A 144,179-nucleotide genomic window follows, 5' to 3' on the forward strand; every position below is an offset into this window, starting at 1 on the left:
TAATCCAGACCTCAATGCAAAAACCATGTTTATGAAGTGGATCTGGAAAGCAAGCCAGTGAGCGGAGCATGGGGCCTGTCTTATTTTAGTCAGCAAGAACTGTTATTGCTGATTCAGAAGCCACACTTGTGGTTTTGAATGGGCCACCAGCCTTGAGTACACCGTAATGAAATTGAAGACGTGATAGGTGCACAATAAGAGCTATATTACACTAGAGACACAACTTTAAAGAAATGATGAAGGCATTTGTGGTGCAGCAACAAGCCATCACAAGACTTTGTTGATATGTAAAACCCTTGTGTGGCTTAATGAATTGTTGCAAGGCAGCGATGCCATGAATAAACATAAAAAAAAAAAAGCAACTGCAGTCACAATTCAAAAGCACAATAAAAAAAATACAACCCACTAAAATAGGAAAAATAAAGGGATAGTGTGACGAGGAGGAGGGAACTGCCGGGTCGCGAGGACGCATGCCAGGCACTGATTTGTCCAAATCAGCCAGGAAGGGGATAAAGATGAGCCGGAGGCACTAGTTCGAGAGAAAGTGTATCCAGATTTTTTGAATAATATTTTAGCTCTGAATGTCCATGCAATGCATGTGAATGGGTACCAACATTTTGAAGCACCAAAAAGCACATAAATGTACCATAAAAGTAATCCTTAAGACTCTAGTGGTTAAATCGATATCTTCAGAAGCGATATGATAATGTGGATGAGAAAAAGATCAAAATGTAAGGATTTTTTAAATATAAATTCTCCTCTTAGCCCAGTAGGTGGCAATATGCACAAATAATATGAATCACCAAAAACAAAATAAGAAGAATGTGAAAGTGAATGTGGAGATTGATAGTAAAAAAGGGCTTAAATATTGATCTGTTTCTCAGCCACATTTATCGCTCAAGTAGATATGGATTTAACCACTGGAGTCATATGGATTACTTTTATACTGCCTTTGTTCTCCTTTAGGATAATTTTTGTACCCATTCACATAAATTGTGAGGACCAACAGAGCTAAAATATTCTTATAAATATGTTTTGTTTGTGTTCAGGAGAAGAAAGTAAGTCATACACATCTGGGATGGCATGAGGGTAAATTAACTTTAATTTTTGGGTGAAATATTCCTTTTAACTGAACCTAATAAGTTTAATTGCTGCCTTAAATTAGGTTAAATCAAAGTGGTGCCAAAGTTACAACTAGTTATATGTTTATTGCACATTTTCAACCAATTTGTATTAAATTACTTATGAAGAAAATTGAATTGAAATATTGAAAACTCATTAAATCAAGTAGAAATGACAAAAATACTGTAAAGCTAAATGTAGAAGCAAAAATGATGTTAGAATGATGAAAAACAAATGAGAGTACAGAGGTGAAATCTAATCAATTTTAATAAGCTTAACATATTATTAGATTATTTGCCTGATCAAGTGGGATTGAGTGAGAACTGATCATGTGTTGTCACATCTACAAAAATGTAACTAATGTATAAATCTAACTTCTGTCTAAGATAACGTGAGATGAACAGATTTGAAGAAATCAAGATCAGTTGTCAGTGATTCATTCTGCAGAGAGAATAAAATGCATTGAAGAAAAAAGTTAACCTAAAAAATGTGCTTCATGTGGTAACATCTAAATTAACTGTTTTTTTTTCAAGTCAAAAATATTATTGAACATCACTGAATCAATCTGAATACATTTGGTTACACCAACAAAACTATTTTAAGGGTTAGGTCAGGTAGAAATAGCTCCTCAAGCTTCTCAACACTACACATTTTGGATGTCTCCTCAATCAAACACACTTAATTCAACTCATCAGATCGTTAGTGGAGACTTCAAGACTTAAATTGGTCAGAAAAGGGTGACATACAAAATAGCCCATAGAATGTAACATAATTGATGGGGCATTAAGGAATGATTCCAATCAGTCACTTTTGGTGAATGTACCTAGAATTTAATTACTGCTTTGCCTTAATACTAATACGACTGCATAAGCGTCAGTTGTTGATGTATTGGGCAGGATGTTTGCTTAAGTATTAATGCTCCTGTGATTCTCTAAGACTGATAGTGTATACACTAAGACAGAGTCCTCCATTTTACATATTTTGTATAGCGAATGTGATTTATGCTGCACTTTTGTGTTACAAAACTAGATTAGTTCATAGATCTATTAAGCACAGTGAATTATTTTGAAAGATAGCCAGCTAGTCCATTGTGCTGATGGAAAACAAGGTCTATGCTCCAATGCAATATTTAAATGGCTCAGCAATAGTGTCCTATTGAGAGCATAGAAACAATATACTGTATATGTGTCATACAGTGATGAAAATGGAAGCAGCCATTGATGAAATAATGAGAGTGCAACATCTCAGATATTAAAAACTCCATCTTACTTACAGAAGGCAAATAATATTAGAGACATTTATGCAGTGACTCAAATGTAATCATCTGTCAAAAAGTGAATGATAAAGTATTAGACCAACTCGAACAGAGGCCGTCTCAATGGCACATACTATATAACTTTGTTGCTTTGAGAAATCCACAAAAAAATTGCCATAATACAAGTCCATGGCTTTTGTTCGATAGAAAAACAAGACACAGGAGACGACACAAAAGGCAAATGTCTAGTTTAAGCTAGCAGATGCTGGAGCCTTTACAGAGAGAGAAAAGGAAAGATATCCTGTTTGCTTCTCTATTCTAAAAGGTACATACATCAATTCTGATATGTAACTGTTCAAGAATAACAGTGTAGCATGTTGCTTGGTTACAGTGCCTTGTTTCGGATGTGGCTTGAGGACTTTGTAATGATTTGTGCTAGCAAGGGAGGAATAGCACACACTACACAATGGGAGACGCGCACCACAAATGTAATAAATTAAGTTCCTTTCACATTCGAATAATAAGCAAGACAGGATTACATGCTTTCATTCGAAGAAGCAGTAAGAATCAGCTGCAAATCCACATACTTCAAGGTTAAAAGTAAATAAATCAATTATAGATAAAGAGCACTTCCACAATACATCCCAGCAATATATAAAAGGTTTACACATATTTTCATAAATAATATGTTTCTCAACATGCTTTTTTAAACAATCAGTGCCAGTCTCCAGTGCATTTTTTCATTAGAAAACAAGCACTTGTGAAAATCCAGTGGAATTCTTCAGTATAGCATTCACATGCAGTCACACACATACACCTATGCAAACACTTTTCAGGATGACAATTTCCTCCTTTCTCCTGTTTGTTATTGTTGTATGCCAACAAAAGGTCACATGTGATTTGCTAATGGTGAGAAGATGAGGATGAGCTTTTGTGGTCCTTCTCTCCAACAGCTCTCAGTTCTGAGGGTCCAGAATGAGAAGTCAATTAAAGACAAGACTCATCTTGCGTATAGCATGGTGGAATGGCACTGCACTGGATACTTTGCGGTTTCTGTGTAATGAACAAGAGAACAAGCTCACAAAGATGTTGTTCTAAGTTTGTATACACTATGTGACAATATGACATCCTTTGCTGCAAATAAAAACAATTCTAACGTTTTCCAGTAAAACTCTCTAAACATCTTTAAAATAAGATACATTTATCCAAGAAGCAAAATTACATGAGATATTAAGACTTGATTTACATATATTTTTTACTTTTGCAATTGGCGAAATGTTTTTCTGGTCTTAAATCTAACAAAATATAGTATATCTTGTATTATTAAAGGAATAGTTCACCCCAAAATGTACTCAAGCAATGTGATGGCAATATGTTTGATCACAGGACAAGAACCAATGAGGTTTCATGTTATCAATGTTGCCATCAGATTGGATTTGCCACGATTTACGTACAGTTGTTTATTGATGAAATGATTTGACTTGAGAGTAAAAGACAACTTAAATTAAATGATTGTATGCCTCCAGAAGACTTTGAATATGATGTAGTTGACTACTTTTTTGATGCTTTTGGGTTTTGGAGAGGAAAGAAAGGCATAGAGTAGAAGTGTAGAACAACATGATGGTGAGTAAATGAAGACAGGATTTTCATATTTGGGTGAAATATTACTTTAATAAAAGGATATATAGTCTCTGAAAGCATGTCTTAATATCTTACACAGTTTTGCTTCTCAAGTAAATGTATCTTGTTTAAAGGTTGTTTAGATTTTTAATGAACTAGATGCTGACTAGAAAATGTTTTTTTTGCAGTGTTGAGGTTATATTAGGCCGGCACAAATTAATGTACATCTAACCTTGATTTTAATGCCAGAAATACATAAACAATAAAAACAGTGTCATTCGACCAATTACTGGCTTAATAGAAGCAATTTGTCACTCAGCTAAGGCTGTAAAACTCTAGACAGAACGTCTCGGCATACTTTGCTATAACCCTTGTTCCCTGAAAAAGCGGAACGAGATGCTGTGCTGATTCAGCGCTTTGGGAACAACTTTTAGGAGTGACCAGCTGTGAATAGGTGTGCAACACGTCAATAAAATTGACTAGAATTTACAGCCTCCGTTGGTGAAATCATCAGAATGCGCCAGTAGTAGGGCTATAAATACATGTGCAACAGGTGAATTGTCAGGTCTTTTGTCTGAAGACCGGTGTGAATGCATACAGGCGCCATGTATGTGCCATTGCGTCCAGACCCAGGGGGAGCTGGATGACTAAGAGAGAAGTAGATGCGACATTGCGCTGTCTGTTAGGAGGAGAAGAGGTCTACATCTGCTTCGTAAAATCTTAGCTAGATTCCATTCTTCCATCTGTATTTTTTGTCTGGACATCCAGGGATATATACTGCTCCGAGGGACAGGAGCTTGCCCTGGGCAAAAAGGACAAACTGTCATGCCAGTCTGTTTAACTGGCGTGACCATAGACCTCATTGATGGTTTATGTAAGAAACTGCCGCTGTGTTTTCCACTCGCACCAGGACATGACAGCCTCTCAAATGCTGGAGGAAGTATTTCAGGACCAGAATTACACCCATCAACTTCGACACAGTTGATGTGCCAGTCGAGCTGATGGGCCTCCCATTACCTTTGAGCTGGACGACCACTTAAGACCGTTCCCCAGCCCGACAGGGAGGCATCAGTCGTTAGCAATCTGCGATGGCAAGACGCACCTAGAGTGGGACCCAAAGCGAGGAGCCGGGGTCTGAACCACATAGAAAGGGTACATAGCTCGCGTCGGTACATATCTGCCTTCGGGGATTGGCCCTTGGGTGAAATTCCCTGTCTTTGAGCCACAACTGAAACAGTCTCATATGCAGATGGCCCACAGGAAGCACAGAGGATGCAGATGTCATGAGACTCAAGTTAAAAATTTGGGCTAGCCTGACTTTGCTCAGGGTATACTGAATGGTCTCGATTCTAGCGGGAGATAGCTGTGCCAGCATCATGACTGAATTCCACATGATCCCTAAATACGTCATTCTCTGGGTAGGATAAAATGCTTTTCTTGGCATTGACTTTTAACACCGAAGCAACCAGGTGAGCTAAGACAATATTCCTGTGCTGTAATGCCAGTTCTCGTGCTAGAATCAGCTAGTCGTCTATATAATAAAAAATGCGGATGCCCCGGAGTCTTAATGGAGCCTACATCCATGCACTTTGTGAATGCGCAAGGTGATAAGGCGAATGGAAGAACACGATATTGGAAAGCTTCGCCCCCAAACGCGAACCTCAGGAACTTTCTTTGTTGTGGCAAAATTAAAATGTGTCAATGAGATCGATCGTAACTAACCAATCAAGATGTTGTGTTTTTTGACACGACCGTTCTGACAGTTAACATCTTGAACTTGAGTTCCTTGACCAAAAAGTTCAAGCCTCGAAGATCTAAGATCGGACACAATCCCTAATCCTTCTTGGGAACCAGGACGTATCTCCTGTAGTAACCTGACTCTCTCCCTAGAAGGGGAACGTGTTCTATGGCCCCACTGACCAGAGGATATTGCAACTCTTATGACAGTAAATGTGTTTGTTCCGGTTTCACGGTAGTAGGAACCACGCCATTGAAACGCGAAGGATGGCAAATGAATAGAATTCTTTAGCCTTTTCTACTGTCTTTAGGACCCACGTAGAAAAACTCTGCCAGGTTCTCTGAAATGGGTACTAATTTTGATACTTCCCATTGAGGGAATGTCGGATGTTGCACGTCCTGGGTGACAACAAGAAGCAACGGAACACCCAAAATTGAGCTGGAAACCTCTAGCTCCCGAACCACCGGAGGTGGCGTAAATATAGAGGTTCCGTGGGGGTGTCGGGAAGGTGCCGGGAAGGCGCCTTCCAGTGAGGGCTACCTCCACAAGGCTGGGCGCAAGACCATCAGGACTATCTCTTTTTTAGAAATAACAGTCCTGAGGTCTTGCTTTGGAGGCTGCTGAGGGTGGCGAGCCGATCCCCACTCTTTGCGAGGGGGTGTGTGACTCACCACACACTGCCTTCTAGAAGGACCGGGGGGAAGCTGGGTGGCCGACAGCCACTCCCTCTGAGTGTGGCGAGGAAGGAATTGCACAAAGGCTTTCTCGTTTCTTTTTACCTCACGAAACCTGGTAATGACTGTATTCATAGTCACCGAACAGGCCAGAAGGTGAAATTGGGGCATTAAGGAGGAACACTCTGTCCTTATCCTTAATACCCGAAAGATTTAGCCACAGATGCCTCTCCGTACTGACCAAAGCAGGCATTGAATGGCACGAGCCATCTGCTTGGTCGCACGGAGAGATAAATCTGTGGCTTGACGAAGCTCTGAAAACGCTTCCTCGTCGAAAGTACTCCCCGCACTCAGGTCCTTCAATAGACCAGCCTGGTACGCTTGTAACAACGCCATGGTGTGTACAGTGGCACCAGCCTGACCTGCAGCTTGATAAGCCTTCCCCACAAGCATTGAGGTGGTCCTACATTGCTTTGTGGGGAGAGTTGGTCCTTTTAATGATGATGCCGTACCAGGCGACAGATAGCCCGCGAGCGTCTCTTCTACCCGTGGCATCGTCATATACCCCCGAGCCTTAGCACCCATGATAGTCGAATATGTCGATGTTGAGGGCACAAAGACATGGTAAGTATAAGTTGTCTTCCATGAACGAGTCAACTCGTCATGGAGATCATCAAAGAAGGGGAGAGACTGACGTTGAGTTCCCTCTCCCTGGCAACCAGACAGAAATCTATCCTCTAATTTTTAATGATTGGGGGTCTCTTATTCATGCGGCCAGTCAAACTGTAGTCTGGCCACCGCACGAGTAACTACCTCGAGCAATTCCTCAACCGCTTTATTATTATGCGAGGAATGCTCAGAGAATCCGTGGTCCCAAGAGACTCATCGTCCCTCTCAAGAACTGAAGAGGTGCCGAGTCGCGCTTCGAGATCATTCGAGGGACCGGTTGGATCTGGAGAGAGAGCGAGTGATAGGGACAAACCCGTCTCTCGCTCCTCGGCCAGATCCATACATGAGCCCCATGACTAAATGGTGGGGGCTGGCTCTTGGAAATAAGCGAGACGAGTGCGCAGCATCTTCACTGTGAGCAGCTCACAATGCTCACACCCGCCTCATTCTAACGAAAGAGCAGCATGCTCTTCCCCCAAACAAACAAAACAAAACTGGTGTGTGTCTGATTCAGTTTGCTTTGTTTATCACTCATTTTCTCTTTGTCTTTCAAACTTAAGTGATAGAAGAAACAAGAAAAAGATTTCTGCACACTGCCTGACAAATCTAACTCCTAACAGAGGAAAATACAGAGTTTGAGATGCTTGAGAAGCACAACACATCAGAGAATGGTCTGAAGACAAAAGACCTGACGATGCACCTGTGGCACATCTATTTATAGCCCCACTACAGACGTATTCTGATGATGTCACCAGAGGCTATGAATTCTAATCAGTTTTATTGATGTGTTGCACACCTATTCACAGCTGATCACTATTAAAGGACGTTCCCAAAGTGCTGAATCAGCGCAGCATTAAGTGCAGCTTTTGATAAGGGAACATAAGATTGACAAAACCTTTTTATGTATGAGCTTTCTCTCTTTCTCTTTATGTATGAGCTTTATCTCTCCTCTTCTTGGCACTCACTGTCTGAAGGCTCCTGTACAACTAATTTAAGTGTGAAATGTGAATTCAGGCCTGTTTTCTGGTCACGATTCTTAAGATAAGGGAGAAAATATGTTTTTATTTTTTTATAATAAATCATTTTGAAATGGATATATTTATAGACAAAGGTCTCAGCTAACGAACCATTTATTCACTTTATAACTTACATCTTACTGTAAGTTGAGTCAACTCTGTTAGATACACTAAAAGCAAGCTATTTTAATTGTATCCATCCAGCAAGAGTGAAAAATCTTTAACAATCTAATAATGGTGTTCAGTAAGGTGTTAAGTGATAAAATATTTTCATATTTTAACCATGTGTTGTACACTGGAGCCATTTACTTTTTTTTTCCTCATCTGAATCTGCCTCTATAACCTAACCTAAAGTGCTAAAATTATTCCACAAGTCTTAACAGAAATGATCACAATGGGATGCTGGTGTTGACATTATGAATCTGTGAAATATATATACGTATATATATATATATATATATATATATATATATATATATATATATATATATATATAGATATATATAAAGAGAGAGTGCTGGACAGATGACAGACAGACAGACAGATAGACAGATAGACAGATAGATAGATAGATACATAACACACACATATATAAATTACTTAATTTATAAATTAATTAATATATAAAGTGAGGACACATCTTTGAAAAAACTTTACAGTTTTTTTATGAAAAATATAATTTAACTGTTACTATATGCATTGTTTGATATCTTACACATACCTACCTACCTACCTTTCATTTCATATTTATATTTATATATCTTGCTGAGGACAGGTTAAGTTACATGTGCTTCCAAGTATAGAGCAAGCATTTTACAAAATTATAATGAAATGATAAAAAAATATATAAGTAATAAATACCCTGAGTATACACATTTCCTTAAGATTTAAATTTTTCAGTATTTTTATTATTATGATTTTTAATCATAAAGAGGACTTTTGTATGTGGGAGATGTTTTGTAAATTATTTCAAGAATCAGTATGCTACCAACGAGTGTGTGACTTTGAAATTGTTACTATGCTGCTATCAGCCAATTATAATTATTATTTTATGAATGTACTGTACACTTAAATCACTTTTAAAATCACAACTTTGGATGTGGTCAAGATTTCATGGCACTGACAGACAGAATAACTGACAGCCTGATTGTAGGACACACTCCTTTTAGCAAAACATACCTTTATACTTGAGAGAAGGTGCTACTATACTAGGCCATCATAGAGAGACAGAGCTTGTACAATCGAGGGATCTGCCTTTGAGCCCTCCTGGAACTCCTGCAGAGTCAGCCTTCCATCAGCATTCTAAGAAAACAAGCATGCCAACATGATCACACAGGATATCCTGTGTTGTTTAGCATTACTTATGGGGCTTTTCCACTGCACGGTAAAACTCAACACAACTCGACTCTGCTCCCTTTTAAGGGTTTTCCACTATGGATAGTACCTGGTACCACCTCGGTCAAGGTTCCATGCGAGCCGAGCCGATAATAAATGTGACTTCAAAATCGTCTAGATCACTGATTGGTCAGGGAGAATCGTTACTACCAGCGTCACTGGATTTCTGACACGCAAAATCAACCAGCTAGTTTTAAATTTAGCAAAAGCAATAACATAAGTATCATTTGTTCACGCAACTTTCGAAATTGTGAAAAAGAAAGGCTGTGAAAAGAAAAGAAAGAAAGAAACAACAACATGGTCAATAAACGAGGTGCAGAAGGTCCACTCCTTATCGACAAGCGAAACGATAAAGTCTCTCAGGTATCAGCTGTTGGCTGCACATGGCTACCACCAGACCTACCAACAGTGTAGGGTAACTTTTAAAAACATAAAACTGACTACAGAACTATCAAGGAAAAGTGGAAGTGGTTCAACCAAATGGACGCTATCTAAAGTGGCAAGCAATGGGAGGGAGAGTGCCCTGGACTGGCGTTGATCCACGATGGAGGATGGTATGTTTAGTTATGTTAACTCTATACTCTGCTTGAAAGATTCACTTTATTTAGTTGACCAGCTACTAGAAGCTTGCTTCTAAAACAACCAGGCCAATTTAAATGTTACACTTGTGTAAAATCACCATGCAACAACTGCTTTATGCAGCATAATGAGCTAGTAGCTAACTGCTAGCGGTTGTTATTGTTTTGGTCAGTGTTTAAGATAATGTCACGGCAGTAGAGGCGGCGCAACTATGACAATCAGCCTATAATCCCACCCACGTTGAGATGGCACTAAACTGCAATGGAAATGCAAGATCAGAAAAGCGAGTAGAGTTGAGGCGAGCCGAACCGTAACGTGCAGTGGAAAAGTGCCTAAAAAGCCTAAGTTCTCATCCCACTATGAACAAGCTTCTCGATAACACTTTACAATAAGGTTCCATGTGTTAACATTAGTTAACAACAATAGTTAACATTAACTAATAATGAGGATTTATTAATCTTGGTTAATGTAAATTTCAAAATAAAGTTAAATCAAAAGTTTATGCATTAGTTAATGCACTATGAACTAACGTGAACTAACAATTAACAATTGTATTTTTGTTAAATATATATATATCTTATCTCAAAGCACTCATGGACATGCAACAGACATCAAGATTTTAGCTGGGAAATTATTTTAATTTCACATGCCTTTAGAAGACTTGGAATATGACAAACAAGTCACATGGTCTACTTTTCTGGAATTTAGTCTCATAAAGTTAAAAACTTTAGTTTTTTTCCACATAGGAAAGAAAGTCATACAGGTTTGGAACATGAGGTACACTTTAGTAAATTATAACAGAATTTTCATATCTGGGTGAACTACTCCTTTAAGGTTGCTTTTGCGTATATGCAGATGCATGGTAGTTTTGCATGAGGTTGTGGTGGGACTATCTAGTGGCCCATAAATTTCACACTTCACCTCTAAGCCAATTATGCATGAGACTGTATGCATAAGGAAAACTCCCTCTCTCTAAATTTATGCAAAGTTGCTTTGCATACCCAGCAGGGGGCGAGTGCTAAAAGGCTGATCAATTGAGGAAAGGTTTACTGCAGAGTGAGGAATAAAAACACTGTATCATTCACCTTCTGTCGCTAAGTGTGGTTCAGCATACTTAGAATAAAAAGTAACAGCAAATATCTAGCTCCTATACAGCTACCCTGCTGGATCCTCAGAGTAGCAATCCCTATCTGAAATTGCAATGATAAATCACACCATCTCTGTAGGTGCTTCTACAGAGAACATTCCCAAACATGCCCTGATCTCATCTTCCAGTGCTCAAAGTGGGCTTGAGTAAGCATTAGTGCTAGGCTCCAATGTTAGCGCTCGCGCATGCCACAGTAGCGTTTATAGACCCCAGGGCAGCTTTAGTGACGCTAACTTTGCCACAGATATGAGCTCTTGTTTCCAACTGTATTTCTTGATCTGCCGTGCACTGCACTGATGATAGAGGAATTAATAAAGCTCAAATTTAAACCAGAGCTATAAATGAATGAGTTGTCTTGATAGGCCTGGTGATAGGGTTTAGATTTTTTTTTTAAATCCATAAATAAGCAGTTCTCTGCTTAACTGATTTTAATAAACTAAATAAACAGCATCCTGATCAAGTTTTTTCATAGTAAAATGTCTAGGTAAAAAGGGGTTGCATGCAGGATCCAGGATTATTAACTGGTTATCAGTATAATTGGGGCTGAAAACAAAATATACATTACCTTATCCATCATGGCAAAAATGCGATCCACTCTCTTCTCTGGTGTGTTTTCATCTTCTGGAAGGTCCACCGTGTTTCCCTTAAAACAAATGAAATAATATTTAAGACACTTGAGATATGCTTTACTCGTTAAACAAATGGCATATGTTCCTGCTGTAATTACGTATGCAATGAAGGGTGACTTACCACCATCTGATAGATGGCATCCACTATATTGAGCATTTCATCACGTGTGATATAGCCATCATTATCAAGATCATAGAGCTTAAAAGCCCCTGCAGTGAGTAAAGAGAAGTCATGGTTAGCGTGGACAGAAAGTGGTGAATCAAACACAGATCAACTCATTTATCTCAAATGATTCCATAACGATTAAAGGAATAATTCACCCAAAAATGATATTTCTGTAATTATTTCCTCACCCTTGCACTTTTGGTATTCAAACAGCAATGCATATATTGAACACAGCTGTTAAAGGGGTCATATAATGCCATTTTTGTACAAGTTAATATGAATCTTTAGGGTCTAAATGAAAACTTTGTAATATACTTTTATTAAAAATTCTCATTAGTATTTTAAGAAAACACAAATTTTACCTGCTCAAAAACAGCTCTTTTTTCAGCATGCCGTTTCAGAGCATATGACTTTAAATGATAATGAGCTTTGGTCACCCCGCCCCTCCGTACACAGTTTTTAATAACACAATAACCATAACGCGTAGTTCATCATAAACATGGGAATATGAATTACATTGAGAACGTCGTAACGTTATGGAAAACATGCCGTAATGTACCCTGAGTGTAAACATTAGCCACATTTATTGTGAAGCGTGCAAGCGATTCGCAAAGATTAATATAAAGGTTAATAAAACGTTACACTTACTTCTTCTGGAGGTGCAGAGGGAATATAAATAGTTGGTACCGAATCTTTTTTCAGCAGCAGCTTCTTAGCAAAACCAGCTTTATACTGACCCTCGTTTATAAAGCAGTCTGGTGAAAAATTATTCGCGCAAACATGAACGAATTGACGTTGCTCGTGGGGAATATTCCCATCGTAAACAAAACTCAGCCACTGCGTCTTCAGCGGTTCAGATTTAGGAACATCAAAATGACTGCTGTGTTCGTTATTACACCGAAGAACAGAACACCACAATCGCTTAGGCGCCATTCTGCTCCAGTGTATCAACAATGATGACGGACTATGATTGACAGCTCGCTCACGAGCGAGGGCGGGTCTGTGTTGAAACACTGCTGTCAATCAACAATCCTGGGAGGGGCGTCCGACCGTGTGACGTCCCCCCCCCGTGTGACGTCACACGGTCGAACGGCTTGATTTGAGGCAGGGGAAAATATATAAGGAGATTAAAACAAAAACACTGGATGGATTTTTATCATAAGAGGATGGTTGTGTACAGGCACAGCCAACACACATTTCAGTACAATCAACTTGAAAAAGTGCATGTACCATTATATGACCCCTTTAAGCTCCAAAAATAATTAGAAAAAGCACAACAAAAAAAAAATACCATTTGATTCGTGAACGGCTTCTCTGAAAATTATATTTTCTTCGCTGATCAGTTTTTGACTCAATGGACCAGTCGAAATGGTTCTTAAGTTAAAAGTGACTGGAAATTGTCAGTAAATAATGAGTTAAATTTTGGCTGATTCATTACAAATTCATGTTTTGACTTCACAGAAAAAAATATTTAAATGCCTTACATTCAACCAAGAAAAACTTTGAAAAAGCACCAGTTCATCAGTTCTATTTTATGAATTGAAAGGCAAAGTTAGCATAGAGTAGATGTACGCTTATCAACACACTGAGGACCTAAGGCCTGGGTGTAGGAATGACTGATAATGAGGCATCCTTTGTTTGAGTCCAATCATGACATAGTAATTAGAGCAGTGAGATGTGAGGAGCAACTCTTTCATCTCTCCATTTTTAGTTTCCTCTTCTCCCCAGGACTGCCCTACTTCTATACCCTAATCTATAACAAAGAGTCCTGAAAAGAGACAATCTTACCACTAACATGACAGAGAGCAAACACAGGTCAGTGCCTGAGGTGAAGAGTCAACAGAGACAGAAGGCGGAAACAAGACCACAAGGGGTCTACACAAGGAGGGGTAAGTTTAATTTCAGTGCACAATTAAGCTGAATCAACTCAGCTTAAAAACAAAAGAATTTGAAATGTCAGACCTGGATACATGCCCAGTCTTATAATGATTTAAGTTATCCTTGACTGCGAAATAATTTTGGCCTTATCTGTGGTGTTTATCATTTCAATTGCCTCAACATTTCAACTGCTGACTGTGCTTTTGTGGCTCTGCTCTGTTCTGAGCAGATGGAAAACAGTATTTTGGTGATTATAGTCTAAGGAATTTATGAAATAGTTTTTGTTTAGATCTATAAAATCCATTCCAAGGACTTCAGAATTTAAGGATGCTCCCATCTCAAAAAGGTACTTTGCTGTTGAAATAGGCGTTTATTAATTGACCCTTAAACACATACCTAGGATCTTTAGTGACCTCTTTACCTAATCCTCTTTAATATTCCTCAATCTATCTCTTATAAACAGTGTAACACAAAATAAAGAAGAAGCCAAAATTGCAAAAAATAAATAAATTCATAGGGTATTAAGACACTTTTTTGTAATAGCGTTTTTTTATTCTTCTAGTTTTTGCACTTACATAAATTAAATTTTTTTATGATTATTTCATATTTTCCCAGGATATTTATTTATTTGTTTATTACAAGAGAAATGAGCACTATATTCATACAAATAAATACTATATCACATTGACCATTGTGCAACAATGAATTAACAACAATGGTGATTTATCAGTATTCCATATGCACTGTTGTTTCAGTGATTGACTTGCTATTTGATGAAGAAACAACATGGACGTAAACTACAGTACGTACAACACGTGAAAAGTATGATATGACTATCGTCATTTGGGTGTACTACTAAAATGATGTAGAGCGAACACAGGTCAGTGCTTGGGGCGAAGATTCAACAGAGACAGAAGCCGTTACAAGACAACGCGGGGTCTACACAAGGAAGGGTAAGTGAATAAGCTCAGCTTAAAATGAATGACCAGGCCTTGAAAAATACGAGTCTTATAATGATTTAAGTTCTCCTTGACTGCAAAACTCATTAATTTTGGCCTTAATTGTGGTGTTTATCATTTAAATTACTACTGAAATTCTGTAATTGTCAATCAATTTAGACTCAATAAGTGCCTGAGAAAATACTTATGTGTAACTTATGTGTATCTTTTGTTATCTGTTGCTCAATATGTGTTTGACAGCCAATTGCATCTCATGTAATTTCAGTGTGAAAGTAATGAATCCTGTTCTAGATTTGTCCTGATTTGTTGCATTTTCTCTTTGATATATGAAAAATACAATCATTAAAGATCCATTTGTGCAGGGTCTCTAAAGACCTGAATATGTAAGAGTGTCTGGTATAATACTCGTGCATTTTAGGGTTAAAAATGAGCTTACAGCGAAGCTTTTCATCCAAGGTCCCACGTGAGGTCACCGACAGGGCCTGAATGAACTCTGAGAACTCAATCCGTCCATCCTAAAGAAAGAAAGAAAGAACGAAAGAAAGAAATGTTATTTGTCTTTCAGCATGGTGCCATCCTAAACCTATTGTTGATCTTCAAAATAAACTGTACCAGTGGGCAGCAATTTCTTTCCCACCCACTGCTTTTCCTTGGGGCTATAGCCTGGCACTATTTCAGCCATTAGAAAGATGCATTCTGATGCCAAATATCTACCAAATATGTTATGACACAATTTATGATTTGTCTATTAAAACGCCATAGTGCAAGAGAGGTTCATTGAAGTTATTAAAGTAACATTTCTTTTATATGAATTATATGCAGGGTTTGAAATGAACGTTTTGGCTCACTGGCCACTGTGGCTAGTAGTTTCCAAGGTCACTAGCCACTCAACATTTTCACTAGCCAAAATCCTCCACCTTGCAAAAATGGATAAAAGTAGCCAGAGTCTGTAACTGCATGGATATTTATTTATTTTTCCTATTTGAATAAGAATGATATTAGTTTAGCAGGACACAAGCCTAATTATTTAATTCACCTTTAGAATATTTATGTCATGGAGCGTTAGAACAGAATGAATATCTGTTAATAATTTGTCCATAATTCATGGAATTTTTTACCCCTTCATTTTAAATTGTACTTGCCTATATTAAAGTTTACCATTGTTCTAGCATTGTTTAACAGTGGCATTTGAAATAAGGCCATAACCATGTACACCATGGATTGCTCCACATTATTGTGGTTAGGTTATGTTGATAGTCTTTTCTAAAAAAATAACTACAGTATTTGTTATTAAAAATAATAATAAAATAAAATAACAATAATAGCCTAAACACATTTAGAAAACTTAAATAACAACTTTTACAGTTGTAATAAAAATAAAGTCTAATAGATTCACTCCTATAGATTAAATATGAATCTATACAAGTTACCAGTTAGTGATACTGCAGTAAAAAAATATAAAAAATACATTTTAGGAAGGATGATTAGGTGTATTTTAAAAAATGATCAAGTCTATTATTTGTTTCCTCTTTACCTCATCAGTGCTGTTTATAATTAAAGGGCTGTCTAGCAGTTTGAGGGGTTCGACTTTATATAGAGCTTTATATTAGACTGTAATGGGTCACATACATTTTATGGTCTCCACCAGCTGCCATGATATTGAGTAGGCCTACTTAAAGCCCAACTGAACCACACAAGTTTTGCTCTGTGTTGTCCCAAAGCTCTGGCTATCTTATACTTGGAGCACGCTGACCGTACGTGTCCACTGGCGCAATGCGATGAAAATCCACCTTGCGAGTGTGGTACTCGGCTCCCATTGAAATGCACTGAAAATTCTAGCTTCGCTTCGCTTCCCTTACCACGCCCCACGCCAGTGGACACCCAGCATGATGTGCGCTGCGGTGGTTCACGTGAAAGCACGTTTCATTCGCCCTTCACAGATGCGTATTTAAGTTATGAGAGGCACGAATAGCCCACTATTAAATTTGATTTGGCAGCGGCTCCAAGCCACCAGCTATTCATTGAAATTTTTAAGAAAACCTGAAAACGTCACACGCAAAAGTGGGTGGTAAGAGTGAGCTATGCAGAGTTTATACTTCACGATTTTAGGCCCGATTTTAACTCGCAGACAGTTTTGTGGAGATCACAGGCAAATCAGAGCTCATTACCATAATCGACGATCGCAATGTATGAATTAACGCAGATGCGATCTGAGAGAAGCACCAACGCATCGCTGATGTCAGCGAGGTATCTAACATTTTAAATATCTGGACCTGTCTGCGAATCCAAACCGTGCAATGTGAAATGCGTTTTAACTGAATACAACTGCAGAGTTGACCAACAGCCAAAAAGAGAGCAAGAAACGGGGCACTGGAAGTTTTGAACCCAGTCCTATCAGGCGTCTTATGGTATGGTGAGCACAATAATATAGTTTAAATGAGAATAAAGAGCTTGTATCAGAATAACTTCACATTCATGTAATTTTTTTTTTTCAATAATTTAAATTAAAAAATTTAAATAAAACACCAGCTGGTAGTTACCTGCGTTCATTGTAACATTTCTTATTTACCTCCAAGTCTCTCTGCAGAACAAACAATTGAGTCTCCCCAACCATTCCCTCCTCCATAGTCTTTTCATCTTCTTTTTTGACTTTTCGCTGTAAATCAGCACGTACGATATGTAATTTGGAGTCTAGGCAGAGTCGTCGGGATTCGTCAATAGTGAAATGTTTTGTAACGTGTTCACCCCTGTCGCCGATTCATCGTGTAATTTGAAAACCCTATGAATTCCATTACAAGACAGGCAGTTGTGTAATATGAACGGTACCAGGATATGATATCTTTGAAAGTCGTGTAGTGTGTAGGAGGCATTACCCGACGTGTTAATTTCAATAAAGTGTTGTATTTAATAAAATAAATACATTGTAAAACCTCATTAAACATAAAATAACAATATAAATATCTTATAAAACATTATACAGATTTAATGCCTAAAATAAAAACCCTTTAGTAAATGGATTGGTCTCAAAAATTTATCCATTTTTCATTTGCACTTTGTTATTATTTAATTTAAGTGAAATTATTATCTATGTGGGTGCACAGTATTAAGGCAGCACCATCCCACATACAGCTTTCAAATATTCCAAAATATTTTTTTTATCGTTCTTTATGGGGCTACAAATACATTTCACAAGAAAAAAAAAACATCTCTCTCTCTCAAACATGTATGTACTGACAAATCATGAATCATCAAGTCCCAGTGCTTTACAGATTGCAATATGCTTTTCTACTGAATTTTTCTGTATTATCTCCATCCATCTTTTCCTTCTACTTTATGAGTTTTCCGGTCACTGCTGTAGTGATGAATCTATCATACTTCACTGTTGAGATTATGCAGTGTTAGGTTTCAGCCAAATATAGTCTTAGCATCGAGGCCTTAATGTTCAGTTCTGGTCTCACCAGACCACAGAATCACATCAGACCACATTGTTGAGTTTCATAAATGCCTTCGGCATACTCCAGCTGAGATGTGATTCAACTTTCTTGCCACTTTTCCATATAAGTCACATTTGTGATATATGCATTGTAAAGTTCCATCCAGCGCTAAAGGAAAACTGTAACAACAGTTACTGCTACTCCCTTACAATGGTTCTACTATTTCAAGTACTAAATTTCAGAGGATGACTAGTTTGGGGAATATTCACAGCTATTTTACCTTTTCTCTCACTTTTAATGATGGCTTTCACAGTGCCCTGTGGAATGTATTCTACACTATGAACATTTTAACATGTCCTGGCCAAGACTCACATTTTAAATTATCTGCCTGAAATGTTATTTATTAGTATGATTTAGTGTTTCTTTGAAAGAGCAAATGGGAATGCTCCCAGACACAGGTGTTTTGATTCTTAATTCAGAACCATATTTACCTACATTATTTCTGAAATCTAAAAAAATATATATCTATAACATCTAAAATGCAGACAAGTCAGTTCACTGCCAATTGCATTCCATTTAATGTAGTCTGACATAATAGCTTTGGGAGACCATAAGGGGGAGACATATAATTTACTGAAGCTGTTTGTGGCATAGACAAGGCATCACACACATATTACGAACCGATCGCAGTCAAAAATTACGAAGGTTTTTTTTTTTATGTACTTCTTCAGGAATGAACAAAGTGATGATGTTTAGTTTGCAGGTTAGTGTATGAAACTGGCGTAACAGTGCAAACTGAATGATTAGAAATGGTGACATTTATGATGCAATTTGTCTGTATGTGGCACTGAAAAGTTATTTTCATTTCATTTCATTTCATTTATTTATTGTTCAGCCTTGGCTGAAAATTGGTCTTTGGTCTCGCCATACAATCAAAACAATTAACAATACACAGTATACAATCACAAAACGATACACAATATACACATTAAAATATTCAGATCTCTTTCCTCTTATTCAAAAGACTTATTGCATTTGGTACAAAAGATTGTTTATATATCACTTTAATCACTTTTGGTGTTCTATAGCTGACTGACGTGATGGCAGTAATTCAAAGACATGATTCAATGGGTGTGTTGTATCTCTTGCTATAATCAAAGCTTTCCTCTGAACAGCAATTTGATATAACTGTGCGACTGATTTTTGTTTAGATCCTACAATTTTTCCTGCAACTCTTGTAATTCTCTCTAACTTTACTTTATTAACAGATGTAACTCGTCCAAACCACACAGTTATATTATACCCTAAAACACTCTCAATTAAACTTATATAAACTCTTTGCAGAACATCCTGACTTACAGAAAATTCTCTCAACTTCCTTAACAGGTATAACCTCTGATTTGCTTTCTTACAAATAAGGTTAATATTATCAGAGAAATTCAATTTACAGTCAATCATGGTTCCCAAATACTTAAAAGTCTTCACAATTTCAACTGTTTGATTACATAACATTAACTCTGTTAGAGGCTCTGAATGATTTAAAATCAACTCTTTTGTTTTACTTACATTTATCAATAAGGAACTTGCCTCACACCATTCTTCTAGTTCCAAAACCTTCTTCTCATACTCATAATGTGCACAATCTTTCCATAAAAGTGCGACAAGTGCCATATCATCTGCATATTTGTATAATTTATAATTCTCATGCTGCACTCTTATACTACTTGTATAAACAGAAAACAAAATAGGTGACAGGACGCATCCTTGTGGTGCCCCCGTATTTAAAAACATAGTATCTGATTTAAACCTCCCAACACAAACTCGCTGAGGTCTATTTGTTAAAAAGTTCTTTATCCAGTGCACTATTCCTCCATTTACACCTAGAACCAGGAGACGTTCCAGGAGCGAATGTATCTGCATGGTATTAAAAGCAGAGGTATAGTCGATAAAAAGAACACGCACATAAGCCTTTGCTCGTTGTAGATGACTAGCAATTGTATCGACCATGGTAAGCATGGCATCCTCTGTCCCTCTTTTTGATTTGTATGCAAATTGCAGTACATCTAATTGCTCTAATATGTATGGTTTAAGGTGGTAGCTAACTACTCTTTCCATGCTTTTAGCTTAGTATTGATGTCAAAGCCACAGGACTGAAAGTCCTCTAAATTTTTGCTGTCACTTTTTTCGGAAGAGGTCGTATAAATGATAACTTCCAAGTATTGGGAACGATCTGTAAGTCTAATAAAAACTGAAATAATTTTGTTAAAGGGTCAGTTAATTCATTTAGCGATATCTTTAAAACTTTCCCTCTAAGGCCATCTGGACCTGGTGCTTTATGGGGCTTAATGCATTTAAGGGACCTTCTGGTTTGATCACCGGTCAACCAGATCGGTGGCCCCACTGGAATCCTATCACTTATTTCTTCAATCTTATTGTAATTGTCAGCTACGTCATATCTTCCATAAAACAAATTCAAATCATTTACCCATTTAAAACCATCTGTCCCTATAGGAATATCATTATTTACATCTCTTGTGCCACGCCCCATCATCTTATTCAAGCCTTGCCAAGCACTCCTTGCATCTTGATTCGCTAACTTATCCTCTACCTTGCATTTAAAGTCAATTTTTGCTTTTTGTATCATAGCTCTCAATTCCTTCCTTTTCATTTTAAAACCCTCATAATTATTTTCACTGAAATGCCCAATTCTTTTCATTAATGAGTTTCTTTAAATCTTTAGAGAGCCATGGTTTATTATTTGAGAAGACTTTAACCACTTTAGTATCAATAACTGTTTCTTCACAGAATTGAATATAGGAGGTAATACTGTCAGTAAGTTCGTGAGGGTCTCTGCATGAATCAAAAAAGACATCCCAGTTTGTAGTACAAAAACAATCCTTTAACATATCTTCTTTGTCCTTACTCCAAACCTGAATTCTCTTTTCCACTGGTTTGTCCCTTCTAACACATTGTCTATATGTTGGCAGTAAATGGATAACATTGTGATCCGATCTACCAATTGGTGCTCGACATACTGCTACATACTGCATACTTTATTCAAGCTGTCAAACCACAAAAAGACATATTGTAACTGAAAATACATTGTGTAGGCTCTATGAAAGACACTTATATACACAATACATCATCCAGTGATGACTAGAGTAAATCAGTCTTAGTAGGTGTCTGGTTCACTCTCCAAAGATCAAAAATAGTAATTCATAAACCACTTGTTTGTGCTGTTTTGTTCTCTTTATGTAGTTGATTATGACTCATGTCAGTCCTTTTATCACTGCTCTAGTGGAACCTAACACTCAAAGGCACTGGGAAGGTGAGAGTGATCTTCTGTGAGTTGTATATGTGAGAAAGAGAGAGACAAAATGTCTCAATCCTAAAGAAAAATCTGATATGCAAGGCCCTGACAGTGACATGCATTTCACCTTGTTCTCGTCAAAAACATTGAAGACAAATGATGCGAACTTGGTGGGGTCACCAAAGGGGAAGAACTGCTTGTAGATCTTCTGGAAGCCTGCCGCATCAAGCTGACCACTTGGGCAATCTTTTATGAAGCCCTTGTACCTGGAAGAGGGAAAATAAAACCTTATTCTTTATAATAATTCCATAGACGTTTGTATCAAGACACTCATGAAAAGTAGACATTATATTACAGAACACTGTTGGAATGCAGATGTATTTGTATTAGGGATACATGTAAACGTGGGCTCATTTGTGGGTTATTTGATGGAGCCATCATCTTTACATTTGAAATTGTCGCTCTTAGGATTTTGTGGGTCAGTTGATGGATTCATACAGTATGTTTACATGTGCAGTTATAGTCGAACTACAGAAGGTTTTTGCATAGCCTACATACAAACAGATACTTGACACAATACTTAATAGTATATTTTACTATACATGTCACCTCTGTCTTTCAGAGCATGTGCAAAATGCTGAGGCCATGTAGTCTGATTAACGTGTAAACATTCTGGATGAAGCGAGCCACAATCACATTATCTAGGTCTTTTAGTCTATTAGTTCAGCTGGACTGAAGTGTTAACATCAAATTCTAAAAAGAATTATTATTTTAGTCAGACTGAAATTGAACTTTTAACTTCCTGAGACCTGAGCGTGACTGCTGTGTACATTTTCAGTTACCTTTTTTTGATTTGTAACTAGTTGCACCCAATAAACAAGCAACAAAATAATAAAACATTTCTAGTGCAAATCATTTTCCTAAAAATGTATGTCCACATATGTGTACAGCGGGACAAAGTTGTGAAATTTTAAATAATACCAAGCTAAAGAAAGTCAGATTTTTTTTTTTATCAAATTGTTTATGTTTCTAGGAGTGGTGGTTATTCACATTTTTGAGACGTTACAGACATTACATCAGAAATAAGCATAATTCATTCTAAATTAAAGTAATGGCCTGCATCATCCAATCACTGTCAACCATGAAATTCAGAATCTATGTACTGATTACCATTGTCCCATGTCTGCAAAACATGTTGAGTTGTCTAAACATCATTTGCTGCTTGAAACTTGGTCAGATTTTAGGAGTGCATGCACTTAGCTGCAAAGAGAACTATATGATGCTCCCTTGCTCCCTATATAGTGAATGACCTCCAGTGTGCTATCTGACTGCACTGGTCTCAAAACAGTTCAAAATTGACCTTATTTTCATTCTAACTCTACATAAAACCTCTGAAAGCAATTCCAGCTTTTGAATGAATCTATTCTCAAAGTGGAAATGCACATTAAATATAGGAATGCATTTACTAATGTTAATTAATAGAACCATATTGTATAGTGTAAAAAATATATAACAAAATGTATATCAAAAGGTAGCGAAATAACCCACAGGTGCTGTTGAAAGTTAATCAACTAACATGATTTTTTAAACTTTTGAGGGAATAATGTCCCAAAATCCATGTATGTGGACATCATGTTTAACAAGGCACTGACGTGCGAACAATTTATTATTTTTTTAAAGCGGCATATCAGACGAAAATAGAGGCACTACTTTTTACTAACAAATAGGTTTCAATGAAAAATGCCTCCTTGTAATCTTCAAGCACTCTTTAAGACCTTGATTGCTTCAGGTGTTTAAATAGGGTTGGAGCTAAACTCTGCTGAACTGTTGCCCTCCACGAATCGAGTTTGACACCCCTGGTCTAGAGTGTTGTGAAAAGTATTCAGTTGGTTTAAATACAAATATTTGTTGTGAGATTAATGTGCAGTGAACTAAAAGACCTAAAGTCAGATCACGTCTCATTACAGACTAACAAAATAAAAACTCTGACACATGAAATGGAGATTCTTCCTCTGTATTAGACAAATGCCTGATGCAAGCCACCTGCAACCAAATGTTCATGCAGGCTAAAATAGACCCCATTCTGCCAAATTACTGATAAGCAGCATCCCCCAATCAGACATTTTTGCATCAGTTAAAATGTGATAAACTTTCCCTATGATACTACTGATAGTGTCACGGCTCCATTGAGTTTGCTGGTTTGTTTTGTATATTTTGTTATTTTCTCCCCCTCATGTTTCGCAGGCACGGCCGGCATGCATGATCGCGGTGTTACCATGGGAATACTAATTGTTCTGGGGGAAAGCTGATCATGCCACTGATTAGCATGCCGAGCAACACCTGTTCTCCTCTAATTCACTCCCTTCTTAAGCCCGTCATGTTCTCAGTATCTTTGCTAGATTGTTGTTTGATTTGAAGTAACTAACCTCACTCTCTCTGCCTAGTTGGTCCTGTCTCGTGTATCTGTTGGTTGCCCAAGTGTTGGGTTTGTGGTTGCCTTCCAGTTCGCAGCATGTCAGCTGGGTTTCCACAGAAGATACCTCATCTTTGACTGCTTGTCGCAAGCTAGATCGCCCTATGCTGCTGGGCATCATTCTGTACCTCACTAAGCTTCAACGGAGGATTCCACAAATCTATTCCTGACTTCCACAATGCACACACTCATTCTACGAACACCCTCTTCATGGATTTCCCTAGGCATGTCCATAGAGCACGCACTTCTCTGTCATCTCTCCCTGCTGCTGCAGCCGGTTCCAGGATCCTCAACATCCACAGTGACTGCTCACATTTATTGTAAACAAATCCTTTGAACTGTTCCCTCTGCATTTGGGTCTGTTTGTCTATTGCTCATTATACATAACATGTTGCATGAGCAACCTCAGAGATACTGGTTCTGGCCCCATGGAATCCAGCAAGTAATCACATTCACAAACAATTGTGAGCACAATTTGGACGTAAATTTTTTGTCATTCTCTAGTGGTGCATTAAAATTATAACCACTGATGTCGAGCTCATCCGAGCAGACTGCTATTGCTGCTCTGCTTACCACAGAATATGAATTAATGTTGTTACATGATGTAATGTGACCCTTAAGCAAGAAAATGTCTATCACCATCTCAGCTAAACAATCTAGCTCACACAAACTGAAACTCCTAATAGATTAAAACATTGGAGGAGCTAAGTTTTCTTTTCTGTGTTGATGAATGTCCTATTGAAGCAAGAAGTTTGGGCTGAACAAATAGACCCCATTTACACCTTGTATCAAGATGCGTTTCAAGTGATCTGATCACAAGTGGTTAGCTCTAAATACAGGTCTAAATGGGGTCTAAAACGTTTTGTGATCGGAAAATTTCTAAAAGAGGATAATCATGCATGAGTACATCACGGATCTTGTCTGATATCAACATGAAGGGATAAAAATGAGAGCATGAACATTTGAAGCTCCTTTAGACAGGTACTGCATGAAACAGAGACCCTACCCTTAAAATTCAGACACGAGTGGTCCCAGGAAATGCATTTAAGCGGCCAGGTGTAAACAGTGATGTGTTTTACCTGACACATGTGATTGGATATTCCAAGATGCATTTTAATAGGTGTAAACGGGGGTCATGGAATGGCTAATAGCCAATAGGGAAGGGCGATATATTGAATATTCATGATATAATCACAATGATTTTGTTGGCAATGTAAAATGTAGAAATATTGTGAATATTGTGGTGATTTTAATGCACGTTTCATTTGGTCAATATATTCCCTAAAGAGTGTGTCATTAGACTAATACTACGAGGGTTGCACAATTAATAAAAATAATAGGCTAACAGGAAGGCCATTCTCCTTCTTGAGAGTTTTTTTACTGGACAAATGATGTGAGTGCAAGATGAGTCATCAATATCTTTGATTTACAAAAATAAATTTTAAATGTATGTATTTTTTCAGTTTAGGAGTATATATATATATATATATATATATATATATATATATATATATATATATATATATATATATATATTAGAGTGTTATGCTGTACAAAAACAATTATAAAATACAATAAAAAAAAAAAATTAAAAAAAAAAAAATATATATATATATATATATATATATATATATATATATATATATATATATATATATATATATATATATATATATTAACAATTGCTAATCAATATCAACAAGTTAATAGCCAGGGAAGGCCAAAGAGTAAAATGTGTCTTAAGTCTTGATTGAAAGGAGGAGCACACTTAATGTCAGTTGGCAATTGATTCCATAAGCGTGGAACAGCAACTGCAAAGGCTCTGTCACATTACAATTTAAGACGTGACCGTGGGACATAAAGGAAAGATTTATTGGCAGACCTGAAAGACTTAGGAGATGAATGCAAATAAATAAGGCCAGAAATATAAAATGGGGCTTGTCGATTAGAATTGGAGTGATATGATCATGTTTTTTTTGCACTTGTAAACAGTCTAGCTGCTGCATTCTGTACCATCTGAAGACATGCCAATGAAGACTGGGGAAGACCAAGGTATCGAGAATTGCAATAGTCTAGGCGTGTTGTAATAAATGCATGAATTACTTTTGCCAGATCTTGAAAGGAAAGTGATGATTTAAATCTGGAGATGACTCTCAACTAGGGTTGCAGTGGTATACCGGTTTCACGGTATACCACGGATTGAAAATTGACGGTTATCAATACCATGTACATTCTACGGTATTTTCGAAAAAAATGCAACCGGACGGAGAATCTCACATGCACGTGCGCATCTCCTTTCCTCCTTGTCTGCCTGTCAGATGCATCAACTTGCGATACACACACACACAGCGGAGAAAACGTCAGAGAGAAGCAAGGCGAGGGGGTCTAACATGAGTGTGTGTGTGTGTGTGAGTTAAAGCAGTGTTTCTCAACTGGTCTATTCAGACTGGGTTGCGGACAGCAGGGAAAGAACAATGCCATGGTTCTCCCATTGAAGATAATTCGGCAGCCGCCCAAATGATAGACTATTTAGGACTGCTAAGGCAGATTTAATGATAATCTCGCAAACAGCTAAAGCAGACATGGGCAATTTACAGCCAGCGGGCTGGATCAGGCCCTCCACATGGTATAATGTGGCCCGCGGCTCATTTATCGTAAAAGCGTTTTTTTTTCATGGGATATTTCAGTTAACTTGCATTGGGACGTAACACATCTCCACAAGCATTTAACATGCTCAGGGTTGCCAGATAAGATACGCAACACCCCCAGTTTGAGATTTATACTTAGTAGAAATAGAAATATTCCACCTCATGTTATACTTATCTTGTGCAATCTGGCAACCATGCACTTGAGTGTGCTCTTTCTAGCTCTCACTTTCCCCTTTGAACAAACTTAGTGATCTGTAGTGCAATATTCTGCTTAAAGTGTTATACGGCCACTCTGTGTCCATTCTTAATACTGCTTGAGATGTTTGGTGCTACTTTGCTGGTAAACCTTCTCAGTGATTCAATTAAATATAAAAGTAGAGCTCGGCATCAATGACGTGCGAGCAAAAGCAAGCCAGAGACAAATATGTAAATTAATTTTTTTATTTGTGCAATTTAGAAATGTTGAAGTCCCTTCGCACCTGTATGTTAATCTAACTCTTTCAGTAATCATTTATCATAGTCATGCAGCCGGTGTTATTCAGTTGTGTGCTGAAAGTCAATCCATCAAGAAGACCCACATCATGACCCATTTAGCATGTAAATGGGTAAAGTTTTAGAAAAAAATCAAGTAAACTTGCATGCTTTGCGACAAACATGAAAAGTTCTATACATTTTTTTTTTTTAAATTAAAACAGAGCCCTGATGTAGAGAGTGTTAAATTAAATAATAAATTAACAAGGAAGTAGATTTATAAGCTCAGCCTTTATTACGTTTTTTAATGCCTGATAGAAAAGTATCTATATATGTAGAGCAATATAATACTTGGCAATTGCAGAATAGTCCCATTAGTCACAGATACACTTCAGAAAATTGAGTACACAACTATTTCTGGGCTTAAAAGTTACAAAAACCAAATCAATGCAGAACTTTGTATCTCAAAAGTAATACAATGTGGCCCCCTATGCGCTACTTACAGCCCGATGTGGCCCCTTAAACAAAATAGTTAAAAATATTAATAATTACACACCATCACCTTCAGGATTTCACATGAGTAAAAGAAATTGTTATATTTTGATAAAAATGTTATAGTTTCATATGAAATAATCTAAAGGTAGAATCTATTAAACCTCATTTTATATCAACAGTGGCAGTTGTAGTTAAAGTTTCAAGATGTGTTTCAGCTAGTATTTATTTTTCATAAATACATACATTTATTATTATTATTATTATTATTCCATCCATCCATCCATCTTCAACCGCTTATCCGAAGTCGGGTCGCGGGGGCAGCTGCTCCAGCAGGGGGCCCCAAACTTCCCTATCCCGAGCCACATTAACCAACTCTGACTGGGGGACCCCGAGGCGTTCCCAGGCCAGTGTGGAGATGTAATCTCTCCACCTAGTCCTGGGTCTTCCCGAGGCCTCCTCCCAGCTGGACGTGCCTGAAACACCTCCCTAGGGAGGCGGCCAGGGGCATCCTTACCAGATGCCCAAACCACCTCAACTGACTCCTTTCAACGCAAAGGAGCAGCGGCTCTACGCCGAGCTCCTCACGGATGACTGAGCTCCTCACCCTATCTCTAAGGGAGAAGCCCGCCACCCTTCTGAGGAAGCCCATTTCGGCCGCTTGTACTCGCGACCTAGTTCTTTCGGTCATGACCCAACCTTCATGACCATAGGTGAGGGTAGGAACAAAAATTGACCGGTAGATCGAGAGCTTTGCCTTTCGACTCAGCTCTCTTTTCGTGACAACGGTGCGATAGAGCGAGTGCAATACCGCCCCCGCTGCCCCGATTCTCCGGCCAACCTCCCGCTCCATTGTCCCCTCACTCGTGAACAAGACCCCAAGGTACTTGAACTCCTTCACTTGGGACAAAACCTCATTCCCTACCTGAAGTACGCACTCCATCGGTTTCCTGCTGAGAACTATTATTATTATTATTATTACTATTATTTAAGACTAGCACACTGACCTAACCATTGTAACGAGGAGCCTTTCCCTCTGTGTAATATGTGTATAAATATGTAATATTAGGTAACAAACGGGATAATAATGGGCTTATATAAGTAAATATGCTCTTCAATTTTAAAAGGGGGAGAGAAAACTTCCTGTAGATTTTGTTTTTGACATCATCAACAAAAATAATGTCACTTGATGCATGTCCTTGTACTGGAAAACCATGAACAAAACTATGCAACATAAAAGGAAATGCAACCCAGGATCCATTAAATACAGGTTATGTTTGATCTATGGCAGGTCGACACTTGATTTCCAATGTAAAATCTGTCCTGAAGCAAAACCAGTTGAGAACCACTGAGTTAAATGTACATACAGGAGAAGTCTGGCTGTGCTGTCGCGCACATACAGTATATGTTAACTGTTAATAATCATAGGACATTACTTTTAAAGCTCACACAGCTAATGTTATTTTTCATTTAGTAGTTAATTTAACATGCTATGCTAACATGTAAACTAACATGCTTTAGTTAAATAACATGTTTTAGTTACATGCTTTTTATTTATCATGTTTATAATTTTGTTTATTATAATTATAATATTATAATTAATATAATACATATTTTTTCTATTTATTTATTTTCAAAAGGGAGACTTTTTTTTTTTACACATACTTAAATAAAATAAATGGTTTCAAGTTTCAATTATAATAAAGTGAATAAATAAATAACCCTTCTGTTTTCACTGATAATACTAATTGTGTAATACCATATACCGTGAAACCATGATATTTTCTGAGACAGTTATCATACTGTGAAAATCTCATACCGTTGCAACCCTACTCTCAACTGGTAATAGCTTTTTAACAACAGAGCTCATTTGTTTTTTAAGACAAAGCTCAGAGTATGGAGTGAGATTGTCTAAGTAACTAACTACAGAGCTTCAAGTTTTGGAGGGACCAAACAGTTTTATCATTTTTGAGCTGGAGAAAGTTATTTGCCATCCAACATTTAATATCCTCAAGACAGTCCATGAGAGGCTGCAAAGAGTCTCTAGATTTTAATGGGAGGTACAGCTGAGAATCATCGGCATAGAAATGGAAAGAGATGTTATATTTCCTAATGATTTTACCAAGTGGAAGCATGTACAGATTGAAGAGTAATGGCCCAAAATAGACCCCTGAGGAACCCCACAGACGACAGAAACAGATGATGAAAAGAAATAGAAAACAGACACTTAGAATGTCCTGAATTTAAGATATGAATCAAACCAGAGCAGTGCTGTATCCTTAATGCCCACCCACTGTTCAAGGTGTGACAGAAGGATGTTATGATCTACAGTGTCAAAAGCAGCGCTAAGATCCAGTAAAATCAAAACTGCATTATAACCAGGATCAACTGCAAGTAACAAACCGTTCATCACTTTTAACAAAGCTGTTTCAGTACTGTGATGTGTCGTAAAACCCTATTGAAATGGTACCTGAGTCGAGTTCAGAAAAGCAAGTAACTGTGACAAAACAACTTTTTCCATAACTTTTGAAACAAATGGCAATAAATGGGGTGATAAATATTCAAACACTTTGCGTCAAGAGAAAGCAAAGATAAGTGTTAGGAACTCTCTTCTTGAAGAAGGACAGAATACTCGTGGACATATGGGACTGGAAATGTGCAAGGTCATAAGGGTCTGATTACATGCCCCAATAAAACAAGCTTTCTCCACTTCTATGTGAGGAGTCAGGGCTCACACAAGCAAGATAATTAAAACATACTGCCGCTGAAGCACATTTTTAAAGAAAAACTTAAGTCACTTCAGCCAGAGTGTACAAAGGAGAGATTATGATACTCAAAATATTAAAAGGACATCAATGCCTTTACAAAATCAGAATCATGTTTAGTGAGTTCACTCAAATGCACAATTTCAGCACAGCAGCTATACTACCTTATGGCTCAGTTGAGCAAGCGAGACTTCAAAAATGTGTTTTTTGATTGTTTTCAAGCAGATTACTCAAACATTCCCCCATCTACCATTGGTAAAACAAATAGTCCCTTGAACCCACCCTAAAGTCACATCATTGTTTGAGCCAGTGTTGATTTGACAGGCTGAACAGAATGCTAGAGCAAACAGAGTAATGCCACAGACACTAAATGTTTACACTTTACAAGTAAATTTCAACCTACAAATAGCTTTCTTATAGGTGCATATTAAGCCAGGAATAAGCATTTTATATTTGAAAAAAATTAACACTTCAAATGTCAGGACTCCAGCAACTATACCATAAAAATACTTTGTACAGAAAACCTCTTAGACATATTCCCACACACACTCTCCAAGTATCCTGTTAAGGGCCAGAGGTTTGTATAACCTCCTGTAGCTTTATGATGTCACCCTTTGGCCACATACAGAGCAATGCAAACTGTTTAATTTCTGAACAATTGCCCTTTTACACCACACTGGTTAAAAAAATAAACCCAGACAAGCACTCATGATTCACAAATCAATTAGACTATTTTTACAGCCGAAACAGAAGCAAGATGGAGAAAATGTTCTCTGAAAGTATGATTAATGCATTAGTCATTCATTGGAAAAGGGGTCTGTAGGTGGTAGTGGCTAGGGAGAGGAGTGTAGCATCCGCTCAGGGAGCCCTGAGCCCTACCTCTCAACCCAACACATCAATGCAAACATACACATGCATTTGTTTTTCAGTCCTTGTAGGGACTTTTCATTGACTTATTACATTGAGCTAAATACATATTTTTTACATATAAAAATACATATAAAAACCATTTTTACATTTAGACATTAAAATGTATATTTATTGATCCTTTTTCCTCACAGGAACAGTTGACTTCCCATGTTAGAGATTTCAGTTTAGTGCAGTTTCATGATGAGGATGCAACCGTAGTGACTGTTTGCCTACATCAGGAAAACGCTTCTGTCCTTCTATTCTCATCACAGTCTGGGGGATTCCATCAAAGGCTCAAAACATCTGATTAAAGGCAATATGTTTCATTATTATACTTACACTCACCGATAACTTTATTAGGTACACCTGTACACCTACATATTCATGTGTTTATCTAATCAGCTAATAATGTGGCAGCAATGCAGTGATAAAATCATGCAGACACAGGTCAGGAGCTTCAGTTAATGTTCACATTAACCATCAGAATGGGGAAAAACAATTTTAAGTGTGGCATGATTTTTGGTGCCATAGGGGCTGGTTTGAGTATTTCTGTAACTGCGGATTTTCACACACAACAGTCTCTAGAGTTAACTCAGAATGGTGCCAAAACCAAAAACATCCAGTGAGCGGCAGTTCTGCAGATGGAAATGCCTTGTAGATGAGAGAGGTCAACAGAGAATGGCCAGACAGGTTCGAGCTGAAAGAAAGGCTTCAGTAACTCAGGTAAGCCCTCTGTATAATTGTAGTGAGCAGAACAGCATCTCAGAATGCACAACACATCAAACCTTGAGGCGAATGGACTACAACAGCAGAAGACCCCATTGGGTTCCACTTCTGTCAGCCAAGAACAGAAAGTTGATGCTGCAGTGGTTACAGGCTCACCAAAACTGGACAGTTAACGACTGGAAGCCTGGTCTGATGAATCTCAATTTCTACTGAATTTCTTCTTCAGTTTTCTGTTCTTGGCTGACAGAAGTGAAACCCAATGGTGTCTTCTGCTGTTGTAGCTCATCTGCATATCTACCTAGCCACTTATCAACAATATAGAAGATGTAACAGGCAGGTAATATGGCCACAATAATTTGATTTACATTATATTCGAATACAGATATTTTAAAACACCTAACTCCACCCTTATGCCTAAACCTAATCAATAATATAACAACAATATAGAAAACCAACTATTTAAAATAAGTAACAAGCAGATAAATGTACAGTCACAATAACTGATTCCAAAAATGACAACAACAACCAAAAATACATAAAATTAACCACTTGTGCCTTCTTCTAGAACAATACGATAGTTTAGTGCAAAGAACAAAGTGAAACAATAAGGAATAGTTCACCCAAAAATACTCTCATAATTTAGTCTTATGACAACTCAAACTCATGATTCATCATAATCTTGATTTGAAGCATGAATACACTTCCTAGTTCTTTACGCATGTGGAGCTTGGGATAATTACCTTTTTTAAGGTGCTTTTCAAATTTTTTGAGTCACAGCTCAGACATTCTGAAAATAACTTTTGTATCCTGCAGCAAACAAACGAGCAAACAAGCAATAAATAAATAAAAAAAGCAATGAGTAAATGAAGACAGAATTTTCAAATAATGTAGCATTGGGTAAAGTATTGAAAGTTGCTATAGGGACGTACCGTTATATGAGTGAGTTGTTCAGGGTTAACGATCTTTGTGGTGAAATTTGGTATCTCCTATTCCCTGTTTGGTATTCTATCCCTGTAGCACACACTCTTGTGAGTTTAGGAAGGAGGAACTGGAAGCCGGCTAAACAGTCTAACATAAGTTTTATTCACTTCTTTACAACTCAAAATTCACACACGTTTTTCTTTTCAGCAGTAGCACACAGACAGGTTTGTCTTTCTCCACTTTTGGGCTTCTTGTCTCCCATTTTCTCCCCAACACTTCTCACTGAAACACAGAACAGCTGTGAGAGAATTTACGCACAGGTGCGAGACCTTACCGCTCATTCCTCCTGGCATCACTCTCCACTTACAAACCAGCGCTCGGCCACACCCCCGCTTCCACAATCCCCTAAACCAGAAAGCTTTCTGTGTTCGAAATTTTCATCAAGACAGTATTTAGTTTATTGTAATTTATTTAGTTTATAAAGCCATATTTCTCCTGGGGACTGATGGCTAGTTCCCCCAATGTAGGTGATTTCCTATATTTGTGGATAGGCACGCACACACACGCACACACGCACACACACACACACACATACACACATACACACACACACACACACACACACACACACACACACACACACACACACACACACACACACACACACAATAGGACGAACCCATTCTTCACAGGATTAAGCATGCACAGACTGAGCATGGAGCAAATGAGATGGGTAACAGCATTTTGCTTTTTGCTAATCCAACTTGATTGCAGCTTAATTTGAGGTAGCCATTGTTGTCAAAGCAACGTTTGCTGTTTTTTGAAAAGTGAGACATACAAAGCGCTTATACTTCAAATATGATGTTAATGAATGCATTTAATTCTAAAAAGACACTTTTTATGTTCAGATGTCAACAGAAAACATATTTAACCCCCAAAAGCACGTAGCTAAAAATATCAGCTTTCATTCACTGTACACATCTGTATAAACACTCTAATGCTTCATCGGTTTCTGGTTTGAGAAAAACTGTCAGCCTTATTCTCTAATTATACACTATTAAATTGTCCATACAAGCCACTTATTCGAGAACTATGAATGTCACCCAGCATCAGTCGACTAGATCTCTGATGCATTGGCAGTGAAGAGCACTAATTACACACCATTTGGCATTTTTTCCCCTTAGTAAATTCCCTTGTCGTTGCTCACACAGCTGCACTGATGGTGGTTCATTTGACCGTCATCACTTTTCAACCTCTCTGGCCCTTAACCTCTTAAAAGGGAAAACGCTACAGCAATATAATGTAGGTTGGAAGTTACTAGAGGGAGTGATTCAATCAGGAGTTTATAAAATTAACATTAAAATAATGTTGTAGTTAGATGTTTGTTTGTGTTGCTGTATGTTATGTGTACTATACTCAAGTAGGACATGTTCCTGAATCAACATCCTTGTTGATCATGGAACAATACTGCTATCAACGAATCAGAATTTAAAGGTGCACAATAAAATGTTTACCCCTAAAGAAATTAATAACATAATAATAATAAATTAATAATATTTTAAAAATAGTATTTAAATATTATATTTTAAATCCTTACATTTCTGGTTTTTGATTGCATTCAGAAGACTTGGAATATTATGCACGAGTCACATGGACTACTTTTATGACACTTCTGGGTCTGTTTTTGAGCTTTTAAGTGAGTCTCAATCAACTGCCATTGTATTGAAATCAGTAGGCCAGTCATCCTTTTAAAATCCTTCTTTTGTATTCCATGGATGAATGAAGTCAAGAATGAGGGTGAGCAAATGAGGACATTTGTGCCCATGAGCCTTTAAGGAACGTGACCTGGCCCTGGGTTTGGGCTATGATTGTTTGATAGGAACGTTGTTCCACGACCACCAAAGGATGCTGATCCAGACACATGCCTTACTTGGCTCAAACATGTGTGCATGTGCTGTACATCTATTTGAATGTACAGTTTTTGTTTAGGGAGACTGCTGACGAATGCTTTGCCACCTTAGAGCACTTCAGCAGTGCCAGCCATTAAATGGCACTTCAGAAGATTGCAGTATGTTCAAATACAGACTTTCGTAGTGATGGCCAGCACAAATGAGTCCATTAGCTTATGCAGTGGAAGACAAATGACTAAATAAACATTCTGCTATTTAATTGCTGCTCCTCAGGTGGTGGGTTAACCTATGCAAAGCCAATAATTTAAATTCCAAGCTGGCATACTACGAAGGAAAATAGCTTGCTGATCAATGCACATCAGTACATATGAAAATAAGTAATTTATATGCATATAATGAATAAAATTCCAATGGGATTTCAGTACAGATGTGGATGCTTTTATAAATTATTTGCAACAGAATGCATGGGTCTAAGGTAAGAGGACAATGAATGCTGTAGCCTACACCAATAAGAATGCAATTCTGTCAGACTAATGCAATAGTTCTCTAATTCAGTTTGAGAGCAGGAGGAAGATGGCCAGCTCTGATTCATTACATTTCAGAGGAGTCCAGCTCTATACATAGACAAACTGAGTTTGGAAAACAGATCAAAATCACAACCACACAAAAACATATATGAACCATATATCTTACACTAGCGCCATAAAGTCTGGGCTCACATTAAAAGATCTGGGATTTACGATCTAATTGAAACAGAATGTTTGAGGATTTAACAAAAAACATCATGATGTAAAATAAATACAAATAATTCAAGATTCTGAACTATTTCTTAGTAACAATTACAATAAGCAAATTTGTGACATTGATGATTTTAAACAATTTGTTAAAAAAAATGACGCATTTTCTTGCTTCTATTGAAGCACACAGGATGCTCTTTGGAATATTCTCTAATGATGCTGCACCAGTGTGTTGAGTCCATACCAGCTTGAGTGCATGCTGTCATTAAAACAAAAAATGTAATTGTATTAATTGCACAAGTGGTCTCAGACTTTTCAGTATCTATATCGATATATACCCTCCTGAGACCAGAGCGTGACTGCTGTGTGCATTTTACATTTCCATTTTTTATTCACAACTAGTAGCATCTGATAAATATACACACAAAGTATTCACAGCGCTCCACTTTTTCCACATTTTGTTATGTTACAGCCTTATTCAAAAATGGATTCAGTATTTTTCTCAAAATTCTACAAACATTATTCCATAATGACAACATGAAAGTAACACAACAAAAGTTGGAAAAAGTGAAGCGCTGTGAATACTTTCCGGATGCACTGTAAATTTACGGGTGTTTTTCCATTCACTGCCATTACATTCTCCCGCTGATGGTCACAAATATAACAGCTGCAGGGAAAACGTGACATCACTGAAACAATAGGTCAAACATATAGCCCTTGCTCCATATTTATTGATTGACTTAGCCTCAAGTGTGCCGTCTGTCTGCACTGTCTTTTCACCCTAACTCCATGTAAAGCCTCTGAAAGCCAATATTCTTTTCTCAATATGAAAATGCACAGTAAATATAGGATTTATAATGAAAACCCTGTGCTATTGCACACTATAGTGTACATTTTATTGATCAGTGTGGTGTTTCGCAACAAATCACAAAAAAAAAAAGGCATTTCGGATGAAACTAGAGACCAGTTTCAATGTAAGAAACTTAATCAGGTTTCTTACCAGATGTAGTTTTGTTGTTTTTTCTCTGAAAGACAACCTCTGCTGTGATCGGCGCCATGTTGTTTTGTCACATGACTTTGTATGTCAAAAGTTTAACCCTTTTTAACAGCCCAGAGTCTCCTGAACTGAGATCAGTCAGTTAAAATGAAATGAAATAATGCATTGCGTATAGTGAAGCCAACATACAACATCCACACACGTGTGTGCAGGTTTGCACGAGGATACTGCTATAAATACTGGTAAAAGAGAAGTCCCCAAATAAGTGCTTGTAGATTTGCTCAAGTGTTTCACACATAAATAAATACACACAAACTAGGGCTGGGCGATAAAACAATCTCGATATTTATCAAGATAAAAAAATCAAGCTTCTGACTAATTTTCTATATTAAGCCTGTGTTCTACAGTGATCAGGTGTGTGTCACTAAAAATGCAAGCAATTTGGCTTTCTCAGACTGTATGAAGTTGCTAATGTTAGCTGCCTTGCTAATGATTAGGCTACGCCAGTCACCATTGTCTGGACCCCAGATTGATTACAACTGTACAGCAAGACATTATGATGACAAAACAAAAGTGCTGTGTACACCAGATCTGATCTTTCTGCACTGTATTCTTCAATATTTTTCTCTAGCACCGAAAACGCTTCATTTAAGCCCTGTCCCGCTCTGTACGTGTTGCCTCTTTTTCCTGCATATGAGTAGACATGAGGCACCGCATAAGTTAACGTGGTTACAGATCGACATTAGACCATACATTTCCTTCTAAAATAGCTTTATTAATCAGCATGTTACAAGCCTTTAATAATAAAAAAATCTATTTCTGTTCTAATTTTGTGAAATTAGTCAGATGTCATCATCTCTTTTATGGATGAAAAGACAATAAAATTAATAGTTTGTAGCCTAGTATTTCTTACATTAATGAAAATATAAAAATAGTCCATTCAGACTTTTTCATTTTCTCAAATTTCTCTCAGGGGATATAATCCCCATAAAGTATCATTCCACAGTCACAAAGGCTTCTACGCCCTCATACATGCTATTTGAATGTAACAAAATAAAAAAATAATTTGAATGTAAAAAAATATATGCTATCATTATGCATCAAAACGAACTGATGATCTTTTAACATTTATATCCAACTGCACTAGATTGATAAAGGTGCATTGGTAGAAGAATCCTTAGACACCATAGCTTTGACTAGTTCTGGGCCCACAATGGAGTTTTCTATAGACTATTTTGAGAAATGTTTCGTCTTCTTTTCTTCTGCCAACTTGGGAAAAAAAAGTGCAATGTGCAAATGTATATTGTGATAAATATCTATATTGAACAATATGAAAAATAATATTGTGATAATATTTTTGGCCTTTTCACCCAGCCCTAACACACACACACACACACACACACACACACACCACAGTTCTGTGGACCACACAAGTACTGTGGCTGAAAGCAAGAGAATCTCTTCAGCTCTGTTACTTCATATAACATCATTCATCCTCAGACAGGATCCTTAGGGGATGATAGATACTGAAAAGTCAACAGTACAGGACTCAGAAAGGTGGAGTGAGATCTCATATGCAGAGAATTCATAGTTATCCAAAATACACCTAACTCACATGCCACTGCAGACCAACATCCACATCCTTTGTCACTGGGTTTATGTCTGCCAGCAGCCATGGAAATGAGTCAACAATTTATCCTGGCAAACACCCAGGCACACACAGTGCCAGTGTGGGGCTGACCTTGAACTTGCCAGAAAAGGTTTTTTTTAACAGAAAAGGCTCAAAGGTGCTCTGTTGGCAACCGTTTATACTGAGAGACTTAAAACATAAAATGTAATGCTCTAATTATGTGACACATAACAGTATTAATGTCCATTACACATTGTCTTTTTACAGCCAGTCATGCCAGCAGACATATGAGAACAGGAAAATAGCAGTGAATGGACAGAGAGACTATAATATTACTGTTAAATGTGTGTTTCAAGCGTAGAAATTGAAATATTTTATTAGGGAAGCACAACTAAAAAAAGAAGAGAGGACAACACTGCTGTGTTGAGTGGTGAAAGCAGATGGTGGCAGACAAGCATGCTGTACTCAAAACAGACAACAGAAACATTAGAGGAGATATGGAGGATACAGACACAGAGCAGGGGACAGATATAGATGGATGGACAGATGGATGAGAGATGACAGACAGACAGAAAGACAGACAGACTTACCATTGCTGAACCTCTTTCTCTGTAACTGTAGGGAAAATATAGGGGAGTACACAATGAATAAGTTGTTGAATTCAAGACAAGAGTAAAATAAAATAATGCAACATATACATTTGTTTGCAGTTTGCAGACAACTAGCGCCATCTCAGAGACAGGTGTGATATTACACGACAACTAATTCAGTGACATCTGTCTGGTAATAGGAACATTTTATGAGTGCCATTCCATTAAAAAAAAAAAAAAAACCACTTACAAACAATTGCTCATAAAATAAATTAAAGCGCCATTAATTATAAGGAAACACTTTACAAAAAGGTTCCATTTGTTCGCATTAGTTAACAACATTAGTTACCATGAACTAATTATGAACAATGATTTTACAGCATGTATTAATCTTGACTAATGTTAATTTTCAACATATACTGTAGTATTACATTTTTTATATATTTTATATGTTAACATTAGTTAATGCAATATGAACTAACAATAACTAATAAATGAATCATTTATTAACTACCATTAACAAAGATTAGTAAATGCTGTAAAAAGATATATTGTTCATTGTAAGTTCATGATACCTAATGCATTAACTAATGTAAACAAATGGAACCTTATTGTAAAGTTTTACCAGTTTGAAAATAGTTAGACACTAATGTATCACTTTGCTGACACTTCTACCTAAAGCTACTCATAACAGATTTATTACAGGACAGTCAGCCTGGAGCAAACTGGGCTACAGTTTACAGGGTTTGAACCAAACGTTTTAGTTGCAAGCCCAGAAAAAGAGAGAGTGGATTAATATAAAGAGGCACATATTTAGTCAGAACCTATACAAACAGTGGTTAGCTCTCCATAAATGCCTGTGATTTAAAGGTGCATTCAGTAATTTTCTTTCTCGTTAAAAAAGTTTAACTCCTAAAGACATGAATTGTAATTTTGCAATATATTTAAGAAATCATGACCACTCACATTCAAAGAAACACTTCAATCATATCAGTGACCTTATAAAAGCTGTTTTATACTACATGGAGAGTGTCCACATATGGGGGCTGCCACGATAGAATTACATGACCAGCCGAATACTACTCGCTTAATCTCAGTAACCGTCCTGTTTATTGACACATTCACTCATTGATTTAAGTAATCATGTTGACTGTGAATACAAAATTTCTAAAATGGCATCCGAAACTGAAAAATATTGATTTTAAATGATGCTGCATCTAAGCGTCATGTCAATGTATGTCCAAGATGACAAAGAGAAAAGTTACTGTGTGCACCTTTAAAGTTGCTTTAATACTGATCCCATATGATCACAATGCATTACTTGCATCTTATCTATACATTCTAAGAGGAAGCAAAACAAAACAATAAGTATGGTTACCTGTCCTTTCACATGAGGACAAAAACCAGAGCTGAATATGGGCAAAGACACATGTTGATATAGCATGTTATTTGGTACATACACAAAACACCATGTAGCATGTTTTATAATTTCGTTACAGTTTCTTACAATCAGCGCAACTGGAACTGAGGTAGAATTTATTAAATCACCATAATCCTCCTGTTTTCCCTGGGCATCCTATTACTTTGCATGCAATTTGACCCTGTGAGTACAGACGTGGGTAACCTTATAAACTTAGCAAGTCGAGTCAAGTCAAGTGTTTTTTTTATTGTCGTTCAACCAAATACAGTTAGTACAGTACACAGCGAAACAAAACAACGTTCCTCCAGGACCATGGTGCAACATAAATCAACATAGGACAAACACAGTACCACATAAGACTACACAGACTAATTAACATTTCTACATAATGTGCACGTGCAAACGTGTGCAAAATGAACAGGACAGTACATATTTGTAATCAGAGTAGTGAAAAAAAGATGTCACTTTCTAAAATGCTAAATGTAAACATAACATACTATGAAATGGTGTTCTACGGACATAGCAGTTATTAAGGTAGCAGCCAGGTATAAAGTGACAGTGAATTAAAGGGAAACTCTGGACATGTGCAAAAGTTGGATGGTGTACAGGTGTGTATGTGTGTCAGTCCAGTCTCTGAGTATTGAGGAGTCTGATGGCTTGGCGGAAGTAGCTGTTACACAGTCTGGCCATGAGGGCCCGAATGCTTCGGTACCTCTTGCCAGATGGCAGGAGGGTGAAGAGTTTGTGTGAGGGGTGTGTGGGGTCATCCACAATGCTGGTTGCTTTGCGGATGCAGTGTTTTGTGTAAATGTCTTTGATGGAGGGAAGAGAGACCCCGATTATCTTCTCAGCTGTCCTCACTATCCTCTGCAGGGCTTTACGGTCTGAAACGGTGCAAGTCCCAAACCAGGCAGTGATGCAGCTGCTCAGGATGCTCTCAATAGACCCTCTATAGAATGTAGTGAGGATGGGGGGTAGGAGATGTGCTTTTCTCAGCCTTCGAAGAAAGTAGAGATGCTGCTGGGCCTTCTTGGTAATAGAGGTGATATTGAGGGACCAGGTGAGGTCACCAAGGAACACCAAGGAATTTGGTGCTCTTGACAATCTCCACAGAGGTGCCGTCGATGTTCAGCGGAGAGTAGTCACTCGGTGCTCTCCTCATGTCAACAACCATCTCAGCAGGCATTTTGCTTTTAATTGCCGAAACAAAAACAATTTCCCTCAAACAGATGTCATTTTGGGTAAAATAATTACTCTATAAGGAGTAGGCTACATAAAAAAGTACCCACACAACCCAAGTGCTTAGATAATGCAGTTTTATTGTTGCTGGGAAACAGGAGTAACACTGAAGTTTGGTTAAAATTGTCAAAAAAGTACCCAACAACCTGTAGCCAGCAACATGCAGCATGGGATTACATGCAGATTTGGATCTTTCATTGCTTGAAAAATTCATGAAAATAAATACAACCTACATCTAATTCTACTGTCATTATAATATTTGTCTAGTGGTGTAGGAATTGATGATTTGTTGATAAACTTCGAAGGCATCAACAGTGAAACACAGCTGTTTTCACAGTAGGGATTCTTGTCACTGAGACAAGAAAAGCATTTGAAGATGTGAGTGGGAGAGTGCCTCTGTCTAACGAAGTCTTATTAAAAGCTCCTTTGGGAATGTTGTGCTCCATTTCTGAGGGAAATAAAGAGAGACTAAGACAGAGATAGAGATTAAGAGAGACCAAAAAACAAGATAAAACTTGGACACCTTGCGCCTCTGCTTAAAAAACAGGCAATGAAGCCGTGAGAATTTTTGCACCCAACCCAAATTTCAATAATGCCATTGGCCGTGTATCCACTATTGGGCCAAATGAGGGTGTGCTAGTTCATGCCAGGGCCAGTGGCATTCATAATGTCACTTCAGGGGCTTCGTCGTGCCTCCTTGGGGCTTCCTCTGGGGCTTCCCAAGAGCCTTTGGCCCACTGATAACCCTTGGGCCAAAGAAGGCCATTAGGGGATTGAGGCGGGGTCAATGTCAAAAGCAGAGACAGGTCAGATGGTCAGTAAAAAGATTCTCATTTTCCAATTTTTCATATCTAGCTATCAGCTTACTTAAACAGATCAACGGAGAATAGAGAATCGTCGTACTTGTCAGTACCTCAACAGATCAATGGAGAATAGAGAATCATCTGTACTGGTCAGAACATGAAATCAGGGCTCTTCTGACTATTTGGGCTGATGAAAATGTGCAACACCAGATCGACGGCATCTGCCGAAATGAAGACATGATGAAGTATATTGTTGCCGAACTTGCCAAGTCATGTATCCAGCACACAACAAACAATACAGGTTTGGTAAAAAAAGTAAACAATTTTGGGCACAGTACAAATCAGTGTTCATTTCGAAGGCTAGATAGTCTCTATAGTCTGACACCTCAGCTTGAGCTTCCCTCTTGCTTTTGAAATGGGAGGGTTGTGTGTGACGTTGGCACCAGGGCAGTGTATTAAGGGTGGGTTTTGGGGCAACACTGATAGGCTATTGACACGATGGTGGGAATGCAGACAAATTTTGGTCTTGTGGCTTGAGGTCCGAGGCTATTGGCCCTTGCTGACCAGTTGATTGCCATTTATCGATATTCTCAATGCGCTTGGAGTCAGACAAAATGTCTCCCTTTAAAATGATCTTTAAATGACACCCACTGAAACGTCTATATAGATATCTTTGTTTTGTTTCTTGTTTTTTTGTCATGTCTTTTTTATTTTTAAATTATCGTTTCTAGCTCTTGTGGATGGTGTACAGGTTTACACCTTGTTCATTTTACCCTGTCATAATTGTATGCCGTCTGTCAGTAGCTATTTTTTAAACCTAAGACAACTAAATGTTATCCTCTCTGCCCAGTCAGTCCATGACAGTCAGATATCACGTTTGTACAAAGATACACTGGCAGCCAAAAGTTTGGAATAATATACAGATTTTGCTCGTACAGAAAGAATTTGGTACTTTTATTCACCAGTGGCATTCAACTGATCATAATGTATAGACAGGACATTAATAACGTGAAACATTTCTATTACAATTTGAAAAAAAAAAACTACTTCAATGAGTTCTCATCAAAAATCCTCCATGTGCAGCAATGACAACTTTGCAGATCCTTGGCATTCTAGCTGTCAGTTTGTCCAGATACACAGGTGACATTTCACCCCATGCTTCCTGTAACACTTGCCATAGATGTGGCTGTCTTGTCGGGCACTTCTCACGCACCTTACATTCTAGCAGATCCCACAAAAGCTCAATGGTCCATAACACTCTTTTCCAATTATCTGTTATCCAGTGTCTGTGTTTCTTTACCCACTCTAACCTTTTCTTTTTTGTTTTTCGATTTCAAAAGTGACATTTTCTTTGCAATTCTTCCCATATGGCCTGCACCCCCGAGTTTTCTCTTTACTGTTGTACATGAAACTGTTGTTGAGCAGGTAGAATTCAATGAAGCTGCTGGAGGACATGTGTGGCATCTATTTCTCAAACTAGAGACTCTGATGTACTTATCCTCTCGTTTAGTTGTACATCTTGGCCTTCCACATCTCTTTATGTCCTTGTTAGAGCCAGTTGTCCTTTATCTTTAAAGACTGTAGTGTACACCTTTGTATGAAATCTTCAGTTTTTTGGTCATTTCATTCATTGTATAGCCTTCATTCCTCAAAACAATGATTGACTGATGAGTTTCTAGAAAAAGCAGTTTTTTTGCCATTTTTGAACTAATATTGACATTAAGACATGCCGGTCTATTGCATACGGTGGCAACTCAAAAACAAAGACAATGTTAAGTTTCATTTAACAAACCAAATAGTTTTCAGCTGTGTTTGATATAATGGCAAGTGATTTTCTGGTACCATATTAGCAATTTTGCATTATTACTCAAGCATGGAGTGGTGGTGGCGTAGTGGGCTAAAGCACTGTTAATCAGAAGGTCGCTGTGTCCTTGAGCAAGGCACTTAACTTCAGGTTGCTCCGTGGGGATTGTCCCTGTAATAAGTGCACTGTAAGTCACTTTAAAAGCGTCTGCCAAATGCATAAATGTAATGTATATGTAAATGCATAAGGTGTTGGAGTGATGGCTGCTGGAAATGGTCTAGATTTGATAAAAAAAAAAAATAATTAAATAGTGATGGTGCTGTTTTTTACATCAGTGATATCCTGACTAGACTTTGTGATAAGTTGTATGCTTTGGTGAATTTCCTTCAGAAAGCTAAATCTGTACATTATTCTAAACATTTGGCCATCAGTGCATCTCTTAATGAAACTGGTTTCAGACAGGCTTTAAAAGGTACCTTAAAGTCAAGTGAGCTTAAGCAATAATGAAGCAAATATTAATAACTACAAAGCTTATTTTTAGCTAGATATAGAAAAATAAGTTAAATAAAATGGATATTGATATAAATAAATTAAAATACTTCTTTCAACTGCTCTTTCAAAATGCATTTTTATTCTTTCAGCCACCCGCTATAGGATTGTCATATATTACAGGCTACATAGGATGTATTTATGCTGCCTACAGAACAAAATCAACCAGATGGAGGCATCTTAGTATGCAGGATGTTAAACAAACATTGGTTTCAGACAAGCCTTGTTGTCTGCATACCTCCGGAAACTGCCTGAGAAAGAGCATTTTTCTGGTTTTGGACACATTCAGCGTGTGTAGACCAACCAGTGTCTTTTGTTCTCTTGTTTTTATTTTGCTGTAACATTTGGTAAGTCAAATTTCTTAATTTTCCTAATTGTTTTTAGAGTTTTGCATCTTCCCTTGTAAATTAAAGCTGCAAAATAATCAACCTCAGCTGAGTTTACTGTTACCCTAACAATCTCAAATACATTAAAAGCCTACTTATAAAAGTAAATCAAATATTTGCATGTTCAATATGCATAAATTAATCAGGTTATGTATTAAACATTAGGAAATCGTGGGGATTTGTGCTGGCTTATTGTTTAATATCTAAATCACTCACACTACTCTCCTTACATTTAATGAATTACTTTTTCTGTTTCTGCAGTCAAGCTCTTTTTGTAATAAGACCACTAATTGCTTGGAAACCACACAGTAGCAAGCTCTTTTCAGATACTGTGATGCCTCATTGCAAAGGCACAAGAAGTCATTGTTATTGTGGATTGTTCTGGTGGAGATAAACAAATCATTTGTAATTCAAGCTTTGGAAAAAAATGCTTTAGAAAAGCATGACCGAGGGAAATGTCTGGCTCCTCCAGACATACTCAAGACAGTCACTCACAGCACAATAACTGTGGGCAATTCAGAGTTCACACTCTCATACTGGAAAAGAGAAATGGCTATTAATTTGGACTAGTCCTATATGGCCACTAATGTTCTAAAGGGAACCAAAAATGTCAATTGTATGCAAATCCTCTAAATGTGAAAGTAACTGAAAGGGCAAAAGTCTAATGGGGCTATTCCACTGCTTCAAGCGAATAGGGATCTCTCCAAACTAAATTGCCATTGGAGCCTATTACTTAACACATAATTGAAATGAGTGCTGCCTGGTACTGAACTGGCAGTACTATATAGCCTTTTGTTTGAATTTGTCCCATTAAATCATTCAGGCATCCAATGCCTGATGCTTTCATTCAACCAATATCCAGAGATATGACCGCCATTAAAATGAAAATGCCATCAGCCAATGTTACATAACCAGACAGAAGGCAAAGTCCTCATATTTATAGTTAAATGCCGTTGCTAATCTTCACAGTGAACAGGCGAGGCAGTGTGCTGATTGGGGAGCTTTTGATCAAGGCCCGCCTGGAAGAATGAAAGACTGAGGAAAGAGCATCTTATGCCTACAATAAAAATCCAGTCTGTATTCACACAGGCTTCCCTGTATACTCACCGTGTAAACTCGCCCACTGACGAGTAATAAACTCTTGCAGCAGCAAGCCTCCACAACAGAAAAACAAGTTAAGCTGTCCTTAAATTGCTATACATATTCAAACTATGTTAAGATTGATTCAAAAGCCACTTTGATGAGAGAGATTGCAATGCAGAGAGAAAAAGAAGCTATAGTTCAAAATTAGACATTTTAAAATGAAATTGAAATCATGTTTAAATACGTTAAAATGTGATACAATAAAGATATTATACACTTACATGTGGTTACCATCCCGGTTATTTTCGTAACCTCCATTCCCTGATGGATTGTGTCGATGTAGTGACACTAGGGGTCACTCATGAGAGCACGGAAACACCTCTGATCTTTGATAAAAGGTCAATGGGAATTGGCGAGTGGTATGTGCATGCCCCTCCCAAGGACATAAAGGTGTAAAAGGAGGGGACGTGCATACCGCCAATTAGGTTTTGTGCTGAGGAGCCGAGAATAAGGTCCCGGCCATTTCAGCGGTAGTTCAGCATTGTGGTAGGAGGGACACAAATCTCGTTCCCTCCATCAGGGAACTGAGGTTACGAAAGTAACCAGGATATTCCCCATCTGTCACTCACTCCACATTGTGTCGATGTAGTGACACTAGGGGTCTCCTACAAAAATGCCACAACTGGCTGAACTGGATTACGTGGATTGGTGGAGCGAGACAGGTAGACTGCTGTGTGCCGCTTAGCCAGCGCACCAGGCCGGCCCGCAACCTCCCCTGACGCATTGCGAGTGTCGAATAGTTCTTTGGGGATGAGTAGAGTACTCAAAGAATGGGGACAGGCTAGTCCTAGAAGTGCCTCTTTTTATTCTTTTTCTCCCCAGAAAAGAGACCAGACTAGACTCCAATGTCCGTGTTGGGGGAGTCACTCCCAAGGGGAAGACAGAAACAGACCTTGCCCAGGGGGCGGGGGTGTCAAGTGGAAATATGTCACATGGTCTTGCTGAGACTAGCTGAAAGTAAGTCATGTGGAGAAGTTACATAGTAGGTCGTACCCAATGATGGGAAGGAAGCTCTACGAGCATGGAGACTGGGGCAGAGAGGTCTCTGCCCAAGGATGACGCAGTTTGCCAACCGGGAAACGTTTTTCAGCGGAAATACGTAGCAAGGAGTTATCTATAGAGAACCAGTGCATGCAGAGCGTAGTTAGCACAAGTACTGGGCTGGCAGTGAGTTTCTCTCCAAACTCATCTGCCGCAGACCTAGGGGGACAATTAACCAGGGGACACATCTGTGAACGTACCAGAGCGGGCAATGGGAGGATTCTGGGGAGGTGAATAGGTCTACCTGCGCCTGACCGTATAGACTCCAAAATAGCTGGACCACCTGAGGGTAGAGTCTCCACTCTCCCTTGTGGGTGACCTGATGTGACATTGCATCTGCCGTGATATTGAGGTCACCCGGGATGTGAGTGGCTCGCAGCGATTTGAGGTGCTGCTGACTCCAGAGGAGGAGACGGCGGGCGAGTTGTGACAGGTGAGGTGAGCATAACCCGCCTTGGCGGTTTATATAAGCAATCATCGCCATGTTGTCTGTTCGAACCAAAATGTGCTTGCCCTGGATCAATGGCCAGAACCGCCACAGTGCGAGCAGTATTGCCAACAACTGTAGGCAGTTGTTGTGCCAATGTAGCCACAGGCCAGTCCAGCTGTCTTGGAGGTGTTGGTTGTAACCAAGACGTGCCTGGAGACCTACTCTAGGGGAAGCTTTGAAATGCGAGGTCGTTCCAAGGGCTGAAGAGACGGCGACAGATCGGCGTGATGGCCACACGATGTGTGTCGTGATGCCATGCCCATCTCGGGACTCGAGTCCAGAGCCAGCGCTGTAGCGATCTCATATGCATCACGATAAAGCCATCGCAGAGGACGCCATATGCCTCAGAAGCCTCTGACAAAGTTTCAGTGGAACCGCGGTCATCTGTCTGAATGACAGGCCAGCACCGACTGGGTGCGCTCGTTTGTGAGGCATGCCGTCGTCGAGACTGAGTCCAACTCCAAACCGAGAAAAGAGATGCTCTTAACCAGGAGGAGCTTGCAATTTTCCCAGTTGACCTGAAGCCCTAGCTGGCTGAGGTGCGTGAGCACCAAGTCCCTGTGTGCACACAACACAACACATACCGAGAGTGAGCTAGGATTACCCAGTCGTCGAGGTAGTTGAGAATGCGGACACCCACTTCCCTTAACGGGGCAAGGGCAGCTTCTGCGACCTTCGTGAAGACGCGAGGGGACAAGGACAGGCCGAAAGGGAGGACTTTGTACTGGTACGCCTGACCCTCGAATGCAAACCACAGGAAGGGTCTGTGTCGATGTAGAATCAAGACGTGGAAGTACACGTCCTTTAGGTCTACCGCTGGGAACCAATATTGATGCCGGATGCTCATTAGAATGCATCTTAATATCAGCATTTTGACCGGGAGTCTGTGTAAGACCCGGTTCAGAACTCGCAGGTCCATTATTGGCCACAACCCGCCGCCTATTTTCGATACAATGAAGTAGGGGCTGTAGAACCCCTTCTTCATTTTGGCTGGAGGGACTGGCTCTATCGCATGCTTCAGAAGGGTAACGATTTCCGCGCGCAAGGTGGCGGCGTTCTCGGCCTTCACCGTGGTGAAATGGACACCGGCAAACCTGAGCGGCCACCTGGTGAATTTAATCGTGTAGCCAAGTCTGACGGTCCGGGTCAGCCATCTTGACAGGTTGGAAAGCATGAGCCACGCATCCAGACTCTGGGTGAGGGGGGCCAGGGAATGATTTCTTTGGACGTACCAATGGGTGGGGCCTCGCAGAGGGGTGGAGCCAGGGAGGCCACACTGATGGGGGGTGGGGGGGTGGTAGTGTTTGTCCCCATAGTCCGTTGAATCCATCCAGGTTTGAGTACCGTGCCACAGCTTGACACGCCGTGGCGGGGGAGCTGCTGCTGGGTTGCTGAACCTGCCAGAGAGGGAGAGAGGCTTGTGGTCAGGATGATGACCGAACACACCGGTTATGTGACCCAGGGACTGAGGAAACTGCTATTTTGTTGAAATTTTGGGTACTGCAGCTACTGGAGCATGCTATGAAATAAAAGGAAAGGGGAATAAAAGATTCTCCTCCTGACCCTCCAACGGGGGACGGAGTGGTCTGCTTACCAGCTCCGGGGCAGTGGCTTCTCGCGTCCCTGGCTCGCCCATCTCAGGGGCGCTTTGAGTTCTTCTTTCTTCTTTGGCCGTGAGATGGGTGACGTCTGCTTCATGTGGGGGGCTCGACGTCTGGGCGGGGCCACAGTGGCGGGCCGGGGGGGGACCGGTGCATCCGCCGCAGGGGGACAACCTTGGCAACAAGCAGACGGGGTGTGGGATCTTGAGCCATGCCAGGGTAGGATATGTTGTATGGCCTATGTCTGCTGCTTCACTGCCGAGAACTGCTGGGCGAAGTATTCGACGTGTCACCGAATAGGCCGGCCTGGGAGATGGGGGTGTTCAGGAACCGGGTCTTGTCGGCCTCACGCATCTCCACCACGTTCAGCCACAGGTGGCACTCCTGGCCAACAGCGTGGACATCATCCGCCCGAGAGACTGCGCCACAACCTTTGTTGCCCGGAGGGCAAAGTCTGTCGCCGAGCGCAGCTCCTGCATCAATCTTGAGGCGGAACTACCCTAGAGCAGTTCTTTCAGCGACTTGGCTTGGTGGACCTGCAGGAGAGCCATGGCGTGCAGGGCGGAGGCGGCAAGGTAGGCTCTAGCTGTCAGGGAAGACGTGAACCTACAGGCCTTGGATGGGAGCTTTGGGCGTCCACGCCAAGTGGCAGAGCTACGTGGTCAGAGGTGCACCGCGAGCACCTTATCCACTGGGGGCATCGCCGAGTAGCCCCTGGCCACCCCGCCATCGAGGTTAGTGAGAGCGGGGGAGCCGAGAGACCGGGACCAGGCAGAGAAAGGTGCCTCCCACAAACTCATCAGCTCCTCAGCCCGGGAAAGCATGTCATCTCCGCGTCCACCTGTGACTGGACGACCACACCCGAGGTTGGAAGCCCAGCAGAGGTTTCCGTGTCCGACAGGATAGAAGAATAAGAGGTTGAATGCCTAGCCGGGGCAAAAGAGCATGCTGGGGAATGGGAGGTCCGCAGGTATTTAACCGGCGGAGGTGGTCCCATTGCGGTCCCCAAAACGTCCCCAGTGCTCGCTGCACTGGTCTCATAGCCGTAGGTAGAAGGACCGAGGGAGGGAGCCGCTGGGGTGGCTTGCTTTCTTACGAAAGAGAGTCGCGACCACAATGTTGCCATGGTCATTGCCTCGCAATGAGGACATGACGCATCCACAAAAGATGGCGAGAGGTATCGACCGCAACCAGGAATAACACACAACCATCTTTAAAAAGACGCGTCTTAAAAAAAGACGTTTTGATATGTGCCACTCTTTTAGGAATATTTTCTCTTTTGTGAGGAAAACTGCTCTTTTGGAATATACTCTCTTTTTTAGATTTACTGAAGCGTCCAGGGGCGATCTCTGCAGTGCACCAGTAAGGAGAGGGGAGAAAGCCGCTGTAATGTGCCGTAAGGATCCAGCAGAGGTGAGGGATGGAAACTGCTTGCACAACTTGAACCATAGTTCATTCGGCTCAGAAGAGAAAATCTAATGAGCGATATGCACGTCCCCTCCTTTATACCCGTATGTCCGGAGGAGGGGCATGCAAATACCACTCGCAAATTCCCATTGGCCTTTTATCAAAGATCAGAGGCGTTTCCAGGCTCTCAAGAATGACCCTTAGTGTTACTACATCGACACAGCGTACAGATGGGGAACAGATAGGGAACTGAAATGTATTCTTAATTATTTCTACTTAATTTAACCCTTAAACCTGAATAAATTGGTGTACCCTAATTTATTCAGGTTGATTCACTTTTGTTAAATCATTTTTTTTATTGAATCTATCCAGTAAATTAGATCAAGCAGGTAACCTAAAATGTGCTTTATGTGGTAGTATCTGGATTGTCATGTTATTTAATCTGACTAAATCAGCCAAACAAATTTTAGGGGTTAGATCAAGTTGAAATAGATCCTTAAGGTAACAATTGCAGGTTACCACTTTTTCAGTGTTTATGGAACATTTATTTGTATACAAAAGTTAGTTTCAGTCCTCTAATTTGATTGGATAAGTGTGTTTTAAGAGTGCTGATATTTTGGAAACTGCACTGGAACATTTTGATATTTCACTCCGCTTGTCTGTGTTCACAGCCTTCCAGACAGGTAAGTCTTTGTGCTGGCAGAGCTGCCTGGTTACATGAAATGGATGATAGTTTTTTTGGTTCATTGGCAAAGCAAAAAGACAAAATAACTGGCCATATTTTGTATTAAGTTAATCAATATGAAATTCTTACTTATGAAATCTATTCTTGCTAAAACCTAAGAAATATTACACTCTTATGCTGCTTTAATTAATTTTAGCACTGCTGTGATTACCTCATGTCTGCAATCGAATTAGCACTATGCTGAAATTGATGCTGAAGTACAACAGCTTTCTTGCTTGTGTGATATTGATTAAACTTACCTCAAATTTATATGGACAAAGCTATGGTCTTGAGCTCACAGAGAGTTGAAAGATGAAAGTAAGAGAAACTTATAAAGGTTACAAATGGGGATGAGGGGAAAACACAAAAGAGGAAAAAGATAAGGGATAGCTTAGGAGAAAGAGGGGTCGGTAAGAGGGGTACATGGTTAGAAAAAGAAATGCAATGTCCTTCCTTGCACAGCAGAGGCCTTAATTACAGTATTCCATTCCATGCTCACAGAGAAGCATTTAAATTGGAGAGAGAGGGAGAAAGGGAGAGAGTCACTAAAAGGAAGAAAGAAAGAAAGAAAGAAAGAAAGAAAGAAAGAAAGAAAGAAAGAAAGAAAGAAAGAAAGGATACTGTGAGACTAAGAGACTGAGAGAGGCAGGGCATAAATGACAGGGCGATGGAGCACATCCCAGCACCGAACCACATTTTCCTGCATGCTGCAATTTCCAGTCCAGCGCCTTTCCATTTAGCGCTAACCACAGAGCCCAAAACGCAGCAGAAACCATCAAAGGATGACTTAAATCTAGCACTGTCCACTCCACTGTATGCATTGCTTATTAACACAGACACTATTTACTCAGCCTTGGTTGGTTTTCAATTATGATGCTTTCTGGAAGAAAAAAATTATCTTAGGTCTCCTAAATCATCTTTTACTGCAGGGCAGCAACCAAGTTAATTGTTCTTCTATGAATATTAGTACAGCTACTGTAATTAGTCGCATACAAATACAATTACATAAGTGTGTTGCTGCACAGCATATAATAATCTATTATCCTTTCAAGTCCTACCAACACTAATAAGTATCAATGTGCAAAAATTATTATTATGAGGTTAGCCTATACTGCCAAAGAAACATTAAACAAAGCTGGACAAAATTCCCCTGAGCTCAGTTTAATTAAATCCCTTCTGTTTAAAAGAGAAATGTTATATTCCGGCTTACCCTGCTGAAAGAAAAAAAAACAGCTTAAACCAAACAAAATGTTTTGTGTTTTTCTTTTTTTTCTTCATGTAAGGCCTTTTCAATTCACTGCAGTATTGCTTGTAGTCATACAGCAAATAATTTCTATGGTAATAGTCAATAAAAAGAATCCAGAATGTTACATGATGACCAAAAGTGAATTGTGTGCTTAGTATTTCAAGACACTGTTGTCATTATACTGCACTCCTTTTAGAATTGAGTCTTAGCTTAATGTGTTTACATACTGTATATAGCCTACGCATCCATGGAAACCCAACCTGCTTCACTGGCAGAGAGCAAGCCACTTTCAGATATCTCTCTGGGCAACCACCAGCCTGATTGCAGATCCATAAAGCTTGTGTACCAATTGGAGGGCTTTTAAAACATGCTGATTAGGCCCACTTCCAGACTTCTGCAAATCACAATTTGTGATGCCATGGGAATCGTGATTTATTGTGAAAATATGTATGTTGTTAATGTACGAGCTGCATCTTCTAAATATTTTCATGTTCTACTCCATACTTGTTTTCAAACAGATTACATATATTTCTCATCTCTATATTAGTACATCCCCTGGACCCAGGGAGAAAACAAATAAATAAATAATGGGGTATAATAGCCAACATGGCATTTTTATTCGAAAGATTAAAAATCAATAAATAAAAGGAAAGCAAATAAAAGGAAAGCAAAGAGTAATGCTGATTAAAACGAAGAGAATATTAACACTTTGAAAGTCATATCAATCACACAATGAGAGTTTATAAAGAAAAACAGTGTTTCTTGCATAGAGTTAAAAAGTGTTATTACTTACAGTACGTCTTCCTGGTGAGTTCCTCCACCACCTCTGGTTTGAGCTTACTGTTTGACTTCCCCATACTGTACTCTCCAATTATCTCTGTCCTCCTCCAGAAAGCTCAAGTGGTCCAGTGTGGGACTGACTTGTTCCAGTCCCCTCACCAGCTCACCTCCACTTCAGGCAGTATGTGGGTGGCAAATCACAGACAGAGACCCAAACACACCAACAAAGTGATGGATGGATCAGCACTGATAACAACCCCAAGGAAATCCATCCATTGCAAATATTCCTCTTCTCCTCTCCTTTGGAATTTCAGGGCTGCTGTAATAAATGTAAAGTCACTATAATGATCCCTCTTGTCCAGTAGGTCTCGTAGCAATTTGTCTTCAATTGTGGTTGTCTCAGAAGTGTCCATTTAAACTGTTGCTCCTCAAATAAAAGGCCATTTGTTTGTCCATTTGCTTAAGCATAAGGCTCCGATCCTCTCTTTCGTTGGATTCTTCAGTAGGAAAGCATGGCTTTGAAATGTCTTATCAGAGTGCCATTGGTTACAGTAGACACTCACAGCTTTATGTTTGCTCGTTCGCTCACACTTGAGCGCCAATTCACTCTGCTTCTCCTCCCACCCTCCCTCTTGTCTTTTTCTCTCACTCTTTTTACTCCTTCAGTGCTTCTGCATTGTTAGCTCTGAGTGACTCTTAAAGGAGATTCCTTGCTCTTGTCCTCTTGGCAGTTAAAGTGAGGGGTTTGGCAAACTTTATGAAAAGTGCAGGCTTGGTCCTTGTTGATTTCTAGCGTTGTGCACTCCGAGATGCCCAAATCAGTGTTTCTGGTAGCAGATGATAGGATATATGGTAACATTAATGAGGTATTTTTGAGTGCAAATATTATAAAGATAGAAAGAGAGAGACTGGATGAAGGCCACTTCTATTATCTAGGTGCAGTGTACAGGGCTGCTCACATTCGCCAACACTGACAATATGATGAACCCATAGATAACACATTTTTAAATGTCACAATCTGCTGATGGCTCTCTTTCTTATGCCTTAGTGGAGCCTCTCCAGTGCAGACATAGGACATTCAATCTCTCCAAGTAACTGCCGTTTCCTTATCTACAGGCCTGTTCTTCCTTAACTCTGTAGTTCAAAGCAGCAACTCCTGTTTGCCCAGGTCTGGTTGTCCAGAGATACCTCTAAACACTGTTGGCACAAACAGCAACAAGGTTAGTATTCATTGAAAGATAAATTCCTTTAATCCAACAATCTTGATAGATCCAATGAGAAATGAGCACTGGTCAGGGGAACCACTGACCACAGACTGCTGTTTGCTTATCTCCTGGCCTGTTCTTCCTCACCTCTGTAGTTTAAAGCAGCAACTCCTGTTTGCCCAGGTCTGGTTGTCCAGAGATACCTCTAAACACTGTTGGCACAAACAGCAACAAGGTTAGAATGCATTGAAAGATAAGTGCCTTTAATCCAGCAAAGCCACTGAGAAATGAGCACTGGCTAGGAGAATTGTAGACCACACATTCTCCATGCAGATGTCTCACACTTGACTTTCACAAGAATTATTTTCTGCCAGTGCTCATGTACAGCTGGCACAATACACTGTGCTCATGCCATCACAGCAAGTGGATCGATATCCTCAGAACCCGAATCAAACTGAATTGTCAAATCATATTTCAAGTAGTCTGAAGATTCTATTTTGGGCTATAGAGTTTGCTTGGTTACTTGCCCTTCCAACAGACACAGATGAATCATTATTTGCTCTATTTGAGTCTCTGCAATAAATCTCCATTCATTAAAGAATAAATAAAATGGATTTTCTGAACTGTTTGGTACAGATAAAGCTTGCACACTGTACATTTGCTTGTCTGGTTTTAGAATATGGTCCCATTGACATCTTGGGTACAGCCATGGTTCACTGTGAGTCAATATGTCAGATTGTGCGATTACTACGATACACATTGTAACAAAGACTTTCATCCCGATTGAGCGCTGACTGGGTTTTTATCTCAACTGGCCAACTGTGACGCAAACATTTTGTCATTGCCAGAACTTCACTGGAGGCAAAGGCTGTGGCAAAACATATTATCCGACACAGACCGGATATTGTTGCACACGTGTATAGAAAAATTGCATGAGATTGGATATTTTCCACATCCAATCTGAGCAACTTCCAAATGTGGTTTTAAATCAAATACATATCCGATATCTGGACATTTGACCTATGCCTAAACAAGTATATTTGATTTCCCTTGGTTTTTCTTAACGGCGTGTCCTTATGAAGCAGACGTGCCTTTATGTGCTCACTCAAAAACTCAAAGATACTCTTGTAGAGGTGGAAATTTTGTACCCACTCCGTCGTCAAACGTGTGCACACTTCTCATCTCACCAATGTTGAAATCATTAAAGCCGTGCTTACCATGGCAGCAATAAAAATTCGCTTTTGCCTTTTTTCCTAATTAATTGCAATCGCATGAAATTTTGCCTACTTTTGAAAATATGAAATAGCACAGGGCCATTCAAAACCCGGGTGATCTGTGGTGCTCATAAGTGAAAGCAATCAGCAATGGAATCATTCGAGTTTGGGCAGGAGATTTTTGTAAACACAGATATCAAATACAAGTCATGTCTTAGATGAATGTAAACAGGCGAGACAAAAAAAATTGGATACGGTCAAAATATCGGATCTGTGCATTAAGCCTTGCAGTGTAAACGCAGCCTAAGATTAATCTAATTGGTCATTGAACATGGTGTACATGGGTGAACATGGGTGAACATGGGTGAACATGGCTGAACATGGCTGATCAAAGACTGCCGAGTTTCCCCTATGACAAAATAAATCTCTTAAAATCATACAGTGTAAACCCGGCATAACATCCTCTGATCTTGATACCAGTATCCAGATTTAACATACTGGGAAATGTTTTATAGTCAAGGCCCAGAGCACAAAAATAGTTCAAATAAAATGATCTTGCCCATGCAATTCAAAACAAGCCATGAGATCAAATATTACATTACGGACTCATTGCAACGCTGAGCACCAAAGCTAATAACCTCCTTCCATCTGCTGCAATCACTTTCAACTCTATATGCACTGTGAGTTAACTGCCTGCAAATGCCATAACATGCTGGTACAATCTTCAAGCTGCATATAGAAATGTGTTTGATACAGCAGCTTTGTCTTTTAAACTGAGAGAGAAAACATCTATAGCTATAATGCAGTCAACTTGAAACTGCATGACATAATTTTTGCATCTTCAATTGTTAAACAAGAAATATGTATGTGAAATTCTTTATATGGAGGAACTTGCCTTTTTAATTTTTTTGTTAAGAATGTTGTTTACATCATGCATATAAAATTAGTTCTTAATGTGTCATCGTCATAGTTATTAAAACATGTGGCTGTGTCACTCTTGTTCTTACTATAGTATCATGTCCACAGATAATATACACCTTGTCCTGTATTAGAGTGGTACAGGTGTAAACACATAATGGTGTTTAAAATGACAATATAATTATCATTATTATAATTACTAAGTATGTAACACAAAAGTTAATAATCTGACATTCTATCTGAAAACTAAAAAATTTAAATACTGACATGCCAGGCCTATATATAGTCTACTGTTAATAACAAAGTATGTTAACATTGAATACAGAGGTACAATGACAGTTATATATGTAAAATATACATTCATATACATCTACATTCTAAAACAAAAAAGTACCATGAAAACCACTTCAACATCAAAATATCATAATTACAATTATCAATGTAAAATAAAATATTACGGTAACTTAATTTGCTAATGCAATTATCATCATTAAAAACAAAAACTAAAAAAAAAACAAACAAATGGACAGAAACATAATAGCCTACTGTTTGAAGGACAACGCATGCTAATTCATTATTTTACAGTAGTAGCAGTAAGCATGGCGGAAACCATACCATAGTAAATTTTCGGAAGGGCTGCTATCACACTGAAAAGATTTGACTGAACAGCAACTGGCTTTTTTGACGAAATTACGTCTGTTTACACGATTGCACTTATCAAAACATTTATAGCCAATTTTTAACAGGCACATTTTGATAGACTGTAAATGACGTATCTCTACAGGAATGAAAGAACAGATAATGCTTCATGTTTCCAAAACGCACTTTTCTTGCAACTTTTCAGCTGAGAAATTGAATAATTGACTCGGTGTATCCATAGAAACTCTAACTGGCATGGCGAATGGGCAGCTTGCCATGTAGCTACGTGTCACACTGCTCAAATACCCTTCTTCAGTGTATTTTAACACAATGTTGAATGAAAGTCAAAATGGTATGACACTCACCGACCGCTTCGCTTTAAGATAGTGGGGTCTCCGTTTTTCAGTGATGAACAAGATAGCTCGCTCCTCTCTGGGGTGTATTTGGGTTTCCTTCGCCACTCTCTGGGCGTCTAACCGACAGTGCGTTCATCCTGACAGGACTATTCTCGCGGTCTTTCCAGAGGCAGGGCAAACTCAATTCATCGCTATCCATTAACCCTTGAGTGTGGAAAATGGACTTTTCCCCCAAATCAAAGTGGCTAATAAAATATGCTTTTTAACTCAAGAAATGGTGCATTCATTTAACTTCGTTCTCTTTTCAACTTTTAAGCACATCTCTGTATTAAAATCTAACATTAACAAGTATGTCAATAAAAATTCAGAGGGAAACCAGCATTACTTCTGAAATGTTATTTGGTATTGATTAGCCTATTGTATTTGTATAGCGCTTTTCACAACATGTATAATTTCAAAGCAGCTTTACAGAAAATTATGCTTTAACAGTCAGTTGTGTGGCTTGATAAAAATAAATTGTGCATGATTGTAAATTGTGCCTTAAAATAAATAAATACATCATATTTGTAGGCCTATTTAGAACACCAGTGAGCAAGCTAAAGGCAAATGTCACAAGGAACACACAAAACTCCATAAGACGTTGGTTAATGGAGAAAAAGAACCTTGAGGAAAACCAGGCTCACTGTGGGGGCCAGTTCCCCTCTGGCTAATGGCAATATTAGTTATTTATGTTTAGTATACTAAATGTTAGGGGCAGTGGTGGCTCAGTGGTTGAGGCTCAGGGTTACTGACCAGAAGGTCAGCCCCAGCACCACCATGATGCAATTGTTGGGCCCTTGAGCAAGGCACTTAACTCCAGGTTGCTCCGGGGGAATTGTCCCTGTAATAAGTGCACTGTAAGTCGCTTTGGATAAAGTGTCTGCCAAATATATTTAAACAAAAATATTTTGTATGAACTGTAAGATTAATGACTAAAGACTTTGAAGTCCATAATGAATTAACTGCGGAAGTGAACACAGATGCATTGCCCTTTGTTATTTGGTTACTGAATGATTTAGTTGGTAATGAATTTATTATCTACATTATGTATTCCATTTTAAGAATATAGTCCATCCTCTGACCGAGGTGATGCAGGCAGAGGTCAGTGAGCAGAGGGGTTACCAGGATATCATGTTTGGGGGGGCATTTGGCTTGTTTGGGAGGGCAACATAAACAATTGAAAAAATTGCCGCAAAATTAAGCTATACTACACACAATCTGTTTTAGTGCATATCTTTTTCTAAGCCAGGTACCCAGAGATAGGCACAGGGCCCCTATTAGACTATAGGGCTTAAACTGGATTTTTGTTGTGTCAGACCTCACTCATTTGCTAGCGATGGAAAAATATGCACAAAACAATCCACTTTTAAATTGTAATTTATCATCAGATGCAGAGGCGTTTCCAGCATTGAAGGATATCTGGGGCTTAGCCCAGACAATTTTATTTTCACACTAGCAACCACTTCTCTGTATACCAAAGCTGGTGAGAGGGTATTCTTTGAGTTTTGCTCTGGCTGGGCCTGTTTCTACAGTTCCTAAATCTTCCACTCTAGTACTATCCTTGACTAACACATCCTCTCCCCTCCCTGAATCATCTGTGATGCAAAAGAACAGATACAGCACATAACTTATTGCAAATCAGCTTCAAACAACTAATTCATCAAGTGCTACATATGTCAAATTGTAGACCAATACCACTGAAGAAAATGTATTGGGAAGAGCAGATCAGTGGGATTGCCCTAATATCTATCATGATTCTTGAATTTTCATGCACATTAACATAAAGTCATCACAAAAGAGTTATATTATAGTGAGTAAAGTGAGGTAAAATATTGAATATAAATAATTTATATTTTTTGACATAAATATTCAAAATGATGTATAAGATCCTAAGTTAAAGCAATACATGAATGACTTTAGTCTAAATTCATTAACACACCATGGCATCGAACTGTATATAATTCTCAATGTTCATCTGTCAAAATCCATTCATTAGGATCATTGAGATAAACAATGTTTCACTTTTAACTTTCTCTAAAGTAAATTGACTTATTAATTGCTACCAGTTTCCATGCCTGATTCTGGCACAGCTGCTGCTCCTCAGTCTGTTGCTCATCTTTGCTACACTCCACAAAATCATTTAATCAAATCAAAGTGTATATTTCCTACAAACTAATATCACAAAACAAGTCACACATACATTTTATGTTAATGCTTATTGGTTATCCTTAGCGAAAACAACACCTGATAAACAAGAAAAGTACACTCCGAACGGGGCTCGAACCGCGTGAGAGGCGACTACGTTAACTTGGAGCTACCAAGCTGCGTCAATCTAAACAAGTAGGTTAGAGGCTACAACTCTTGAGGTTTAGTCTACTGTGGGTGAAAGCCAGCTAGATGATGATCTTAAGACTTTAAGGACAAAAACAAATGTGAAATCTTACCCACTGACTTCTTTCGGAAAAATCCCCAAAGCCTCATTTGCTTAATTTTTGCTGTCTTTCCTGCTAATTGCCGGTAACTCGCCACTAAGTAACGTTAGTTGATGTCAACGACTGTGCAAGCTCCTCCTCTACCTGCTGCATATTCAACCGAGAGGAAGAAACGGAGTCGCCCATAGGCTACCGGCAGCAAAGGAAATTATTCTATAGGCTAGATTATGCCTATGTCTATTTTTACAGGCTGTGTGCAGTATGTGCAAAGACAAAGCACAATGAAATAAGGCAACTTATGATTTCGGGGGTTTACATAGGCTTTTGTCCAGTTTCATATTTGTCAGTCAACTATTCAAAATACATTCGGGGCTACACTCAAAACAACAGATGGACAGATTATTTCTCAAATTCTCAGGGGAGGCACTGCCTCCCCCAGCCTCCCCCTAGACACGCCCCTGTCAGTGAGGTGCACTGCAGTTCAACTGGAAGCTTGTGGCAGTTAATTTCCGGTGCTGTCCATCTTAAGTCCAAGTTTCAGGTAGTATCCCATGTCTTATGGTTGGAGCTGGCACCAGTTCATCCTCAGTGAAGCCCATAATTGTAGATTGAAGTGATATCTGGCTGACACAGGCTGCAGTTAGTCATCCTCACTCAGCAATACGTAGTAGTGGGAGTCGGACATCAGGTACTGGAGCTGGGTCTGGCAAGGAAACAAATAGAATAATATTAGCATAGATGCAATTCACATTCACTATTATACACACAGAATAATAGAATATGAGTGTGACTGTTGTGTGATAAAATCCCAGTAGATCAGCAGTTACAGAAATACTCAAACCAGCCCATCTGTCACCAACAATCATGCCACGGTTCAAATCACAGAGATCAAATTTTTTTCCCATTCTGATGGTTGATGTGAACATTAACTGAAGCTCCTGACACGTATCTGCATGATTTTTTTTGCACTGCTGCCACATGATTGGCTGATTAGATAATGTCATGGCATGATTGTTGGTGCCAGATGGGCTGGTTTGAGTATTTTTGTAACGGCTGATCTCCTGGGATTTTCAAACAAAACAGTCCCTAGAATTTACTCAGAATGGTGTCAAAAACATCCAGTGAGCGGCATTTGATGGAAATGCCTTGTTGATGAGAGAGGTCAACAGAAAATGGCCAGACTGGTTCGAATGGACAAAGTCTACAGTAACTCAGATAACCACTCTGTACAATTGTGGTGAAAAGAATATCATCTCAATGCTATTGTGAGATTCAGATTGGTGCTGTTTTGGCGGCACGAGGGGGACTTATACATTATTAGGCAGGTGGTATTTATATTGTGGCTGACCGGTGTAATGGCAATATTATAATAATACAAATACAAATAAAAAAGCTATTGACAGTCCTCTAAAAACATTTAAATGTTCTTACAAAACTTAAATACATGACACCTATAGAGACTACCCAGCACTCAAGACAGAAAGAGTTAAAGTACTTTTTTCCTCTCGGATTTATAAAGCAGTTTAACGTGGGGCCGGTTGCATAAACATAGCCATTAACTTAAGACATTGTGTAACAAATAGTCTGACTAGCTAAAGATGTCAAAGAAAGCCTGCTGCATGAAACAAGTTCACAGTTGTCTTAAGTAAGACAGTCTAATTCACATTGCATTGTGGGCAAAGTAAGACACTGAACAGCTTAAAGAAAATGTCTGACTGTGGACGCTCAATACAGTTGTCATTCTCTGAAAATATTTGCTTATTAGAGAATTACAATGCTTTAAAATTGATTCTAATGAACACATTTAGTGATTTTAACACAAATAATAAAAAAACACAACACATATTGTTACCATTGCAGAAGTCAAAGTCTTCTACAAAGTCTCAACTCAAGCCCCTTCTATCCCTCAACTGAAACACTCACTGGCTCAGCTGACAGTTATTTTCCATGGCAACATAGAATGGAAAAAAAAGAAGTTAGCCTAGTGGTGTGCTGTCTTACATTTTGGTCTTAAATTAGACCGATCAAATGTTTTATGCAACAAACTGAAAAATGTAAGACCAAAATAGTAGTCTTAACAGGCCTGGCTTCTGACAACTATGCAAGGGTGGGCTGGGGAATATCATAGGTGGGCATTTGGGATGGGGGAGAGGTTACTCAGACTTCTAATTGAATGTCTTTAATTGGCGTAACATGGCGTAATTGTTAAGATCATAAGACCCAATATAACTATATTTGACAATTTTTCCCCATATTAAAAAATATATTGAAATAAATAAACTGATAAACGTAGTAAATAATCATACACTTACTTAGTTTATGAATTGTAACCACTACTATTTCTAAACATAACTAATATTATATGTTAATTTTCTGTTATAGCATCATTTCATGTACAGCTGCTTTGAAAAAACTGCAGTTGTGCAAAGTATAAAAATACTTTTGACTTGACTTCTTGACTCATAAGATTGAAGTAATGTAGGTACTACCTCCATTACTAAGAGACAAAATAAAGCAATACACTTTTAGATAAATTAGAATTACAGCCTTAAAGCAAATTACAAAGACAACTTAGTGTCCCCACAAATGCAAGGATGGCGTGGAGCGAAATAATATCAAGGAGGAATATAAGGATGGAGTGAAAGGAAATATATTAGATGGAGAGATCAATAACATATAAGATTAAGATCCTAAAATTTTACACAGATGGGCACTGCTTAAAGAAGTAATTATATAATATTATATTATGTTTTACAGGAATGTTATATAATAAGCAATGATACTGTCACGAACGCGGTGAAGATCCCTCGATTGGCACCGGAGGTCTTACACTCACTCTCTGTCATTGCAAAGTCTTGTTTGTCCTGGCTACATTTCTGAGCGTATATCATTCCCTGTCTTGTTTACCTGTGTTTGACTCTTCCTATATTCCCTTGTTTACTGCCTGCCTAATGTTGTATTTGCCTGGACCTCTGACATTGCTGTTTGCTGCCTGCCCCGAACCTCTGCCTGTCTCACAACGATTCTGCCCTGCCTATGATATCACTGTTTGCCTGAATCATTCGACCCTAGCCTGTCTGTACTCTGAGTTTGGTGTGTTTACTAAAGCCGCACATGGATCCCACTCAACCGGAGTCTGTGTTACAGATACTGCCCTACAAAGGCAAAATGCTAAACTGAGTTCTGACTGAAACAGGTATGAAACCTGTTATCAATATCCTGTCTCTTCCAAGCTTTATAATGGGAGTGAATGGTACCTTAGATTTTGAAGCCCAAAAAAGTGCATCCATCCATCAAAAAAGTTATCCATACGCCTCCATGGAGGTTAATAAAGGCCTTCTGAAGTGAAGTGAAGTGAAGTGATCTGTTTTTGTAAGAAAAATATCCATATTTATAACTTTATAAACTGTAATCACTGGCTTCCGGTAACGGCCGTCTGCACGTTCAAAATAGTGTTGAGTTCCAGCGTATGACGTAGGCTTAGCGCAAGATCCGGTGAGAAGTGATGAACTTATCCATTAGATATTTTTTTATATAACTCTGATTGTGTTTGGCTGAAAGAAGAAAGTCATATACACCTAGGATGGCTTGAGGGGGAGTAAATTATGTTATCATTTTCATTTTTGGGTGAACTAACCCTTTAATGAGTATGGCTTTTGTAGGGTAGCAAAGGATATTGATATGTTTACCAATGAAACTATATATGTAAAGTAATATAGGGAACACAGGAATTTGGATGGATGGATAGATGGATGGAAAGTAATGCCATTTATGCACCAAAGGTTATTTTCATGGCAAAAAATAGAATAGTTTAAAAAGCAATGACAAACAATAAACAAAAAACTATACAGCACTGTAAAAAGATGTATAAAAGATGTAAGACGCATGGAGAAGACAGAATCTCTCATCGACACCGAATTAACAACAAGGAAAACAGAAGCACGCGTCCCTCAACACGGTGCAAGACATGTTTTGATTAATGAGTGCAGGTGCGGGCGAGCTCGTGTGCGCGGGAACGGGAGAAAGAAATTACCCGAAATATAAATATGTATATATATATATATTACTTTCAACGTTTTGTTTGTAGGCTACATTTCTACAGTAAAGCGTAATCATCCATAGCACTTAAGGACAAGGAAGAAGTATGAATCAACTATGTGCCTGTAAATCGTAATTTTTTCTGTTGCTCTTGCGCAATAGAAGGATAACACGAATACCACTCTGTACCTGTATAAATCAAATGATTTATGTTTTTTCTCTCTCTCTACCAATTTTTTTTTTTTTATGTAATAAAAATAGCCTATGATAGAAGGGACAGAATCCGTCCATCATAGACCTCTACTTTATAATTCAGGTCCTGTACATCACGAACACCCGCTGCGCGATTTTGTGTTGCTCTGAAGGGAGAGGGATGTATTTGATAAGAGGGAGCCTGTGATAAACAGCAGCAGCCACATGGTTACTGCACACTGATACAGCACCAGGCTTTTATATGGTCACTAAAAACCTATACATTGCACAAAAATATCTTATTACTGTTCTGTGAGTATAAAGATGGACCAGATAAGTAATAATTATTATGGCTAATAAATTCAAAGCTACATGATTCTGAAGACAGTAATGCAATTCTGTACAGTAACATCTTGAGGATTGACTTTACCTTTCTTATCAACTTATGGCTCTCCTGTTTAGAGGAAACCCATATATTCTATTCTAATACTGAGAAATGAGGGCAGGACTGGTGGAGTTATTCTGCTAAGCAATGTGCATGTCTGGCACACTAGCAGCTCATTCCGAACCCTTTACCATATGTTACTGGCTACATCGAGCTCACAGTTTCACATGATCCCAAAACATTATTTAATGCAGCTATATTTACAAGTGCACTCTCTTTATATTTGACTGCAATTCCAGCACAATATAGCTTGTGTCATGAAGTGTTGGGTGTATATTGCATGGACTTCAAAGAATTTCTCTTGTTTTCCATTTATCTGATGTAAATAAAACATGAATGTGAAATGTGGTACTAATCAGTGATTATTGCAAAAAATACAAATAAATCAACAGACATGACAGATGAGTTGCATTCTACTGTTATGGTTACTTTGGTCATTTCTGAGTGTTTAGAGAGCTTGCTGACACTGTATGTTCATGAACCGCTCAAGCAAACATAATGTATTTTTTGACTGTTACAGATCCATACCTTATTTTATGGAAAAGAAGTCAATGTGTGCAGGTTTCTAAGTTCCAATTTTACCAAAACTATCTACAGCCATTCACTCCCTACTCTATTTTAAGTGTAGTAGACCCATGCAATGTATCCATCGCTGCTCTATTTACACCATGTTGCATTTATTACTCTCTGTATTTATTGTTTATTTACTGTGATCTAAAGCCAATTGCAAATGCTTTTCTATTTGTTATGTTTCACAGGGAACTATATTAAACACTATTGTTCCACACTTGGCCTGTAAGAGAAGAAAGAAACTTAATTTCACTTATATGAATTTCTCAGATAATATATAAAAACACTATTTTAAAAAATACTATGTCACCAAAGAGAATATTAAGCCCTGTACAAACCTGCACATCAGTAAAGGCTAAAATACAAGCCTGCAGTATTTTCTTATATGTATACATACATCACAGATCGAAAAGAAAGCATATATGTGGCAAACAGAAAAAAATATTAATATATATATATATATATATATATATATATATATATATATATATATCCTTTTTTTTTTTTTTCCTTCCAATTTTAAAGTACTTTATTGGTATAATTGTGTTTGCATAAAATATTGCAAAAGCATCACAAAGAGTAATGACAAAAAAATATATAATAATAATAATACTTAAGCAGTAATAAATAACAATAAAATAGAATGAAAATAAAATAATAAGAGCAATATAATATACAAATAAAATAAATATTTAACAAGACATTAATAAACATAAAATAGAATAGCCTACTGTAAAAGATGTACATAGATAGCTACCACTTGATTATGTTGATCAAAGCAGTGATTTGTTTCTGAGTGTGAGCAGCTCAAAAATGAATTTTGCTGCAACATTTGCGTAATTGTTGCGTAAATAAAAGTAGCACCTGCATTTTTATCCATTTCTGCTGAACTGGAAATTTGTGGCATGAGATTTGAGAGTATGTTAAAAAATTTCTCTCTCACCTATTTTTGGATTTTCTTTAGGAACAAATTACATGACAATGAATGCACGTACAGAGAAGGGGTCCAAGTCTGGAATGGCATAGTTAACACTAGCCCAAGAGCTGAGCAGGATGTGAATCGACCTTAAGTGTCCCCTTGGATCCTACCATTAAGCAGAGACAGGCTTTGACAGAGACACACTAACTTGTTTTTGTTGACTGTACTGCCAGGATTGTTCTGTGTTGTGGTGGGGGTGAGATGTGTTGGCTTTCTTTCAGTGTGTGGATTATTCCCACGGGTACCTATGATAGTCCGGTTGTCTGAACCTAACTAGTTCACATTTTTTACTGCGTGTCAACAGCACCACCTAATGGACATATTATTAGCAACATACCACTTTGTTTTTAATGTGCACATTACATTTATACATCCATTTAGTAAATTCGCATATTCACAAAATCATTAAAGACTAAATTATATATATTATAAGTCAAAACAAACAGAAAGTTACCAGAATAGCTACTTATTCTCGTAGATCTCATAGACCTTCACTTCGTGCTTAGATTGGGGCCACTGCGTATTTCTTATACATTTTAAAATGCGACATCTATTACGTCGTTCCTACTTTGTACATAAATGTTATACTATCTGAAAAGATCACAAAAATATGCACTAGCGGGTGTGTAGGCAACCATAAAAGTTCTTTTAAGAATCACTGTTCATGTGCATGGGGTGTTCACAAAGAACATGTTTTTGCGTGGGTCCAGTCAGTTTTTCAAATTAATTTGCGCTGGACGGATGACTTTGACCACTGCGCCGCGTTTTTTAGACGCCGTGTCAAGATAAAAAATACCTTTAATAGTTAAAAACGCGTCTCGAGATGTGGCTCATGTGGCTGCTTCGAACTTTCTTGCGCTAGGACGAGTTTGGTGTGAACGGTCCCTAAAACTCTTATTTTGAAACGGAAACGCTGGAAATGACCGGAAATAATCCAACTACTAGGAATTGCTTCATTTCGCGTTTTCTCTTTTTATGTAAAATATGTCAATATAATAAATTATTTGGACAATTACACAAGCGAGACAAAGAGACAAATATCAAAGCAGATTATCACACTTTGAGAGGTAAATTTCAAATACATGTTCGACAAATCGGCTGATTTATATTAGTATGTGTGAGCTACATCATCTACCCACCTGCATATTTGTCATACATAGTTAGAACATACCCGTTTTAAATAAGCACAATGAGATATCATGGTTTATATATTTAAAACCGGCTGCTCTAGAGTGAGGACGTCATTGTCCAAAATTTCCCGAAACTAACCAGCCGCAACAGTGGCGGGAAAATCAAATAACGTTCTTTTTTTATGCAGCTCAATCAAAGTCACGTGATAACGCACACAAGTCGACTGATTGTAAGACAAGCATTCAGTAAAAACACATAAAAAAACTATACTAATAAAATATTTATGGCAATATAGCATAGTAATGAGCAGATGCTCTGCGTGACCTTATTATTATTTAATGCCATGTTTAACCAGAGAAATTTGAGGTGGCCATGTTCAGTACTTTTGGATAGTATTAAGCAAATGTTCTGAGTTCAATACATGCTTTATTGACAGTTCCACCGAATCACACAAGGAACAATTGTGTCACGTTTTATGTCAGGTGTCGTGCAGTGTACTACACTGCATCAGCAGCAACAGTAGAGTGAATGGCTTTGTTCCATATTGCTCCACATTTAGCCGTTGAATTTGTGTACCCTCTGGACAGGAACTTAGAGATGGCATCCTCTAGATCTTTAGAAGCAATTAACTTCAACGTGTGCACACCATTGGTGGGGTAGTAAGAAATCATATAGATTTATAAAAACATATCTAGTTCGTTCAATGAACCTGAAATCAACAGTTGACATTGTTGCTATGTCAAAGCTAACAGCTCAAACCTCTGGCAGGCTTCCTTTTAACCCTTAACTACTTGGAAATAGTCCATCACCTATTCCTTAGCTGAGGTGCATATTTTACTGTTGTAACATGAGCACATGCTCAATGTTCATCTGTGCACTTCAGGGTAAGAATATGATGATATTGGTATGAAGATTATCAATAAATTATTAACAATTTACATATAAATAATGCAACGCGATCCAAAGTGCATTTGAACAGCGGTGAAACACTTTCTTATGATGCGTTACATTCATACAAGCAGACAGAGAAGTAAGTTTGGAGCAGAAGAAATAGAAATAAACCTTGTGTAAATTGTCAGCTTTACACTAAGCTAAAATGCTTTTTCTAACCATTTTACATGAACATGTTACAAGGCATGATCATATTTTATTATCAAGAAAATTCACTTTGGATCATAATTTCTTTTTTTTCTTTGATATTATTGCAAAAATCATATTCTTGATAATAATGTTTGTATTGTTTTCCTGTAAAAATATTTTAAAAAATCCTTAAAACAAGACCAATTAGATTCATCTTGTTTTAGAAACAACACTGCATAAGATATTTAGGTTTTTCAGAGAATGTATTTTTAACAAGTGTTTTTTGTCTTACTGCACTGGCAGAGTTTTATAGTCAAAACAAATGAAAAAAATCTACCAATTCTGAAGAAGTAATCCAAAGTATTTAGAATACATTTCTGACCTTGAGTAATCTAATGGAATATGTTACAAATAAAATTTTACAGCATGTATTCTGTAATCTGTAGTGGAATACATTTCAAAAGTAACCCTCCCAAACTTGGTGACTAATAAATGCTTTATGTCTCCATCTCTCTGTCTGCCTCTGTTTCATACACATACACAGGTGCCTGTTGCCCTGTCACAGAGACAAAAGACAGGGAAAGAAACATGAACTCAAATGAAGAGGCAGCGAGTGCATCCAAACCTTCTCATTTCATAGGAAAAAAAGAGGACCTCATTCAAGCCAGACGAGTGGTGATGTCAGTTGGCGGAAGAGATGTTCTCGTGCTTTACCACCAGGGGGAATTTTATGCTATTGATGTACGCTGCTACCGTAAGTGGAAAAACCTGACTACTTGTCCTATTTCTGTGCTCCTGACTAAAGAATGTAAAATAAGAAGTATAGATACAAATAATGTTTAGGCAGTGATCATGGTTTGAATCATGTGTTTGCTCACTAGTAAGGTTTTGAATGACACTTTCATGTGTGCAGCCCTAGTAATTTTGACATGTGAGAATGAGAAATGAGAATTTACCTAGCAGAAACTAGCAGTTTCTCTATTAGTAGTATGTTTTTCTGTTGTGGCAGACTCTGGAGGCCCCCTTCATCAAGGAGATATTGAGGTGGGCTGTTGAAAACGCCTTTTGTATTTTTCTTGTTTACCTGTATACCATATGTCTTAACTGCTTTAACTTTTTAATTGTCTCTTCAAGGAGTTTGATGGTCGGCCATGCATTATGTGCCCATGGCACAAATATAAAATTACATTAGCTGAGGGTGAATGTCTCTATCAGGCAGTGGACCCTTCTGCGAAGCCTCTCAAACCAACCTGGTGTTCTAAAGGCATTAAACAAAGAGTCCACACAGTGACAGAGACAAATGGAGATGTCTTCCTCACCTTAAATGACTTACCAGGAGCCATTGACTCTGATTACTACCAGACAGAGAAATACAGAGACACTTTCAAAAAAGAAATAAATATGAAGTGACCTCACAAGAAGAATTATGTTCAAGAGTGGCTCTGAGCCCAGATGATCAACAAAGAGTTTTACATGTGGTCTTTATGTAATAGCTGTATGTGTATTTGAATAGCTGTACATGTCAGATCCAGCATCTGATATTAAGGTTTAAAAAATCTATTTTGAAAAATGTGCTTTCCAAGTGCTTTTGAACTTTTCTGGCATAATCGACAAGACCATTTCTATCATTTCTACCATTTCATGTCTTTCTATGGTCAATGTAAGCTTATTTAACTTAATATTTCAATTTATTTAGTGAATTATCATAATTTTATTACTATGAATTATTTAATCAGTGTATCAGAGCACTGAGCAGCCCCTTGAGTGGTCTTGCATGCAATCTTATAGAGGTTTCCTGGTGTTACTCACTTTTGCTGATTTAGGGACAAGTGTGCAGACAGCAAAAGTAGTTTGAAAGATTAGGTAACTAAAAACAACTGCAAGCACAGACACTTTCTAATACTTCCAGCTGTTTTGGCCTTGTCTTCAGGAGGTTCAAATTGTTTTTTTGTTTTGTTTTTTCTCCTGTTGCTGGTGTTGATAACTATATTGAAACGTACATATTTACATTAAAATGTTCATCTAAAGGACGATAAATATTGCTAAAAAAATATACTGTATATACATCCAAAGATAAAAGGAAAAGTAGTGTAGTAATACATTCTCTGTCTACAATAAAGAAGGCACACTATATTTGTGCTTACGTAGACTCAGTATCAACTAGCTTTATCAATGCTTTTGATTCTGTAAACAGGAAGGAGGTCCTAGAAGTTGGATGGGGTTTGATGTATACATTGTCTACAGAGTGATGATAGTATGTGAAGTGAAGGAGAGGTGAGTGATTGGTGAGTGAAGGGGTCATTGAAACTGAGGGTCAAGTATGGAAGTGAATGCAGGTGGGTGCCTGAAGGAGAAGTATTCCTAATCTTTGTGTGTTTATAGGAGTGGGTGATATAGCCTTATGGGTGGGGGAATGCTTAAACATCAAATGTAGATAACAATCCACAGCAACACCAGTGATGAAAAAAAGATGTTTAATAATAGAAAGTATGATAAATAGCAAAAAAAGTAAAATATTGATAATAAATCCTTTCCATCAAGCATGTTTAAGCAATACGCTTACACAAATGCATACAAGACATCTCACTGATTGAGTGCGCACACATTTCAATTATATTTTAAAAGTAAGTGGTTTGTTTGCATATGTTATTTACATACTTTAAGAATACCCAGCAAAAGTAATACTTGCAAGAGCAATGTTGGTTCTGGTTTCGGTAGCAGGCACAACTTTAAATAAATAAATGCATCCGTTGTCTCGTTTTTATGTAAGCCAGATAACAACACTGCAATTTCAGCCCTACTCTTCAATGGTCAAATGGTGCAGGAATGACTGAAACCTTTTCATTTACTCAAGTCATTCAACAATGCAACAGCTTTCTGTAAAGGCATATGATTCCACAACAAATTACCCATTTAAAAAATAAGCTAATATAAGACACATACAGGTATAAATGTACACAGTACACTCACTAAGCTCTTTATTAGGAACACCTGTACACCTACTTATGTGATTGTATGATCAGCCAATTGTGTGGCTGCAGTGCATAAAATCATGCAGATACGGGTCAGGAGCGTCTTTTAATATTTACATCAACCATTAGAATGGTGAAAAAATTTGATATCGTGATTTCGACCGTGGTATGATATGGTATGTTGGTGCCAGTTGGGCTGGTTTGAGTATTTCTGCAACTGCTGATCTCTAGGGGTTTTTCACACACAACCGGCTCTAGAGTTTACTCAGAATGGTACCAAAAACATCCAATGAGCGGCAGTTCTGCGGATGGAAATTAGAGGTCAACTGAGAATGGCCAGACTGGTTCGAACTAAAAGGCTATGGTAACTCAGATAATCACTCTGTACAATTGTTGTGAGCAGAATAGCATCTCAGAATGTCCAGCATATCAAACCTTGAGGCTGATGGGCTACAACAGCAGAAGACCACGTTGGGAACTTTATTAGGACTATAGTGTTCATAATAAAGTGCTCAGTAAGTGTAGATTTTTTTTATATATATATTTTGTATATTTCACTCACAGATCAACAGGAAATCATACACTACCTCTTTACCCTTAAAAATATAATTTATAGTATATTTCTATGAACATTTTGTCTACATTGTAGCGAAATAAAAACTGTTGAGTGTTAGCTAGTGAAGACAATTTTGAATGCTCTAATAAAAGCAACATTAGAATATAATAGTTTTACATTTAGGCTATTTCTTATTGGAAATTTGTTCTTAAATAGTATTTGATTAGAGGAAAGAAACACAATTTATTCGGTTTTGGCCAAAATGTATTCCTGCATAACATAAAAAGACATTTGAAAGGTATTTTAAAGAAGACAAAACATATCCAAAGTCTTTAAATGACTAAAGCATGTCTGTTCTCACAAATGACTTGATCTTTTGACCCAAGAAATGCCGATTAATTCCCAGCTCCACATATGCAAACAATCAGCTGATCCCCAGTGTACCAACAGACTTCCAAGACCAATCTAAATACTCGCCCACAGAACCAATCAAGGTGTCTTAACATTTTACAAGAGGATGTTAGTCATTTACACAGATTCAATGATTTATTTGTGTAGATCACCATTAAAATCACTGTCCATTTACTGAGGTCATAAAAATTAGGATACAATTGGCAGAAAAGAGTTGAAGCTGTTTACAAGCTAGTGTCTATCACTATCCACAGTGTATACATTGAAATGCATAGGATTTCCACAGTTGCCACTGTTTAAATGTGGGAATGATGGATGTATGTATAGGGGAATGGACCATCAGAAAACTGCTACTGTGTTTTACTTTTACACAGTCCATGAGTTCCCTCTCGAGAGGTCTCTCCTATTGCGTAAGTAGCTTACGCTATGGGAAATCTCCGTTCTCGAGAAATATTGAAGTCTTTATGTAAAACGCATTGCAGCTGCACAGCAGAGAGCAATGAGCGAGGCAGCTCGGTCATTGGCTGTGCTGCGGCAACTTGCTCGTCAGAGCCCGCCAAGATGGGCGTGGCTAGGGCTATATATTAGGCACCCCGTCATGAGAGTTCTTTAGATTTAATCTCCTTCAGCGAAGACCTTCTCTTCGCTGGATCCTCCGGATTATTGGAGTCTTTTCGTCCGCCGTCGACAAGCCTACAGCAGGACTGCTATGAGGACGCCGGCGCCTTCAGCCGCCTTCAAAGCCTTCTGCTACGCCATCCGGCGCGCATCACCCTGATATCCTTTCGCTAAGCTACTTTGCAAGTGTTCGCCTCTGCGACGACGGTGAAAAGGATGACAGCCTTTGCATCCGACGACTGGCCGGGCTCGGCCTTCGACCCCGCGCCGTCGACATTAGCGGACGCGAGCACGGGCACCAGCATGGACTCGGAGATCGTCCGCATCCTATCTAAAGCCGTGGAAGACCTCGGGCTCGACTGGTCTTCTCCGGAAGAACCCGCCCGCAGCCAGCTGGACGAGTGGTTCCTACAGGGGCGCCGGCAGGCCCCTCGACAGAGACCCTCCCCTTTCCATGGCTATGGAAAGGGGAGGGTCATGGCTAACCTGACTGTCCTTGAGCGCCATCTGTGGCTGACGCTAACAGAGATGAAGGACGCGGATAAGGCGCCATTCCTCGACGCGCCTATCACTCCAAGCGGCCTGTTCGGACCGGCGGTAAGAGAGTTCGCGGAACGCTTCACTGAAGCTCGGAAGGATTCGCAGGCTATGCATCACTTCCTGCCCAAGCGCTCCAGCTCGTCACAGAGCCGCCAGAGACCGCCTCAGCAGCAGCAGCGAGCCAGAGCGGCGCCTCCGCCTCCCAGCCAAAAACAGACCTGAAACAGACGCTCAACGCCGCTCGCATTCCGCTAACCGAAAGCAGCCGCCTGAGCGACGGGGACCTCGGCCCAAGATCGTGCTGAACCCGGAGCCTCGTAAGTCTTCCTAGCCATAGGAAGAAAAAGAGAGAGTGCGTGTCTCGCAAAAGCTGGACCACTCTCTCCAAAACGTGTAAAACATTACCCAGTCCCCTTACAGGCGGCTGGAAATGTCTGTACAGCAGTCAATGGGCCAGTCACAGAACTCGCTCACCTGCAATCAAACGGCGTTTTAACGGCGACACACAAAAAACACAAAAAGAGTCATTTTCTGCTTGTGTCACTAAGGGGTCACGTGTCCACACTAAAGTGCGCATTCCCACATATCAATACTGTCCAAACAGTGCCGAATACTTCCCCAGCTCCAGCTGGATGCCCCATAAATGTAGATCGTGTGCCTATTGTCATGTATGCACCACTACACACAAGCACTTTTCCCACAGTTATAAACACTTCCCCAGTAAAAGCAGGAAATACTATAAAGGTAGCGCGCGTGCCTGCTGTCATGCATGCACCCCTACACACGAACACTGTATGCATGGCCAGAAACCCCCGCCGCAAGCGGGAGGCTTTATGAAAGTGGCGCGTGCCTACTACAGTATATGCACCCCCACCCATAAGCGCTGCCCATACAGTTTCAAACAGTTCTCTGGCTCATGCCGCGAGCATCACAGATGTGACGCGTGAGCCAAGAAACTCCCCGCTAAGAGCGGGAAGCTTTATGAAAGTGGCACGCGTGCCTATTACAATGTATGCACCCCCACCCGTAAACACTGTCGATACAGTTTCAAACATTTCTCCAGCTCATGCTGCGAGCATTATGGAGATAGCATGCGTGCCTGTAATCTCACATGCACCCCTGCACTCGGCACTCAACAAAGCTGCTCAGCACGCGCCCGTGCTTCTGAGAGCTGTAAGCTCAGTGTTAGCACAAGGCGATTCGCCGGTGGGGCCCATACGTCACTGCGACACGCCCCCAGCCAGCATTCAGCCCATATCTGTGCAAGCAAAAGCCTGGGAAAAAATCGCCGACATACCGAAATGGGTTTTGAACATAATAAAACACGGTTACTCGCTTCAATTCGCTCGCAGACCACCCCGCTTTTCAGCGGTGGTCGAGACGAAAGTGAGGAAAGATGTTTCACATGTTCTACGCACCGAGGTGCTCAAACTGATAGAGAAGGGCGCTATAGAAACTGTCCCTCCCTCTATGAGCGAGGCGGGTTTTTACAGCCACTATTTTCTCGTCCTGAAAAAGGACGGTGGCCTCCGCCCCATCCTAGATCTCAGACATCTGAACAAAGCTTTAATGATTCGCTCGTTCAGAATGTAAACGACCAAACATATCCTCGCGGAAGTTCGCCCCGGGGATTGCTTCCTATCAGTGGATTTGAAAGACGCTTACTTTCACATCCCGATAGTGCCTCATCACAGGCCTTTTCTGAGATTCGCTTTCGAGGAACAGTCATACCAGTACACAGTACTACCATTCGGCCTATCATTGGCCCCCAGTACATTCACGAAATGTATGGACGCAGCACTTTCCCCCCTGAGACAGCGGGGAGTGCGAATACTGAATTACCTCGACGATTGGCTAATCATAGCACAATCAGAGAGTCAGTTAACAACGCACAGATCTTGGATTATCAGCCATCTAGAATGCCTGGGTCTGAGAATCAATTTTGCAAAGAGCGTGCTATCCCCCAGCCAAAATATCTCTTTTCTGGGAATAGTGCTAGACTCAGTGCAGATGACGGCGCGCCTCTCATCAGAGTGCGCGCTCGCTATTCGGCGCCTTGCAACATAATTCAGAGCGGGCGCGCACGCCCCGTCAAACGATTTCAAAGGATGCTTGGTCTCATGGCCTCGGCATCAGCTGTACTCCAGCTAGGATTGTTGCACATGCGTCCTCTCCAAAGCTGGCTCAAGAGCCGTGTCCCCACTCACGCGTGGCGCTCGGGACACTTTTTAATCAGAGCGAATCATGGCTGTATAAAATCCCTGACGCCCTGGAAAGCCGTCGACTGGTATCAAACCGGCGTGAGTCTGGGCGTGAACACACGGAGAAAAATGATCACGACAGATGCCTCCAAAATAGGATGGGGGGCCCTTTACGAGGGCAGGCCTGTCTCTGGCTTTTGGTCAAACCCGGAAAAGTGCCTACATATAAACTGTCTGGAAATGAAAGCGGTCGCCTTGGCTCTCAGAGCCCTGCTTCCGTACCTGAAAAACGAACACGTCCTGGTCCGAATGGACAACATGACGGTAGTATCGTATATAAATCGCCAGGGTGGACTCAGGTCGAGATCCCTGCACTCTATGGCCAGGGAGCTCATCTTATGGTCACAGCACAACCTGCGCTCGCTGAGAGCAGCGCATGTGCCAGGCGTCCTGAACCAGGGAGCGGACATGCTGTCCAGAGACAAAGTTCTCCCAGGGGAATGGTCTCTCCACCCCCTGACGGCCCAGTGGTTATGGCAAACCTTTGGCGAGGCAGAGGTCGACCTCTTCGCCTCCAGGGAAAATGCGCACTGCCCTCTTTTCTTCTCAAAAAGCATGAACGCGCTCGCCCAAGTCTGGCCGAACCGCCCCTTGTACGCTTTTCCCCCGATCGCGATGCTACCTCAGGTCATCAGTCGGATCAGGGAAGTGAAATGTGCAGTGCTCCTGGTAGCCCCACTCTGGAAGAACCAGATGTGGTTTCCAGAACTGATGCAGATGATGCAATCTGCCCCATGGCCGATTCCGTTGAGGCTGGACCTCCTCAGGCAGGCCAACGGGATGATTCTTCATCCCCGCCCCGATCTGTGGGCCCTTCATGCATGGCCCCTCAACGGGTTCCCGAGAACCTCCCCAGTGGAGTGTTGAGAACCATCACTGAGGCGCGAGCGCCCTCTACGAGGCGCTTATATGCCCAAAAGTGGAAGGTGTTCAGTGACTGGTGTGATACCAAGAGCTTGAACCCCAAATCGTGCGAGATACCAAGTGTACTCGCCTTGCAAGAGCTGCTGGAGGCGGGCCGCACACCCTGCACGCTCAAAGTCTATGTGGCTGCCATAGCGGCGTCACACAATCCTGACAAGGGACGCTCATTAGGGAAAAACGACCTAATCATTCGTTTCCTAAGAGGCGCTAGGAGGATGAACCCTCCTCGCCCCCTCCTCGGTGCCGATCTGGGACCTGGCCACGGTCCTGGACGCACTCAAGAGTGCCCCGTTCGAACCTCTCCGAACCGTGCACCTTAAACAGCTCTCGCTCAAAACTGCGCTCTTGCTGCGCTCGCCTCAGTCAAGAGAGTGGGCAACCTGTCATCAAGCGCTGCTTGCCTGGAATTTGGGCCTAACGACTGCAGAGTTGTCCTTAGGCCAAAGCACGGGTATACTCCTAAAGTGCTCTCCACATCCTTCAGAGTACAGGTTATATCTCTGGCAGCGCAATCGTCTCCAGCAGACAAAAGCGACGCTAATTTACTCTGCCCGGTCAGGGCGCTCAGAGTATATTTGGAACGTTCTGCCCCGTTCAGACAGACGGAACAATTATTCGTATGCTTTGGTGGCCGCACTAAAGGTCTCGCAGTTTCAAAGCAAAGAATATCGCGCTGGATAGTGGATGCTAAAGCGCTGGCTTATGAAGCCAAGGGCCTTCAATGCCCCTTAGGCGTCAGAGCTCACTCTACGAGGAGCATGGCCTCCTCATGGGCGTGGTCGAGTGGAATACCCATTGAAGATATTTGTGCGGCGGCAGGCTGGGCCTCGCCTTCGACATTTATCAGGTTTTATAACCTACAGGTCCTCTCATTACATTCCAACATTCTATCAGCCTGACTGTAGTATGGACTGGAGTATGTATATGCTGAGCATTATCTCCTCCCTTATAAGGTCCGTCTCTGACTGACTTAGAGGGTTTTTTACGCATATCAGTAAATAGAAAAATCAGTACATAAGATATGTGCTTGTGTTTTTACAATGAGCGCCCCACCATGGGCCACCTTGGTGCAAAGGCGCTCAGTATTATCCCATTATATTGCTCGCCGTTGGCCGGCTCGTTGAATAATCACTTTGCTTTAAGGCTCAGGCATCTGCCTCTGGCTTTATAGAGCGAAGTCAGCACGCACGGCGTTTTGCATGGTGTTCCCATAGCGTAAGCTACTTACGCAATAGGAGAGACCTCTCGAGAGGGAACGACTCGGTTACTAACGTAACCTCGGTTCCCTGAGAGGAGGGAACGAGTATTGCGTAAGTAGCTTACGCTATGGGAAAACTCTGTTTCTCGAGAAATATTTAAGTCTTTATGTAAAACGCATTGCAGCTGCACAGCAGACAGCAATGAGCGAGGCAGCTCGGTCATTGGCTGTGCTGCGGCAACTTGCTCGAACCAATGGCGGGGCGACTCTGAACGCGCGACCAATGGGCGCGCGCTTTGCTCTCACGCGCTTAGAGCCCGCCAAGATGGGCGTGGCTAGGGCTATATATTAGGCGCCCCGTCATGAGAGTTCTTTAGGTTCAATCGACTGAAGCGAACTGACCAAGCACAAGCACGGCAGCTTACGCAATACTCGTTCCCTCCTCTCAGGGAACCGAGGTTACGTTAGTAACCGAGTCGTTATGTAACACAACAGCCTATCACAGCTTCAGTCACGCGCTTGCTCTGCAAAGGGTATATGTTTGTGAATAGATATAGTGGTGGCTGGGATATGGAGGACAGGAATGATTGTATCCAAGACTGAAAACTTTGTTTAGGCTACATCTAACATGTATGTGTGCATTTCATGAACTGAAAAGTAGTATTGCAAATTACTTTTTTACATTTTAAAGTTTGTGCAAGTAAAAAACATCAGGCAAGCCACAGCCATATTTCAGTTGAACATTAAAAGAAATCTTGCCTTGTGTGTGACGATGCCTTTTTAAACCTGCATGTTTTTGACACTTAACACTGAGTTAAGAGAATATGCTAAAGATGACAACATTTATGTTTAGCTTAACATATACCAGTGTGCTAGTCAAGGACAAAAGACTATTCTTTCCTTTATGAAGTTTTTAATATATAGCCTGTGAATTTGTTTGTACATGCTATGTGTAATTATCATCATAATAATTCTAAATAAATGAGTGCTTTTAGACCACAAGCATAATATAAATATTTTATAGTATTACACAATGCAAGATTTTTTATTTATAGGCCTATTAAAAAAAAAAAGAGCCTGGTAACATCATGCAGATTATAATTTGCTTCTATGGCATCTAATGTGAATCTAAATGTAAAGGAGAAGTTGGCATCATCCCTTGACATTCGTTTATTTTAACAAGGTCAAGATCTGACATGCAATAAACCAATTTATATGGAGTTTAAATGAAAGTTGCCTTCACAAGACAAATTATAGCCTACCTTCCTACAACATGATTTTAGACTTTTTCCACCTAGAAACCGCGTGGGTAAAGTGTAGCAGCAACTTTAAACAAGACTGATGTTGTTTTTCCGGAGTAGCTATAATGTTATGCAATCTTGCAAAGAGCTGGTATGGGGTCAGCCCACTTCATTATAATCACGAAGACTGATGCAGAGGTGCGTGGACTCCGTTCCTAACTCCCTTCCCCCTATAGGCAGACACAGAGATGAAAAAAAAAGAATCAACCAGGCTTTAAATAGAACCATATTGACATTCTGACTGCTGTAATCTCACTGAAAGAGCGGCGACGGCTCCGCTCTCCATCCACACCTACATTTCTCCACGACAGAAGTAATACACTTTTTATTATATAATTTTACACACACATCACAATAAACATGCCCAGCAAGAGAAAGAAGAACAAGCGCCGCATGAGGAGAGTGGTAAGTAGCTATTTACCTAATATTGACTTAAGAAGAAAAAAAATATTTAAAAAAAGAAAAAAAAAATCAGATTTATTAGCCTAGATTTTAACATTTACATCCAATCTATGCTCAACCCTATTAAAGATTTCCAGTCAGCTTCATCAGTCACATTTCTAGCCTAGTTCCAGCTTCCAAGCTTTCGTTGATAGTTTTCCTAAAATGGAGAATTTTTAAAGAAGTCTGTAAGCAGTTCGAATTTAGCTAACTGTCGTCATAGGTTTATCATTTTATGTGCGCTGGCCAATTGGCCTAATTCCATTTAAAAGCGCCAATAAGGGGCTGTTCAGACCGAACACATACGCGTGCTAATAAAAAAACCCCGCAGAATGTATCAACGAATGTATCCGAACACAGGTGTCTCAAGACGCGCTTTTAAAAGTTATATTTGTGACGTTCTTGTTTAGACTTCACATGGCGTCTAAAAAACGCGGTGTTCCGCGAAACGCGGCTAAAACAGTTAACGATCATAGACATCCGTCAAGCGCATGTTTAAATAGAAAAACAGTGAGAAAAGAGCGCAGACGGAGGCATTAATGTGTCCGGTGTTAACGGCCCTAAGGATGTTTCTTATAGCGGAACAGTTGCGTTAACTCATATGCCAATTTTAGGCTATTGATTGACTGTGCTATTCGACACAGGGCAGCAATATCTTTAATATTACGGTTTGTGCTATTTTTTTCAGTGGGCAAAGGATATCAATTGAGTGCTTAACCTTTAATAGAGCTTACTGCAGATTTTGGAATAAGAATGGCCTATATTCGTTGATTAGCTTAGGTCTGTTCTGAGGAAGAGCTGTTTTGATTTAAAATAAAGTGACAAAATAAAGTGATATCCACTTTTTTAAGTACAAAAAAGTTTTCATTTGACCTTTTTGGTTATGCATTTTCAACTATCCTAAAGCTCACTTTACATGATAATAGCCAAAATAATAATGATTATAATAAATATGCTTTACTATGGGTGTGTTTGGGGTTACAGAGTGTGATTGGTTTGCTTCATGGCCCTTTGCTCTGTCCATGCAACAGACCAAATCATGTCTTCTGACCCCACCCCCAAACTCATAATGACTTTGATGATGTTGGCACATCACCCGAGACAGTCTGATTCCTTACTTGGTTGAGGGCACCTTACTGCAGATTCAGTTGGTCAAGAGACCAAGAACTGATGAGGGCTGAGCTCACTACAACAACTTTTGCATCTATTATTTGGAATTGGTGAATTTCTATAACACCGTCCTCCATCCACTGTATCTGGCTTATTATAAATTCCTCAATACTTAATACATTTATTTTTGGACAGTGATTTGGTTTACGTTCTGTCACGCCAAAGGAATGTTGCACTGCACTGACCATGCCTCAACTCTGTAAGACATTTCTTGTCCTCTGTAACCACTGACATAACGAAATGCATACAGTTTGTGCATATGAACACTGGGCTCTTTGTTTGGATTTCACAGCACATTTGTAAGATATATCATTAAAATGTTTTGAAATACCACTCGCTCCAGTATGTTTTGTTGAAAATGTAACCAATTAATTCACATTGACTCCCTTAAAACCCTACTTGTGGCATGTAATCATATCAACAGGACTGCCTTTCACACAAGTACAGAAATAGAGGGTTATCTTATATCTGTCTGTAGCTGTTAAGTCCCCCAGATAGAGCCGGTCTAAAGTTGGGCATATTTCACATTCTCTAACCTTCGCTGTAAAATAGGAAATTGGGAGAATACTTTTGAGTGTGTGTGTCTGTGTGTCCATTCCAATTATCTTGTTTGTTGCTATCCATCACTTCCAAATATATGAACCAAGCTGCTGAACTGGTTTCTTCTGTTTGTGTAAGACTGAACAACCTTGAGGCAAAATGTCCTTCTTTCAGTGAAAATGCATGCTTTTTTCTTAACATCTTCTATCCCCCAAAGCTACTACAATAACAAGAGCTTTCTGTGGTGAAATTGTGTTTTGCTTTAAAATCTGGCCTGTTGCATGGACTCAGGCCCATGTTTTGCCTCGTTTGGCTTTGTTCTGTGAGTGCAGTGGCCAGTGCTGATGCTTGCCTTCACACATGGCTACATAATTTGGCCTTAACTGTGTTGGGCACTGTACACCCCATCCTCACACAATGTGAGCTTAAACTCTTTTGAGGCCTATGTAAACAGCATCGGCCAGCCCTCGCTCTTGACCCAAAAAACGATGAGTCTGATTATAATGCGATTATGGTTCCATTATGATGTGATTAGCATTTTTTTCCATTCTCTGTTGCCCCATCCGGAGCTCACAGAGGTGCTGACTCTTCAAACTCACTTGTTTAGGCTTGTCTGAATCAATTGGTTCAGCCAATGTTTGCCACTAGAAGGCCAACTTTTCATAACTTATATAAGCTTTTAATGAAGTTGTTATAAAATGTGTAATTTCAATCAAATGCAGTCATTTGAACTTAGCAGTCTTTTAAACAAAAATTATTGGTTTTGATTTCATAATTTTATTTTATTTTTATTTATTTTTATTTTATTTATGAGTAGCAGGCCCAAAGAAGGACCTTGGAGGAGCAGTATGCGTCCTCTGGAAAGGGAACCCCAGGAGTGCAAGGTGTTTCTGCTCCAGTTCTCACAAGGGTTCCAGTTCCTAAAATGTCAGCGTGCCCCATTGCAGTTCCAATTAATACTCCAGTGGCAGTAGTTTCTCCAGTTGATGTTCCAGCTGAAATTCCTCCTGAAGAGTCAGTGAAGTTAGAGGTCCAAGTTACAGATGCCATAAAAGACAAAGTGGTGATGGTAGCAGAAGACTTGACAGAAGCCCCAGTGGAACCCCCCATAGAAGAGCCAGCTGTGATTGAGGAACCTGAAAGTGTAACCATTCCATTAACAGAGGTAATGTGCATGTGAACCCCCTTTTTGGATGTCACTTATTAGCCACTTTTCCACTATCGTGCCAGTGCGAGCCATGGCTATCAACTGGCCAATTGGGACAAGTAGCCTTGGATCTCGAGCCGTGAGACTAAAATCGATATGCGTTCCCTCGGGCCGATAGCCCCGCACCATTGCACTAAAACTTGCTCTTAATATGCTGCCCTGGTGCCAACCTCACACACCCTCCCCTTTCACAAGCAGGAGGGAAGCTCAAGCTAAGTTATCATTTTATCTAGTTATCAAGAATTTAGTTTAAGTTTATATTGAATGTAAACATTAGCTAGCTATAAAGATAAGTTAGCATTGACAATTCACTGACTGTAACTGCCATGGTGTTCCGAGTGGGCTGTTCAGCACACCGTCCATGATCTCGAAACCATGGAAAGTTTTTTTTTTGGGCACTGATTTTTCCATTGTGCGTTTTAACAGATTTGTACTGTGCCCGGAATTTTTCTATTTTTCCTGAACCTGTACTGTTGTGCACTGGTTCGGCGAAACTCAACCTTTGACATTGACCCCACCTCAATCCCCAGCTGGACATTTTTGGCCCAAGAGTAATTGGCCGTGGCCCCAAGAAAGTCCAGAGGAGGCACGATGAAGCCCCTGAAGTGACCAAGGGAATGCAACTGGTCCTGTCACGTACTAGGCATGCCCTCATTTGGCCCGATATTGGAAATGCAACTATTGAGGTTTAACAGCCTGTTGATATTTATCAATACACAATGTTCAAAATAGTGAACATTGAGTACAGAGAGCCTGGAGACACAGCAGCCTCAACCCAACTGCCCAACTGCTATTTTATTGAAAGTTCAATTTTTTGTTTTGTTGAAGGCTGATAGACTGATAAAACTTATACCTCAAATGCACTGTGCAAGCATCTGCCAAATGCATAGATGTATATTCTTTGGTCACATGCACACTAATACATTGAAAATGCATTGATTTAGCTAGAGACAGTCTAGTAAAATGATCCCTAGTACTGCATACTTTGGGAAACGATGAGGTTAGAAATCATATTATTGTGGACATCACCTTTAGAGTATCCTTTGATGTGTACAAAATTGCAGCGGTCCTCTGTAGGACAATCCCTGTGGTACTAAATGTGCTCTCTAATCTAATTTGAGAATATGTGGCAATTATGTGCTGAAATAGGCAGAATGCTGTATTCTGACATGAGTGTACCTACATGCAAGTACACATTTGCAAGCTTAATACCCCTCAAACCCAAACTGACATAAAGTATATTGTCAGTATCACTCTCCTCAGTCTCCTGCCCCTCACCCTCCCTCGTGTTTGTTTTTTTTAAAGAAAAGCTAAACCCTTAAATCCCACCCTTCTTTTCCTGTGAGCTCTACTTCAGCCTCTCCTCTCTCTTTACAGGCATCACAAGTGGTTGGGTTGGACATTCACACACACTGAGAGTGGCACAGGGTAGGGCAAGTGAGAGAGGCACATACCCATAAAGTTAGATGCAGGTTGAGGGCTGAGTCTCTTTGAGTTTCACAAGTTTTTTGGAGTGTAAAGTCTGTGATGCCATGGGGCTCATTCTCAGTTGGCTTTGGGGGTCTCGCGAGTCCGCTGACTTGCTGGATGTCTCTGTGGAAACGCAGGTGAGCTCCCATCTATGCAGCTGGGTGAGAAAGAACATTTTGTATTCTACTGGGCTCTTACTTTCACCCCCCTCCACTCCTCCATTTCTCCCCCCAACTTTCTTTCTCCCCTCCTTCTTGTGTTTGTTAAAGAGGCCCAGGTAGGCGTTGCAGTGGCTGATATGTTGGACAGTGCAGAGGAGGAGCTTATATGTGTAAATGTGGGGGGTTGGGTCCCTCCAGAATCTATGTCAGAATCTATGCCCCTGTTTGGACTGTAAAAGCGATTTGTAGTTTATTTATAATTGAGTTTAGTTTTTGATTTGTTTTATTGAGATGACTGGTTAAAAGGTATAAAATAATTTATAGTAGAAAGTGATACAGATATGTGACTGAGGGCCACTTTATAACCACATGCACATGCTGTGGGGGTGTGGTGGCCAACAGGCAGTCTTTTGTCTCTTTCAACAACAATCTTTGTGACAACAGTTGTGACTGAGTTTTATTGCACTGTGTAAGCCATTGTGTGGTTTACACAATACATGCAGCTAAATGTCGCTCTAGTGATTCCTCTGAAGTCATGATGTGAGCACACATTAAATTTGATTTTCTAATATTTTACTTTGTCTAAATTATTAGAAATACATTATAAAACCATTTGTTGCAAAATTGCACTAATTTCACATTAAATTCTCTCCATTGTTACTGTGGCTTGGACTATGGGTTTTCAGAATTTTTGATGCCAAGAAACCCCAAATGTGATGATCACCTTGAAGGGACGCCCTTCCTAAAATATAAAGGCAGCTATATGTTTTAAAGTAGAAAGATTGATTTATACTGTGTAATAAAAATATTAAAGGAATATTCTGGGTTCAATACAAGCCAACAAAGTTTTGGAGTGTTTAAAAGGCAGAAATGTGAAGCCTATAATTTTATAAAAGCACTTATAAACTATAAATGTCTATTAAAACTCATGTGTTATTTGAGCTGTAAAGTTTTTTAAATCATAATTTTTCAGTTGTTTTAGGGTTTTAGGGTTTGTTGAAATCACATCATTTAAACATTACAACTTTACACAGAAAAGGTAAGCAAGCGATTTTATCACACATATTAACATGCATTGGTTTACATCTTGTGTCTATACTTTTTAAAACAGTGAGTTTTTTAACGTTTACAGATTGACCCCATTCACTTCCATTGTAAGTGCCTCACTGGAACCCAGATTTTTCCTTTTTTTTAAAGAAAAGGTGGTGCAAGTCAATTCTTTTTTTGTGGTAATCAATATTAGGCCACACATGCTGTGGATTGAGCTTAACTTGAATTGTTGTCTTGTTTAGGGATTTTGAAAAAAACACTAAAGCATGTGTGTAGAATAACAGTATTTTGGCTATATGTCAAGCCAACGTAATTGCAGAATAAAGACATAATGTTGTTTGCAAAATGAAATAATGGACATTTATACCTTTATTGTACTAAAGAAAAAAAATATATCTGGAAAATAAAGTTGACAGTGTATTCATATTTCTTTCTACCCACTATTAGAGTACATTTCAATGTATACACTGAACAGTAACATTTTCAATTTTATTCAAATTGCACAAAACTGTATGAAGATATTTATTTATTTATTTTTTTTTTTATTATTTCTTATTGTTAAAAACTATAGCTCCAAAAGTAAAATAAAAAAAATCCAATGTTAGTTGACCACCATATTGGGGATGGGGCATATCTATATCAATGTATATAGTGGTAATGGACATTAAGGAAAGCATTGAAGTGTTACATACACTTTAAATACGAACAGTGGAGGATTTTAGAACAGCCTGAGACACTTTGTTCTGAAAAGAGTTACATTGACACTGGAACATTTTGTCCTGCTCCCACAGAGGACATCTGGGCACTTACCTTCTGTGAGCTTGTGAAGAATGTAGAGACTGAGATAAGGAGCACATCAAAATTAAATTGTACTCAATATTTTAACAGCCTAGCATATGTCATTTTACACTATGCTCTGCAATGTACATGCATTTTTAAAATGTAGCAGTTCTTTTTTTTTGCTTGTTTGTCACCATAGAGATGTGTTAGCTTTGTCTAAACAGACATAATTGTTTGTAAGATAATTTTGTTTATATGTTAAGAGTACAGTCTCTAAAATAGTGAGGAAGGTAAATGGTTCCTGCCTTGCTCAGTTTCATGCTCTCATTGTGGGCTCTCATTTGAACCTTGTTTAGAGAAATAGTTCACCCACAAATTGTCATTATTTGCTCACCTTTAAGTCATCCCAAATCCATATGACTATCTTCCCTGTAACACAAAACAACAATATTTAAAGTAGGGTGAGTAAATAATGACAGAATTATCATTTCTGTGTGAACTATCCCTTTAAGGAGTGGGAAGCATGGTAGAACTGATTTTACATAATGTTGTTTAAGGATAAAATCCAATTTAATACATTGTTAAATAATATAATGTAGTTAATGACAATTATAACACAATAAAATGTTATATTTATGTGGACAGTGAGGTTTAAAATCTTGTGCTTTACTGTCTTTTTTAGGTTACAACATCTGTAGATGAGCCAGTTTCCATCCCTGCACAATCTGAGGTATGTTAAGATGTTTTACCCCATCAGTCCACTGCATAGCACCAGTGTATATGTAATAAAAACATCCTTGCCTTTGGCCAAACACACTGTTGGGCTCCTATAGTTGTTTTTCCTCATAAAAATGTCTAAACTCTCCTTTTAAGATCACAGCACCTCAAGATAAGCCAGTGTCCATCCCTGCAGAATCTGAGGTATGTTAACATTTTTTACACCATCTGTTCTCTACATAACACCACTATATTCCCACTATATACACTCACCTTTGACCATACAGAGTGTTGGGCCAGAATACAGTAGATGTGTGTTTCTTTCTTCTTACTAATTAGCAGGCCTCTGGCGCCACACCTTGCCTTTTAGGCGGACTTTCTCTCACACTTTCGCTTTATGAGGTGTGAAGACAGCTAATTTGTTGTGTGTCAACTCTTTTGACAAACAGAGAACACTAGCTTTAAACAAATACTGTTTGGTTAGGTAACCAAAGTGAATTTGTGCATTCATTAACCATGACCTTTTTTGAACATGCTATTGGCGGATCCAGGTTGAGGACACATCAGCTGTAGTCACTGAGGTAATGGCTCCTCAACTGACATTGTTAGGGGTATAACAGTTATGATCCGGACCAGATATGGAGAAAGAAGACCAGGAGTCGAGAAGTTCAATTAAAGAATCAAAAATTTACTGAAGTATAGTCTGCAGTGAAATTGGTAGAGCCAGCGGCAAAGTCTCACGAGGAGATCGAAAGCCAACTCGTACCTTACACAAAATCTTACATCAATTATACCATTTGCAAGGACGTACATTCCATTATTTTACTCCTGATTGGCTAAAAGACCATAAAGTCACAACATATAGACAGCTATGCGGCCTATCAACATTAATCAGCGCACTTGTCGTCCAAGCCCGAGATTTACATCTGAAGTGACCTCGCAGATGGTCGCGGGGGCGTCTTCGAGTCGGCCTGGTGTGCATCCCTGGGTTCAAAACCTGGGTAGAAAGTCAAACGCACACACAAAACACTGACGAACGACAGTTCTTCTCTGGGCACAAGAGAGCCAGAGCACACATTATTAGGCCATTTGAACCAAAACAGAGAGATAAAATATTCACTCCTCGGGCAGAGGAGAGGGGTAGAAATAACATACATTTCTTCCCTAAAGAAATAATAAGAGAAAATCACACTTCTACTATTCAGGTATTATTACATAGGACTTTAAACCATATAATTAGTCATGGAAAGGTAACAATCAAACACAGAATACATCTGGAACCTATGTTTAACGCATTCTCCCTGCCCCCGAAGAGACTGGAGCCTCACAGATAAGCTTATCCCCAAAAGACCTTCAGCCTACGTGCAGGACAGAGAGAAAGTCTCTGGAATGTTCCTAAAAGAGACTAGTTAGCATTCAACACACATATGATTCAAAGTATATTTCAGTTATGCATAAGAAAATAGAATTGATTATGTGATCATGCATATAGTTAATTCATCACTTTATTAAAGAAGTTAAGCAACAGAATACAGATAGATATTGATATAAAAGGATATATATATATATATGTATTGATATATCTGAAGAGACAAGGGATTTTGACCCTCACCCTTCAACATGTATTTTTAATAATTCATGTGCATGATCTGTTTCATAGTTTTTAAGCGGTTTGCTGTAAAGTTTCAGGTGAAAATATTGCCCTTTTATTCTGTGTAAACAGTTGAGCTCCTATGTAAAAGTGACTGGAACATTACGCTAATACCTGGTACAATTTCTTTTTTTGCAAAAGACTTTAGTCAGGGTGGACTGCATATAAGTTTGACATGAATGAAAATTAGGCTGAAAGGGGTAGAAATACAGTCTGGTCAATGGGTGGCACTGTTGTGTATATTGGTGTTGATTAATCAGTCACCAAAACATTGAAAATGCATCTTACTCAAAAATTTCCAGTGGACAAAAAAATAAAACTTTAGAGAACATATATTAAATATGAAAATTAAATATTATTTAAAGGGGTCGAAATGCTCTTTTTATATATGTATATAGTTGTATTATTTTCCCTGAGGTCAACTGATAATGTAAGTACGTTTTTGTTTTTTTTTGCACCAAAACCGTTATAAATTAGTAATATTTAATCAATTTCCACCCTGTCTTTTGCCCTCTGTCTGAAAGGCTTGGTTTTGGCCTAAGCACTCCCTAAAACTTTAATGAAAATGCCCACTGTTATGATTGGCTAACATGGTGCAGCTTCACAAATATAACTATTTAAAACTCGATTGTAAGACAATGAACAAGGTCCACAATATTATAAAACAAAATGACAGTGTTTACACAAAACGCACATCCAACACATTCCATCCAAAAATCTTAAACCTTTCATCTCAAGCACAACTGTTAACACCCACCACCATAAAATATCAAACAGTCATGACATTTGAAATATTCATGAATGAAATGGTTTAATTAAGTTCTTGATCAAGGAACTTTCTGAAAGTTCTTTTGCAAAGCTTGAATTGTATTATGACTGATTCACAAGCATTCCAAGGTGATAGGAGTCGACACACACACACACACACACACGCGCACGCACGCGCACGCACACACACACACACACACACACACACACACACACACACACACACACACACACACACACACACACACACACAAAGTCCATCTATTGCAATTTACTTACACCAACAATTAAAAATAGCACATGAGAGAAAGAGCGTGTCCATGATGTGTTTGTACTCAAAAAGGCAGAATAGCTGAATGAAACAGAATATCTTTTTTACTTTACACAACGTCTTTTAAAAGCAGCGCCTGATACGTGACAGTTATCAAAGGTGTCGGTGTAGTGCATATTTATATATAAAAATTATGAACAATTGTCCATATGGGTCCCCTTTGGTGTTCAGGAATAGGCCTGTTTGTCCTGCTCTCTCTCTCAGTGTACGAACTGAAGCACCTGTGGGCGGGAACAAGGATGCGATGATGTAAAGTATTCGTTGCTGTTTTTCCGCTGAAGAGGCAGTCATTCATTATTGGGCTCCCAAATGATGTAGGGAAGTTGCGGAATTAGAGAGGGAGCTTGGTTTAAACAAATGCTTTTATTGCATTGGGGATTAAGGTTTGGGTTCTGAAATTTACATTGTGTTTTTATAGTAGAATGACCACTTATGTGTCAAAATGTCAAGTAAAATATTATTCCTCATGACATGACCCCTTTAAGAGTGTACATCTGTCCCTTACATCAAATTAAAAGGATAGTTCATTCAAAAATGAAAATCCTGTCATCATTTACCTCATGTTGTTCTAAACCCGTACGACATAAATGGAGATGTTGGGCACAATATTAGCCTCAGTCACCATTCACTATTATATCTTTTTTCAGTGCAATGAACGTGAATGGTGACTGAGTCTAACATTCTGCTCAAGCTCTCCCTTTGAGGTTCTCAGAAGACAGTAAGATTTAGAGAGTGATTAAATGATGACAGAATTTGATGACTATGCTTCCCTGACTGAGGTCCTTTGGCTGCAGTTCCAAGCTATATTAAATCCTGACAGTTTTGCTTTTGTATAAATGTTGCTTGCTTTGATCTCCATATGATATTGTGGTGCATATGCATGTTTGGTGCAGATTCACGTTGTGGCTAAACCTGTTCAGACGGTTGACACTGAACATGAAGATAAAGCTGCTGCTGGGCTTCATGCAGAAGATTCAGTGGTGGAGGTGCCAGTATCAGAGGAGACAGTGATTACAGCTGACACTGAAGTTGCAGTTGAAACTGTGACAGAGACAGTGGCAACTGAAGTTGAGTCTGTTGCTGAGGCCCCTGTGGAAGTCGGCGAGCCTTCTGCTGAGGTTGTGGGAGAGACTGTTGTTGAAGCCGAAGCCATAACTGTTGAAGCTGAGCATCTAGAAGTCCACACAGATGTCACAGATATTACGGAGGTGCCTGATACAATATATCTTCAAGGCACATTGCACTGAACTCTTTGCATGAGTGTGTTTGCATGCATAACAGATGAATTTATCTGGTCCTTTCTTAGCACTTAATTGTATAATTGGGCTCTTCATTCAAATGTGTGTGTGTTTACGCATGACATAGCCTCCGTCATCCAGTTTATTGTTCATTTCTTTGGGCCGTTTGGTCCAGTGTTTTATTGCAGGACCCCCAAATATGATGATACCCTTGCGAGGGGCCCCCTTCATAAAATTAATGGCAGCCAAATACAGTATTCTCAACTATAAACACACATTTACTGTATACTATGAGATAATAGAATGTGTAATAATATAAAGACAAATTAAAATTGCAAAATTAAATAATGAATAATTTCCCCTAGAAAAATAAAACACAAGAATAAACTATTCTAAGTTTCAGTCCCCCCAAACTAAATACAAACTTCATTTAATTTCATACTCCTAAAAATCTTCTTTCTGTTAAAAGCATTCTTTCTTGTACCCCCTTCCACCTGAAATTTTCCATGGACCATCTAGCACCCCCTTGTGGTATGCAAGGGGTCTCTGTCCTCCAGTTTAAAATCCCTGTTCTATTGCACAATAAACTAACTATTGCTATCAAATGAGTATGATTTTAAATCAATTAATTTCTCTTTCACCAACAGAGTGTACATGGAGCACCTGAACCGGAAGAGGTTGCAGTGGTAAGTTCTTTGGATTTGTTTGTTTTTCATAGTTTCTTTGCTCTGCTTTTTTTTTTTTTAGTCATGATAGTTGTATAAAAGAATAATAGCACTCCCTGTTCTGTATGCATTATTAACCCAGCAGATCATGATGTCGGATGTGAATCTGAGAATATGGCGATACGTCAGTGCCGTGAAAATGCAAAAGGTTTAGTTGATCTATGACCGAAATCAGGTCTCATAGACTGAAATCTATCCATTGACAGATGGATTTGGCTAAACAATGCTCAGATTCAGAGAAAACATTATTGAGTGCACCTTTAAAAATGTGCCTAGATTTACAGAATAGAAGTTGAATACTTAATAAATATTCTCAGAGCTTATAATGATAAAAAAAATAGATTTCCTTTCTCAAATGCTATAATGAGATCTTTCCTGACCTATGACTTATAAAAGTATATTTCTTTTTTCTTTATTCTTTTTTCTTACGCCTTTAATTCTTTTCTATGTGACTCAGTTAATGCGTTCAATATGTGTTCAGTATGTGGAATATGTACTTTTTATTGAACAAATTTTGATTATTTGATAATTATTTTCAATTAAAAAAAACTGCTGTTACCAAGTATTTACATGAGGTTCAGACACAATAAATTATACCAAATTAAGAAAAGTTACTTAGTTTTAGTGTTGATTTTGGTGCAACTTTAAAACACTGTTTTCCTCATTAAAAAGTTTTGAATTGTAATGAATGAAATGTAATTTTGAAACATACGTCTAAAATCATGACTAACATGAGATGAGGACTCCAGTCATTTCAGTTACCTTATAAAAATCTTATTCTACATGGAGAGGATCCCCTCATTGTGGCCAAGGTCGTTTCAGACCATTCTGGCACCCTAGGTGAGATCCCTATAGCTGCCCCCGTTGGGGTTAGGATCATATGACAAGCCAATTACTACTAGCTTAATCTGCCCTGTTATCACTCAGGGATTTAATTGAACCTGGCTGGCTGTGAATAGTGAATTTCTACAATGACATACAACTGAAATCTATTGTGTTTGAATGATGCTGCACCCAAACCACTAGGTGTCAATTTAAGTCCAAGACAACGTCAACAAATACTTACACCTTTATGTGCACATTTAAGAAATTTCTGTTTGTGACCCCATTCTGTAAATACCCCATTAGTCTTGTGAGTCTAGATTAGTCTGTGTTAATTGTTTGAAAGCATGAACCTTGGATTGGAGAAATTTGTGTGTAGTGTTTTGGACAGATTGGTTTGTGATTTTTTTTTTGCACTTTAAACCAACTATTGCCCTTTTAATATGTGCCTGTTTCCATGTATCCGTGACAGGATGTACATCCAAAGCCTGAAGCAGAAATGGTTCCAGTCGTGAGTTCTTTGGAATTTTCTGGTTTTATTGTTATTTAGTTGAATGGAAAGGCCACCTGAAATTTCATATAAGTAAAATGTACCTTTCTAGTGGTGAAAAGAATATTTCAGTAACATTGTACTGATTTGCAGTGCATGACAGGGGGCACACAAATCATTCTTTCAAATTCCTTTTATTAGGAAACTGCAGTACCAACTGAAGCTTTAGTGAAACCAGAGCCTGAGCAACAGTCAGCCACAATGAAAGAACCCACGGTATAAGAATGCTTTTTTATTAACTTTTTTAGTGGGATCATCTGCAGCATTTATGTTAAAATCCTTTTAGATTGAAGTTTAGTTTTCAATATGGTCGCAGCCCTCGGGTTGTAACATGATCAAGCCTGTGGTCGAGTCCACCAGTGATCCTTTTGCTGAAGATTGTGTTGTGACCGAGTCAGCCATAGGTGTTGAAGCAGCCATCGCAGAGGAGAAGGTGAGCTATTGGATGTTTCAGCGAGCAGACTAAAGCATTCAATCCTGTTAGCTCCACGGGTGGATTCAAACAGAATATGGGGTCTTTTTTCCAAAGATTCCTGAAATAACAACAGATGCCCCTGAGGTTCTATCAGAGACACTAGAAGAAACAAATCCTGCTCCTGAGCCTGTGCCGCTGCCAAAAGAAATTATCCACGTGAGCTTCTCATTTATTAATTTGGCAGACAATTTTACCCAAAATGACTCTGAGTGCATTCAGCATACAGTTTATATTTGATTAGTTTTGGTGTTCCATGTAAATTAAGCCCATAACTTTGGCATTGTTAATACCATGCTCTCTACCTGCTGAGCTACAGAAACAACAGCTTTTACTTTTAAAGGGATAGTTCACCCAAAGAATTACAATTCTCTCATCATTTACTCAAACTCACGCCATCCCAGATGTGCTTGACTTACACATCTGAAAGTCACATGTGATGCCTGTTTAGTTTCACTTTCACATCTGAAAGTGAAAGAGAAAGGGGAGATTTATAGTAAAAAAGGACTTAAATATTGATCTGTTTCTTACCTACATCTATCATATCGCTTTTTTGAGTCTTATTTATTACTTTTATGCTACCTTTATATGCTTTTTGGACCTTCAGATTGCTGGTCACCATTCACTTGCATTGAAAGGACCAATAGAGCTAAAATATACTTCTAAAAATATTAATTTGTGTTCTGCAGAATAAAGAAAGTAATCTGGGATGGCATGAATTTTCATCAACTATCTTTTCATGTGTAACTTGTCTGCTACATATTATTCTTGATTGAAATGACCTGTAAATCAGAAATTATTAATATTAGTTAAAATTGTAATTATTTTGACATTATAATTAAATCTTATTCTTTAAATTTCAGGCTCAAGATGAATTTATGGCGCAAGTCGAAACTGAAATCAAAAAGGTACTGTATTTCCTTCAAATGTCTTGACACTACTTTTGTATGAAATACTGTGTTGCCACCAACCCCAATCCCAACTCCATAGACACACATCCGCCATTATAATATTGACATTATAATAAAATTTTATTTACATTTCAGGCTCAAGATGAATTTATGTCACAAGTAGAAACTGAAGTCAAAAAGGTATTGTTCTACACCACCCACCTATCCTATCCACCTCCCTAAACTCAAGGGGCCGGTTGCACCAGCAATAAGTTACAACTTAGCCTAGTTGTGGAGTACATTTACTTACTACTAAATATTTGAATGCAGGTAGAATGCAACCCAACATATAAACTAAATATTTACAGAAGCCTCCGACCAGGAGTAACGGATGGAATGAAAAAGCAGACTGATTTTCTGACATCAATGAGCTCATGTTTTGCGTGACAGGCTTCAATCATTTAGACATACATTATATGATGTTAACACTCATTTAAATTTACGAGAGAGTACATTATGTAAAAAACTACTTAGCTGCTCTTCAGTATGAAACGGATCCAACGGTGCACTTTCCTGTGTGGTGTCAATATTTCAAAATTTAATGTCAATTTTTCCAGCCTGTTGTATTAGTATTAATTTATTGCCCTTTATTAATTTTAGATAATGTTCTTGAATAATATAATTTACACGGGCTAATAGTACTATTTATTAAATCTCCTTTTATTGCATATCGTATTTCAATAAGAATGTAATTTATTACAGATGACAGTTATGTAAGCATATCAACCATAACAAGATCAATCTGAAATGCACAGCTTTTTAAAACTTTTGCAAATTTGAAGGCTGCTTATTTAAGCACTGACTTAGTTACAACTAACTAGTAGTTACTAATCCCTTAGTGTAAACTTTATTTCCCAACTTAAGTGAGACTTTACGCACAGCTGGTGCAACCCTACCAAGGTCACTAAACAGATGATACTTAGTACGTGTGTAGTTGATGCATAACGTGTGCATAAACTTTGTTTAATCAACATCAAGAACTTGCATTTCAATTTATATAAATACAGTATATACAAAAGGGAGAATGTATCTATTAGGTCCTGTGAGTATTTTGTTGTTTTTAATCACATTTTGTCTATACTGGATCATTTTATAAAGCGGTATGAAGAATTTTTAAAAGTACAAATATTCTATGTTCTCTCTCAATTTATATGCAAATAAAAATACACTCACCTAAAGGCTTATTAGGAACACCTGTTCAGTTTCTCATTAATGCAATTATCTAATCAACCAATCACATGGCAGTTGCTTCAATGCATTTAGGGGTATGGTCCTGGTCAAGACAATCTCCTGAACTCCAAACTGAATGTCAGAATGGGAAAGAAAGGTGATTTAAGCAATTTTGAGCGTGGCATGGTTGTTGGTGCCAGACGGGCCGGTCTGAGTATTTCACAATCTGCTCAGTTACTGGGATTTTCACGCACAACCATTTCTAGGGTTTACAAAGAATGGTGTGAAAAGGGAAAAACATCCAGTATGCGGCAGTCCTGTGGGCGAAAATGCCTTGTTGATGCTAGAGGACAGAGGAGAATGGGCCGACTGATTCAAGCTGATAGAAGAGCAACTTTGCCTGAAATAACCACTCGTTACAACCGAGGTATGCAGCAAAGCATTTGTGAAGCCACAACACGCACAACCTTGAGGCGGATGGGCTACAACAGCAGAAGACCCCACCGGGTACCACTCATCTCCACTACAAATAGGAAAAAGAGGCTACAATTTGCAAGAGCTCACCAAAATTGGACAGTTGAAGACTGGAAAAATGTTGCCTGGTCTGATGAGTCTCGATTTCTGTTGAGACATTCAGATGGTAGAGTCAGAATTTGGCGTAAACAGAATGAGAACATGGATCCATCATGCCTTGTTACCACTGTGCAGGCTGGTGGCGGTGGTGTAATGGTGTGGGGGATGTTTTCTTGGCACACTTTAGGCCCCTTAGTGCCAATTGGGCATTGTTTAAATGCCACGGCCTACCTGAGCATTGTTTTTGACCATGTCCATCCCTTTATGGCCACCATGTACCCATCCTCTGATGGCTACTTCCAGCAGGATAATGCACCATGTCACAAAGCTCGAATCATTTCAAATTGGTTTCTTGAACATGACAATGAGTTCACTGTACTAAAATGGCCCCCACAGTCACCAGATCTCAACACAATAGAGCATCTTTGGGATGTGGTGGAATGGGAGCTTCGTGCCCTGGATGTACATCCCACAAATCTCCATCAACTGCAAGATGCTATCCTATCAATATGGGCCAACATTTCTAAAGAATGCTTTCAGCACCTTGTTGAATCAATGCCACGTAGAATTAAGGAAGTTCTGAAGGCGAAAGGGGGTCAAACACAGTATTAGTATGGTGTTCCTAATAATCCTTTAGGTGAGTGTACATTCATAACAATGATAAAAGAATTACCAAAATACTGTTTAAAATAGTTTTAGATGGAGTATAGAATATCACAACTACAGTGCCATAGACAGCTTAGTTCTGTGATACATCCCATTACATTTATGTTGTGTGGTGTACTCACTAAGAAAGCCAGCACCTGTCACTGCTTTTTTAGTAAAAAAAAATGCTTTAGTCAATCCAGTTTCTCATTTTCACAGGACTTGGCAATGAGTGGTGGCCTAACTGTGGATACCATCAATGGATGTCTGGCAACTACCGAAGTTGCAATTGAAGGTTAAAGTGCCTTTGGTATGAGTGAGGTTATGCTTGTTATTTTTAAGCTCTTAAATAATTAGAAAAAGTTAAAAGGTGAACAAATGTAGAAAAGTCCAATCTGTGAGCCAGATGAGGAATAAAACATGTCTTAGTTGTCACCACTATTGCTTTTTCTTTAGTTTCATAGAGCATAAAGGGACTGCTGAAACATCATAAAATGACAACCTTGCAAAGTGCCTTTCTGTGCTGCTTCTAACCTACAGATGAAGAGGATGTGTGGCTGTTCTTTGCTTGTGGATTTATTTCAGAGCTTCTAACGAATTCTCTTCAATTTCCATATGCATGTACAATAGATTTGCAGGTGTTGTATATTGCATACTTAGTAGAGTTAAATGGATGCGTGTTGCAAATTTTTATGTTTGTACTTGGACAATTTTTTTATGGGGAATGAATACTTTACAACAAGGTTGTATTTGTTAACGTTAGTAAATGCAACAGTTAACATGAACTAACAATGAACAATATTTTTACAACATTTAATAATCTTGGTTAGTGTTAATTTCTACCTCTCTCTCTCTCTCTCTCTCTCTCTCTCTCTCTCTCTCTATATATACATTATATGTTAACATTTAAGCATTATTAAACAAGAAACAATAAACAATATTATTTTGATAAATTCACATTATCCAAGATCAATATAAATGATGAAAAAATACATTTGTTATTTCATTATACTGAATGCATTAACTGATGTTAACAAAAAGAACCATATTATACATTGTTAATGTTGTATTTGTTTCATTTGATAGAAATGATTTAGAATGGAGTACTTCCTTAATAGAGCACAATTTCATACTGTAACATTGCCACCTGTTCTCTGCCTCCCCTTATCTGTTCACAGGATATGGTGCCTTTTCCCCAAATTATAAATAAAAGGAGTTTGAGAATAATTTTTCTACCCAACTTTAATTTTTAAACTTTTCTGTATATGCATTAGATGTAAATAGATATTCACTGGTGTAACTGTTGTCTAAACATTTTGAGTGAGAACACAATTGCAGTAGTTTAAAGAAAAATGCAACAAACTAAAAGGACATCATTAAAATAAACCATCATTCAAGATAAAAAAAAAATGATATTAAGATAAGAGATGTTATAAGACTTACAGAAACACTTAATTAATAATAAGAAATGTTGAAGAAACTCTGATCATGGGTGGAAAAAAGTAAATAACAAGACAGGGCAAAAGACATAACTGATAATTTCAAGGTGCAAGCAGATATTACATAACATGTATCTAGCTCCCCCAGAACACTATTGTCTGCAGTGTTGAAAGAGTTGGGCTGGGCTTGGATTAATATATATTATTTTATTTTGTGAATCAGTTCTTCCTACACTGTGAGAGTATGATCTCTATAGGATATTTTCATTTAAAACATGAATGCAACAATGTGAAAAAGTGTGAACTGTCCGCCTTTGCTGATCTTTTTGGTCCCTCACCTTACTGATGTGAGGTGCTGGCATGATTTTTTGAGAAAAGGCCAATGAAAATTGGTGAGTGGGATTTGCATGCCACTCCCCCGGACATATGGGTATAAAAGCAGGGAAAATGCAGCCATTCATTCAGATTTCTTCTTCAGAGCCGAGCGGTTGTATTTCACTGAGCTGAAACTACTCTGCCAAGCCATTTTCATCTCTCGCTCTTACGAGCTGTTGGATTCTACGGCACATTACAGTGGTTCTCCCCCTCTCGCACATGTGTTGTGTAGAGAATCATCCCTGGGTTCTTCAACTGTAAAAGAGCTTATTTTCCTGCTTATTCTCTTAAAAGAGAATATTTTCTTTCTAAAAGAGTGGCACTCATTAAAGCATCTTTTCAAGATGCCTTTTCGTTTGTTTATTATTCCTGGTTGCGATCGTTATCTCTCTGCTTCTTATGGTCACTATTGCTGTCTCACGTGTCTGGGTGCTTCCCATGCGGAGACTGCATTCGTGGATGGTTCATGTCCTCATTGCGAGAATATGACCATGGCTACATTTCTGTCGCAGCTTTCCTTCGTAAGAGGGAATGCCACCCCAGCGGTTCCCCGGCTTGGTCCTTCTACCTTCTATGAGACGGAATCCGTTAGCACTGGGGGCGATCTGGGGTCTTCAATGGGAGCTTCTCCGTTGGGAAACCCCCCACGGACCTGCCATTCCCAGTACGATCGTACGCCCCCCCTGAGTTCTGGGATGAAACCACGGGCTCGTCTCACAGTGAGTTCGCGGCTCCATTCAGAGTTCGAGAAGAGGATGAGCTAAAGATTGCTGCATCGGATAGAGGGCTCATTATATCTGGACTCCCATCTTCGGGTGCGGTAGCCCAATTGCAGGCTGACGCGGAGCTGGCGGCCGAGCGTCGGGCTGGAGTGGAACCCTCAGCTCCCCCCTGAACCCTTGCGCCTCGACGATTGGTTTCTTTGGCCAGAGCGCCACTCAAGGCCACCCTCTGCCCCGACCCAATTCGCGAACTCATCCGCTTTCAATACCCTAGACGGTGGGGCGGCAAGGGGGTATGCGGCGATTTCTCAGGTGGATCAGGCGGTCGCTGTGCACTTGTGCCACCTGGCGGAACCGTCCGAGACTCCCGTCCAGGGCCTGAAGGCTTACATCATGGCGGTTAAGGCCTACAGTGCTGCTGGACGTGCCGCCTCATCCCTGCATGCCATGGCACTCCTGCAGGTGCACCAGGCCAAGGCACTTGAAGAGCTGCATGAGGGTAGTCCTTACCTGGGATTGATGCAGGAGCTGTGCTCGGCAACCAATCTAGACCTCCAGGTGACGAAGGTCACAGTGCGTTCTCTCGGGCAGGCGATGTACACCTTGGTGGTCCAAGAATGACTCCTTTGGCTAAACCTGGTCGAGTTGAGAGTGGCTGACAAGGTTTGTTTCCTTGACACACCCATCTCCCAGGTTGACCTGTTCGGTGACACTGTCAGAGACTTTCCCCGGCAGTTCTCGACGGTGAGGAAGCAGATGGAGGCTACCCAACGCATACTGCCCCAGCGTGGCTCTAGATCCCGCACCCCATCTGCTCGTTGCCAAGAGCGTCCTCCTGCAGAGACAACACCAGCTCTGCCACAGCCCGCCACCCGTCTCATGGCCGGCCGTCAAGAAACTGCAGAAAGCTTCACCCAGGACGTTCGGTAGCTGTGCTTCAGGAGCTGGTAAGGAGACCACTCCTTCCCCTGATGGAGGACTTGATGGAGAATCTTTATTTCCCTTTTCTTTCACTGCATGACCGAGGCCCCGACATAATCACTCCCTTGGTCCCTCTCGTGCAGAGCTTGGAGGCGTGGCTTGCACTCTCCAACCCTTCCCAATGGTTGATCAGGACTGTTCGACTCGGCTATGCAATTCAGTTCTCCAGGCGCATGCCCAGGATCAACAGCATTCGCATCACAGTGGTGAAGGGTGAGAATGCTGCTGCCTTGTGTGAGGAGATCGCCGGCCTTCTGTAGAAGGATGTGATAGAGCCTGTCCCTCCCGCCGAGATGGAGAAGGGGCTTTACAGCCCTTACTTCATCATAGGGGCAACTGTCCCCCTCCACCTTGAATTGTGTATGTGGCCGCTATATCAGCACATCACGGTGCAGTGGATGATAAGTATTTGGGGAAGCACGAATTGGTTCATGAGAGACCACTCTGTGGACCTTTGGGGCCTACAAGGAGCTCAATTCGAGCCCCTAGAGTCAGCTGAGTTTTCTGGTGCTATCTTTGAAGGCTGCCCTCCTGACGGCGCTCACCTCCATCAAGAGGGTAGGGGACCTGCAGGCGTTCTCTGTCAGCAAGTCGTGCCTGCAGTTCGGCCCGGATTACTGTCACATCATCTTGAGACCCTAACTGGGCTATGTGCCCAAGGTTCCCACAAAGTGCTTTGCACATCTATTTGGACCACACGCAGAGCTTTAGAAGCTCCGAGCAGCTATTTGTCTGCTGTAGTGGACAGTGGAAGGGAAGCACTGTCTCCAAACAGAGGATCGCTCACTGGGTCTATGATGCCATCGCTATGGCATATCACACCCAGCATGGGGCATGGTCTCCACGGTGTTCTCCTCTTTGGAGGGACATCCCCCGATGTGAACCTTATATGGCCCCCAGCTGAACGATTTCGTTCCTTTCTTTGGGAGAACAAAGAGAGAAGGCCGTGGCTGGGTCAGCTGGTACTTATTTGAGGTAATATTTGAGCAGTTAACTTGTCCCCGAGATGCAGGAGACCGTTTTGACTCCTACCAGTGCGTTGGGGATAGTTACGTGACAGTCTGGTGTGCTGGCTACGAGGCACACAGAGATCTGCCCGTCTTGCATCGCCAGTCCAAGCAACACAGTTCAGTAATTGTGGCGTTTTCCATAGGGACCCCTAGTGTCACTTCATCGACACAAGGTTTAGTGAGTGACAGATGGGGAATGTCTCGGTTACTAACATAACCTCTGTTCCCTGATGGAGGGAACGAGATGTTATGTCAATCTGAACTACACGCTGAAATGGCCAGGCAAATCAGGCAAACTTCCAAGCACTAACTCTGTTAACTCCCCACTATTGTCACACTAGATGCACATGTGCTATCAGTGTATTTTTGCTTATTACATGACTCTCTGTTATACTCTGTTGTGTTTGGTCAGAATAGAATTGATCTAGCGGCCCGCTTCACCTGTCAGGGTTTATTTTGAGGTAACCAGCTAAATGCATATTATCCCGCTTATAACATGGCTACTTACCAAATAAATGTACATATAATATTGTTTTGAGTTGAAATTATAATTGAAGATATCACTGAACAGCTGATTTGCACCTCCGGTTTGCAGAGTTCTGGTGATGTTTATATTTTGAAAATAACTGCTCATTATCCAGCTTATTACAAGACTATTTTCCAAATAAATATATGGACATTGAAATTAGTTGAAAATATTTTATTAGCTTACTTGTAGTGATTGTAGAGTGATACGATAAGTAGGATAGATGACTCGCAATACCCTGATGACTGGTCTGGTATGCCCTGATGTGCGGTTGTTCCTCAGAAATATCATACCACTAAGTGGCGCCATTGAACAATCAGAATCGAGTATTCCAGAGAACCGTGCATGTAATAAGTCTGAGTAACAACTGCACATCTGGGAATTAAGACATCAGACTGGTCATCCGGGTATTCCAATTCATCTTTCTTACTTTCCTGTCAGCAGCAGACTCGGGTGCTGGGACACTTTCCCGTCTGGAACACCCAACCTAATAGGCTCATTCAAGGCAGCAGATAATAGGTCTCTCAGGAAGACATTTCAAAGCATACTCCCTCACTGACCTGTCCTCCAGACAAAGATCAAAAAGCTTCTCTGCATTAAACGCTCTTCTGGGTTTCAAAAATCCATCATATCACTGGGATCAGTTGTGGCCAGATTTTTCTGTCACAAGCACTGCAGGTAGGACCCATACTCTATTGACCCACACACTTTTGAAACACGGTTCATGAAGCTTCGAAACCTTTATGAATCATTTGTTTGGAACCAATGCTTCAGAGTGCATATCAAACTGGCCAAGTCGTGTGATTTCAGCAAACAAGGATTCGTTATGTCTTTCTGTTTAGAACCTTTGTTGGTATGCCACTAGGGGGAGATGATCTTTAGTAGTGAGTGAACTCATAAACCTGTGTCGTAGGATTTTAACTGATCTCGCATCAGTTTTATAATGTTGGTTCATAAAACTGAAATGATTCAATAGTGTATGGAATAATCCATGGTCAGTGCTTGTGTGAATATGTGTTGCTGATTACCTGAAATACCACCAAAAATAAACTTAAAAAGGGTCAGATGTTGTGGGTTAATTTGTAGGCAAGACCTTTGGTGATTTGGCGTTTTTTTTGGACAACATTTGATATAAATCTTGTAAAGTGCATGAGTTGTGACCAATAGTTGTCAAATCACAATAATACTTCATCGCTGTTGCAACACCTGTACTCCAACAACCCTACTGTTTTATCTAATGGGCATACATCTGCTGAATCTGTAACTGCTGGTGTACATAGACAAGGTATTTCGATACATAAATGTTTCACACTGATTTTTGGCCTCTTAAAGCTTAAATATTTGCACATTATATAGACAAATTTAAGAACTTCACACAGTGTACGGTGTAATAATAAAAGTTTTCAGGAAGGTCCATTTTACACACAAATTACTCTGAATTTACTCATATATTTATGAAAGTTTAATGAATGAGGCCCACTGACAGATTGATTATTTTCAACCTAGCTGGAAAAAGCGTTACTATAATCATTTTTAGCAAATTGAGTTTTACGTGCCATGTTCTATGTCTCACTGAAATGAGCACTAAAGGAACTAAAACAACTGCCTTTTATTCACTTTCACACAAATCACAAGTACAACAGTTCATTATGACTTTAGAAACACTAATATTTCACACTGTTACTGCAGACTGCAATGCTATGAAACACTTTTGAATTTTGTATGCATTATTTGAAAAACCTATACATTTTAACATTTCTATGACAGACAAACCTACATTTACACACTCATTTAAGTGTGATTAACTTCTGCAGTAGTTCACATGATTCTGCGTTGAAATTCCTAAATCCTGACTTGGAGGGCTGTGGCTTGAAAGCAGTCAAGCACAAAAGCTGACAGGTGGGATGAAAGTGTCATAGAAGCCACACCAATTGACATAGCTGCTTCAGAAAGATTGATTTTTATGTTGCATTTGTGACAAGAACACGATCAGTTAGGGTTAGGTGTTTAGTGTAAGGATGTCTGTTTTGTTTACCTCTCATTTGTCTTTTAGGACATTATTGATTATGTTTAGGCTAACGTTTTAGGTTAGGGAAGTGCATTTGCTCATTAAAAAGATCACAAATACCCTCAAATTAATCAAAAACGATCTGATTATTTGTCATTTTGTAAGAAGCAAACTCGGCTCTAAATCTAGCAGCTCTAAGGGTTGTGTCAATGTAGGTAAATGTCAATTCAGTGTCCAGTGAATTTCCCCCTCTTAATTTCAACTTTCTTGTCAACCATATTGCCAACTTTGCTTCACCCACTACGAAGTTTATCAGAGAAATGTGCTTTCTTTCTGAAGCAACATACTTGGGTCCAAATGATTGCACTAAACACTTCCACAAATTTGCTAAACCATTCCCCTAAAGCCTGAAATAACTCTTTCAGTCTAAAACAGTGTAATAAACATGGTCTAAAGACTTAAAAATTACAAAACGGACACCCCTTTTCCACAGAATCGATGTGTACTACCGCCACAAACAGACTTATTGCCATCAGGACTTTTACAGTTTTTACAAGCTCTCAGATCTGATATTTTAGTTCAAGCTTTTATCATTATAGTCCTTAAGCTCTTAACATCTTAGCTTTTATCAGAGGATTACTGAAAAGAGGTTAAAGTTTTATCCAGTCTCCAAGATTTGAAAAGTCTCTCTCCAATTTGAAAAGGAGCTCCATGCTTATAAAACTGACTGATATAAAGTCGAAGTGCCACTCAAATCCAAGTCTATCAGCCTTATTAAAAACAACTGCTTGTCATATTTAAAAAATTCCACTTTTTTCAGCAAAGTGCTGAGGCTGTATCAATCCAGTTAGATTCTCTATAATATAATAGTCTTGTTCAGCTTGGAGTCTGAAAGTCATGAGTCGGCTTTGTACATCCATTAGTCCATGGTCACCCTTCTTGGGCAGTAAAGACAATATAGCACTTTTTCAACAGTTCCTTCTTTTCAAAAGAAGCTTTAAAAACCTCCAACATGTTTTCTTAATAAGTGCAATAAGTGCAAAATATTTATATAAAATTCAGCAGGAAGTCCATCAATACCAGGGGCTCGAACAACATAAAGTTGTTGAACTACTTTTGACAATCCCTGTATTCGTATCTCAGAGTCTAATTTCTTTTGCTGTTCAGCACTCAATTTAGGCAAATCCATAAGTAAAAAGTCCAAACTTTTGCACTACAAACAGTTCATTATAAATATCCATTGCAAGTGTCTGCATCTCTTTTGGATCAGACCTCAAAGTTCCATTAGTTTGTTTCAGATGTAGCATCTGTTTTCTCTCAGATTCTTTCCATTCTAGATTAAAAAAAAAAAAGACCTAGGAGCATTCATGTCCTGAGGAAAAACGAGCTCTGATAAAGCTGCTTTTGCATGTTCATGATGAAGAGAACCTAAAGCCTTCTTTTTTCTTCAAAATTCCCACACATCTGCTAAATTATTATTAATTACACTCATTTCAAGTTGTTCAATATCTCTTTCAAGTTCTCTAATAGTCTTTTTAAACAAACTATTATTGTGAGCAGTACAATTTTGACAAAACATTCTTATTTGGGTTTCCCCCACCTCCCACCATTGTACGATATCATCATATTCCCTTTTCTGTTCTCTCCATTTATGCGACAATAAAACAAACTTCTTACAAAAAACAAGATTGTGCAATAATTTAAAATTAACATGTAATAAAAACAAGGGCGTTGTTATTTTTTCAAACTTATTTCAAATGAAACACAAATGATGATCAGAAAAAACATTCGGAAAAATAATAGATTTTAAAACTCTATTATTCTTATTTCTATTAATATTAAACCTATCTAACCTAGTTGAACTAATATGTGCATTGTATGCTTTAACCCAGGTGTGTACTGTCTTGCCTTTGGATGCTGTTCTCTCCATGCATCAAATAAACCACAGTCTCTAATAATATTACTTAAAACATTTACTGAAGGAGGGCAGGGTCCCTCTCCATTTCTATCTAAAATAAAAATGTAGGGTACAATTCCAGTCACCACCTAAAACTAAAAATGTATTCTTATCAAATTGTCTTAAACCATATTGTACTTTATTAAAATACCTAGTTCCCTTTACAAAAAGCTTCACTATGATGCTGCACTTTTGCTGAGCGCTATGGGGAACAAACCTAGTTGTGACCGAGCTGAAATAATGTAACACGTCAATGAACATTGACCGGAATTTATAGCCTCGGCTGATGTAATCATTAGATGCACCTGAGGCCAGGCTCTAAATGGATACGTCACCAGGTGTCGTCAGAAAGTCTTTTTTCAGAACGATTCTGTTTCTGTGTGTTTCACAAACCCTGTCAAAACTTTATTTTCCGCTGTTAGGAGTTAGAATTGGTTAGGCAGTGTGCAGTGAACCTTTTTCTCTTTTCTCTTCTGTTTAGAAAATATTATATATATATATTTATTTTTTTTTTTTAAAAAAGAAAAGAAAAAAAGAGAGAGTGACTGAAAGCTGCAAACGATGCTCTATAGCTGAAGAGGACACGCATCAGTTTTTGCTCTGTTTGTTTGGGGGAAGAGCACGCTGCTCTCGCGTTGCAGCAGGGCGGGTGCGAGCACTGCGATTTGCTTTAACAGGCAAAGTGCTATGCGCTCGCCTCGCTAGCTTCCGGGAGTCAGCACTCAAAAATATAAAAAAAATAAAAAAAGATAGTTCGTGGGGCTCTTGCATGGATTCTCTTCCCGCCTCCGAGCTTTCCGTCCGCAATAAAAAATCTACGGAGGAATTGCTCGATGTTGGGGATAGATTTTATCTTCCAGTCTAAGAAAGGGAACGCCTCATGAGTTCCTTCCCTTCTTTGATAACCTCCATGAAGAGCTTTTTCGCTCATGGAGGAACCCCTAAAAATAAAATATACCGTAATTTCCGGACTATTGAGCGCACCTGAATATAAGCCGCACCCACTGATTTTTAAATAAAATATTATTTTAAACATAAATAAGCCGCACCTGTCTATAAGCCGCAGGTGCCTACCGGTACATTGAAACAAATGAACTTTACTCAGGCTTTAACGAAACACGGCTTGTAACAAAAATAATTAGGCTTTAACGAAACACGGTGTGGCAGCGGGGGCGTGGTCAAGCGCCCGTCCGGGAGAGAAAAGCGGTAAGGGCGCTTACACCTTAGCTAAATTATGTCTAACACCGGTGTCTAATTTCAGTAAGCATGGGGAGAGCGGCTTAAAAAGGCAGCAGCCACAGAGCTGAGAGAGTGACACACGTCAGTCTAGTGTTGGCGCATGGAAGAATTGAGAAACTTTATAAAATTGATTGTAAACATTGCTGTGGCCATTAAAAGCCTTACCTGGAACGTCAAGTGCCCTGCTGAAAACTGTCACACTGGTGCCCGTGTGACAGTTTTCCCAAGGACACGTGAAGCAGGGCACTTGAAATTAGACACCGGTGTTAGACATAATTTAGCGCAGGTGTAAGCGCCCTTACAGCTTTTCTCTCCCGGACGGGCGCTTGACCACGCCCTCGCTGCCACACACGGCTTATAATAAAACATTTGCAGTAAACAGTAGCCTACCAAGAAAGTAATTGGTCATTATCTTCCTCGTCCTGTGCACTGAAACCACTGAAGTCATCTCCTTCGGTGTCGGAGTTGAATAGCCTCAGATTTTGTCTTTTTGCACTGAGTCAATTCCTCAAGCTGCTGTTTCCAACGTCTTATCATCGACTCATTAAGACCAAGCTCCCGTGCAGCAGATCTATTTCCTTTTCAACAGCCAGATCAATCGCCTTCAACTTGAAAGCAGCATCATATGCGTTTCTCCATGTCTTTGCCATGGTGAGGGTGACAAAATTACTACCGTAATCAGAATGATGGGAAGTTTGAGCGCTTCGATTTAATCTAAACAGTAAACAAAAAAGTTGTTTTGACCTTAACCCATTCGGCAATTTCATTGGTCTAATGAAAGCTTCACGCTGCCGAAAAACTGAGCACGTCACAGATATATATATATATATATATATATATATATTATTTTTTTTTAAAATTTGAAGTGGAAAATCCAGTAAGCATGAGGCAGCAGGGAAAGAGTTGCGTATAGTCCGAGTCGATATGCTCGACCCGGGTCTGAGAGATTCATGATGCGGCTTGCAGGCTATCTCTCGCCAGGCTCGGCATCGTCACTTAAGAAGCCCTCTCTCCCCTCAAAGCCTTGTAGGACAACCTCCACTTTAGTGGGAAGGGCTTATCAAGCAGCAGGTCAGGCTGGTGCTGCTCTGCACACTATGCTGTTTTACAGGCGTACCAGGCTGACCTCCTGGACGACCTGAGTGTGGGTTCTTCGCTTGACGAGCAAGCCTCAGACCCGCCTCGGTCCTGTCTGAAGGGAGGCTCAAAAGCAAAGCGTGGCGAGTCGTGCTCCTCATCCCAAGGATTGGGGACAGTCTCGCCGCCCTCGCCAGTCCCGAAGCAAGACCTCAGGACTATAATTTCTAGTAAGAGAAAACCCTGACGGTTTTACGCCTAGATTAGGGGGTAGCTCCCCTTGGGAAGGCTGCTTCAACATTGGGTGTTTTCGGCGGTTCCTGCATTTTATTCAGAACGCGAAACACTCGACAACCCCTCAACAGGAAGTGTTAAAATATAATACCCATCTCAGAGATCCTGGCAGCGTGGAAACTTCTGCCAGATATATTCTTTTCTGTGGGTCTTAGGGCGTCAGAATTTAATTCACTCGCCGCTTTTCCATGTTTCAATGGCGTGTTGTCACTACCATAAACCGGATTTCTTTTTTATGTAAAGAAAAAACCTCAATCTCCTGGTTAAAGGGGCCATGATATGTGTTCCCCTTCCAGAGAGAGAGTTAGGTTATTACACTAAATACTTCCTGTTTCCCATGGAGGGTGAGGGGTGGTGTCTGGCTTAGATCATAAAGCTTGAACTGCACGTGGGTGTTCAAGTCCAAGATGATGCCTGTCAAGACGGTCGTGTCTCAAGCCCTACAACTCATTTGGCTGGTCACCATCGATCTTATGATGCACTTTTATACTTCATTTAGATGTTCTGCCACAACATGGAAAGTTCCTGAGGTTCGCTTCCGGGGGCGAAGTCTTCCAGTGTCAGGTTCTTTCACTCGGCCTAGCCCTTTTTACCCGCACATTCACAATGCATGATGTAGCGCTGGCTCCTTGCGACTCCGGGGCATCTGCATTCTGAATTATGTAGACGACTGGCTGATCCTAGCACAGTTCCAGGAACTGTCAGTTCAGCACAGGGACATCGTCTTAGATCATCTGTTTCTCTGGGGTTGAGGCTCAACGCCAAGAAAAGCGTCTTCTCTCCCACTCAGAACACTGTCTATCGGCGCATCGTATGGAGTTCAATCACAAAGTGGGCACAACTGTCTCCCGCTAGGATTGAGTCCATTCAGATCACCCTGAGCCAAGTCAGGCTAGGTCAAGGTTGCACTGTTATCGGTATCAACAATTTCCAGGTCTCAGGGCGACCGCGTCCACAGTGATCCCTCTGGACCTTCTGCTCATGAGACTGTTTTTGTTGTGGCCCAAAGCTAGGGGATTTATTCCAAGGGCCAAAACCCCTAGGATAATAAGGGTTATGTGCCTCAGGCTTCGTTCCCTTTCTATGTGGTTCAGACCCCGGTTTTCTGCCTTGGGTCCCACTCTAGGTGCGTCTTGTTGTCGCAGGCTGCTAACGACAGATGCCTCCCTGACGAGCGGGGTAGCGGCCTTAAGTGGTCGTCCAGCTTAAGGGGATAGGAGGGTCGTCAGCTCGGTTGTCACAGTCACTGTCTCGGGTTGACGGCTGTATTTCTGGCCCTGAAATACATCCTCCTGAGGTGCGGGTGGACAATACAGCGGTAGATTTTTCCATAAATCATCAAGGAGACCCAAGTTCTTGTCAGCTGTATTTCTGATGCGTCAGATTCTCCTTAGGGCCCAGGGAAAGCTCCTGTCACTCAGGTCAGTTATATCCCTGCATGCCCATATGTGGGAGCAGATTTACTGTCCAGACAGAAAATACCAACAGGGGAGTTAAGAACTCCACCCTAAGGTAGTAGTTGCCCAGAGTTCGCCAGCAAGGGTTTTGCCTCTTACTAATAGCACCGCGCTGGCCGAACAGAGCTTGGTTCTCAGAGCTAATTTCTTCCCTCGGCGGCTCGCCTTGTGCGATTCCGAACAGGAAGGATCTTCTATCTGCCCCGAATTGTGGAATCTTTCATGTTTGGCCCCTAAGGGTACCAACTGAGGGACACAGGGCTTTCTCCTGAGGTTATCGAGACCTTTTTAAATGCCAGGCTTTTTCCACTTGGAACAAGTTTGGGTGAGATCTTAGGGCAGAAGAGGACCTCTTCGCCTCTATGAATAGCGCAATGTCTCCTTTACGTCTCCCTGAAATTACCCAGCCCCCCTTGGGTCTGGACGTTAAGACACATACATGACCCAGAATGCATCTGTATGCGTTTCTTTCCCCGGTTTCTCTGCTCCCGGGAGTCTTGGCAATGTTCACCAGCGAGGGTTTTGCCTCCTATTAATGGCGCTGCGCTGGCCGAACAGGATATGTTTCTTGGAGTTAATACCTCTCCTCGACGGCTCGCCTTGGGCGATTCCGCACAGGGAGGACCTTCTCATCCTTGGCCCGAATTGTGAAACCTTTCATGTCTGGCCCCTAAGGGTACCAAATGAGGTTCACAGGGTTTTCTCTTGAGGTTATCGAGACCATTTCAAGTGTTAGGGCTCCCTCCACTTGGAACTGATCTGGGTAGATTTTTCAAGGCAGAAGAGGACCTCTTCACCTCTGTCGATAGCGCAATGTCTCCTCTACTTCTCCCCGAGTCGCCCAGTCCCCCCAGCAAGTTTGTGATATAGCAGGTTGTCCTCTCCGCACACATTCATTACATTTTTGTAGTTTGGATGTCCTGCCACTCTGGGCTCTTATGTCCTTGAGTCGACATCTCAAGCTCATGTCTGGACAAGTTTGTGATGCTGCAGGCTGGTCCTCTCCGCTCACATTCATAAGTTTTTATGACAAGTTTGTGTTGCGATAGGGTTCTCTTCACACACATTCATCGAACTTTATGGGTTAGATGCTTTGCTACTCCGGACTCTTATGTCCTTGAGTCGACATCTCAGCCCAAGCCTAAACAAGTTTGTGATGCGGCAGGTTGTCTTTTCCGCACAAATTCATTGGACTTTTTTTAGTTTGGATGTTCTGCACTCCGGGCTCTTATGCCCTTGAGTCGACATCTCAGCTCATGCCTGAACATGTTTGTGATGCGGCAGGCTGGTCCTCTCCGCACACATTCATCAAAATTTTATGGTTTAGATGTTTATGCTACTCTGGGCTCTTATGCCCTTGAGTCGACATCTCAAGCTCATGTCTGAGACCTCTCGCGTTTTTGTGAGTACACTGCACTACCGTGCAGTGCGGCGGCGTGGGTATTGCGTTCCCCATAGCGCTTAGCAAAAGTGCAGCAGCATAGTGAAGCTTTTTGTAAAGGGAACGTCTCGGGTTAATTAATATTAATATTAATGGAGGGAGGGATAGAAATAAAAGGGCAGACTTATCCAAATATATTCAGATAAAGAACATTAATATTAACTTTAATTAAAAATTTATATGACTGTTGTTTCTTCTTGTGAGATTTTAGATTTAGCTGTTCAAATTGAAATAATGGGACAATTGTTTGTGTTTATTTGTATCTATGCTCCAAATAATGGCGCAGAGAGAACATCTCGGGTTACATGTGTAACCCTTGTTCCCTGAAAAAAGCGGAATGAGATGCTGCGCTTCTTTGCCACACTGGGACGTCCCAGGACTGCTCTTCAAAAAGAAGTATCTGACGACACCTGGTGACGTATCCATTTATAGCCTGGCCGCAGGTGCATCTAATGATTACATCAGCCGAGGCTATACAATCCGGTCAATGTTCATTGACGTGTTACACACATTATTTCAGCTCAGTCACAGCTAGGATTGTTCCCCACAGCGCTTAGCAAAAGCGCAGCATCTCGTTCCGCTTTTTTCAGGGAACAAGGGTTACACATGTAACCCGAGACGTTCTCTCTGCGCCATTATTTGGAGCATAGATACAAATAAACACAAACAATTGTCCCATTATTTCAATTTGAACAGCTAAATCTAAAATCTCACAAGAAGAAACAACAGTCATATAAATTTTTAATTAAAGTTAATATTAATGTTCTTTATCTCAATATATTTGGATAAGTCTGCCCTTTTATTTCTATCCCTCCCTCCATTAATATTAATTGTTCCTAATTTTAGGCTCTTCATGAAAAGAGGGAAAAGAAAAAGAAGGAAAAGGAGAACAATCTAAGACAAGACCTCTTCGCACACATTCTTTTCCCTCTCCATAAGTTTGTTACCATTTTCGTCAAACTAAATGTTTCCTTCTACTAAGCTCATCAAAACCTACAGACTTCTGTATTTCCACTGAAATCAAAAACTTGTTGACATCTTGGAAAAACTTTCACACTTCAACCGTTCTGCCAAAAAGTTCACCTAAAAATTATTGATTTATTTTACAGTTGTGCAATTGTTCATCTCCACACTGAGAAGGGATGTCCAACATTTCAGAAATGTTATCATCATCACATATCTCCAGTCTCTAGTTCCTGCCTCCTCTATCTGTGAAAGAGAAACATGTTCTGCACTTTCTAGAGTAGAAGTGACTTCAGAGGCTTCACATTCAACACACACCTCTATGACCTCTCTTTTATCCACCACCACTATGCTGAACTTTCCACACTTTCCTGCACTACCACACCATTTAAATTCTCATTTTTGGTTACATTTTGATCTTCCCCTACTTCAACCCTTCAGACCTCTGCTATTGGCACCACAGTTTCAGTTCCATTGGTATTTACATTATTTTGTCTGCATTTTGTGTGGACTAGCACATTTCTTTTGACCAATTTCTCCACACTCAAAACACTTCGGACTGGTGGTACTTGAATAAATCATATAGGATTTCCCTTCATGCCCTTTTCCATTTTCCTATCTAAAGACAGCGATTCCAAAAGCATAAACACTTTTGTTTTTTGCAACCTTGTGGAATCATTTTTATTCCGTTAGCAAGATATCCAAATTCATCAATTCGTGATCAATATCACTGTTAGATATAAACAACGCTCTCAATCAGCCGACTAACTAAACCTTGCTCCTTCAAAAAGATCATGATGGCCTTGTTCATTCTTGAGGCCGAAACTATATTCTCATAGTCAATCTATTCACCTACAGCCATGAGCACATCTTCCACAGACGCACCTGACACCACAACAGGAATTCGACTCAGTTGGGAGAGCTTCCATCCCTAAACCCCGCCACGAGGTCATAAGAAAAAAAACAAACAAACAAAAAAAAAGAATAACACAAAAAACAAAACAAGAGAGAAATAAAAAAACAAAGAACAAACCAACCAAAAAAGAGAAAAAACAATTGCTCCTCTCACCTGTAAAATGCTCACACACCCATTCCCAACATGCAAAGTGAGAGAGAGAGAGAGACAGAGAGAGAGAGAGAGATGATAAACTAAAATCCCTTAAATCCAATAAATCCTGCGGTCCTGAAAACATCAGAAATGAGATGCTAAAAAACAGCTCTCCTATATTACAGAATGCATTGCTGAAACTCTTTAACATGATTCTGATGTCGGGTGTTTTCCCTGATGTGTGGAATAAATCTCTCCAATTTGTAATTGTTACGTTCCTGTGTTGTCTGCCCTTTGTTCTCGGTTTCACTATCACGATTATTTCACGTTTCCTTGTTGTCCGCTCCGTATTTTCCAACGGTTGCCACCGGCAACGCACGAGTGCACTCTCTGCAGCTTTGTGGAGATGACTTTGCGGGTCTGCGGCTCACCGTTAACCGTGGGCGTTGCCGAGAAGGACCCTACCTCGCCATCCACAGTGGAGTCCCTTCAACCACCTCCGACGGCCCCAGTAACACCAGCCCCACCTGTCAGCGAACCGACCCTCACGCCAGTCACCTTCCACGAGCCAGCGCGGCCCACTTCGTCAGCTCGGAGGAGGGTAAGAAGACGGGCTTCCGCCTTCCGGCACACGCCTGCCCCGGTCTGCGAGCCAGAGCCCACGCCTGCCCCGGTGAGCGAGCCTGTGCCCACGTCAGCCACGGTCAGCGAGCCTGAGCCCTTGCCAGCCACGGCCAGCGAGCCAGGAACAGTGTACCCACGCATAACACGGTCAACCAGCCAGAACCTGTCGCCTCAGAAGTCAGTGAGCCAGTGCCTGTCACCTCAGAGGTCAATGAGCCAGCGCCTGTAGCCTCGACCGTCCCTGAGCCAGCGCCTGTAGCCTCGACCATCCCGGAGCCAGCGCCTGTAGCCTCGACCGTTCCTGAGCCAGCGCCTGTGGCCTCGACCGTCCCAGAGCCAGCGCCGGTAACCTCGACCGTTCCTGAGCCAGCGCCTGTAGCCAGGACAGTCCAACAGCCAGCGCCAGCAGCCATGACCGCCCAAGGGCCAATGCCTCCCAAGCTTTCCAGAGCTCCGCCTTCCGAGCTTTCCAGAGCTCCGCCTCCCGAGCTTTCCAGAGCGCCGCCTTCCGAGCTTCCTAGAGCTCCGCCCCTCAAGCCTCTCGAGCCTCTCAGGGCTCCGCCTCTCAGGCCTCTCGAGCCTTCCAGGGCCCCGCCTCTCAAGCCTTCCAGGGCTCCGCCCCTCAAGCCTTTTGAGCCTACTAGGGCTCCGCCCCCCAAGTCTCCAGAGCTTCCTCCGGCTCCTCTTCCAGAGATCCCAGAGCCTCCTACGGCTCTGCCTCCAGAGCCTCCTACGGCTCCGCCTTCTGAGCCTCCAAAATCTCTGCCCCCAGAGACTCCAGAACCTACCAGGTCTTCGCCTCTGAAACCTCCGACGGCGCCGCCTCCCTCGGCTCCGCCTCTCGAGTCTCTCGAGCCTCCCAAGGCTCCGCCTCTCGAGCCTCCTACGGCTCCGCCTCCCGAGCCTCCTAGGGCTCCGCCCCTCAAGTCTCTTGAGCCTTCCAGGGCTCCAACCCTCAAGCCTCCCGAGCCTTCCAGGGCTCCGCCCCCCGAGCCTCCTACGGCTCCGTCTCCCGAGTCTCCTACGGCTCTGCTCTCAGAGACCCCAGAGCCTTCTAGGGCTCCGCCTTTGAAACCTTCTACAGTGCCACCTTCCTCGGCCCCGCCTCCTGAGCCTTCCTCGGCTCAGCCTCCAGAGCCTCCCATGGCTCTGCCTCTCGAGCCACCTGAGCCTCCGATGGCTCCGCCCTCAGAGCCTCCCGAGCCTCCTACGGCTCCGCCTCCAGAGCCTCCTACGGCTCTGCCTCCAGAGCCTCCTACGGCTCTGCCTCCCGAGCCTTCTACGGCTCCGCCTCCAGAGCCTCCTACGGCTCTGCCTCCAGAGCCTTCCAGGTCTCTGCTCCTAAAGCCTCCTACGGCGCCGCCTAACTCGGCTCCGCCCTCTGAGCCTCCCGAGCCTCCTACGGCTCCGCCTCCAGAGCCTCCTACGGCTCTGCCCCCCGAGACTCCAGAGCCTTCCAGGTCTCCGCTCCTAAAGCCTCCTACGACGCCGCCTACCTCGGCTCCGCCTCCTGAGCCTCCTTCAGCTCCACCTACAGAGCCTCCCTCTGCTCCACCTTCTGAGCCTTCTAAGCCATCACCTCCCTCGGCTCTGCCTCCAGAGCCTCCTACGGCTCCGCCTTCCGAGCCTCCAAAATCTCTGCCCCCAGAGACTCCAGAACCTACCAGGTCTTCGCCTCTGAAACCTCCGACGGCGCCGCCTACCTCGGCTCCGCCTCTCGAGTCTCTCGAGCCTTCCAGGGCTCCAACCCTCAAGCCTCCCGAGCCTTCCAGGGCTCCGCCCCCGAGCCTCCTACGGCTCCGTCTCCTGAGTCTCCTACAGCTCTGCTCTCAGAGACCCCAGAGCCTTCTAGGGCTCCGCCTTTGAAACCTTCTACAGTGCCATCTTCCTCGGCCCCGCCTCCTGAGCCTCCTTCAGCTCCACCTACAGAGCCTCCCTCTGCTCCGCCTTCTGAGCCTTCTAAGCCATCACCTCCCTTGGCTTCGCCTCCCGAGCCTCCCTCGGCCCCGCCTCAGAGGTCCTCCTTGGTGCCACCTCACGCGGCTCCGCCGGCCTCCCCAGTGGCCACTCCTCCTCCCAGGCCCCCTGAACCGGTCCTTGCCCCTCGGCTATCTCCTAAGCCACCAAAAACGGCCTCTGTCCTATGGCCACCTCCCAGGTCCCCTGAACCGGCCCTTGCCCCACGGCCATCTCCTAGGCCACCAAAACCGGCCTCTGTCCTGTAGCCACCTCCCAGGTCCCCTGAACCGGTCCTTGGCCCACGGCCATCTCCCAGGCCACCAAAACCGACCTCTGTCCTGTGGCCTCCTCCCAGGCCCCCTGAACCGGCCCTTGCCTTACGGCCAGCCTCCGGGCCATCTAAACTCGACCCTGCCCGGGCAACACCTCCCAGACCACCGAAACCTGTCCCTGCCCGGTCGATACCTCCCTGGCCTCCTAAACCTTTCCCTTTGTGCCCCCGTGGACTGTCCCATTTCCCTTTGTGCCCCCGTGAACTGTGTCATTTCCCCTTGTGCCCCCACGGACTGCCTAATTGCCCCTTGTGCCCCCGTGGACTGCCTAATTTCCCCTTGTGCCCCCACGGACTGCCTAATTGCCCCTTGTGCCCCCGTGGACTGCCTAATTACCCCTTGTGCCCCCATGGACTGCCTAATTGCCCCTTGTGCCCCCGTAGACTGTCTATTTGTCCCTTGTGCCTCCTTGGATGGTCTCTGTGTCCCTTGTGCTCCCTTTCTTCTGTCTGTGTTCCCCCGGGTCTACCCCCTCACTCCTTGGATCTTTTGTTTTTGTTCTTCTTTGTGGGGTTTCTGTTTGCTATAGGACCGTCTGGAATCCGGTCCTTTTAGGGGGGGGTTATGTTACGTTCCTGTGTTGTCTGCCCTTTGTTCTCGGTTTCACTATCACGATTATTTCACGTTTCCTTGTTGTCCGCTCCGTATTTTCCATCTCACCCGTCACCGATCCCGGTCCATGTCACGTTTTCCCTGTTGTCCGCCCTGAGTCTCACTGTCCGTGTGTTAAACTACATTTCCCACAATTCCCGGCCTCCCTCACTGCCTGCACTCATCATTGTTTCCACCTGTGTCTCGTTCAGTCTCCACTTTGTCTGTGTATTTAAACCCTGGTTCTTTGTTTAGTCTCTGTCGATTGTTGTTCGTTTCCTGTATGTTGTCTAGCTTGGTCCGTGTTCCCTACCCGAGTTCTTAGTTTTGTTTTAGTTTTGTTTCATCGTGTTAAATCTGTTGCGTGGTGTTTTAGTTTCCTGTTTTCCCATCGTGGACTTTCCTTTGTGTTTACATTTTGTTTCTTCTGTGTTAATCCTTAATAAAACCGCGGTTGGATCCGCACCTCTCGTCTGTCTTGTCCTGTTTCCACACCCATCATAACAGTAATAGTCGAGACAAAACTGATCCCAATACCTACAGGGGAATCTATGTAACTAGTAACTAAGGAAAAGTATTCTGTTCCATTATCAACTCAAGACTTTCATCTTTCATTAAACAACATAATGTCATCAGCAAATCTCAAATTTGTTTCCTTCCTGAACATCAATCCACTGAACATATTGAGCGTTTCTCATTTAACACCATGACAACTAAACTCTTTTAGTGTTTATTGATCACTTCACAAATATAGGGCTACTGTTATGGCCGTAACCCACGCCTTTACACTCAATATCACAGCTGTCTAGCTCTTGTCTCACGCTGCCTCTCACATACACCCTCCCCTGAGGAGTCTTGACAACAAGAAGAAACTCCCTTCCTCCCACATAACTTCAACCCCTCCCATAATGAGGTATAAACACAACATTATTATTAACTAACGTAACACTGAACATTGTGAACCTAGTAATGTAACTGTAATGACATTACAATATATTTACACTAAACACATTTACTAATTTACTCATAGATTTCAAGAAGACTTTTGACTCCATTTGGCATAAATGTTTATATATAAATGTATTCAAAGTGGCATAGGGGATTATAAATTATGCAGTAAAAATTGGTCAGAAAAGAACAAAATATTTTTCCCAACTTCGAGGGGGTAAGACAAGGCTGCTTTTATTTAACGTTTATGTTAATTCATTAACAGAACTGCTGGACAGGTCAATGAGTCCGGGACTAGAACTACAAGACATGGAAGTCAAATATTGATTATTCATAATTAATCTTAACACTAGAAGGTCTCCAAAACAATCTAGACATCCTAAATAAAATCTGCCATGTCTGGGCCCTAGAAATCAACATGCAAAAAACTACAATTATGATATTTCAGAAAAAAAGAAAGAAATCTGGAACAAAAATACAAATTTACTTTAACTGTGTGGCAGCGGGGGCGAGGTCGAGTGCACGTCAGGAGAGAGAGAAAGTGGTAAGGGCACTTGGACCTGAGCTAAATCATATCTAACACCTGTCTCTAATTCCAGTGAGCATGGGGAGAGCGGCATATAAACGGCCACACCCCCACCAGATGAGAGAGAGTGAACGACACAAGTGACCAGTGACTGGCGTGTCTTATTACCGTAATTTCCGGACTATAAGCCGCAACTTTTTTCCCACGCTTTGAACCTCGCGGCTTATACAATGACGCGGCTAATAAATGGATTTTTCCCGCTTTCAAATTTTATAAAAAAAAAAAAACATTATGTGACATGCTCAGTTTTTTGCCGGCGTGAAGCTTTCATTAGACCAATGAAATTGCCAAACGGGTTAAGGTCAAAACAACTTTTTTTGTTTACTGTTTAGATTAAATCGAGCGCGCTCAAACTTCCCATCATTCTGATTACGGTAGTAATTTTGTCACCCTCACCATGGCAAAGACATGGAGAAATGAATATGATGCAGCTTTCAAGTTGAAGGCGATTGATCTGGCTGTTGCACGGGAGCTTGGTCTTAATGAGTCGATGATAAGACGTTGGAAACAGCAGCGTGAGGAATTAAATCTGAGGCTATTCAACTCCGACACCGAAGGAGATGACTTCAGTGCACAGGACGAGGAAGATAGTGACCAATGACTTTATTGGTAGGCTACTGTTTACTGCAAATGTTTTATTATAAGCTGTGTGTGGCAGCGGGGGCGTGGTCAAGTGCCCGTCCGGGAGAGAAAAGCTGTAAGGGCGCTTACACCTGCGCTAAATTATATCTAACACCGGTGTCTAATTTCAAGTGCCCTGCTTCACGTGTCCTTCTTGGGAAAACTGTCACAAGGGCACCAGTGTGACAGTTTTCAGCAGGGCACTTGACGTTCCAGGTAAGGCTTTTAATGGCCACAGCAATGTTTACAATCAATTTTATAAAGTTTCTCAATTCTTCTATGCGCCAACACTAGACTGACATGTGTCACTTTCTCAGATCTGTGGCTGCTGCCTTTTTATGCCGCTTTCCCCACGCTTACTGAAATTAGACACTGGTGTTAGACATAATTTAACTCAGGTGTAAGCGCCCTTACCGCTTTTCTCTCCCGGATGGGCGCTTGACCACGCCCCGCTGCCACACCGTGTTTCGTTAAAGCCTGAGTAAAGATCATTTGTTTCAATGTACCGGTAGGCACCTGCGGCTTATAGACAGGTGCGGCTTATTTATGTTCAAAATAATATTTTATTTCAAAATCAGTGGGTGCGGCTTATATTCAGGTGCGCTCAATAGTCCGGAAAGTACCTGTTGTGAAGCTGAAGACACAGAGAAATTTATGTTGGCAAAGTTTGTTTACACTGATCTGATTAAACTGAGAAATTCACAGTGAAGAGTAAACACAGTGTTGAAGGCAAAGAAATAAAGAGCGTCACTTGACTGCATCACTGCTCTCTGTCTCCTCCCTTCCATCTCCGAGCTTGAACATTTTACAAACTGATTCCACACTTCCACATACCTCACAATATACTTACCTTGGAATTGTCTTAACCCCCTCTGGAAATTTTAATTCGGCAAATAAAACATTAATTACAAAAGCCTGCAGAGCAATTCATGCCATAAAAATTACATTATTTAAAATAAACAATCAAAATTTGGACAAAGAAATTTGATAGTGTCATACTCCCCATTGCTATATATGGAAGTGAAGTCTGGTTTCCGTTGGTAATTACAGCCATAATGCTTGGGACAAGCATCCTATAGAAGGTCTATATTTAGAATTTTTCATGTCCATAGAAAGACACCCTAAAACGCATGTAGAGCATAACTCGGCCGTCCAACTCTCAACTTAAATATATAAAAAAAAGATTGTTAAAGTTTTGGATTCACTTAAACTCTAGTCAGGCCCTCCGTCAGGGGGGGTCAAAGGGTACAGATGACTCTGGGCCTGCAAAGGTCTATAGTTGCCCATAATTGGGATCAAGAACAACAATTTCCTTACTGACTTATATCACCGAAAATAGAATGCATATGTACTTACTTGTACTGCTTTCTTCACAGCCATTGGACACAATTATTTTATTGACATTTTAGATTTGTTTCCAGTGAGACTTTGATGTTGTAATCATTACTGTTGCTACTCTAGAAACAACATTCTTTTAAAAAATTATATATTTTTTTATAAATTATTTAATAATTTATTTAGAAGAACATAGACTCCATTGTGAAGAAGGCTCAGCAGAGGTTGTATTTCTTTCGCTAGCTGAGGAAGTTCAACCTGCCACAGGAGCTGCTGACACAGTTCTCCTCGGCCGTCATTGAGTCTGTCCTGTGCACATCTATAACTGTCTGGTTTGGTTCAACCACAAAATCAGACAGAAGGAAACAACAACGGACACTCAGGACTGCTGAGAGGATTATAGGTGCCCCTGCCCATCCTCCAAGACCTGTACATCTCCAGAGTTAGGAAATGTGTAGGCAGAATCACTCTGGACCCCATACACCCTTCCCACTCCCTCTTTGAACTGTTGCCCTCAGGCACAAGAACAGTTTTAACCTCAGGCCATTTTCCACATGAACAATTAAACTGCCTTCAGGACTTCCCCATAGTGCAATAATGTAAATAAATATCTCATGTACATATGTAAATTCACATATTTAATTCAATAAATGTACATACCCCTACCTTGCACATACATTACCACTTGCACATGTATATACGCCGTCAGATGTACATGTTATATGTCCTATTATTGTATGTGTATTTATACTCTTACCTTGTTTTATATTCTGTGTCTTACAAACATTTTCTGTGTGCACTTGTTTCTCCTATCACAAAAAAAAGAAAAAAAAGAAATCCTTGTGTACTTGAGAACACTTGGCAACAAAGCTCATTCTGATTCTGATCATGTTATATTATCCATGACAATACCTTCCAAATATATGATAGGATAGTTGTACATTTATTTTTAATATGTCTTCCCAAACTTCCTGTTCTATTAATATCAGTAATTCAGTTTCAAATCACTCCAACCCTTGATCTTTTAGAATTTTGTACAGAATGCATGGCATATTCATAAACAACTAAAACATTCAGTAGTGTGATGCTCTTCCTGCTTTATTTTAACTAGTTCCCATTCAGCAGACAATATTCATTACTGTTATCTCAGTATATCTGTGTGATTCCCCCACCTGTGATTGAGTTTTTTAGCTTTGTGTTAGAAGCATAAATCCTTAACTATCTGGGTTCCACTTAGTTGTAAGATTAACAAATCCTTGCTTTTCATAGACTTTACAACCCCTATAACTGCGTAAGTAACAACAATGCAGCTGCTCCAACATCTACTCCCAATAGCAGAAACATCCTGGTTGCTGTTGTATCCTCTGTTCCCTGATGGAGGGAACAAAATGTTGTGTCGATGTAGTGATACTAGGGGTAGAACTTGGGAGCCCCAAACACGGAGTTTACAACGTTGTGTCGATGTAGTGATACTAGGGGTAGAACTTGGGAGCCCCAAAACGGAGTTTACAACAGTAACCAAGACATTCCCTATCTGTCACTCACTCAACGTTGTGTCTATGTATATAGGGGTCCCTATACAAAATGACACAACCAGCTGAACTGTGTTACGTAGATCGGCAGTGCATGTGCAGGCAGTCTGCCGCGTGCCTAGTCACAAGTGCACACAGCCACATCGTAACCTTCCCGACACCCCACATAAGTTGCATAGTTATTGTACACAAAGGGCGGGGGGGGGGGGTGGTGTTCTTACAATATAGGTTGCACCAGCTGTTTTGTCTTTTTGTCTTTTTTGTTTAATGAAATATTGGGCACACAGTGCCCCTTGGGCATGTGGAAACCAAGGATTCTCCTCCTGGCCTTCCACCGGGGGATGGAGTGGTCCATGTACAACCTCCTGGGTGACAGTGGGTCTCCTCACCTCTGGGTCACCCATCTCAGGGATGCTTCGAACCCTCCTGGTGTTCTTGGTACCAGACGGAGGGATGGTGTTGTGTCCCATACTGTACATTTGAAATACAAACCTCCTCTGAGAAATGAGTCCAGTCTGGATTGATTTTGAAAAAGAATATATATATATATACATATATACATTGTATATATATATATATATATATATATATATATATATATATATATATATATATACGATTGCCTAGGAGACCGCAGATGTCAAAATATTTTGTGAAAATTTAGTGACATTTTCATCTGTTCTCACCCAGGATTTAATCATTGGATTCTTATGGATTACTTTTATGCTGCCTTTATGTGCTTTTGGGGGCTTAAATGTTTTGGTCAGCATTCACTTGCATTGAAAGGAACAACAACAATGTTGAGATATTCTTCTAAAAATCTTAATTTGTGTTCTGCAGAAGAAAGAATGTTATACACAACCGAGGTGGGATGAGGGTTAAGTAACTGGACTGTTGTTTCTTGGTATGTCAGTAGTCACTGCTGTTACATCTGCATCTTGTATTTTCAGAATATGATTTGCTAAATTGTAGTGCATACTCGTTTACTATCAGAAGTAAAAGTTGTGTCACATGTACTGATAACATGTATGGTTTTGTATATTTTGGATACAATGCTGTGGGAGACTGAGAAGAATAAAAATGGCAGCAGAAAAGGATTATATCAACCTACTGGCACTTGGAAAACTAACAAGGATGACTGTGTTCTTCGTATCGTTAAAGAATTAAGTCAGGAATCACAGGTTATCACTTTTATTTGTAACTATATTATACAGTAATACATTTTATACATTTCATCCCATCGCATTTCATACATTCAATCAATTTCAACACATTTACAGAAAACAATTAATGTTTTATTGCAAGATAGATTCATAAATAGCTTTAAATGGGTTTATACAGCATTTGTCTCATTTAGTTTCTGCGTGAAGACATACAAACATAAATGATCAGCCATGATTGAGTCATTGGTTTAGTTTTACATTGATAGCCTACTTGTTTTCTATGGTGTGCTATGCTATTTGCATTCTGATCACAATAGTAGTGAAAATTGGTTTTCTTGAGAGTGGACACAGTAAAAAGCTTCTTACAACTTTTTAAAACTTTGATCTGTATGTTGGGCATATTGGGGAAAAATAATAGATGAACAAGCTAAAGTGTGTAATTTTTGTGCCACATGTTTTAAACCAAATTGTTTTGCTGTTTTTAATCAGGTTTCTTGAACATTTCCCTCTTATTTCCTATTCCCCGGAAAAAGTTATAGTCTTGCCCCAAACTTGTGACATTGGTAGAGTAAGTGTTGTGGTCTCGGACTGGACAGGATGCTAAAACAAAAGTGATGGCTTAATAGTGGCACGTGTACAATATTCAGGGAAATCAACCTACAAATGGATTGATTCTGCATGTGAAGCTTGGAAACGATAAAGTATTTTAACATACAATTTTACATGCTTCAGCATTAATGACACAATCAATAGAACTGCCTTTCTATGGAGCCAGATTTGTGCCAAAACTAAACAAACAAATAGAACATTTTGCAAACAAACATAATCCAGTTGGCAAAGGAAAACTAAACTCTCAAATGAACAGAAAACTATTTCAAAATACATACGGCCATTTGAGAGAAAATGAAGGGTAAACTCTTAGAAGAAAAAGTTACATATTGAATACCTAAAAACTTTCTTCACTTGCTTCATATTTGGAACCTCTAAAAGGTTCTTTGAGCCAGGTGGAATGGTTCCATATATAACCTTTTAGGGGTTCCCAAAATGCAACCATAACATTTTTTTTGGTTTAGTTTTAAATGTCTTTTTTGTTTAATTACCAGAAGAACATTTAATAGATATGTGTACATATACTGTACAACTAAGCAAGTGAAATAACAATAAAAAAGACTGTGGCAGGGTGGAGGGCGGGGCCGGGTCATGATTCTACACACCCGGTCCCTTATCAGGCTAATCAAGCCTCCGAGAGGGATAAATGCACCAGTGTAAAGCTGTTCAATGGAAAGGAGAAGGTGAGAACTGGCTTGATGACATAAATAATAGTTTAATGAGAAAATTAAACAAAAGACAAAAACACACACACACACACACACACACAGTAGTGTTTCCATGTTTTATGGGGACTTTCCATAGACATAATGGTTTTTATACTGTACAAACTTTATATTCTATCCCCTAAACCCAACCCTACCCCTAAACCTAACCCTCACAGAAAACTTTCTGCATTTTTACATTTTCAAAAAACATAATTTAGTATGATTTATAAGCTGTTTTCCTCATGGGGACCGACAAAATGTCCCCACAAGGTCAAAAATTTCGGGTTTTACTATCCTTATGGGGACATTTGGTCCCCACAAAGTGATAAATACACGCTCACACACACACACACACACACACACGACGGACATGTCCGTAAAGGATCTCTCTTTTCTTACTCTTAATGATTTTTGTTTTTTTTAATAAAAAACAAAAAAACAAAACTCAAAAACAGCAACACATACTTACCATGGCACTACCCTCATCCACACCCACTCCAGCACCATCCACCACCACCCACCCATCCTTGTGTTACTATCTCACTCACTGTTTAGGGATGCTAGTATCACCCTCAGTGGAGCTGCTCTGCATGGTGGGGATGCTTGTCTCTCCCTCAGTTTCTGATATCTGATATCATAGAAAGAGTCTGACTATTTTCTTCCTGACTTCAGGCCTAAAAATGTGCTAATTGCAAGCTTTAGTAATTCCAGCAGGTTGCAATATAATTGCCTTATAAGTAGGGATGGGTATTGTTAGGATTTTATCAATACTATTACTCTGATTTATACTCCTTATTGTTTTTTTTTTTTTTTTTTAGCAATTATTAAATAATTGATAAAAATATATAATTTTTTAAAAGAATGTTGTTTCTAGAGTAGCAACAGTAATGTTTACAACAGCAAAGTCACTATAAAAACGAAATATCTCACTGGAAACAAATCTAGAATGTCAATAAAATAATTGTGTCTAATGGCTGTGAAGAAAGCAGGGAAGGCTGTCATCAAGGGCCTGTGTTTGATGTCAATCAAACTGCGCACATTTGGGTCAAGTATAGGAGGACATGTCACCGTCTTTGCTGCCTACATAATGCAAAAAAAAAAAAATGTACTTCTCAGCATTGGTAACGTGTCCCACATTAACATAGCTACTCTTTGTCCCACATTTGGTTTGTTGGGATCTAGTCCCCCTAGTGTGTGTGTGTGTGTGGAGTGCAGCTCCGAAACAGAGTAGAGAGACTGCAGCAGTGTGATTATAAATTACACCAAAACGTTAAAAAGAACCATAATGTTGGAGCTTATCAATACTACAGTCTTTAATAATTTAGCATCGGGGCCCGTTTAATACTGGGTTTTGGTACCCATCCCTACTTATAAGGGCATTTATATCTATCTAATATTGATAGCTTAATTAAGTGAACGTGCTAACACTATTTAAAGGTTAAGCTAGCTAGCTGGAGTTTTATTTGCTAGTCTACACTAGCTCCTCGCTTTTGCCACGTTCAGCTTCGTCTGTCATACCTAGTACTTCATGCTTGACAAGAAATTTGGCCATCGCCTCTCTGCTTCTTTCATAAAGACGCGAGGGGACAGGGACATGCCGAAGGGGAGGACCTTGTACTGATACGCCTGGCCGTCGAACGCGAACCGTAGAAAGGGTCGATGTCAAGGCAGTATTGAGACATGGAAATACGCGTCCTTCAGGTCTACCGCTAAAGTACTGGGAAAAAGTCTTTGAAACTAAAATGTTAAATTGTATAATGTTGTCTAGTGAGTACCTTATCAAAAACAATGCCATAAATAGTTTTCTCTTCTCAGTTAACATCATAGCAAGCTAAATTAATATTTGGTGTAACCAACTTTGTTCATGTAATCTCAGACTCAATAATGATGAGATCAGGACCTAATGGGGGTCGTACCATATGTGGCAGTGAACTCTATGTGATTGATTTTGTCACAACAGACGATTGTCTTATTTGAGTTACTTACTAATCATGCACCTTTGTCCTCTCCCATTGTTTCTACCAGAGCATGCAATACAAATAAATAAAAAGGTCCTGCAGTACTTGGAACAGGGAATCACCAAAATGCTGGCGTACCACAAGTGTGGGATGGACCGCAAAACAATAGCAGATACTGCAGCAATAGCTGAGCTAGAGGCTTGTGATGTTGAAGCCTGCAAGACTTTGCACGAAACATTCCATAAAGGCCAGAAACTGTCACAGTTTGCAGAACAATGCAAAGAAATGTGCATGAAACTCTCATTGTGTTTTCTGGAATTTTAAACTTTTTAATGGCAATGGAGGATGGGACTCAACTGGGTGATATAGGATAAGTTATTATCTGGAAAGACATATCGAGAAGTGTTACTTCACGTAAGTGGCTTGTTTCCATTGTCAACGTTGCTATTTCTCTCCTGATCGCTGACATATTTTTCATTATTGGGGCAACCATTGCCAAGCCTGGAGAGGACATTACTTTCCTGTGTAGTGCAGTTGTGTTCTTCACCCACTTCTACCTGGCCCTTTTCTGCTGGATATTGGTCTCAGCCCTGCTGCTCCTTTACCACCATGGTCTTCTCTCTCATGTCCAGAACAACCATGATGGCAATTGCCTTTAGTGTGGTCTATGGTGCACCTCTCATCATCTCAATTTTTACCATCATAGCCACAGCCAAAAAAGTAAGAGCTACATCACAAGGAATGGAACATGCTGGCTTAACTGGAACGAGTCCAAAGCACTTCAGGCTTTTTGGTTCCAACTCTGATCATTGTGGCTGTCAACATTGTCATTGCAATGGTGGTTGTGGTCAAACTTGTTAGGAGGGGGGTAGGAGAGAATTCCAGAGATGAAAGGAATGTCTTGACAGCCATTGTTAGATGTGTTGCCATATTAATGTGCCTCTTTGGCATCACGTTGGGTCTTGGCTTGGGGATCATGAAAGCTTTGGTGATCCATTCCTTGTTTGTAATCTTCAACTCCTTGCAGGTATAAATGTTTACTTAAATTTACCATAAAAAATAAATAAATGAAATTGTAATAAACCAAACATTTATTTCTTTAGGATTCGTCCATTTAAGAAATTTCACATGAGTTATGTTGTAATGAGTACGCAGCATCATACCTACAGGAAATAACAGCCATGGTGATATTCAATACAACTGCACAAATCCAAGTGTGATATTTATTTTATACAACAGTTCTTTAAACATGAAGTTAATATTAAGTAAGTTTTTAGACACAATTTTGCCAGTTTGCATTTCCAGTGGTTTAATCCATGTCTTCTGAAGAGATATGATAGGTTGGGTGAGAAAAAGATTAAATATTGATCTGTTCTCATCCACACCCATCATATCCCCTCTGAAGACATGGATTTAACCACTGGAGTCACGTGGATTAGGCTACTTTTATGCTGCCTTTATGTGCATTTTGGAGAGTCCAAATATTGGCATCCATTCACTTGCATTGTATGGAGATACAGAGCTGAAATATTCTTCTGAAAATATTCATTTGTGTTCTGAAGAAAGAAGTCATAGGGATAAAGGCCGACTGTGGATGGTGGTGCGACAGAGAGAGAGATTTTCGGTCAGCTATCCGACACCTTTGTGTGTTTGTCTTTTCGTTTAAATTCTTCATTTTATTTATATTGTCAAGCTGGTTCTCACCTCCTCCTTTCCATTAATTCCCTTACAGTGCTCAATTCGGTTACATGTACACTTCGGGTCCAACTGTAACATTCACCTTGTCCCGTTTTGCCCTTACCTCTTCTTTGCCCATTTCGTCCTGTATTTAACTCCACAGTCCCCTTGTTAGCGTGCACGTTCCCTGTTATTAGTTTCACCCGCACTCGTCCCAATCACCTGGTTATTCCTTTCACCTGCACCGCTCGTTTTTTCCCCTATATATATCACAACTCTTTCGTTTCACTCTTGTTGGTTATTGTTTAGTTTACCCCTTCGCTTTGCCAGCTCTAGTGTTCCCCTAGAATCCCCAGTCTTTTCCTCTCGCTTGTCTCGCCCCTTTGTATACTGATTCCCTGGCTTCGACCTCACTGCTTTTGTTTAATAAAGCTGTTTTAATTCGACATTGTGACTGTCTCTTCTTGAGCGCGTTATACCAACATTTGATATGTCCAATAACACGTTTACTTTTGACCAAATCACTGTATTTATATAAAAATAAAAAATACCTTTGATTTTTTCTAAGAAATTGTAGACCATACCTCTTTAAAACATGCTCTGTACATCTGATTATTACAATACATTTTTTGTTAAATGTGAAATGTGAATTTGTAACTGAAATTAAAGTGCATATTTCTGTTTTAATCCAACAATGCAACAGTGATTCCTAGCAGAAGTCATTTAAAAAACAAAATATTTTTCTGATTTTCTTTTATTTTAGGAACACATTTTATGCAAGTTATTTAATAAATAAATACATTTTCTGATACAAATACATTAGCACAGTTTGGGTTTAATATTCAGCATTAACTTACTATTTACCCTTGTGCAATAAATGACTGTGCACTATATGCCATATATTCATTGCGGCAGCAGCATATGGCATTTGCTGATGGAAAAACAAAAGTATATCTGAATGATAATTGTGCTATACATGCTATTTTTCTTTAACAATTTTTAAATATATTAAATATTAAACAAGTGAGTGTGGTCACACATTTTACATCACAGTGCCAATGTTACAGTAAGTACTAAGCAACAGTAAAAAACTTTTTATATATAATAAGTTTGTAGTAAAAACTAGAGGGTGTTGTCCTTCTGTTGTTACCCCACAGTATAAAGTGTATTGCTTTTAGAGTGTGTCATCTTCTGCCTTGTTGTTTTTCCTTCTTCTTGTCTTGGTCTTAAAAGCAGTTTATTTAAAAGCACTATATAAATTAAACTGAGTTCTCAGAGCCATAGTTCTTGTAGGGTGGTGATGACTTCCGGCATCTGTGAATTACAAATCAGAAAATATTTGTATTTTATAAGGACAAAATGTGAAGATTTATTATAAGTATACAAAATTATAGCTTCTGTGATCTTCAATTTCACAATAGAGACCTGATAATAAATGGTCATAGTAAAAATGGTAACACTTCACTATAAGGTTCTATTAATGTTAACATTATTTAAAGAATTATATATCATTAACAAATACAAATAGTTTTACAGCATTTATTAATCTTGGATAAAGTTACTTTATAAATATAGTTTTGTTCATTGTTAGTTTGTGCTAGTTCATAATGCAGTTACTAATGTTAACATATATATCTTTTAATGCTAAAAATTTATTTATGTATAAATTAACATTAATCATGATTAATAAATGCTTGTGTATTGTTAGTTAGTGTTAAATATTGTGTTAATGAATGTTAAGGTATACAACCTTATTGTAAAATATTACTGTTTAAACAATTTAAAACAGCAGTAGTAATTGTATGGTAAAAGACTGAACACTTTATTTAGTTGAGTAGTGAGTATACCTTTTCTTCAAGAAGCAGAACAGTAGTCCAAGAAGAGTTCCAAGTAATAAAACTACACCACAGCTAATTCCAATGACTTCTTCATGGCTGGAAAAGCTTTGGGTGTCCAAAAGCATATGTTCACACCTCACACCAGAGTATATTTTGTGACACCTGCAAACAGTGGAAATGTCAAGAAAGATTTATGATTTAGAAAGCTGGTTTAGTATTCTGATCATTTAGGAGCTTTTTTGAGTAACTGGTCTTACCGGCAGATCGGGGTGTCAAAGTCGGAAGAAAAGGAGCACACACCATTAACACAGAATCCATCATGTTCAGGACCACATGGTCTTTGTATAGCCAAAACTTTTGGTTCCTGTCCACTTCCTACAGATACACACGCACAAAGAAAATCTCACTAGAGAGTCATGAAGGACTGTGAGCTTAACTGATAGGTATTCAGACTTGTGTCCACATGCCACAGTCTCCTAACTGTGAACTTGCATTCTTAGGAATTTCAGTGCTTTAGATAACAAAATAACAAATCTGTCTTTTATCAGAACTAACTGCTGAACCATTTTTACAATCTTAGAAGACAAAGTTCTATATAAAAAGGGTTATATCGCTCGTTTCATATTTGGAACTTCTAAAAGGTTCTATATAGACCCTTTTTAAGGGTTCTATTAAAATAACCCTAAAATGGTTCTTTGGACCTGGTTCCAAACATGGAATTGTACAATTATTATTATTTTTTTTATTAAAGGTGTTGTAAGCGATTTTAGCCATTCTAGAATTTCTACAAAATGAGCTGTTGGATTAGCCATGCCCACATTTCCCAAAACCCTGTAGAGCGGAGGAGGGCGGGCCGGGCTGGAACAATGCATGCCCGGTCCCCAGTCAGCCTGATAGGGGCGTGCGGGGGATAAAGGCGGCCTGGATGATGGTTCGAGAGAGAGAGAATTACAGGCAGCTGCTCTGTGTGTTAATGTTTGTGTGTTTTAGGTTCGGTTTATTATTAAAACTATTATTTATATTGTCAAGCCGGTTCTTGCATCCTCCTTTCCCTTATACCAACTTTACACTGGTGAAACCCGGGAAGGAGGAGGGATGCCTGTCACGGAGTCCTCGACACTGCCATTCACCCAGAGGAGCGCTGCTGCTGTCCACTGAGGGAGGGAGTATCCCTACCGCCCGGATGCGTGGAATGGCCGCCGTCCATGAGGCGAGTGGGGATGGACTCCCCACCCACCTGGAATGATAGAGCCACTGCCAGGTTCGGAGGAGTGCCCTGCCATTCCCCAGAAATTCAGAGTGGTCGAAAGAAGACTGCTGTCCACGAGGGGAGGAGGGAAGCGACTTCCCGGCCGCCTGGAGCGGTAGGGCCACTGCAAGGGGCAGAGGAGTGTCCCCACGAGTTGCCGGGAACACAGAGGGGTGTTCTGGATCTGACTCCCGTCTGCCTGGGGAGGAGCGGCTGCCGCCCACCTGAGAGGGTGTAGGAGGGATTGAGGACCACGCGACGGTGCATCAGAGAACCGGTGAGTTCCTTTTTCTCTCTCTCCTCTACCTGTCGCTCCGTGTTGGCCTTTCCCTTGCCTATTTTGTTTTATTATTTTTATGTTTTCCCCTCCTGTCTCGGAAGACATGCCCTCCCCTCCGGAGATGGGGGGGTGTGCGTCATGCAGGGGGCTCCCCGGCCTGTGGCAACGCCGGGAGGAGTGTAGAGTGGAAGAGGGTGGGGCCGGGCTGGGATAAAGGCGGCCAGGAAGACGGTTTGAGAGAGAGAGAATTACAGGCAGCTGCTCTTCGTGTTTATGTTAGTGAGTTTTTGGTTTGGATAAAATAATTATTAAAACTATTATATTGTCATGCCGGTTCTCACCTCCTCCTTTGCCTTATACCCACTTTACACCTGCACTACAAAGATACCACATAAGCTTATTTTGTCAAAAACAACAGCAGCAACATTGCGCCCTCAACTGAAAACTGTTATGAGCAACATGGCATAAAAGTGGCATAAGGCCTCAATAATTCGCTGCAACTACAACTACTACTATGAGGATGTGCAAAATGATTGACAGGCAGAAAGCATCATTGTCCACGAACTGCGGCCACATTTTTGTTTGCTGTTTACTGTCTGGAGCTGTTATAGAGCCCGGTGAGATATCTCATGACACTTATTTCATTAATATCTTTCAGGGAGTAGTAAAAAAAATGTTCATACCTTTCCATGAAAAAAATCCTTTACAACACCTTTAAGTTTTTGTTATATTACAAGAAGAACATTTAATGCATATGAATAACATGATTAAACATGATAAACAGAAAAAAGTAAAATATCCCATGAAATTAAGTTACAGATGTAAAACTTTTAAAAAGTAGCCTACTAACCACTAAAAAGCTGGTCCAGTGTTGTGTTGAATAGGAGAACATCCTCTGACACCTCCTTAGCGTTTCCATATCCACAGAAGAGGGTTAACACCAGAGTCAATCCAAGTACTGCTGCTGTTTTAAGAATACAGAGAAATAACTATAAAAGTTTACTTATATTGTATTTAAATCAGAAGACATTATTGTGGGTCTATTGTATAGAATGAAAAGTATTATTGCAAGTGACTTACCATGATGCAAATGCCTTTTATATATTTGTTGTGTCATGCTGTGGTCCAAGCAGAGGTTTAATTAGACTGGAAAATTCTGCTGCTCTCCAGATTAAAATACTTTTCCTACAATTTATACCATCCTTCTGTATCCTTCTTTTGCGTCACTTATGACAGCCAATCGTTTTAACAGTTTGAAGTAACAACATTTGAATCCGGATTCCTCTCTCCCCACACCTCTATAATTCTCTGCATCACTTCCAGATCCACAGGAAAGCAGCATGCACAGGCATGTTTTTGCCCCCATATTTTTTGCCAAGATCAAAGAATTTGAATGCAGCAGCAAAAGCATACTCTTAATTCTTGACATAGTTAGTCAGAGAGTTAACGTTTTTTTAGATTGAATTTGACATTCTATCTGTACAGTAATGTATTATCATCCAGCATCATTGTACAATGGCTGGAATGTTCATAGAGTTCAATACTATGTAATTAGTTGCATCTTCTGTATAAAACATCTATTTTAGTTGTACAAAGTAATTTGTCAATAAATCTGAATATTCATATCTCACATAGTATGAGCAGAGCCAGTTGCTAAAGTCTGTTCTTTATAAGCATCTCCCTCATAAGAAAATTACCTTCACTGCCCAAAATTATTTTGGTTAAATTGACCTTACTGACTGTCACATCCTATTATCCTCCTGTTCTATAATGAAAGGCCCAGGGTATTCTAAAGGCATCCTAAAAAGATGCATCCTATTTAGTATATTACTTGTTATTCTTTGATTGCCACTTACTGTAAACCCTAAAGCTGTAATTACTGGAAATATGAAGTTGTCTTTATTATTCCATGAAATGCCAAGTTCTATGGCTCATAAAACATATATTTAAGTTCAATGAACATATGTATCTTAAAAATCCATAGACTTAATATTTTAAGTGTTAATAACTCTATTAACCTAACTCTAATACCCCAAATCCCTTGCTGCTTTAATTGAGTTTTGTTTCCTTGGTCAAAGTGAACATATGGGGGCATTTAAATAGTTGTTATTAAGAATTTATAGATGTTTTAGCTCTTTTGTAGTATTATGTTTTGTGATGCCACCATTAGGGTGATCTGTGTCTCGTTTTGGTCAAGTTGGACCCTGTTTGAATACTACATTCTATATGAACACCAATTTTTTTTAACTTAATTACATAAGATTTGGCGACTCATCACTCAATTCAATTGAGGGAACGAGTTTAGCTTTAACTTATTAGGGTTTTCAGTGTTTCAATTTAAGTTAATATTTCTGATGTATATCACACTTGTGTATTCTACACATTCTATATAGTATTTGCTGTGACAAAATAATTACACATCATATTTAGCTGGAGGACACTATCTGTCATATGAATAGGATACAAATAATGCAACGACATTTGAGACATTGATGCAAAATCAAAAACTTTATGTGGAAGGGCATAACTTGGCAACACAAAGTAATATATTGGAAGATCCATTTCAGAAATAAATGCCATACCAACAAAGTTAAAAGGTTAAGATCATGTCATGTAATGAGCCATAATAAAAAAAATTTATGGAGATATTTTTTTTAAGATATTTCTCCTTGTGTACGAAATCTAGCTTCTAACAATTTAAATTACTTGAAGTTTCCTATTTTATTATTTAAAAAAAGTAATCACAAGACAAATAGTGTCTGTAGTAGATGGGGGTCCTTACTACACATTGGTGTACACCAGTGGTTCCCAACCGTGGTCCTGTAGTACCCCCAACACTGCACATTTTTGGATATCTAACACACCTGATTCAACTCATCAGCTTGTTAGTAGGAACTCCATGAGCAGAATTAGGTGTGTCAAATAAGGGAGACATCCAAAATGTGCAGTGTTGGGGGTACTCCAGGACCAGGGTTGGGAAACACTAGTGTACACAATTTTAATGAATATAGTAATACTATGTCAGTAATAATTACACAGTAATTACACATAGTTTGATTGTATTGTCATAGGGAAGCAGAAGATATACATATACTTAAAATTGAATGAAAATGTTTGATGACAAGAATGTGCCTTAAATCACACGAATGACTAAAGCAGATAAATTCTATCAAATGCTGTATTACAATGAAAATAACTAAATGCTATATATACAAAAACAAGTTTCTAACAAAAACACTGTGGCAGGGCAGAGGGCGGGGCCGGGTGGTGATTCTACACACCTGGTCCCTTATCAGGCTAATCAAGCCTCCGAGAGGGATAAAGGCCGACTGCGGAAGGTGGTGCGAGAGAGAGATCGTTTACGGGCATGTCCGTCATGTGTGTGTTTGTGTTTTGTTTAGTTTATCATTAAAACTATTATTTATATCGTCAAGCAGGTTCTTGCCTCCTCCTTGCCCTTCTATATCCCTTTACAATCACATTTCTAAATAAACAACAACAATATGCATACATAGAGGAATAAATAAATATGAAATTCAGCATCATACTTGTGTTCTGAACATTTAAAAAAATAATGTTCCTAAGCAAATGTAGTAACCTCGTCAATGTCCGGTAAAACCTCCCTTTTATAAATGCCTAACAGCTTAATTTGTCCTACAACCATAAATTATCTTGCCATTAGGCCACCTGTTGGGCAGCCTTTTAGTTCCACCGAAACTGAGCATGATGCAAGCAAAAACTTCAGGGGGCACGTGATATGACACTTTTACTCTCCTTATTTTCTTGGCTCTGACAAATAATAACACTGTAACAAAGGCAACAGCTTCTATGTGAGGATGTATCACCCTAATCTTTATTACAGAGGTAAGAAAAGCACTAGGGTGTAGTTACAGTCAGAGAGATCCATGGCTGCATGCCAGCTAAAAGGGGCCTGTTTAAGCTTGCCAATGGGCAGGGAAGGATGTCATGAGGGAAGCTTGCAGGGATTTGCATTTATAATCGAGTAATCTAGAGAGCATGAAATGCCCTTGAAAAATGCTTTCTTTTCCACTTGTAATGGTAGGTTCTGTTTTTTTCAGTCAGCATGTTGGGGCATTTTTGGCTGCAGTGACTGTGTTCTTCATCACCATGGCGATGGTCATTGGACCAACTCCACGAGGCACAGGAGTGATAAATCCAGCCTTCTCCTTCACTGCTGATTAGAAAGAGAGAGAGAGAGAGAGAGAGAGAGAGAGAGAGAGAGAGAGAGAGAGAGAAAACAGAACAAAAGTCTATTGCCAGATTTGCCATGTCATAAATAACACTATTACCTTTGCCTAAGCCAAGCATTACTTTGAGACTACAAGTAAATAAAACTAGTTGCTAAGTGACATTTGGAGTTTGCATACTGTAGACAGTGAACACACACTAAGAACAGAGCCTAGAGGGTTTGTGTGTGTGCTCATGGATACCACAGATATTGTAATAAAACAAATGTAATGCTTACAACAATAAGCAAGTAATAGTGAAATTATATATACCAAATATATTGACGGTCACACAAACACACATGCAAATATTGTTCATTTTAAAGGCAAATATATGGGCAATTCTTAAATCAACTGATTAACAAAATAAGTTAAATATCATCAATTAGTCACAAAATAATACTACTCTACCAGTCAAAAGTATGAACACACCTACTAATTCTTCATTATTACTATGTTGCACATTTTAGAATAATAGTCATTAAACTATGAAATGTATAGTATTTTTTGCAGTGCATATACCTACTATTGTAGTATTATAGTTCACTTGTATTGTCCACTTACTGTAGGCTGTAGATTGAAATATAAAAATAATGTCTTCAGCTGGACTCATATCAGCCATTTCACAGGCTTCACCACTTAATATGATATGTGTAATAAAATACAAACAATAATGTGTATTGTGTGTGAATAAAATGCTTTTATAATACTTTTAAACTACAATTAAGAGTGTTTTTCTTCTTCAAATTAAGTAATATATCGGTTATAAATGTTTAAGTGGCTAACATAATATCAACATGAAAATAGCTCCTCATGAGGAAATATCATTTTCAAACCATGAGATTCATCTACCAGAAGAGCAATGCCTAATCAGAACTGACATAGTGTTCCTCTGCAAGTAACTTGTAGTTTTATGTTTCAACTGCTAGAGGGCCCAAAGTTACATAGTGTGGCTTTAACTTTACGTTAATGTAAGTCTAAGGGATTTGGGGGAAATTTGATCACCTGCCGTGCGAAAACCATAAATCTGATCAGTTAGAGAAGTCACAGCAACCCAAGTCAAACAGTCTGAATGTCTGTGCCAAGTTTGGTGGATGTAGATTAAAGACTCTAGGACGAGTTACAGTCAGAAATGTTGGCCTTTGTTTAGGGATTAAGAAAAATCCTTAAACCACGTCTGTAGACATGTCTCAAGCCAACATAATAAATGTAGTGCCCAAAACATGTTAAACAAAGCTTAACTAGCTACCCTAAACAAATACAATTATTTTATAAAATACATTTTGACTGGAAGTGTAAAACTGATATATATATATATGCATATTTACTGCTTAAATATTGACAAATATTCAAATATATTTTATTTTAATATCATCATATTCCATATTCAAACTATTCTGATATTTTATTCACATATCCTTTCACAAACAGTAGCCTATGTGCTGCAATGGTAAAGAAGGGGTCCTATTCTTCCCATTAGACCTGCCATGGGTTTTGTTCATTTAAGATCATCGTTAGATCACATTTGGCCTCATCTGTCACAGTGATTGCATTTTGGAAATTAAAAACAGCTATTTGAAAAAAGTTTTTAAAGTTATCACTTCTGGCTAATAACAGGCTAACTTCTGTGGAATCAAGATTGTGATGCTAACGAGCTTTGTGTGTCTGGGGATGTTGTAACTAGAACATCTTAAATGATGTGGTAATTGTTTTGTAATACCCATCAATGTCACAGGACTACATTTTTTCATGTTTTTACAGGTTTTTTTTTTTTTTTTACAGAAAGGAAGGAAGGCTCTTCAGGTTAATCCAAAAGGTCGTTTTAATAACCGCAAGACTATGAGTCACACAAAAAAAAAACATGTAAGGTTTCGAAGGACTGATCCAAAGCTGCTTTTCTCATTGTGCAAGGATTTTTTTTCTACATGTTAGTGCACAAACCTACAATCAAGTGAATGATTTCACAATTTAAATCAGGTATGCCTTGTATTGCACCTGTTGTAATCGCCAAATTCATGTCTCAACCTAATTTTAATCTGTGACGACTCAATACATCTCTCTGCTTCCTCCCATAACCTACAAGTACAGAGAAGAAAAAAGAAAAATGAGCACCATCCGGTCTCTCCGTTTCCTTAACCATTACAAGAATTGTAAGAATCAATATAGCTGCAAGCAGCAATGATTGGACCATGTACAACTTGTCCATTTCCACCTGGTGGCTTTCAGAAAACAATGCAAGGTGGACACAGGAATTTGAGGACTATTTCAAAGTTTCCCTGCTGCCAGGTGGTGGTGCAATGTCCATGACCCAAAATAGCCAAATCCATGTGATATGCCCACCAAGATTAAACATGCATCTCAATCTTGATCTGAATCACACATTGCACACAGAAGACATGGACATTTCCTGTTTCCAATTTTTCACCATTAATTTAATGCCTCGTCATGGCAACACCGTTCAATATATCAAAATCTGTTCACAATTTGGCATCTTCAATATCTTGGTATAATGTTGTCTAACTGAGTTGACAGTCTCAAGAATCACCTAGGAGGAGTATTTAAAAGTTCAGAGCCTGTGATTTTCAGAAAATCAAAAATAGACAACTTCCTTTTGTGTGGAACTAATGATGATAATTATTAAAGTTGCTTGATGAGAACTATATATGTACTAAGTTTGATGACTGTAGGTGAAAATGGGGGAGCTACAGAGGCCGTCTTACATGCCCATTTTAATGGGGTGCTACAGAGCCCCCCCCCTACATGCCCATGTGTGAACTTTTGACCAGTCCTACTGGCCAATGACTGCCAATATGTGTGCAAAATTTAATTACATTTTAAGCTTGCCAAGTCCCTCTAACACCCAAATATCAAAAGAAAGGAATAATAACAATGTGTTGCCATGGCAACAGCATTTAAGATGTCAAATATTCCTTTACAAATTTACATCAGCAGTGTCTTGACATTATTCTTAAGAATTTTTAAGCAATTCATGTAAATGCAAGAGGGATATTTCAAAGTCCGCTAAAAGTGTCATACTTCCTGCTGCCAGTTGGTGGCACTATAACCATGACCCATAATATCCACATCAACGTGATCAGCACTCATTACCAAATATACAGCTGCATTTTAATCAAAATCACACAATGTACACAGAAGATATTAGGCACTTCCTGTTTTCAAATAAATGTATTGCTTTGCCATGGCGATACCGTTCAAAATATAAAAAATCAGTTTGCATTTTATCATAATACAATGTCTTGGCACGATGTTGCACAAATTTGGTGCCAGGCACCTGAATCCCCTAGGAGGAGTATTTAAAAGTTCAGAGCCTGTGATCTCCAAAAAAAAACAAATTGGACAACTTCCTGTTGGGTGGCGCTAATGACTGTGAGTATGAAAGTAGTTCAGTTTTTATGAGAACTATATATGTACCTATTTTGGTGACTGTAGGTGAAAATGGGGGGCACTATATATATATTATATATATATTTATATAAAAACAATTACAGTTGGTATAAAGAAAATCAATTATTCTGCCTACAAATCTTGTCTCATGTGCTCTCATTTACATCACAGGCTGTGTTAGCTCTGGTTAGGCAGAAGGGGGCAGTAGACCCTGAAATACCTTTTGTTCCTCTGGCACACCTACACTGTACCATCCTAACAAGCCCCCATTCCCATTACCTGGATTCCAGTCTACTTATACAGATTTCTTTCCTACACATATACACATATGTAATATACGTATACATATTTCCATCTTTCTTCCTTTTTTTCTCTTCTTACTTGTCCCCTTCCTCTAATTTCAGCTAAAATTTTGAGTTGTTTGGATGCAAAGCAAATTACCTTTTCCATGGCCCATATTACACGTCCTGAAGTTACATTTTAAAGATTATAAAAATGTACTTTATCTGCTATCAAGGATGACTAGAAAGCATCTGGCTGTACTTAAATGTTTTAAGCTTCATGTTTATTTTCAAACACTTTTCAAACTTTTTTCACAATACCACCAAAATCAATCCAAATACACTCACTAAGCACTTTATTAGGAACACTATGTCCGATGTGGCCTGTTGTAGCCCTTCCGACCTCAAGGTTTGACGTGCTGTGCATTCTGAGATGCTTTTCTGTTCACTACAATTGTACAGAAGCTGGTTATCAGAGATACCGTAGCCTTTCTGTCATCTTGAACCAGTCTGGCCATTCTCCATTGACCTCTCTCATCAATAAGGTGTTTCCATCCACAGAACGGCCGCTCACTGGATTCATTTTTCTTTTTTATTTGACACCATTTTGAGTAAACTCTAGAGACTGTTGCACCTAAATATCCCATACTCAAACCAGCCTGTCTAGCATTAGATAACATTAGAAATCTCTCACAATGTAATTGCAACATGAACACAAGTTAGTTAAAACAAAATGCTAACCATGTGAACACTAAAAAGCAGAATTTTTTGTACATCATTGTATATTGAATAAAAAATATTTGAAATACAACAAAAATGTTATATTGCAAACTTAACTATGATAAAAGTATAGAGAAGTTGTTCATGAGAAGGTCATTGCAGGTTACAGATAAAACAAAAATTCAATTTTCATAGGAAAAAATTAATAAAAATGTGACTGCTTGCTTCAACAGTAATTAAATCATCATGGTTACTGTTGTAACCTCCGTTCCCCAAGAAAGTGACACAAGGGGTCTTCCTGGGATGCCAAACGTACCTCTGAACCTGAGAAAAGGCCAATGTGCCCCGCCCCAGACATACGGGTATAAAGGGAAGCGGGGCAGCGAGTGCCAGTCACGATTTTGCACTGAGGAGCCGAAAATAAGGTACGGACGTTTACTGCGGTAGGTCTGGTGCTGTGGCAAGAGGGACACAACGTCTTGTTCCTTCCTTCATGGAACGGAGGTTACAACTGTAACCATGACGTTCCCCTTCTGTCACTCACTCAATGTTGTGTCGAATGAAGTGACACAAGGGGTCCCATATCACGTGTTACGTGAACTGCCGAGACAGGAGCAAGCAGGCTACTACGTGCTAGAGGCAACTGTGTCGGCTGCACGTAGCCCTCCCCAATGCCCCCAAAGAGGTGTCACATACAGACCTTAGGTTCCCCGCACCCCTGAGGGGGGAAACAGGCGCTACATGTCTAGCATGGGAGCAAGCCCTGCAGCCGCGCTTTTTCTTTCACTTTGTCTCTCACATAGGACATGAAGCAGCTGGGGCTATCTTAACGCTATGAAATGCATTGGAGAAGGCAGTCTTTCCCGGTCCAATTCTTTCAGGGGGAAAAGACCCTGCGGAGGCCACATCCTGCCCAGACTACAGGGAGGTAACATGTGGCAAATACACCACGAGGGTTGTGAAGCCGTACGTGGGAAATGGCGTGGTGGTAGGGAAAGGGAACTAAGCCCGTGGAGCCCAACCCCAGTACAGAGCACCTGTGACTCGTAGTGGGTCTGGAAGCGAATTGCTCTGCTGAATTTGCCGGCCAGAATGCTAGGGAGGAAAACATCCAGGGAGCAAGGCTTAGTGGCTAACCTGGGATAGAAGGAGCACTGGATCAACATGGGGAAGGGTGCTGTGTGCAAGCGGAACACCCGGTAGGTGTGCCCTGTTACCGAGTTCTACCTGCTTGGACCTGACAAAACATGGGACGAGACTGACTCAACCCTGAGATTGTAAAATCTGGCAAAGGTATTGGTTGTTGCCCAGCCCGCTGCTCTGCAGATGTCTGCTAAGGAGGTGCCATGGGCCAGTGCCCACGAGGATGCCACACTTCTCGCAGAGTGTGCTCGAACCCGCAAGGGGGTGGTCACGGCCTGGGTGTGATAAGCTAAGGAAATAGCATCAACGACCCAGTGATCTAACATCTGTTTGGAGATGGTGTTCCCTTTCCGGTGTCCGCCGAAGCAGACGAAGTGCTGCTCAGAACATATAAAGCTCTGCGTGCGGTCCAAATAGATACAAAAAGCACATACCGGACACAGCAACGAGAAGGCTGGGACTGCCTCCTCCCGGGGCAGCTTGCTTGCAGGCTCACGACCTGGTCCCTGAAGGGGGTCGTAGGAACCTTTGGCACGTAGCCCGGTCGTGGCCTCAGGATAACGCGAGTATGTGCCGGACCGAACTCCAGGCAGGTGTCGCTGACAGAGAACGCATGCAGGTCCCCAACCCTCTTGATGGAGGCTAATGCGATCAGGAGGCTCGTCTTCAGGGAGAGGGCCTTGAGCTCAACTGAATCAAGTGGCTCGAAGGGGGGTCTCTGAAGAACTGAGAGGACCATAAATAGATCCCAGGAGGGGAACAGGCAGGCCGTGGAGGGTTCAGTCTCTGGGCGCCTTTCAGGAACCTGACAATCAAATTGTGCTCACCTAGGTACTTGCCATCTACTGCGCTGTGGTGGGCTGCGATAGTAGCTAAATACACCTTCAATGTGGAGGGGGACAGCCTCCCCTCTAGCCTCTCCTGCAGGAATTAAAGCACTGACCGAACTGCGCACCTCTGCGGGTCTTCGGCTCGAGAAGAACACCAATTTGCGAACAAGCACCACTTTAGTGCGTAAAGTTGCCTGGTGGAGGGAGCTCTGGCTTGGTTGATCGTGTCTACGACTGCAGGTGGTAGATCCACTAGATCTTCCGCATCCCGTCCAGGGGCCAGTCGTGGAGGTTCCAGAGGTCTGGGTGCGGGTGCCAGAGGGTGACCCGTCCCTGAGAAAGAAGGTCCTTCCTCAGGGGAATTTTCCAGGGAGGTGCTGTCACGAGGAGTGTAAGATCCGAGAATCAGACCTGGGTGGGCCAGTAAGGGGCCACCAGGATGACCTGTTCCTCGTCCTCCCTGATCTTGCACAGCACCGGTGCAAAAAGGCACATTGTCAGGGTTTGAGTGTGGAAATGAGGAGGCATTGTCTCTTTTGTGTACAGCGAAGGCACTTTTTGATGCTTTTCATTAAGTCAATAATACACTTGATCAGTGAGGATATCTTTTGGAATCCCCACTCAGGAGATTATTCTGAAGAGTGTCTCCGCAACACTGCATGCTGTGATGTTGCGCAAAGCGATGCCCGCATACGGCCTGTTCTAATGGCCCTACGAGGTCCATGCCAATTCTTTCGAAGGGAACCTCGATCAGCGGTAGAGGGTGCAATGGTGCTTTTGGTGTGGCCGATGGATTTACCAACTGACATTCACGGCACGCCGCACACAAATTGCGAACGTCCCCGTGAATGCCTGGCCAAAAAAAATGGGCCATTATTTGGTTAAGTGTTTTCTCGTGACCTAAATGGCCAGCCATTGGATTATAGAGAGCTGTCTGGAAGAGTTTTTTTTCTCTGGCTCTTCGGTATTAATAACTGGGTTGTATTTTCTTTTGTTTTAGTGTCCTGCATCACTTGATACAAATTATCTTTGATAATTGAAAAATATGAGTATGTGAGCTGGAGCTGTTGACCATCGATAACTCTCACTTGGTCAAACGCGTGTTTGAGGTACTCGTCACACGACTGTTCTAGAGGGAAATCCCCTTCAGGGAACTCCCTGAAGGTGGGGACCCCATCCCTTTGTTATTTTGACATGGAGCAGATTTAGACGGCCCTGACGCCGCCTCCCCAGCCATCACATTGCACATCACACACCTAGGCACTATTTCTCAGGACACATCCGCACATATTTCCCTTAAAAAATTCTTGAATTCAGGCCAATTCGTACCCAATTCGAGAGAGAGAGTGAAGAAAAGAGAGAGATACTGGATCTTCCTGGAAATGCTGTTAAGTAGTCCTCAGCTAGCTGGATCGCTTCCATCCATCGGCCATCCCACTGGGCAGCTGGGGTATGAACTGCTCTAGTACCACCTTGTACACGATGTCCTGGGTGCCACGGGGCTCCACCTCTAGCAAACACTTCTAGCAGGCATCCCGGAGCTGCTGTGCGAAGCTAACGGGCAGCCGTGTTTGCACAGCTTCAGGGCGCGGAAGTGCTGTTGGCTCTGTTCGGGTGTCCGACCAACCTGCTGCAGAATGACTTTCTACATGTCACTGGAGATTGGCTGCAGGGAGCTGTTGGGCTGCAAGCTGTGCTTCCCTGGAGAGTAATGGCAACAGTCGGGCTGCTCACTGCTCAGGCGGCAATTCCCACACCGTTCACACACAGTTTTACAAACTCCATTTTTGCCCCTTGAAGAGCACTGCAGGATGTTGGCTCATTCCAAATGGAAGAAAATATTTTTTTTCACAAATGGTAAATTCGAACAGTTTTGCCATGCTCCCTTCATAGAACCCACATCAAGAGCTCTGTCCTTCTGAATGAGTAGGGCATAGGTATGATTACTTTTGATTGGAATAAAAATGTAATAGGGATGTGCCAGGGGGTCGACCAATTGACTAGTCATCAAACAAGTAGGGTCGACTAAGTCGATTAGTAGGGTCAACTATTAACATTAATATT

At 40.2% G+C, this 144,179-nt stretch overlaps 4 protein-coding genes across 11 annotated transcripts; 2 read left to right on the forward strand and 2 right to left on the reverse strand.

The window, feature by feature from the left end:
• Nucleotides 1-271: 271 nt before the first annotated feature.
• Nucleotides 272-57,967, reverse strand: LOC127621384 (neuronal calcium sensor 1-like). Of its 4 annotated transcripts, none has more exons than XM_052094950.1 (10): nucleotides 57,835-57,967; nucleotides 54,846-54,910; nucleotides 53,507-54,690; nucleotides 38,861-38,885; nucleotides 21,719-21,857; nucleotides 15,284-15,362; nucleotides 11,966-12,054; nucleotides 11,781-11,858; nucleotides 9,274-9,396; nucleotides 272-3,430 (listed from the first exon to the last, which is right to left on the reverse strand). In XM_052094950.1, the coding sequence occupies exons 3-9, from the start codon at nucleotides 53,568-53,570 to the stop codon at nucleotides 9,298-9,300; spliced, it is 573 nt and encodes a 190-aa protein (XP_051950910.1). In that variant the 5' UTR covers nucleotides 53,571-54,690; nucleotides 54,846-54,910; nucleotides 57,835-57,967; the 3' UTR covers nucleotides 272-3,430; nucleotides 9,274-9,297. The 4 variants fall into 4 exon arrangements, with proteins under 4 accessions (XP_051950910.1, XP_051950911.1, XP_051950912.1 ...); XM_052094951.1 differs by having other exon boundaries at nucleotides 54,803-54,910; XM_052094952.1 differs by lacking the exon at nucleotides 54,846-54,910 and having other exon boundaries at nucleotides 57,835-57,960.
• Nucleotides 57,968-67,472: 9,505 nt separating this feature from the next.
• Nucleotides 67,473-70,380, forward strand: LOC127621405 (Rieske domain-containing protein). The gene is made up of 4 exons (XM_052094975.1): nucleotides 67,473-67,587; nucleotides 69,276-69,485; nucleotides 69,741-69,775; nucleotides 69,866-70,380. The coding sequence occupies exons 2-4, from the start codon at nucleotides 69,320-69,322 to the stop codon at nucleotides 70,139-70,141; spliced, it is 477 nt and encodes a 158-aa protein (XP_051950935.1). The 5' UTR covers nucleotides 67,473-67,587; nucleotides 69,276-69,319; the 3' UTR covers nucleotides 70,142-70,380.
• A 9,257-nt stretch (nucleotides 70,381-79,637) lies between these two features.
• Nucleotides 79,638-98,170, forward strand: LOC127621065 (E3 ubiquitin-protein ligase RNF12-B-like). 4 transcript variants are annotated; one of them, XM_052094500.1, is made up of 14 exons: nucleotides 79,638-79,917; nucleotides 82,481-82,828; nucleotides 87,014-87,061; nucleotides 87,205-87,252; nucleotides 90,692-91,006; nucleotides 91,684-91,722; nucleotides 93,056-93,094; nucleotides 93,275-93,349; nucleotides 93,450-93,566; nucleotides 93,663-93,764; nucleotides 94,469-94,513; nucleotides 94,652-94,696; nucleotides 97,163-97,253; nucleotides 97,400-98,170. In XM_052094500.1, exons 1-13 carry the CDS (start codon nucleotides 79,873-79,875, stop codon nucleotides 97,241-97,243), a joined length of 1,347 nt encoding a protein of 448 aa, XP_051950460.1. In that variant the 5' UTR covers nucleotides 79,638-79,872; the 3' UTR covers nucleotides 97,244-97,253; nucleotides 97,400-98,170. The 4 variants fall into 4 exon arrangements, with proteins under 4 accessions (XP_051950460.1, XP_051950461.1, XP_051950463.1 ...); XM_052094501.1 differs by lacking the exon at nucleotides 90,692-91,006; XM_052094503.1 differs by lacking the exon at nucleotides 82,481-82,828.
• A 30,698-nt stretch (nucleotides 98,171-128,868) lies between these two features.
• LOC127621165 (epigen-like) lies at nucleotides 128,869-132,707 on the reverse strand. 2 transcript variants are annotated; one of them, XM_052094661.1, is made up of 5 exons: nucleotides 132,570-132,707; nucleotides 132,340-132,453; nucleotides 130,218-130,335; nucleotides 129,970-130,122; nucleotides 128,869-129,436 (listed from the first exon to the last, which is right to left on the reverse strand). In XM_052094661.1, exons 1-5 carry the CDS (start codon nucleotides 132,604-132,606, stop codon nucleotides 129,382-129,384), a joined length of 477 nt encoding a protein of 158 aa, XP_051950621.1. In that variant the 5' UTR covers nucleotides 132,607-132,707; the 3' UTR covers nucleotides 128,869-129,381. The 2 variants fall into 2 exon arrangements, with proteins under 2 accessions (XP_051950621.1, XP_051950622.1); XM_052094662.1 differs by having other exon boundaries at nucleotides 132,340-132,450; nucleotides 132,570-132,670.
• Nucleotides 132,708-144,179: the final 11,472 nt, after the last annotated feature.

This window comes from Xyrauchen texanus, chromosome 27, assembly GCF_025860055.1.
Source record: "Xyrauchen texanus isolate HMW12.3.18 chromosome 27, RBS_HiC_50CHRs, whole genome shotgun sequence".
Lineage (NCBI taxonomy): Eukaryota > Metazoa > Chordata > Actinopteri > Cypriniformes > Catostomidae > Xyrauchen > Xyrauchen texanus.

Bases quoted from the DNA above. Each gene is read 5' to 3' on its own strand.
- LOC127621405 (XM_052094975.1), top strand. From the start codon at position 69,320: ATGAACTCAAATGAAGAGGCAGCGAGTGCATCCAAACCTTCTCATTTC. The intron at 69,486-69,740 runs GTAAGTGGAAAA...CTGTTGTGGCAG, and splicing joins TATTGATGTACGCTGCTACC to ACTCTGGAGGCCCCCTTCAT. The intron at 69,776-69,865 runs GTGGGCTGTTGA...TGTCTCTTCAAG, and splicing joins TTCATCAAGGAGATATTGAG to GAGTTTGATGGTCGGCCATG.
- LOC127621165 (XM_052094661.1), bottom strand. From the start codon at position 132,606: ATGACACAACAAATATATAAAAGGCATTTGCATCATG. The intron at 132,454-132,569 runs GTAAGTCACTTG...TTCTTAAAACAG, and splicing joins TAAAAGGCATTTGCATCATG to CAGCAGTACTTGGATTGACT. The intron at 130,336-132,339 runs GTTAGTAGGCTA...GTGTATCTGTAG, and splicing joins ACTGGACCAGCTTTTTAGTG to GAAGTGGACAGGAACCAAAA.
- LOC127621384 (XM_052094950.1), bottom strand. From the start codon at position 53,570: ATGGGGAAGTCAAACAGTAAGCTCAAACCAGAGGTGGTGGAGGAACTC. The intron at 38,886-53,506 runs GTAAGTAATAAC...TTTTCCCTACAG, and splicing joins ACTCACCAGGAAGACGTACT to TTACAGAGAAAGAGGTTCAG. The intron at 21,858-38,860 runs GTAAGTCTGTCT...TCCCTCTTCCAG, and splicing joins GAGAAAGAGGTTCAGCAATG to GTACAAGGGCTTCATAAAAG.
- LOC127621065 (XM_052094500.1), top strand. From the start codon at position 79,873: ATGCCCAGCAAGAGAAAGAAGAACAAGCGCCGCATGAGGAGAGTG. The intron at 87,253-90,691 runs GTATGTTAACAT...TGTTTGGTGCAG, and splicing joins CCATCCCTGCAGAATCTGAG to ATTCACGTTGTGGCTAAACC. The intron at 94,514-94,651 runs GTACTGTATTTC...TTTACATTTCAG, and splicing joins TCGAAACTGAAATCAAAAAG to GCTCAAGATGAATTTATGTC.